Source organism: Athene noctua, chromosome 7 (assembly GCF_965140245.1).
Source record: "Athene noctua chromosome 7, bAthNoc1.hap1.1, whole genome shotgun sequence".
NCBI classification, from domain to species: Eukaryota; Metazoa; Chordata; class Aves; order Strigiformes; family Strigidae; genus Athene; species Athene noctua.
In genome coordinates, this window is record NC_134043.1 from 15,081,613 (window position 1) to 15,225,791 (window position 144,179).

Below are 144,179 nucleotides of genomic sequence, written 5' to 3' on the forward strand. Positions count from 1 at the left end.
TAAGTCCAAACATCCCCCACTTCCTCCTTCTTCCCTGTGTTTATATTCTGAGCATGATGTCATATGGTATGGAATATCCTTGTGGTCAGTTGAGGTCAGCTGTCCGTCCCAGCTGTGCCCCCTCCCAACTTTTTGTGTACCCCTGGCCTACTTGCTGATGGGGTGGTGTGAGAAGCAGAGAAGGCCTTGACTCTGTGTAAGCGCTGCTCAGCAATAATGAAAACACCCCTGTGTTATCAGCACTCTTTTCAGCAGAAATCCAAAACATAGCCCCATACTAGCTACTATGAGGAAAATTAACCCTATCCCAGCCAAAACCAGCATACTATTCAAAAGCAGTAACTGGAACATCAGGATGAATTAAAAAAGAATACACATCCTCTTTTGGGGAAAATCTTTGGTCTGAGGTTGGTCATCTCATTTTGTAACTTTCTGGGCTGAATTCTATCCAGCTTTCCCTGAATGAAATAGTCCAGGATGCTCTGTTACTGATACTAAGTTGATAGTTCTCTCAAATTCATTTCACCATGTATTTACACTAGGACAGAATGTTTTATTTTGCTCACACTCTAGCTCCGTTACTGTACTTTGGAAAAACAGATGGAAAATCGGCAAAGGAGGAAGACAAATTCTTTTTTTGCATAATGAATTTATGACAGATACATCTACATCTGTCCTCTTTTCCTCTGATCTGTGTGAAAATTAAGCATTTGAAATGACCTTATTCAAATAATTGAAATAGGTTCTCTAGGAGTAGTGGTGTTGAGCATCACTGCAGAACTCGAAAATGTGCATGAGCAGTTTTCCAGCCTGCTTGCTGAGAGTTAGGGTAAGGAGAAAATAAAATCAGACAGGATCTCAGATTGTATAGTCAGTAGTACTGACTGTGGATCTTGAGCTGTTTCTGTCTGGATATGTATAAAACCCTGTGTCCTGAAAGATCAAACTCTGATTTACAGTGATCTTGCCAGTATTTCCTTCTCAAAAGCTTTCAAAGCATAATGAGCTTGAGCAAAATTCACACTACCTGATACATGCTTTTCCTTCTTTGGTTCTAGCAGCTCTTTCCAAAATTGAGAAGTTGGTCCATTTTGTATGAGGCTAAACTGAAGACTTAATTCAAGTTACAGAAGTCAAAGTGTCTCCATTGACTTCAGAAGGAAGTTTAAATCTAGGGCTAAAGAGATCTGTCAGCAGGTATCAATACCTGTGCCTGCTTATAAAATTGTTCTTCTTCCTTGCTCTGCACACCAAAGAAGTCAGTCTCTTAGCACATGGTCTTGTTTCAGTTACAATGGTCTATAAAGGTCCAATTCCTTCCTCCTTGAAAGAACAAGACAGCACTTTCCTCAGTGGCATAGGGTCAAAAAGTTAACAACAGGCATTACTTGTAACAGCATAACAGTTACTTAAGTGATGTGGAGACTATTCCCAAGCCTATCAGTTTATATGATATTATATAAATATAAATAATTTACCTTAAGGAATCATTATTCAGTGTAGTCATGTTCTTTGCAAACTAAGCTGAGGAGGGAATCTTTGATCTTGGTCTTAAAAGTAGTCATAGGTTATACATCCAGATGAAACTGTGGAATAGAGTTAGAACATAAAAGCAGGACTGCCACTCCTTTAAGTCACTATGACTCTCCTCTCCGTGATTTCAGACAAAATACGAGTTCTGTTCAGAGACAATACAGTGTGGGGCAACCTGCACTCTCTGTCTAATTCCTCACAGAGCCTTCACTTTCATCTTTCTTGTTTTGCTTTTGTCAATATTCTTGTGCCCTTGAAAGCTAATGGGGTGACTTCTGGACTTGAACGGGTTTTGGATCAGAAATTTTGGAGGCAGAGGTTGTGTACTGTTGGAGAGAGGACTTCTAGCTGTGTGCACATAAGCAATTAGAGCTTGGAAAAACCAATGTGACGATGGGCCTTTTTATATTTATTGTGTTCAGAAGTATTTCACTGCCTTAGTCTAGAGCAATTCCTTCTGTCCAAGTGACTCTTTAAAGGTTTCAAGAGAGGACTGTTTTCTTCTTTCAATGTAAACAAGATGTTATTCTGCTTCAAACTAAAGGCCTCTTTGTGCTCAAGAAAGTTGTGCTAGATTTTTCCATAAACTGGTTATAAAACTGATTCCTTATTTAGCTCTGTGTTGCTTTACGACAGGGATGCCTTACTGCTGATGTTTTGCATAACAGTGATAATTGTTACCAACAGAATAGGGATATCTTATTCATACTGATCATTACTTTTTGGTAACATTTTGTTGCTGTCTTTCTGCCATTTCCTTAACTAAATAACAGATTCAGACTGCTTTTGAGTCACATCTGTCATGAAAAGAAATAAAGAACTTGGCCAATCACAATCTTCAGCACAGTTCAAATTAAAATGTATCTGAATTCCTCTTTCCCCAATATGGCAAAAATGCAAGTTGTAGGAAACACTGTCTTCATTCAGTGTTCAGAAATTCTTCAGATCCAAGACTTTGGGCATCTGGAGACCCTGATACGCACACAGCATGTGCACAAAACCACCCCGCTATTCCTGTATCATCTGCTAACACAATGATCATATCTCAAATCCTCTGGACACACAGCCCGTTCTCAAACCACATGTGTACTACATGCAGAGAATGATAAATGCTGCTTCTTGCTGCAAACCACATGCAAGTATTTGGGAAATTCAGGACAGAAAGGTAGCACTTTTCTAGGCAGTGGGAAACCTTATAACAGAATGGCAGAGAAATTTTGAAACAATCCCTGAGAGAACAGAGAGGTCACCAATATAGCAGAACAATATTACACTTTAAAACTGTTTAGCACCTCTGGGCAAGTGAGCTGTATGAGCAGTTCAGAGTGTTACATTAGGTAAAGATCGAGAAGACTTATGTCTCATGACATATTAAGGACTCGGAAAAAAAATTATGTCTATTCATATCTAGTATTCCACCTGCCATGCACTTTTATTTCTGTTTCATAATGAGGCAAAGAAGTCATCCTTGAAGGTTTTCATTGTTAATACATGACAATCGAAATCAAATGTATCTTGTGCCATACCTGTCTGGAACCTGTACAAGTCCACAAAGGGTTATAAAATGTTTTGGAAAATGAGAGACAGATGACTGATTGGCTAGTGACTATTTTGACAGTTCCTATTAGACTATATAAACACACATTGTGATTTTCCCTGTCAGATTGGTACTGCCCTGTGGAACGGGGAAGTGAATGATCAAGAAAACAATAGCATTGAATTTGAAAAAAATCTGAATATTAGGTGCACCTTCAGGGAACTGTAGCAAGAATGTAACAGCTTAAAACATGCTCTCAGGAATTTTTCCTCACATACACAGAACTTGGCCTTTTCACACAGGCAGATGATTTTTCCCCTTCTGATCTGAGAAGATCTGAAAACAAAAAAACTCCAGTGACATGAGAGTGCTTCAGACATAGATGAGTCTTTAAAACCTTTATCAACAGCATTTGAAACAAAGCTTATGACAGAGGGGAAACAGCTGGGGATAGCAACTGCTGAAAGTAAACAACTGAGATGGGACAGATGATTTGTGCTGCCTTATAAATGTATTTGATGATTATCATCAGATAAATGGAGTGTTGGCATAATTAAGCATCCCAGACTTCCAGTTTTGCAAGAACATATTCTGTTACAGAAATAACTGATTTCTTTCACGAGGGAATCATTACCAGACAAACATTAAGGCTTTCTTCCTAGACCTGCCCTTTCTTCAGGTAGTGCAACAGTTTGGTGTTTCCTATAGGAAGGGCAGAACCACAGCGAAGATGAGCTGGGTGGGTGCTTCACCCCAGCATACAACATGCAGTTCCTCTCTGAACATATTTCACCAGGCTGTAAAAACAAATGGAAAACATTCAGGGATTGGAATGATCTTTTGCAACCTTTTTCATTCCACACCACCACCATTTCCACTCCATATAAAAATCATCATAGCTTGTAATCATTATTAATAATAGCAGTAGTACTACTAATGAAGGATATCCATAATCATAAAACTTACTAAATGAATATGATTCTGTAAACTTAATAGTTTATCATTGTATATACTTTGATTTTGGAAAGCAGTTTTCACTTTATCACCCTATTTTATTCACTGTATGTCAAATAATAGAGGCAGGAACCACCGAAGACACCACTTTGAATACTGTTTTATGTAAGTTTTTCCTGGTTTTGAGAGGAAGCCCTTTGAGGCACTCGTGTGCACTCACTCGTTGCTCGTGCGCACAGTACTGAGTCTTTGGTTCTGTCTCTCTGCATAGAATTTTACTGCACAAATTAGACATATCCTATAGATCAGAATAATTGTTCTCAAATAGTCCTGCCTCTCAGTTGCCTAGAAAGAGAGCCCAAGGTGATGAGATCAGACATAACTATATACCTGCAATGTCTAAGTTTTCATGAGGTAAATGCCACCCTTATTGCTTATTTGGTTAAATTAAAGGGTAAAATAAGCACTATATGCAAATGAAAACTGATGATTCACTGACTAATTTTGCTTCATATAAACTTGGTAGCCTTAATTGACTTAACCTTTAGAATGTCTGTCATAAAGAATGGAAGACTGCATACCCATTAGTAACAAAGATTAGGGTGCTTTAAAGATACCTGTAGAGTGAAAGCCAGTAAGGTATTGAAAAATTTGGTCAAAGAAGACTCTAGTGATACAGCTACTAGACCTTTAGTTTATTTACTTTAAGATATGTGGGTATTTGCTGGGGCAAAGGAGAAACTGGGGAAAGTGTTCCAAGTTAAAAAAAAAAGCCCAAATACATGATTGTGGCAATTATATGTGTTAAATCTAATTTACATTCCAGCATAATTGTGGCGTATATATAGAGAGAAAGGATTCACTGTGTGTTTAAAGAACAACTATGTCACGAGCAATGAGAAAATATTGACAGGCAAAAATGTCAGTGCTTTTTTTAAAGCAGAATTACAGTCTTACAGGATGATGGAAATTTAGCAGATGCACTATGTTAGTGACTAGAACATTTGATACTGTGAAATGAGCTCCTACTTGAAAGACTAATTCCAAGTTGGCTTCGATGGGAACACTTGTGCAGACTGATACTCTGTTAAAAGTCCAAATAGTGGGAAAAAGAAAATAAATGAATACAGCAATATATCAAACTTCAAAGTGCTGTGAAATAGTGAAGTTGTTAATGTGATGACTTGTCTGATCTGGGAAGAAACTTAATTTTGAAGTAGCCCAAGTATGCAAGTACAAGACCAAGAGTGCCACATATGTAGCAGTAGTAAATACGTTTGTGTGTTTTACATGAAGCTGCACATTGTCTTCTTACATAAAAGAAACCACAGTGAAGCATTATGCAGAAAACCACTTGCACAGAGGGAGTGTGAATCTGAAAAGTTGTTCCTAAGCCTTCTCTTTTTCTTCGATATAGGTAGACAGCTATCCTTGTTTAAGATGGAGAAACTGAGGAAAAAAAAAAAATATCTGTAAAATAACACATTCCTAAAGCTACATCCAGCCATAAACCAGAAGAGAACTCCAGTTTCTCCTCTTAACCAGGTTGAGGCTTTCTTCCCATCTTGTCAGCATTATCAATGTTTACTTCTATACAGGAGTAGAAAATTTAAAATTTTTTCTCTACAGCATTCAGTCTTCTTCAATGGCTGGCAAAGTTTTATAACCACCTTTCTTTTTCACAGAAGTAAATTGCTTCAGCTGTGCAAGTTATTGGCATTTATAAGAACAATCATGTTCAGTAGGCTCTAACTGAGGATTTCAGGGCAACCAAACAATGAACTGAACCTGACTTTTATTCATTTTTTTAGTGTCTATGTCAAATGAAGGATGGGGAAATTGAGTAATTTGAGCAAAGCTACACAGTCAATATGGGAGCAGGGACTCTAATTCATTAATCTTGAGTATGAATTCACTGCTCTGTTCTCTAAGAAACATGCTCTCCTTCAATTTGATACTCAGAAAGCCTGATTTAACTGTACTTTTTGGCTTATTCTCCTCCACTTTACCTTTTGCTGTATTTCTTTTCTGCTTGTTTATTCTCTTATAACTCTGATGCATTGTGTGCCTCAAGAAATCCACAGAGAGGTGCACACTTGTCTCTGATGGTATATGACATTACAGCCTCCCAAACTTCAGGTTGTTATAGAAAACATATATTTCTGCAAATGTAAACAAAGAGTTTTATGACTATCATTTTGGTTTCTGACTTGTTCAGTGCTATCATATTTGTTGCCTGTGAGTATGTGCACTTCTGTGACTATGAGTTATTTTCTCCAGATGGATGCAGATAGATAAACTTCTTTAAAGTAACTTCTGTAACTGTTGACAGGTGTATGCTGCTGCAAACCACCCTTGCCTAGGAAAAGTCCTGACAGCTGAGATCCTAAGTGAGAAATGCTTTGCATCCATGGATTTCCACTAGTGGGTGTTTAATCATCCTTCTCTTTCTCTGGGGTTTATGTTCTATGGTGATAAAAGCAGCAAAGCATAGAAACAAAGATATTTCAGCTTTCAGTCAGACTAAAGAGCTTCCCAGTTCCTTCTTTGCGGAAGGGGCAAATCTGCACTTATTTGAAACAAGTCTCAGCTGCTGATTCTGTTTTCTTGGTTTTGTGTAAGTGAGCAATTCTAGTCAAGGCTGCAGTGCCTGATTCTGATTAATACTCTAGTATACTGCTATCTACTCTAAGGCTGAATGGTGTAAGAATGCATTAGTATAGATACTAAGTCCAGTGGAATTATGTCAGGATATTGGTGCATGTGAGAACAAACTTAGACCCTTAGGTCTTTTGAATTATAACTGAAAAGTGTCAAGATAGGATTCACTGGAGAACACATTGGAAAAGCTTCGGTGGATCGGAGCAGCAATTCAACTAGCTCCCTGTTACATTGCAAATACCTTCTAAGCCCACAAATGCCTGTGGCCATTCTGGGAAAAGTCTATGGTCAACCTAAATTATACATTTGGGTGTGAGGATATGGTGTTGGAGACTCCTGCAGTTTAGAGCATGCACAGGAATACTTTTATTTTTTCTGGTAGACCCTAGAACTGTCTTTAATACCCCTTAGAAAACTCCATGCCTTATTCCTTCGTGGTGTTTATAGAGTCTGAGAACTAGCTGCCATTTTACAGAAAGGTACCATAAAGACTGCGATAGGCAGAGATAGGCAAATCTGCCTTCTAATCAAAATCCAGTACAGCTGTTGTCGATTTATTCTAAGTGTACTTTTTTCCTGCATTTAGGAAAAAGAAACCCTCTGAATGTTCTTGTTCTCTGCAAAAGCCGCCAATGTGTTTATGAAGTTTGTTAGCTGCTAATGTACTTGGAGTTGTTTTATGGTGGGTATTGGGTGGGATGGGAAGAGAGGATGTTCTATAGAACATAGTCCTGTAATGTTCATAATGTTCATAACTTGGGAAAGTGCTCAAAGATTAAAGCTTGGATCTGTATTACACCAGTCTTTACTTGTTAGGCTATAGATCCCAGCACCTTACTCAGAAAACTGACATTCCACATGTGTCTCAGATAGCCAGTCTGCAGTAGGGCCTACAGTGTCATTCAAGCAGTGTTCAGCTGGCTGAGTAACACTACAATTTGTGCTCAGTTCACCCATCCCTAAGGAATGGCCTTGTTCATTCCGATTGCCACTGCATCAAATATAAAAAATCTATGTGTCTCTGGCTCTTATTGCTATTCTTATCTTATGATAGACGTAACTTGGATGCAGACGTTTTTTATGAGTAAAGACTTCTTACACCACCAGCTAATAGTTTGGATATTAATATTAATACTAATGCAGAAGGGATTTACTGGTGAGAAAAACAAATTGGAATTTAGATTGACAAAAAAAGGTATTTGATGAGAATAAAAGTGAAGTGTGCACTGTATTGAGTGGTAAGAACAATAGTGGAATAGGATGTCATGGAAATACTGATTGCAGCTGCACACAGTGCCAGTCAATGGGGACAAGCAGAGATATATGTAAAAGATATCTCCTGACAAAGACAAATGAGTCTGATTTATTTATTTAAAACTCTCTGGGATGGCCTTATGAGATACGTATCTCATTTTCCAGTGGACCCTGAGTAGGACTGTGGGAGGGGAGTTGGTGAACGTTTGTGTTTCTTAGGAATTCAGGTTATATCCTTTAGAAGGAAAATGTATTGCTACAGAAATTTCAGAAGCTATATGTGGGTTCTTCTGGAAGAGTTGTCAGTGTTAGCAAACTATCTGGTTCAACAGCACAGAGATCCCGTGGAACAAGAACACCAACTTTACCATAGACTGTTTTGCTGGAGAAGCTCAATTCTATCACACAGGGAACACAGTCAGGATGGTGGAGGTGAAGCACTGTCCCCATAAATAATTAGTTCTGCAGCATCTCTTCTCAGACTATCAATATCAGACTGTCCAATTAGATCGAGTTGCACAGAGATTTCAACACATGCCCTCAGGCAAGTAGATTAGCACCACACCATCATTTTGCTCAGGTAGCAGCCATGAGTGAAGTTTTTTTAGCTATGAGTGAACCAGTTTCTGTCATGTAGATCCCTTGAGGCTAAAATGATCCACAGAGATTTTAGTTGCTCTGGCCTCAGTTTTTCCAAAAAAAAAGTGACTCTTGAATTTCTGCATGGGAAGGAACAACAAGCTATTTTTGTCACCAGAGTGACATCCAGCACAGTACTATTTAGGCTAGCTGTTAAGAAATGGGGAAGATGTGGGTCATGTCCCTGTTCCCAAGACTGTTTCTGCATTTAACACAGAACTGGTTAAAACACAGCAGTAGGGAACCTGGGATGGAAGCTCTGTTATGTACAGAAGCCTGATCTGTTTTACACTTGCTCCAGGTAATGAATACTTCATTTCTGTATCACTTTCAGTGCTACTTTAGAACTGGATACTGCTGTGTTCAATTTGTAAAATACATACTTGAAGACTGGCAGGTATAGAAATTTCAGGAACCTGGGGCATTCCAGATTTAGACACAGGAAGGGAGTCATCTCAACTAGCTGTGCCCATCTGGAAGACAACCATTAACTAAGGTAATCATCTATTATTTTGTAGCCAAAGGAGAGAGAGTTCGGTACTCCAGAACTCAAGTTCATCCCTTTCTAAGATAGTCATGGGATGAATTGCTCTCTGGCAGTGTCTGTTTTTCTGTGTAAATGATAGCAAGAACCAAAATAATTAGCTCATAAAAGATACTTTTATATGGCTAGAGTTTGATGTGATAAAGGTCATCCCTAAATTCTGTTGAAATCTGCATCTGGGCACCTGAGTCCTTTGCAAAGGTGGTCCTGAGTTCATGTACTAAGACAAGGAACTATTTTGTCCCAATGCACATGGAATAGTTACATTGCTTAAGTCTGCTTTGAATTATTACAGACGTTTGCAGCCATTTTGTGTTCTGCTTGATAGAAAGTTCACAGAGCATTCTCAGTTATTCTGGTTTTAATCTTCTCTACTGCCCTTCAAACCTGGAAGTAAAAACTAGCATTGAAACCATGTGCTTTTGTCTAAGTGAAGAGCAGACTCAGCCCTTCCCTGAAACACAGAAGGTGAGTTCAGTTCCATCTGTACTTCAGCATGGCTTTTAAGGGTTGATTACTGCTTCTGTATGCAAGCATGGTAAAAATAATGGGAGGGAACAAGAAGAGAGAGAAATGTAGGCAATGTAGAGAATGAAGCTCTGAATCTCAGATGGAGTGTTCACTCTCCTGTGGATCACAGATGAAAGCTTCTCTTCAGTGGTCTGGATCCACTGTCTATCACACTCTTACCAGAAACACAACTAAAATTTCAGAAATGAAATGTCCATCTTCTATTGACTCCCCACGTTTTTTGTTTTCTCTCTGTGTTAAACAAGAATAAAGAAATCCCACCTTGGGTTATGTGTTTCACTAAGAATATAGTTTGATAATTACAGAGTATAACCAATTGCACAAGCTGATGATTGAGTGATGGGCATGACAGTTGAAAAGAGGATGCAGGTATACAAGCTATGATAATGAGGAACTAAGATAAAATACTAAGGGGCTGTAACAAATTGCATCCTTGTGTAGTAGATACAGAAAGGGATGTATAACACACACTGAGTTAAAAAATTGAAACATTTGAGTTACACTGCATACAAGCACGTAGTGGAAAGACTCCAGTGAAAAATAAAATGAGGAAAAAGAGACATGAATGAAAGAATAGGGTAGGAGTGGCAGTGGAGAAATGGTGAATACCAACCGACTGGTTCTGTCAGAGTCACTCAGGTATGTCTGTTCATCTGGGTTGCTTCAGCACACTTTCAAAAAACAGCTGAAGTATTGTGGATAGCTGCCCCACCAAAATGCATTCTTTCTTGTATAATAAAAGCTTTCTGAATTGTTTTGGACAATATTCCTCTCTGTAAATATGGCTCAGCAAATACTAGTCCAGTTTAAATCTGCATAATTGTCCTAGAAACGGGAAACAGAATGGTGTTCTCTCTAAGCCCTAATTACCACAATTATTTTATAAAAGATATACAAATTAATCAGCTGCTAATTCTGTTGAGATGTGGCAACCAGCAAATGGTGAAGCAGCATTTTTATTGTGATCTTGAAAGTAGGAAAACTTTTTGTAACTGCCAAAGCCAACAAATGTTTTATCAAATTAATGCAGAGAGCATGTCCACTGAGCAATAAGGTGTTATGCTTTCAAGTTTTGTGTCTAGTTTTACCAACTTTGTGGTTTTTTGGCTGTAACCACTCTGAGAAGCATCCCTAGATAATTTTCACTACAGTTTATCTTGACCTTTACTTAAAAACACATCTCTGTTACGTGACAGACAATTGTGGTCCTTGGGGTGGACACTGGGGGAATGTCTCTTGGTCTGCTTTTAGTAAGAGCATCTGAGAAGCCATTAATCAGACACAAAACTGAATGCTAGTCAAAGCAGAACTTTTCCCAAAGTTATTCACAGCTAACCATTGAAGATTAGCATATGTTTTTCTGGAATAGTATGTGGATACCTTATTATCAGTGAGGTTATGGATAATGTGCACATCATACACTGATAAGCTAATGTCAGTACCACACCTCCTGCCGATAGGCTCACTTGGCCTAATTTGTTTGCTCATCTTTGGCCTAAATTGTTTTGGATGAAAAACCTTACCAGTTTTTTTTTTTTTTTTTTTTTTTTTTAAAAAAAAGCGCTATTGTTAGCCATATCTTTGTGAAGAGCTAATGTAAATTACTCCATTCAAGTGAGGCCTTCCGGGTTGGTACTGTTCTCACTGTAGGAGGTGCTGAAGTTTCAGTAGGACACATCTGTCTGCAGATACACGCCTAAAGCACCCCATTGCTCCAGTACTTGTGTAGGACTGTGCAGATAAATACAATGAATTAGTCATCTTATTTCAGTATTGGGCTTCCTTTCACCTTCTCTGAAACCCCTCTGATATCACCGAGTCCTGCTTTTGTTTCTGGTCTTGTTTCCAAACAAGAGCTTTATGCCTTTATTCAGTGGTTCTGTTTCACATTTGAATCAGTGATGACCAACATTTTCCTTCACATTTCTTCTTACTTGATACAGATCCTTAGATCCTTCCAAGATATTGGTATACTTGACCAAAGACAGAATAGCTTCCCCCCCCCCACACTTTCCAGCTTTCCATTCTGTGCTTGAACTTGCCCTCATTATTCTGATTTATTTCTGTTTGCCTCTATTATTCTTTGCTGCCTCCTGTCTGAGTAAAGGAATGGACTTTGTTAACTGTGGAGATAGTCTTTTTGCAAGACAGATTTTAAAAGTATTTCTTTGATTGTTATAGAGACACCAAAATGATTCTAAAAAATGTATCCTCATTTCTCTGCACCAGCAGATGCTTAGGCTAGCATAGTATTTTCCTATAAGTTTGGCTATGGACTGATGCTCTGTTATCAATGATAACTTTATTGGCCCACTGAGCTTGAGATGTTTAGCACACTGTAAGATGGGATACAAAAATCTGTTAGTAGATAAAGACACTTTTGTACAGGAGAGATGGGATTGGCACTTTTAAAAAATATGGCACCCAGAAGAAAATAATTCTGTACTGAATTTGTGCTCTGAGTATGTGACACTTGGGAATAATTCAAGCCCCTCTCGGATTAAGTAGTAGTGAAAAATAGTTGGACTCAGAGTTCATATGGATCATTTCCCTTATAAACATGTCTTGCTGCTTCCTGTATTTCCATTTCTATACTGCTTGTTTTCCCTATGGATGTATTTTCTATATATTAGGTATTAGATGAAAGCATTGTAAGTGTTTTTGTCCAGTTGATCCATAGAGAAGCAGCAAAGCCTGAAACTAACATGTTATCTAAACAAATCATGAGCTAATGACTTTTCCAGTAGCTCAGGTACACTGAACACTTTTATACAGCATAATTTACACTGAAAAGATACAGTGGCACAGAGAATTACAGCATTGGGGATGTCGGTTAAATGACTGCATGAGTATTTAGAACTTGTATTTGCTGTTCCTTGCTGGCTGATTTGCATTCCAATGCTTTTTCATTTTGTGCTTATTTCAGTATGGCCTCCTCACTTGGAGGAAAAGTGTCTCTGAAAGGAGAAGGAGGAGAAGCAGAACTGACTGGCTCTTTGTGAACTTTGATCTAAAGTTATTTTTGATTAGGTTCTGTCAGTCTAAATTATTCTTTACATTGTGGGAGAGCCTAGCATATGCAGACTAATAATAACAGTAATTTAAATCTATGCAGACATCTTAAAGAGGTGGTGGTGTAGTGTAGCAGGAACCCCCTTATTTGCAGGACGAGGCTGTGAGACAGGACACACACCAATATGGTTAACAGTCAAGCTCCGATGTTTATTAGAAAACCAAGTCCTTATATATTCTTGTGACAGCAAATCCGTGTGATGCTCTGACGCATGCTCATTTCAAAAACTCGTTCCTCTCAGCACTTTCAAGCATTACTAAGCGTGCACAACTGGTAGATAAAGTTCTGCTTTGTGATTCTAAAGATTCCCTTCTTATCTGTTTCTTCCCTAATGAGCAAAAATACTTTCACTTTTAGCCGTCGTTAATCTAGATGCCGTTAGTCTTCTAACACAAGTGCGTCATTAATTTAGACATCGTTAATCTTCTAACTTGAATGCTGATGACACTTTTACATTGTCAGTGACGCAGACGGTTCGTGACCCGGCGTATGCACCCACAGTGTAGCTCTTGATTTGCATTTCCTATAACTGCCCCTGTTCCTTAACCTGAGTTGGGTATTCATCCCTTTTCCACAAGTCAGTGGGATCCCCTTGTGAAGAAGGAAGCACAAGTCATAGGTGAATTTTTAAATGCATTTTACTGGTCCCTTAAACATTTATCTTACGCCTTTCTATTAGTTATCCATCACACATTCATTTTTCTGAGTAGGAAAATTTTATTCTGATACTAAATGTACTTTCACACACTCTGTGTCCAATATGCCACACATGTTAATCTGCTTATTTCTTGCTTTGTGTGTCCATAGTTTATGATACTGCTGTTACTTTCTGTACAGATCTTTAGGTTGGAAGGGATACAAACACCTTGCTCCTTAGTTGCCTAGCTGTGTATTTCAGTTTATAGCTAGCTACAGTAGTCAGGTGGCATTTATAGGTTACTGGAAATACACAGGCCAGAAACAGGGAAGATCTTAAAGAAGTTATGTAATAATGGTTGTTTTGATGGGAGGCAGGAAAGGCACTGAACAACTCATGGTTAAATGCTATGATTTTACTAAGAACGTAAGGCTCTTGTACAAGAGGTCTGTCAGATTAATAGAAATGAGATCAAGGTTTTGAAGAGAGTCATTTGAGGAAACAGCTTTTGGAGGGATATTTCACATTTTTAGAACTTGAATTAAAAACAAAACAAAAATCAGAAGATAGGAAGGTTTTTATTTTTTCTGCTAGAGTGTTTGTGTTAGTAGGACTGTTCTAAAAATGTTTAGGAGTTAAAATGACTCTATTCTTGTGGAAAGAAGAAAAACATAAGTAAAAGGCTAACACATGTACTGTATTTCACACCTTCTAATGCTGAGAGACCGGAAGCATGATAGTATCTGCCAGTCTGTGCTATATACCAGCTCAAACAGTTTCAAAGCTATCAAAGCTCTCTTAAAAATACTTACTCGGCAAGAGTCAGATTTTGACTGTAGAGATTAGAAATGAAAGAAAGAAAAAAATATTAATAATTTGCAATGTGCCTGAATCAAAACCACCTTATTTTCCCTTCCTGTCGTTAACCACATTCCACAGTAGCAGATAGACTTACCAGACAATCTGAATTTCTTGACTACTTTGCTTGTGAAGTGGGACTGGGTGTGAATAGAAGGAAAAGGAATAGAAGTAGTGTAGATGATTTCTATTCAATCTTTTCACTGTGTATGGGCCTAGAAGATTCTCATGTTTTTCACTGCCAAACCTCTGGTCCTGTTCATGAGCACCAGAAAAGTGGGATCCTTGCTGGACCCGTTCCTGCAAGAATTTTGTCTTTTCTGTAATAAGCTTCTTTATTTTCTGGTCAAGAGTTGACCAAGAACAAGGGAAACGAAATTATTTGGAGCAGCAGCAAAAAGCTTTTCAGAAGTAATAACTATGCAACATATTCTTTAAGGTTATAGAAACACCTTTCAAGTTTCTAGATACTCAGTCATAAAACTCTCTCAATATTTTTAGTTTACTTGTCATGATTTCTTTTGCTATTTTTCTTGTGACCTCACAGCACTAGTATTTTATGTGGATGTAATCTGCAACACTTAGTTTTATTTAAACTTCCATGGTGTTTGACAGGCAGAGTTTACTATCCACAACTTTGATTTGATCCTTAAGTACAAGATAAGTCATTATTTGGTTTGAGGAAGTACCTGAAGACTGCTTATTTTCAGAGCACATGTTTCAGAGTTCAGACAATTTCATATTTTTCTTGGGCATGAAACCTGCACCACTGGGAGAACTCTGATCCCAGATAACTGAAGGAGTGTTCAACCCCATTATTGATTACCCTATCTCCAATTGGAACATCTTCATATGCCTCCTTAACTGGTGTCAGTGAAAATTATTAAGATAAGCTTCTGTGTTCTTACCAGTTATTTCCTACCTATTTTCTGAATGTCTTTTGGTTTTGATTTATGTCAGTGTTTACAAAGATCATTTCTCTCTTAGTAAAGTTGAGCATATTGTATGGATAACACTGTTTTGAAGGATTGACTCATGCTTCTTTAAACTGATTTTCACCTTGCTTTTGCTCTGTTGTTGGAAACATTTTTTGTGCTTTGCAAGCATATAAATAACATGGACATAGTTGGGCATTTACACCTAAGTATGTACTCAGATGAAGAGATATGCTTCATTTCTCAGTGCTTTGTGACACGAAGCAGCTTGAATTAACAAAGAACTGGCTAGTTTAAGGATCCTTCAGACTCCATGATAAAGAGATGAGGTAATTGAGAACTGGCAATCCTAACCAAAGGATGTCTGACCGAGTCCTACTCTACTAGTCTGGTTCTTCTGGAATAAAAAAAATTCTTCTAGCTACTTGAATAAAGAGGGAGTAAGCTGGTTAGTGAATACACAATATGAAGACACATGATTCAGGGAAATAGGAATAGTATTTTAAGATTATTGTTTAAGAAATGTTTAACTAATAACCCTGGTCATTGTGGTTTAGGCTAAAAAGTTCGGAGATTTATCTGTATCTTTACCTGAAGCCGGATATCACTAAGATATTTCATCTGCTGATAGTCAGTCACAATGTTCCTCAACTGTACAGTGTTTCTTCAGTGAATCAATGTGGATAATTTCTTGATGTTATAATTATATGTTCCTTGTTTAATTTTTCCCTGAATTGAAACAGACTATTGAGTTCTACATACAGTATACCAGGATGTTGTTACAGAAACATTATTCTAAAAAAATAAATGCTTTTGTATCAGATTCAAAAAATTACTAATTCATGTTTATACTTCAAACAACATTGTAATCATTCATGTTACATCTGATTTGGTTCCTGACTGGATGATATAATAAAAAACTTGTATTGCAGCCTGTGTAATTTCTAAATGCTTCATTTCATAACTTACATCAGAAAAATAATTGGAAATTTTAATTTGGGGGGAAGATTTCAGGTTTTCAACAGAAAAAACAAATGTTGCTTATAACCATTTGATAAAATAGAACTTACTCTTCACATGTGAAGAGAGAAATTTTCCTCTTATTTCTCTCAGACTTATTTGTATATTGGTGACTGAAAGACAGGCATTTTTACACCCTGTGCTTTTGTTTTCATGTTCATACATTTGGGAGTTGTAATAGTATTTTAGAATCCTAAAAAAAATGTTTGTAGAATACTTGCTGAAGACTCCTCAAGGCAAAAGCAACTACTTATGACAGACATATGTCTAATCTGCTTTTGCACACCTCTGATGATGGAGGTCTCTTAAGCTGTCTGAGGCAATTTATTCCAGTTTTGGCTATTCTTCCAGCTACAGCCTATTTCCTAGTATTAATCTGTCAGATATTACAACATATATGTGAAGTTGACAATACTTTGAAGTAATGTTGTAAATCTATCTATGCAGCTGGCACATTGTGGGCAATAGAGATGCACATTTACTATACCACAAATAATATGATCTAGCACAGGCTGTGAAGGGAGTTATTTTCTGTATTTTAGTCAGTCTGGTGATTCATGCTGCAATTAACCAAGAATGACTGATGACTTGAGCATACTTGTTATGAAAAATCAAGCCATGCTCCTCTCAGTCAAGCTGAATTGGTTGAGAATTTGGTTCCGACTTCACTTTTCAACAAGTCCTGAACTAAAACCTATTCATGTCATATCAACTTTTGAATACAATCACTATGTCCTGGGACTTTATCTTGGCTTGTATTAGCAGTCAAGTCTGTATTCTGCATTATGCATTCCAGTTACCATTTAACTTTTATTGAAGTGAGCATAGACATATAAGGCACAAATGACTGTATGGAGTTCAGAGACATGGATCTCATTTCCCTGACAAATATTATAACTATACAGATAGGAAACAGGTACAGAATAGTGGGAAGGAAGCTTAAATTTAATCCCCACAGATGTGATGCTTACCTGTTTTCCTTATTTTGAGTCCTGTTTTTCCTCATCTTGCAATGAACCTTGGAACACACTTCAATAGAAGAGCATTTGGGTTTTCATACAAAAAATATCAAGGTGGAGTGTATTGAAGGCTTTTCCTACCCTTTGTTTCAGAGATGCTCTGCAAGTTTTAGTACCTCAAAACAATCACATGAATGTAGAGTCTATCCTTTCAAACACTGGAAGTTGAGTTCCCTCTTGAGATGCCAATGCACTGAGTTGGCTTGACTGCACATTTTCCCCACAGTTCAAGATTGTTCAGGTGATGAAAACTTTTTGTAAAGGAAGCAATTTACATCAGGCTGAATATATGAGCCTGAAACAACTATAAAGGCCAAGAACCTAGTCTGGAAGGTGTGTAAAATGATGTAATATGTTGTAGAGTTCTGTTTCCTCCCTGCAATCGGAATACATTTTGATTACTTCATCAAATATTTGCATTTCAGTGCCTGAAAGGACAAGTATCTGGTTGCGTTTTTTTCCAGAACCTGGATTAGTCAAGCATGTTTCAAAGTCTTGGTTAGTGAAAATAGATAAATGAAATAAGAAATATGATCATAGCATAGACACACACCTTTTCAGGCTTTAAAATCTCTGAAATCTAAGCTTGTACTGTTACAGAAAAAAACTTTACTATATGTATGATGTGTTATTATGTCTGTTGGTAAAAACAGAAGGAAGGCATTCATTCTTTTCCTGTTCTCCAAGATCATCTGAAAGCAACAGATTTCACTGCAGAACAGAATACATTAAAAAGAATGAGTATGTATTTGATTATACAGATATTTAAAGTAATTACATAACGCATAAGTATTATTATCTTTGCTAGAGGCTCAGTGTGTTTATTCAGAATTTTTCTGCATCTCTTATGCAACATTATCTTCTCCAATTAGAAAAGAACATATTTACCTATCATGTTTTATGAGATTGTAAATTAAGCTATATTTGTAATAAGATGCAACCTTATTACAGCTAGACTGTGCCCATGTGTATCCCAGCCAAGCAGAGGAGCGTAAGAAACTTCTCTTACCCCTTTCTCAGCCCATGTACTTCTTGGATGCTGACAAACTGGAGTCTCATGCACTTCTTGTACTTTGCAGATAGTCGAGAAGGGGACAACACTGTAAGAAATTTAACTTTGCCTTTAGATTATGGTGTCTTTGCACTGAGAAAAAAGTCAAAATACAGACAGAATGTCTTGTCGCTTGTGTCTGATTTTTGTAGTGTGGGTAAATGACACATCAAAGAGGCATTGTAACTCTTAATAAAGATATGCAACTTCTCAGTATCACTAGGTTTAAAAAAAAAATCAACAGCTATTTGGGGAAGCAAATAGGGGAATTTTGTGATTTGCTCTGCAGCCTAAATGAAATTCTGGTCTAAAGCAATTTAATATTTTAAATAATTGTCTTAAATGTGAGTGATGTTCCAAGTGATTTATTTCCCCTGACTGTCAGAACTGTCAGCAACAGCTTCAATATATATGGAATATTAACTCCGTTTCATGTCACACCTGCTGCAGATGATAATACCGAAGAAGAGCAGGGTCTTCTTGCATGGTCAGAGGTGGTTGCTGCACCTTCAGTAATCCAGGATGAAAAAAGATTGGGAACTTTTGCATACCAGAACTTCCCTGTTATTATGAAATTTCATAACTGAAGCAGATAAACTCCGAGCCGACTGAGAGCTTGTATTTCATTTTAAATCCATATGGCTGAAGAAAAACACAAGACCATTGAATAGACTCAATACTATCAAATTAAATTTCTTTCTTCTGAGTGCATGCGAGGCCTTGGTTGTTTTCAGGAAGAGAATTAAGAACACTCCTTTTGTGGCAGCAAAAGCAATGGTAGTTTGGAGAACAGTCAAGGCTTGATCATGTACAATTTATTTATTAAGTTCTCTGTAATGACAGAAAAAGAACATTTCTGAATTTGCATTAGAACTGGGTAACAACAGAGTGATCCATGGAGACACAGCTTCATTTCTTCCACCTTGTATTGTAATAATGACATTCACAATATTCAATAGCACAGTCACATACTGCTTCTCAAGTAGCATTAGTAAAAACTAACACCACGTCTAGAGATTTGGTTGGTTGGTTTTATTCAGTTACAAGAATGCGTAAGAACAGCCATACCTAGTCAGATCAAAGGTCTGTCAGTGGTCGACAATAGATGGTCATGGGAATTTATAAACAGAGAAAGTGTATGCAATGTGTATGACATACTCTATCCTGCAATCAGACTACATTATGGGCAGGACTGTGTGTATTTTGATGTTTATGTGTGTCTTCCAAACCGTTAATGCTTAATACGAGACAAAATATTACTGCTATGCAGTTTTTTCAGACTTGAATGGGACTTCTTTATTATGGTGCTACCTTAGCCCTAGATTCCTATATGTATAGGAGACCTTCCTATTTTCCATAAATGGAGAAGTGTTTTCCTAGCTTCAGTACAAACCCTCAACTTAACTGATGCCAGAGGCAATTCCAGTCATTCTAAGGCAGAAGATTGGAATATGATGCTGACAGTACAAAAGTGAGAGCACCAAAGAGGGGAAAGAAAGAAATTGAGAAGCCTAAGTAGCACTGGGCTGTTTGTAAGAGTTTTGATAATACACAGGGAATAATCATATCAAGTAATAAGATTTCCATGCAGGTTCATTTCCACAAAAACTAGAATGGTGAGTGCTCTAAATAAAACTATGAAATTATTCTACTAGGTCTCCAGCACTTTGGGTAAATGTACTTTAAATGGAGATCTCTTTAAAAAATATTATGTTTGTAATTAAAGTAAGGGATTTTTTTCAAATTATGTAGTCATCCTTTTCAGTAAAGTGTCATTTGCAAAATTTATGAACAACTTGCCTGCTAATTGCTAACATGTTTCTGATTTTTACTGCTAAAAGACAAATTAGCCTCTACCAGGCCAAAGCTGAGTGAATATTTGGATTAATTTGGTGCTCTGTCTTTTCTGAAATAATGATATTTAGCAATTCCACCAGCTGGCCAGCAAGATTGGAATGAATATTCATTTTGCTATACATTGCAAATAGCAGTATCATCAGGAGGACTATCTGAGAATAACACAATTCATAGAACCATAGAATAGTTTGGGTTGGAAGGGACCTTAAAGATCATCTAGTTCCACTAGACCACTTCCACTAGACCAGGTTGCTCAAAGCCCCATCTAACCTGGCCTTGAACACTTCCAGGGAGTGAGTATCCACAACTTCTCTGGGCAACCTGTTCCAGTGTCTCACTACCTTCACATTAAAGAATTTCTTCCTTACATCTAATCTAAATCTACCCTCTTTCAGTTTAAAGCCATTACCCCTTGTCCTATCCCTACATGTCTTTGTAAAAAGCCCCTGTCCAGGTTTCCTGTAGGCCCCCTTTAGTTATGGGAAGGCCCCTCTAATGTCTCCCTGGGCTTTTCTCTTCTCCAGGCTAAACAACCCCAGTTCTCTCAGCCTGTCTCATAAGGGAGGTGCTCCACTCCCATGATCATCTGCACGGCCTCCTCTGGACCTGCTTGAGCAGGTCTATGTCCTTCTAATGCTGGTACCCCAGAGCTGGACAGAATACTCTAGGTTAATGGTATTTTAGTTTTCAAAATTCACAAAATAATTAGAGCAGCAATTTAAAAAATATTTGCTAAAATGTGTTTTCATGAGAAATGAGACAAAATATAAAATGTTTACTGTCTTATATAGTAACTGTGATTAAAATTATCTAGAGATCTGCATAGTTAATAAGATAGATCTATTTAAATGAATGGGTAATTTTTTATTGCTTTAAGTAGACACTAGGTTTGACCCAAGAAACCAATGGTTTTTATATGATATCAGGAAGGCAAAATATATTACTTACACATGCACATCTGACCTCATACAGGCAACAAATCTATCAAACAAGCAAGACCACACACATACATACATATACACACACATGTGCGTGTATTGCATTTTGCTGAGCTTCTGATTGCCTACAGTGACAATAAGCCCAACCAATACCAGTTGTGATGGTTGTTTGGCCAAAAGTTCACAGCTGAGAAATCTCCACTGCCAACGGCAGGCAGCTGATCATCAGTGCTGACAGCTGCAACCTCAGCTGTGACAGCAGGGAAAGGAGTGATTTCTGGGCGAACAAGTGCCAAGGTCCTTAGGGATTTAGGCTGTAGCTCAACAGAATGTTTGAGTATGTTCTTTAAGGAATTTAAAAACTCTTCAGTTTTTTAACATCATTAAACATATGCTTAAATATTTGGATGGAGGAAGGCCTTCAAGAAGATCTGATTCATGTAGGAGAAGATGGTACTCTGCTGCTCAGGAACTGGGTTATGTTCACTTAACTAGTGTGACTTCATTAGAGTGAAATCACTGTTGGCATAAAGTCTGGATATGGCTCAGGGCATAGCCTGTACCTAGGACAGTTGGAATAAGACCATCCTGTGGGGGCAGAAAGGAAGGAGAATAGCTGTAAAAAATCTGCCTTTGTCATCAGTTTGCTCTCATGGTCAGATGATTGACCCTAGCCCACTTCATTTAGTATTATGGATAAAGCCACTGGAGTTTTTCAATCGTCTGGAGAGAGTTGTTTGGTTGGGTTGTTTTGGTCCTAGATTAATCAAATCCTTTTTACCTCTTGTCAAGTTTTGTAGTTGTCGCAGTAATGGTTATAAGGTGATAGACTAGACATTGACTACTTCAGTGAAGTCAGGCTATGTTTGTGTTGCTATGTAAGAGTAGGCTGTTGAGATAATGCTAACTGCTTTAATTCAGTTGGCTTTAATCTAGTTCTCTTCAGAGAGAAGGTACAGAAGTAACAGAGGAGCCCAAAATGGTATCGGAGCGTAAGTTTACAGTTAAGCAGCCAAGAGATTAAGGCTTGAACCTGGTCAAGTGTTTGCTGACACTGACTGTGGTGGTTCAGCAGCATGTGAAGCTACATGATGTGTTTGTTAAGGTATTGGATCACACCAATGCCTGACCTGTTCGTGTTCTGTAAATAAATCTCACAGCTGGATTCTATGCAGAGCCTTTTTTCCAGTCCATGTATAATTAACCAGTGTCACTTTGTTTCATCTTAACTAAGGGAAAACTAAATTTACAGGTGAAACTTTTACTTCTGGGTTCAGGCTGTTTTTTGCATTTCCCTGAGTGTGGACTGGCAGGCATCTCAGAAAATGCAGTTCTGTGCACTCATAAATTGTGGTAGTTTTGCACCTTTTCTTTCTTGCTACAGTCCATGTATGGAATGATCATGTTAAGCCTTAATAGGGAATATAAACAGGAAATTAGTTTTTTTAAAAATCTGAAAAATAATACTGAAGCTTCCTCTGTCAATCTTAAAGGAAACAAACCAACACAAATTTATTGCATTTCTAAAAGATTAAAAAATAAGGATTTTTTTTCTTTTTTTCTGCCTTTAGAGATAGAAATAGGCAGAGTGAAGTTGAAGCTTGAGCATTTGGAGTCAAAAGGACCCATGTGAAGTTGAGCTTCCAGCACTGATTGTTTTGACAGTCCCTGGAACAAGGAAAGAATAATGACATAAGGAAAGAAAAGGAAAAAAATAATCAGAATAGAAGTAAACCCACAACAATTAACTGGCCATATGGGATTAGTCCTAGTTTTGTTCTCATTGTTAGTTTGAATTTGTCTCATTTTTTCAAGTTTCTGTTTCCTCCTGGAGGAGAATAATTGCTCATGTATCTTATATATAAATATATATAAAGGTCTACTTTTGGTGTGCTGGAAATCAGGAAGAAGTTACGGAAGATAGCTTGGAGGTTCTCCTGAGTGATGTAGAGGACTGATAGGTACAATTTTTCTGTAAGTAAGTGAGATTATGAACTCTGTAGAGATGCTATTGTCCTTTGAGCTTTACCTTATTTTTTGGTCTGGAAGAGAGAAAATTGTTTGCCACAAAATAGAATTGAAGTGTACACTGCCATGATGAGTGCTTAGCTAGTCACATAGTCTTTTTTCTGTCTGAAGAGGCATTCAAAACATGTGAGAAACATGGTGCAGAATAGATAATATACATGTGATATGTACACATACACCCTTAAAGCTCCATCACTGTCTTACAGAAGTCACTTATTTCTACTGCCTTACAATGACTGGTTCATAATATAGTTATCTTTCTGTGTTTTTATAGTTGCTTTTATTTACTTGTTAAATTTGTCAGTAGTTATCACTGTCAATAAAATTGGGTTGACAGGAAGTAGCTTTGTAGCCAGAAATCGGCATCAGTAGCCATTTTTCAAGATACAGAAAAGAATAAAGGGTGCTTATTCACAGAACATGCACTATTTAATTTGTTTGGTCAATACTACTACTTTTAATTTTCATTTTTAATCAATATTTTGACTGAAAAATTATATTGACATGGAGTTAAGTGAGCTAGTAATTGGTAGACCTGGATTCCTCTCTGGTTTAAGCAAATGATGTGATTACTGTTAAATCAGTTCAGCCATGTCTCATGTATGCAGATATATGCCATCATAAACAGAATATACCTGGTTTTATATTAATTTGAAACTTGCTGATTTTTATTTATTTTTATAAGAAGCCTAGATAAAAGTTATGATTTAAACTTCTCTGGGTGATTCCACTTGTTTTTAAACTTGTTAGGTTTTGTTCATCCAGATTTCTTATACCTGCATTGTTGGAAATAGCTCAGAGGCCTCTGTCTCATTTTGCTGGGGACCAGAAAGATGCTAAACAAAATCATTGTCCATAACCTCCAGAGTATAGATACAGACTAAGCATGTATTTATTAGATTCCTCTGATAAAGAGTCTGCCTGAAGTGCAGAGGAAGATTAAACAGGGAAAGAAGCTATGCATCTATGCACTCAGATTTCAGCGGAAGATTCCTATTAATAACAGCATTAACTTTTAAAGTGTTTTATCATGATATATATATATATATATCATATATAGTCCTGTTATAATGAGCTACAAGCTTTCCCCATGATTCAGATTTTTCAAATATTGAAATCATTACCTTTACTGATTTTGACTGGAGACAAGGGGTTAAAGGGTTGTAACATACCTGAATTCAGAACTGCAATTGGATGTGGAATGAAATTTAAATTTATCTGACCCTACGAAGTCAGAAGATTTGCAGCGTAATCCAATTGATTTGGTTTACAAGAATTGGGGAATGACTTTATTTTCTTTTATTTTGTTTTAAACAGTGAGTCCTATAAAAGAGAATTGGGAGAAATTTTCTATTTCTCAAGTTATATTTTCATCGAAAATTTAGCAACGAATAAAAAATGAGAAAAGCCTTATGAAAAACATTAGGGTTTAATTTCTTCTGCCAAATGATCATTGCACAAAACCGTTTTGGATTTGGATATTGTAGGATGGATAAGCAGGTTAGCGAAAAGGGTGGGAGAAGAAGGAAAAAACCCAACCCTCTATTGCATGATAGAGAGCAGGGCTTGTGCTTTAGTGTGAAAAAACCATGCTGTTCAGAAACCCATTGTAGTTCTAAATACTGCTAAAATGACTTCTGTGGCTTTGTTCCAAGTACTTTAGTTTAGACTAAAAGTCACTGGTGCTTCTGGGAATGTGGTTTCATTTCAGTATAATGGGATTATTCTAAGGAAACATGGGGAACTACATGAGACATTGCTTATAATTTTTCATGTAAAATTATGAGATCTCTAATAACATACCCAAGTATTCAATTTGTCTGAAGAAGTTTTGTAGGTTTTTTCCCTTAGTAAGAAATATTTCTGAGCCCCTGTATGCATATTGCATACATGCATAATACTTAAAGAGCACAGGGAAGATGGGTCTCATTGTTCTCACTTACATACGTGCACTTCCGACTGATAGCCTTGGGCTCAAAGAATGTAGTCTGAATTGATCAAATCAAGGAGATAGCTTTGCTTTGCTTTATCATTTCTATTTTTCCACTGAGGAAATGAAAGAAGAGACAGCCAATGATAGGCTCATTGTCCTGTGAGAAGTAATGAAGAAAGCAGTAGAATTCAGAAAATACCTTGAAATTCAGAACTGCCCATCAAATCAGGTAGCCATACTCCAGCCAGCTACTTTAACTTATAAACAGAGAGCAGGTCTGTTTGGTCCCTTAAAGTTACAGCTTTGTAATTGTGTAATTCAACTGAATCTTTAGAGTTCTTTTAAAGAAGATGGAGGTAAGATTATATTCTTATAATGTGTTCATTGATTTATACACCAACATCCAAAAATAAAAAAAACCCAACAAAATCCATGTTCTAGCAAAGTCTGACAAGGGCAGTTATATAAATATAAATCCTCTGTTGAACAATTTAATGATATATGTGATTATTCTTTGATGTATCAGGCCCCTCTCTGTCAGAGATAGCGTGTCAGACTAGTTGGATTTCTATTTACATTTGTCTTGGCAATTACTGTACTTTCTTATGTATGCACATGTATTTCATTCTCATTTGTGTTACAAATACTATGTATATTTTAAGATAAGTGGGCAAAAATTACTTATTTTACAAAATGCATGTTCTGTATAGAGCTCAGCTTGAGAAATAGAACAATTACGTTTGTTCAGATGGCTTTCTTCTTCAGTTTCTAATGCACTAGCACAACACTGGGACACATTTGTGTTGCAGTCTTTATGATCGTCTTTGAATCCAAATAAAAAGCTGCTTCAATTAAGAGCAGATTTTATACACATACTAGAAAGCAGTATTAATCTGCATAGAACAATATTGCTCATATCCAGGGAAATGTGGTGAATTATGTGTTAGAAACGTTGATTTGAAAAATGTTAATCTGCAAAAATCCTGAAATTCTGGCTGCCCCCATGATCCAAGCAGAAAGAACAAAGCCATACAGGTTACCATAATGCAGACTTTTAAAAGAGTTGTTCTTTGCTGTTGTGTCAATCAGATGACTGTTAATGTGAGTCAGTAATACAAATAAGAACATCTGGTAAACCTAATTTATTGTTAACAGTAACTGAAATGAACTCATTTTGAATCGACTGATACACTTTTTTCCCATCAAAACACCCATTTGTGTGGGTACCATTCCCATGACATTTTAAACCAGGGACTACCTAGAGATGCTGCTTTCTCTCCTCAGGGAAAATAGAGACCTAACGAGAAACTCTGCCATAGAAAACATAAGGACCTCTAATGAACTGAATGAGGCACATTAGAAGACTTTATATTTATCTGTAGTATTTAATTTTTAATTTATTGCTTCAAAATCAGACTATTCTGTGAAAAAAGTGATTTTTCTTACTAAATCAAGTTACTACTTATGGCATTGTTTTCCTGCACAATGTAGGTTTTATAACAAAGCTCTGGAGGATGAAGGGTTGCAACTTTCATCAAAACAAGAAAATAGCAGAGACAGACACAAGTAACACTCTTGAAAGCTTGAAGAACGCAGGTGCTAATTATACTTTACTTAATGCATACGAAAGAGCCTAAAAATCCATTAACAGACTGAGAACTTCATTTTCACATACAATCTTCTCTGAAAGGAAACTATGAGCAAAGAGAGCTGCTAAGAGGTCTCCTGGGATCAAATCTTTGATGGTTTATTGATCTCATTCGATGCTTTTAGAATCATTAAAAGTCACCTTTCTTTTGTCATTCAGTCCTAGGGAGTAAATTGAACATTATGTTCATGTAGGTCATTGAGTACTTTTTACAGTAGCTTATTCAAGCAAATGGAACAACGTGCTTCTGCTAACTGACTGGCAAGATTAGGATATCAGAGGAGAAGAGAGATTGTTAAAGAGAAACAAAGCACCAATTTGCTTTGTAATAGGCTGCTCTTGAAGAGCAAAAGATTCAATTACTTAAGAAAGTGAAGTGTCTAAAGGGATTGTGGATTTCATATTTGTGTCTTTGTGAAAGTCCTTGTCTAAAATAAATCCTTATAATAAATACCACCATTTTTCCCACTGTTAAGGGATCGGAAAGCAAAAAAGAAAACAACCAAAACCCCATTCTTTCACATCTCTAGGCAAATAACTGTTAAAAACATGTTCAGTGTAAGGCATTAAACAAGGAGTTTGAGCAAATGAGAGCAAATACTGTCAGAAAAAATGTCTTTCTCCTCCGAAGAACTCCAGTATGTATAGTATTCAATAAAGCTTACGAGAGCTGCTCAGTTAAGATACCTTTAGTAAAACAGCATATCTAGATATGGGATGTTGGGGTTTTTTCAAATGTTTTCTCCCTCACATGAAGCAGGAAAATAAATATTTTGTTATTTGTTAATAAGCATCTTGTAACCCAAAAGGAAAGAGTGTATTCTAAAAGCCCACCAAAATTATTTCTCTGTTCTCTTTTTAGTACCTGGCAGCAAATTGGTGACAATCACTCTGGTTTCACATGTCTGAGCTCTACTGTTACACTGAAGCACAGCACCCACAGTAGGAATGTCATTTTGTTGCAACCCAATGCAGTTTGCTAAATAGTGATTCAGCTCGTTGCCACCAGTTGTATCTCTCTGTTCTACCACTCTGATTTAAGAGTCTTAAAGCAGAACGGCCGAACGACTATCTGAGAGTAAGCAGGGAGCATATACTGTCATCTGCATTAATGGCTGCAGACAGGATCGTCATCAGCAGTCTGATAAAAGCTATTTTCTCTTCTTGTCACCTTTTCCAGTGGAAAAGACTGGGTTACCAGTGCTTTTAGGCACCACATATAGGTTAGCAAGCTGTTTCATGGCACATTGAATCCACCCTGTCTAATGCACCAATTCGCAGGGGTCAGTTTCTCCTCCCAGCTTTTAAAAGATCAATTTAAATAATGTTTTGTCAGTTCATTTTGTAAGTTTTGGAGACCAGCAGGTCTGTTAAAACCTATTTGTCCTCACCTCTGTTTAGGCGTGTTTCTTATTTCTGTGGGGGTGATTGAATAGTATGTGTGATGGCTTGTTTTATTTTGCTTGAAAGTAGAGGAAAAGTCCCTTTTACTTGACAGTTCCTACTTTCTTTTTTTTTTTAAAAAAAAAAGGAAATTTTTTTTCTGGTCTATTTATTTATCTATTAAAAGATAAACATTTTCTAGAGGTTTAAGAATATATAGGTACAGATTTATCATGTTTATATTGAACTCATTTAAAATTTAAAAGTATTTTATAAGAAGATAATGTAGAAACATAAGTATATTTATGAAATCCTATACAGAAATGTGGGCTAGAAGGTACCTCTGGAGGTCTGTAGCCCAAAGTCCTTCTTGAAGTGGAATGATTGTGAGGATCAGTTCAGCTATGGCTTTGTGTGGCTGTCTTGAAAACCTCCAGTTATGCACTAGGCACAGCTTCTTTCTGTGACCAATGATGCACCACCCTCCTCATGAAGATGTCAAAGTGCTCTAGAAATGGTTTTGATGGTTTTCTTTATTCCTTTCTTGATTTGGAGGGGAAGTGGAATAATCCCCCCCCCCCCCAATAAATGTGATCATAAACATGTTTCAAATATACACTGCTTTGAACCAAATCTCTTAGCACCCTGTTTCCTGTTTCTGTGTTAGAGAAGAGTATTATTCAGACTTCCTTTCTTGCCCTGTCCAGAGGGCAATAATCTGTAGTTCTGTGCTTGTCTCTTCCAAATGCGGGAGTTTAGCATTGACTCAAAATCAGTTCACTCATCAGTAATTGAAGATCACATGTAAGTGCTCCGGAATACTTTGTCACGTTGAACTAAACTGCCCGAACTCAGCTCTTGGAATTTACATTATGATTCATTTGTTTTAAATGATCATTGATTTAAGTATGTCACTCTACAAACTTAAGTTATGGTGTTACATGAAACTGATATGCCAGAATCTTTCTAAATTGAACAAGTTCCAAGGACTTTTAAACTTCAGATTTCATTATTGGTAATTTCAGCAAGAACTAACAGGGCAGCAAAAACTTTCTTCTTGATGGCAGGACTTACTATCTTTATCTTCTTGTATTTTTTAATTAAAGATCAGTACTGGAAGTTTTAAGTAAACAATACAGCAAGAGATTAAAAAACACGTATTAGTAGTCTATCTTTAGCAAGAGATCTGGGCTCATAAAAAGAGAATTGCTCAAACAACAAAAAATAATGACATGCTACTAGTTGAAACAGGACTCATTTTACCTCTTAGTCAAAAATTCCATATATATGAAATGAAGTTTTAAAGGCTGTTCTTGTCCTCTGTCATTCTGAGGCCCACTGCCCTGCAGTTTTAACTAGAGGAGCTAGCAGATGACATACCACTTACTGCAAGTTTCATCATCTTATGGTACAGAGGTCCCTGTCAGTTGCTGGTGCCACTGGGAAATTGCTACTAGCTTGATGGAAATTATTTTTGTTTTACTTCCTTTTATGTCCCTGGCTCTGTTCTCCCTATTTCCTCCTTTTCCTTAAGGGGATCATGGTGGAGAAATAGTTGGTGTGATAAATCGATCAGCAGGGTACCATAGCAGCATTAAGCTATCCATCCATCAGGACTGTAGTGCATTTGAGCATTTGAGGTGCTGGTTGGCTGATATCTCAGAACCGTTTCCAAGTGATGGAGAGGCTTTCACCTCTGAATTCCAGCCTCTGCCACATTAGAAATCTTTCTAACTTTAAATTGTTTCAGTATATCTAGAAATAGTAAATAATAGGATAAAAGATTTGTTCTCTGGGGGACATTTCTATGAAGCACAACAAACTCCTTTTATATTGACTGTTAAAAAAGTGTCATCCATTTTTTATTGTAAAGAGGTCACTGAGGACTGAGAGTAACAGATGAAAAGATCTCTTTTAGTAATATGTCAATCCAGTTTCTTTGGCTGTCGAGTGTAGAATGGATTAAAATTCTTGAGTACTTCAGGAGTTGTTTTATCGCCTCACTGTTTTGTATACATTGTCTAATGACATGCTGCCAAGAGCAGGTACTATATATAGCTATAATAATTGTATGAGTATTGCAGGAGATGTGTCTAAAAATCTGCTAGGTGTACTGCAGACCTTTATGTGAACACTGGTTGTTGTTTGTGTTCTCTGAGAGCAGCAATAGCTGAGGAGGGGTTTATATGTATATCTTATACCTGTGCTCTCTTACTGATTTCACTGCCACTCCCTAAACACTTAGAGCTGGTTTTGAATGCTGATTTCTTGAGGCCTCTGTGCTGTATTGAACACTACTCTTTCAAAAGGGATGTCCTATTCCAGATATTAGACTCCCATTTGTGCTGCAGAATTTGCAGGTCTGTAACCATAAGGAAACTGTTTGGTATAATGGGCTTGGTAGTGTAAAACTGAAGAAAAGATGATAAAGATTTTTTTCCTTAGCAGAACGAGAAAGAGCTGAAATCAAACTGATACTCAAAAGACACTGTATAATAAAGATGAGACTTCTCAGTGACAGACCAGGAAATTAATGAAAAGTCTTCCCCCTAAATAAAAGAACAGTCTTGACAGTGCTGACCTACAAAGTGTCTCATCCTTCCAACAAATGAGGTGAATACAGGCCTATTTTGAGCTCATCAGAACAATTCTACCAGAAATGGTCCTACTGCATGTGGTGTCTGAAAAATTCAATAATTCAAAGCACACTAATAAGAGTAGGCAACTGATGATCCAAAGAAGTTGTGCCTGATGACCTTGCCCTGGATGATGAGGGCACACTTTCCAACAAGGGCAAGTGGGTTCAAAAAGCATCATTACTCTCCTCCCTAACCTTCCACTTGAGAATTATATAATTCAGTGATATAAGTACTACTGGGTGCTGTAGAAACCAGTTTAAGGATTTGTTAGATATTTAGGCAAGTGTTCTTTGCCTGTTTTAAGTCTTTAATGTAGCTTACTGTTACAACTTCATATCTCTTGCCTCCCTTCTAGGTAGGGCTGTGCATGTGGAAACAGAATAAGTTTTTTGTTAGTGGAAAATTTCATCTTGGAAACTCCTGTGGTAGAATTCTTTGGGGTTTTCTTGTTGGGACTTTTTTAATTGTTGGGGTTTTTTTGTTGCCATTGAGAAACCCATCTGCGATATATGGCTCACAGAGGAGGGGGCCAATTCAGTCTGGCCAAATTAAACCTTTCATAGGGTAAGGTGTCTTACATCTACTGAGGATATAGGTCTGATTGTGCCCACTTTCTTGGTAAAAATGCAAAAGAATATTTTGTAGTTGTAACACAGGCAAATGAAATTAAAACAATCAATTGAAGATTTTTTTGCCAGAGGACAATAAATATCTTGTATCACAAATGAGCCGGCTGGTACTATTATTTTAGAAAGAGATTAATCTGAAATGTATGTGAGGTTAAAGAGAAAGTACATGTACGTTTTAATGAAGTCTATTTTCCTTAAGGAAAAATCTTTCCTTAATGATCTAAGATGTAAGAGACTTAATCAAAATTAAATGTTTTCTTTTTTCTCCTACCCTAACATAATATTCACTGTTAAATGACATTGCATCTTTGTTTTAACACTGCAAAATATTCTGTAATGACATCAAAGGGCCTATCTGTGCTACAATTTGGTATCACAAATAAGCCTTCATTCATAAGTACAGGCTTAGGACTAATATTCATTCATCTGTAAAGGGGTTTATTTCAAGCAAAAAATGTATGCAGTAGAACAAACTGAAGTAAAGCTTAAGACTTACTGTACAGCTGAAGTTTAATTCATTAGCAGAAACTCACAGGCATGATATTATTGAATATGAAAGGGAAAATTAGAAAAAGCTAGAGGATAAATCAAAATCTGTTAATCAGATTGTGTGGCTGTGTTCTGGTTTATTGTGCATGAGGCATATGTGTAATCCTCTTGCAAATGAGGCCGTCCATTTCCAACTTCTTCAGTTTATTCCTAGTGTAAAATTCCTTGTCTAGTGAGGTTTACCTTGTGAGAGTAAAGGGAAAAGTAATCTAACGATAACTACAGTGCTGCACATGTAATTGAGATGACACTAAAAGACATTAAAAATAAAAAAATTCAAGGCACTGGATACTGGAGAAAGGCCAGTAACTTGCAAAAACTGGGTATAAGATATCTTACAGAATGCTGTTCTGAATGTCAAAAAAACCCCCAGGAAATTATATTGGCTTAATTTGCACCTACATCGTTAGCATCTGAGCTAAATTCAGTCTCCCAATAAAGTTCATTTGCATCACTGTGTTAGCACAAAAATGTTATAAAAGATGACTCTTTGCCAAGAGGAATCTGATAACTGTGGAGATTTCAGGAATTGGTGGGAATTCTGTATTGGGTACAGACCAGGAAAACTCAAAGCCATCTTTGTAGTCATGTAAATTCACTCTAGTGTCAGGAAATATCAGCCCTGAAATATCAAGCAGTCATGAAATTGCTCCTCATACCACTGGTGCTAACTGCAGCTTCACAGAACCAAATGCAGTTTTGTGTTCCTTCTGAGAGATGGTCAAGAAGCACAGAACGATGTGACTGAAAAGAAGGTTGTCCTATTCATAACTGTAACATAAGGTGAATTGTAAATGTCTGTGTGTTTTCTGAGGAGTAACAAGGGTGATTAAAGATTTTATGTACAGACTGGGTTCCATGTACAGATTAAATTAATATCTGTAATGAAAAATATATAAATTTATTGGATGAAGACCACAGTGAAATGTTAGCAAAATAAATTAACATTAAGCTACTCATTGTAAAACAAAAGGGACATCACTCCCCAAATAGAATTTAAAAAAAGAAAAAAAAAAACAACAAAAAACCAAACCAAACAAAAAAAAGAGTTTGATGAAATCTGAGTACAGATTGCTTCCAGTGTGCTCATTTTCATGAACAGTATTCCCAGGTGCTTTCTTAAACCTCATCATTGCTAGTGGTTCTTTCTGCATCCACTCTTCAGAGCTCTGAAATATTAGCTAGTACTTCAGATGGGCATTGACATTACCAGCTTTATCAAGCATGACATCTCCTTGGAGTTTCTAATATTCCTTACAGATGGTGTGTCTCAACATGAAGCACTTTGTCAAACATGACACTTGCTCACAAGGTTGCTGGGGTGGATTACAGACTCTCTGTCCTGTATGTGGGGTCTGCTACACTCATATTGCTCAAACCCTCCTAGCCAGTTTCCCATACTCACAAGAATTACTGTTTTTGGTCTTTCTAATCAGATAACTCTGCTTCATTTGCTGATCTGCCTTTCAGTGCCACCAGAAGTTTTCAGTGATGATTTTAAGAAATGAAACCTCCCACTTGCAATGAGTTTCTACTTCAAAAGACTGCTTCTGATCTAGTTTTTAAATCTAAATTGTAATTGAGCAGACTTGGTTCAATTTTTAGCTGTGGTGACAGCTATGGTCTTGCCATGCCTTTTCTCTGCTTTAAAGAGGAAAACCTGCCATTGGGAGGTTTTCAGAGTCCTTGTAGAGCAGTCATAAAGTTTGAACATTGGTTTCCTGTCTCAGAAAAAGAAACTTAATCATAGTCACTAGAGCTATTCTGTCTTCCTCAGCATATAACCTTAGCTCAGAAATACCCCTCTTGCAGCTCTCGAGTTATCTTTTACAGATTTAAGGGAAGTGTTAAAACCCCATATTTTCCTCACCAAAGGTCTGTTGTTTTTTTTCTATTTTCTCAACCTTAATGTAATCATGTCACTGTAATGCAGTGCAGGACAAATTTCTGTGGACCGTTTGTTGTCCAGGTAAGCTTACAAAATGGGAGGCTATCAGAAATTATTGTTTCATTGTTGTTTGATGTTTCTGTTGTTTACAGTTCAAAAGTTTATCTTTTGAGAGAGTTTGTATGTATAGGGCATACTAGTGCAATGGATCCCCATCTAAAATTCTTATGTTAGAAATGTGTGACAATATGTATCACTGGAGTGGGAAAACAAATAGCCTGAGTAACGGCTTCTGCTAATCACAGGACAAGTGATGAAATTCTTCTAGGATTAGACAATTTCCTGTACCTTAAATATGTTTAATGCCCATGTTTTGATCTTACAAGCTCCTACACTTGATTTTGCTATTGCTTAGGAGAGTGGGTGTCTATGCAGCACTTTAAAAGCAGTATGAAGTGCCTTGTAAAGATTTATGCTTCAGTGAAGTCAGACATACCAAGGTTAAAAACCTCATCCTTATCTCACTGTTCTGACATTGCGGCATCATTACTGAGCTCAGTTGGATGTTTGCTAGTTACAGATGTAACTAAGCTTAGAAAAATATTGTTTCAGAACTCATTTCTAGATTTTGAACTATAAATTTTTAGAGATGGTGTGAGATCATGTGAAACAGGACATCCAGGCATCCAGTCTTGGGTTAAAATTTTTGATAGCAGCCTTGAAAAGTTAGAATTTCTATAGAGGAGAATGTTGTGACCTTTCACAGTTCAGTTGTAGGTACATCTAGTGATCTTAAACCTGAAAAGTAAAGTCACATCCTGAGGATGAGTAAATACAATACATATTTGTAGGAGAAAACCTGCAACAATGATTCTTTGATTATTTCAAGAGTAGCCGCAATATATGTTTCTACCTATCATCTAATAGGTTCATATCCTTTCTCTGGATTGCTGATGGAAGAATAATGTGAAATTGTTAAACATTTTACTGAAGAAAACATCTCTTGCTGCTCACTTATGTATACACCCTATTATTTGCAAAGAGGGGGTCTAGGTTATCTTTGGGGTTTTTCTATTCTTGTTCTGAGCAGGTCCATGTCAGCTCTTGCTCATTTTTCTAGGACTACCAATCTAATTCTCTTTCTCAGCCTTTATTCACTCTTATAGACAAGTATCATGTTTTCTAGTCTTCTGGACCTCACTCCTTCTCTGTGAGTTCCAGAGAACTACTGCTGGCTCTGAGATAGCCTCCTGAACTTAATTAGGGGTATATCTACATTATTAAATTAAGTCCTCTGGGGACTGATTACTTGCCTCTTTGAGCCAACTGGAGTGTAGACATGCATCCCTAAAGACCAATTTGTGCTGTCAGATCAATTTTCTTCTCTTCCTCCTCCCATCTCCTAAAAAAGCAATTCCCATACACAAAACTATTCTGCCTGTCCGTAATACCTCACCATGCTAGAAAGATTTGCAGAAAGGGTTATCATGTCTGAGGCAAGCATGCAGATTCTTAAGAGTTTCCTGAGACAACGTGCTGCTTGCACTGAGCTGTACAAATCTGCCGCAACACTTCTGTTTCGGCTCATGTTCCATCTGGGCAGCCTTTGTCCTGACTTTAGGCCTTCCTGTTTTTCTGCAGTACGTCCAGGCAAGTGATGTTCCATAGGAAGCATTGTATCAGATAGGGTGGAGAACTTGGTCAAAGTACTTTGTGGACATTGATAAAACAGCTTCCAGGCATAATAAGTGTTCATTTATCTCTAAGACCTGAGAAAGTATCTCAGCCACTCATGACCAGAGTACCAGTGGTGAAGAGATGTTAAGGCAGGGGTACTGATGTCCACCAGAAGGACTGGAAAATTATATGTAATATGACTTAAATTAATACAAAGTGTTTGGATGTCAAGGGCTGTCATAGAGGTAGTCTCTGGGGACGACCATTCTGAGGGAAACAGTGGAGAAGAAGGAGACTGCAATACACCTGTCTATCTCTTATCACTTGTTTGGGTTTTCTGATTTTAATATAAACTGTTTATAACTTTAAACCTTTTAAAACTTGCAGTGGTGCTACTTGGGACTGACATGCATTCAGGAAAATAAGGCCACTTCAAAATGTTTAGTATGGATGATGATTGGGAAGAAGTCATCTTTGGCTGGCAGAACAGCTCTTCTGCGTCCTCTACCTACCTCTTGGTGGGACAAGAGGGGAAATGTCTGGTCCAAGTTATGTTTCATATTTATAAGGCTTGAAGAAAAGGACTGATGTCATGTCAAAGCTGTGATTAGCAGAATACAATGGACAGAGGCAGAGAAATATATGGGTGTTAGTATAGGTTGAAGTTTTGCAGAAATTTTGAAAGATGTATTAAGGGCATAAGGTACAAAATCCTATTGACTTTTAATGGAAAAAGTGGCCACTGTACTTTGCTAAGTCTACAGCTGTAGTCCATAAAGTACTCCTTATGGCAGTTATCAGCTTTAGAGGACGGTAAATTTTTTGTCTCTCCTACTCAAATGGTTATTTTCTTGGTGTTGTCATTTAACCCCAGACAGCCAAGTAAGCACCACACAGCTGCTCGCTCACTCCCCTCCAAGTGAGATGGGGGATAGAATCAGAAGGGTAGAAGTGAGAAAACTCGTGAATTGAGATAAAGACAGTAAAGCAAAAGGTGCACACACAAGCAAAGCAAAACAAGGAATTCATTCACTGCTTCCCATCAGCAGGCAGGCGCTCATCCATCTCTAGGAAGGCAGGGCTCCATCACATGTAACGGTTGCTTGGGAAGACAAATAGCATCACTCCAAACATCCACTGCTTCCTTTTTGCCCTAGGTTTATATGCTGATCATGATATCATATCATATGGGATAGCCTGGTGGTCAGCTGTCCTGGCTGTGTCTGCTCCCAACTTCTCCACCCCCAGCCTACTCGCTGGTGGGGGTGTGAGAAGCAGAAAAGGCCTTGACTCTGTGTATGCACTGCTCAGCAGTAATGAAAATATCTCTGTATTATCAACACTGTTGCCAGTACAAATCCAAACCATAACCCCATACTAGCTACTATGAAGTAAATTAACTCTACCCCAAAACCAGCACATGTGGTTATAAAACTAATTAGATGTGCATGAGCCTCTGTACTTCTTAAACAACATTAATGGTTGAGTAGCCATTTAAGATGAGAGCAACCCTACTACAAATGGAATGAAAGGTAAGGTTCACAGTGCACAACATAAAAATGGCTTAGGACGCCCAGACTGCCACCTGACAAGGAAAAGGCACTTGGCTAGTTCCGTATATTTTTGCCAAGAAAGACTGATAGAAAAAAAGAAATATCTGTATTATTGGTTACTTTTTCTATGCAATTTAGTGTTTTTCATCTGACATGCATTCACATCTACATCTTTGACTCTGTGTACTTCCAAGGCAAAATAATCAATGTGGAGTAGCAGCAAAACTTTTTTCCCAAGTATGGCTTACAGCTTTTAAGTATCTATTTAAAGCTTTTGTGAGTCCTTATACAATGAGGTTTGGAGATCTCCTGGACTTTATAGCTGTTCTTGGGCACAAAAGACCACTAAGAACTGCCTTTCCTAATGATTTTGTGTGCTTTTCAGATTTTTTTTAATTGAGCATACAAGCGTATATGACCCCTGTATGGCTGGTAGTCATTCAACGATCAGGTTGACAGAGTGCAGCTGGAGTTTTGGCTTCAGTCTCACCTACACCAGCCAGCACAGCTGGGCCAGTCATGAAGAAGAAAAGACGTATAAGTGTCTTGTTACGAGGACAAACCAGAAAAAATATGTCTGCCAAACAAAGGCTGATATTTCTGGGAAGTAGAGGTGACTGCCTGCATGATATATTTCTGCAGCTAGTTTTATCCCAAATTTTGGAATTGCTGTGTACTCACTAAACGGTATATGTACATACATTTTCTCTGGGGAGATTTTGAGAAGTGAGCCAGACTAGTGTTCCTCATTACAAGAAAGCTGAAGCAAAATTACCTTGCTGCTGAGTCTTCAAGGATAATAAACCCAAACACATAAATGTGACTTCATGGTCCTCCAACCCTGTCACTTTGTGTGCAGTTTATTACTTTACCCTTTAAAATACCAGCCACAGGCTAGCAACAAGCAAGCTTTTCTCTTATTTTGGTGACAGAGGTTTTCTTTGTCAAACTGTTGCTCTGACTAACCTTGAGAAGTATTGTTCTTTCTCCCACAACTGCTGGTTTGCTTGTGTATTCTTCTAAGGTTCTGTTATTACTTTATATTTAGAGAAAGTTATTTCCATGGAATGTGTGTAGTCCCTGATGCTTCTTATCTGTCATCTTCAAATATATTTTAAATCTTTTTCATTTCAGTCAGAAAAGACTCCCAATCTCTAAATGACCATCCCCCAGGCTATGATGGAAAAATTCAATCAGTCAGATATATCCATGAGCGGGCTATCCAGCAACACCTCATTTACACTGGGACTCTAAACAGATTGTGCTTCCAGCCATACCCATTCAAACATGACCTTATATGAAACCATATTCATCACAAATGTCCCCTTGAGGCTTCCCTGGTCACTGGTGTACAGTGGGGCTTTTATTTGCTTCGACTTCCTCTAGATGAATACATCCAAACATGTTATGGTTGGGACTATGCCCTGAAAAGTTGGGCATAGATCTGAGGTTTTTTGGGTTAATTTCTAGGAAGGGCTGAAGGTGTAGTTCAAGGAAAACACAACCTCTTAGGAGTTAGTTAAGCACATTTGAGTCCAGTTAGTCTTCCCTTAAAACAAGAGCAGACTTCTGGAAATTCTTTTTACATGGAACATGACAAGAAACTGAATTAAATAGGGTGACTGTGTCCCCCACAGGGCATAGCACAGTAGGGTTTTCTGAGGGGAGAAAAAATAGTTTTTCTCTGAGGTTTGTGCTTAGTTCCCTGCTGTGAAGTTTTATAAGCACTAATGTGCAATTAGAGGCATTTGCAAACTGATCTCCAGTTTCACTTGAAACACCACCTGGTCTCACTTTTTATAGTTAGGGTGTGTTTCTCCGTGTTTTATTAGAAGGTTAGTTGTTTGACTGGGAGAAAAAAAAGGGGAATTGTGAGAAAAAATATCAAGGAGATTTCAATAATTTTGAAATATTTTTTTTAATGTCTCTGAACATCCCAGTAAAATTTTCTTCATGTGAAACTACATGAATATCACTGTAGCTGATATAAAAATATAATTTTTTCTCATTATACTTTTCATCACTAGGAACAAAGAAAAAGAAGTGGTATAAAAAGTGGTTCTAACTACCAATGGGAAAAAATCAATCATCTGAAATGTGTTTGTGAGAATTTTTTTAAAGCTAAAATTGCATTTTCTATCAAAAAGTTGTGGTTTTAAAAATATCAGCAGCCCATCTTTGGCATATGTTTCATCAGTTGTTAGACTTCATACAGTTCAAGAATCTGTGCTGAAAATACGGACAATTAAATGCATTTTCTTCAAAGATACTGTCATCATATGAAAGCTGTTTGGAATATGGGTTATGATAATTACAATCTATTAATTACCTATTAACTTCATAAACATATTTAATACTTTGCCATTCATATTAAAATTATGCTGAAACTCCTGTGGCAAAATTCTGCTTATTGTTAATGATTTCTGTCCATGTCCAACCTGCAATAGTTGCTGTCACTGTTTTATCCTAAGAGAAATCAGTGGTTTGCAGTTTATAAGTACCCATTTCCTTGAAGAATTCCTCCTTTCCTTTAGCCACCTGATAAACCTGCAGTCAAGACTTGTATCTTAGCATCAGACTGCATGGCATATTCTTCAGTTCCCAATATAGTTTCAGAACATTTTGCTGTTCATGTGTGTACCTGAAGGTAATTCACTTTTTTCAGCAATACTTTATCTCTTTCATGTTATCAAGAGTGACCAAGTGTATTTTATCAGTAATGGAATCAGACAGAACTCAAAACACAAGAAGAGCTTTTCTGTTTTCATTCTGACACCTGTAGTTGAATTTTCCAAAGGAATTCAGGAGTTCAGAGCGCATGCCCTATCAAGAATCTGCATTCTGAATCTCCTTTTGACGTTGGATATTAACTATCAACTATTTGTGCTTTTAAAAATAATATTTTTTTTTAAATTCTCTACTTATTCCTTAAAAAATTCCTAGACAGTGGATAAAATCTAACTAAAGACACACACAACTAATAAACCAAAATTCTAAAACCTAGGATTTCTACTGAATGACAGTGGAATTTGACAGACTTCAGTAGAAACTGCAGTAATGAAATATTGATAGAAGTGCAGACCTGATTAAGTAACTGTAGTTGTATTCATATACATCAATTTTTTCCTGCCCTCTTTTATTCCTTGTTTGTGTTTAAGACCTTTGAAGACAGGATAACATTTGCTATCATCTTTTATGACATCTTGTCAGATTATTACAGAAAGAGATAGTAATCCTTAAAAGTGGCTGAGAAAAGAGGCAGTATTAATAAAAATGAATAAATCCTGTCAGTTGAAGAAAAACTCAAGTTGATTGCGTTTGATTAACTCTAATAATAAGTAATTATAAATAAACCTATTCTAACTTTCTTACATATCTATTCTTGCTTATTTCTTATGTGTTTGTACTTGCTGTTTTAGATACTGTGTTGGAAAAGCAAACAACCCCTCCACATCCTGATCTTTATTTTTTTGAGTATATATATTACATGCCTATATCTATGTATATATATTCAGGCATTTAGTTGACAGTTCCACAGTTTCAAGCGTGTTGGCTCAAACTCCACTGAGATCTGGTAGCTGTCTATGAGCTGAATTTATAGTGTGATGTATTCTTGTGAATTGATGCTGGATTATATTATTCTAGATCTTGATTTAGTCATGTGTTTTATGATGGTACCACGTGACTACTGACAAAAAGCCTGATACATGCTCCTCCTGGGAGGATAAGAGGAGATATTCATGAGAGGACAGAGAGACCTGGTCATTTCAATCTGCACTATGATGAGCCATGCAATTAAGTCATAGATTGTATTGCATTTTGTGCAATTCTAGAAGATAACAGAGAGACTGGGTGATTTGCTTTAACAAGAAGCAGTTAAACACAATTAAAATGAAAAGTTTGAGTTAAGCACTTTTGTAGATCTGTTTTCATTCTACATTGCTGGATGATGTGCTTATTTTTCTTAAGAAAGAAAAATGAGTAACTGAAAAATGTATGCTCAGCAGCAGTCAAACTGGTGGAAGAGGCTGTGCCTAAAATTTGTGCAGTATTACTAAACAAATGAAGTTCATCAGTGGGAAGGGGTTGGTTTTGATGTGGTTATGGCTTTAGAAGTAAACTGAAAACCTACTTGCTTGGAGGAAGTTTCTTCCTGCTTCTCTGTTATTGGGTGTCATGCACCATCCTCTAAAAATAGTATAGAAGACCGAATGTAGAACTGGATGGACAAGTTCTATGAAAACCATGAATGTATAGGATGTCAAACGTAGGAGAAGAAAAGAATGATTTATTTAGGAATAATTTCCTGTGACCTAATTCTTCAGTGGTATGTCCATAAAACACAAAATAACCATCAGCTTCCTTTGCTTTAAAATGTATATATACTCAGAGTTGTGTTGCAAAATATTAATTCAAAGTCCAGCGATAAAATATGCAATTCCTGTATTAATCTGCATTTTTGGTAAGGTATAATTCCTAAATAGGGGGTTATTTATTCCCTAGGAAATAAGTACTGTGGTAACTGAGATGAAACAATTTGGCTCCTTTCCAAGATGGTTAAGAATTGCTGGTTCCATTTTTTCCTATTAAAGTGAGAAGATTAGCTTCCTAATGATACTCCTTTGTGCTTTCATTACTTCTGAAAGATCTTTTGTGGAATAAATAGGTCTTCATAGAGGCCTGGTTTCTTTGTATGGTAAAAAATCAGTATAAATTTACAGATTTTCTTGATGTCTCAAAGTAGACAACAAACAATTAAATCTGTGAGAACTGCTTTGTTACTTTTGAGAAGCTTGGCCTACAAGTGCACTAGTGCAGCTGTTACTTCTAGTCAAACAGCTCAGGGAAGTAGGCCTGATTATGAAATTCTTTATTCGTAAAGCAATTGTATCATTTGAAAAAGGCAATCTAATTTATGAAGTTTATGCAAATGGGTATTCATTAGTCTGAAGTTGCAACTGTTGACCTTTGGTAATATGTTAAATGCTTTTATATTAAGAAACTTGAAATATTTAAAAGAAAAGTTATTTGAAACACAGGCATGGTTTAGTGATGTTTTGTACACAGCTTCAGTTCTGCTGGCCCTTTCAGGGTTTTTGCTCATGGAGTTTTCTTTATTTAGCAGTACGAATAGTCATGAACACATTCCTGAAATAATCAATTATGTCTTCTTTCTTTCCTTTTCTCAGTTCACTCATCCAAAGGTAGGCATTTGCATCGAGCTTGGAGATGCTGAGTTTTTATGTCACTGCTCTGAATTACCCCAACATGAGCATATGTCTGTTCTCATTGATTATGGACAGAGATGATATAAAAAATCTCATACTTTATATCAAATCTGAATTCCCAATCCATCTCTACTGCTGAGGGCCCATGACTTGGTCTCTGTCATGGTTTAACCCTGGTAGGCAGATCAGCCTTACACAGCCACTCCCTCACTCCCCCCACAAGGGGATTGGAAAGAGAATTGAAAGGGTAAAAGTGAGAAAATTTGTGAGTTGAGATAAAGACAGATTATTAGGTGAAGCAAAGCTGCGCATAAGCAAAACAAAACAGGGGTTTCATTCACTGCTTCCCATTGGCAGGCAGGTGCTCAGCCATCTCCAGGATGGGAAGACAAACGCCATCACTCCGAGTGTCTTCCCTCTTCCTTCTTCTTCCCCCATGTTTATATGCTGAGCATGACATCATATGGTATGGAATAGCCCTGTGGTCAGCTGGCATCAGCTGTCCCAGCTGTGTCCCTTCCCAACTTCTTGTGCACCCCCAGCCTCCTCACTGGCAGAGTGGTGTGAGAAGCAGAAAAGGCCTTGACTCTGTGTAAGTGCTGCTCAGCAATAACGAAAACATCCCTGTATTATCAGCAGTTTTCATCACAAATCCAAAACATAGCCCCATACAAGCTACAATGAAGAAAATTAACTCTATCCCAGCCAAAACAAGAACTGTATCTTAGTTTAAATATCAAGAGCAGAAAGGAAAAGTGGGAATCCTGGTTTTGTATTTAACTACTGCAACTTTAAGCTGTCTCTTTCATACCTGATATATTTTATAGCACCTCAGACAAGTCCTATCTGCAGTCAATGTGAGGTATACCTTTGCCTGTAAATGGCAAAGATTCTCTTTGCTGGGGAAGAGTAGTACTTCAGTGGCCCTAAGTACCATAATCTTGAGTGTGTTTTGGTATTTGTGCCATAATGTCTCCTTGATGAATTTGCTGGCCAAGTTGGAGTTGACAGAAGGAATTTTTACTTTTTATCTTGATTTAAATGCAAGGGTGCAGACCCTTAGTTTCTATAAAATGGCATTTTCATCCAAGCTGAAATTGATTTACCCTAAATATGGATTTGGTCCATCATTTATTTTGATTTCTTGTTTTCTGCTAACAACACAGAAAACTGGTTTTCTTTCTTCTCACCTCTTAAGGAATATGACAGTCTGCATTGCAGTCCTCAAAACAAATGTGCTCCCTTTAGTTTAAGGGAAAACTCAACCTTTAAAATTTTTTTTTTTCCTTAAAATTAAATGTCCTGTAATATGATCTCTTTAGCTGTTCAGAAAGCTTTTCCTGCAGCTAATGTTGTTTTCAATTTTTATCCTAAACTTGTAGTTCAGATGTAAAACAAAAATGAAACAAATTTTTTGCCTGTGATCTTTATTTACACAATTTAGATGTGACAAATTTTTCTTTTCCACCCTCAAATCAATAAGCTTGCATGGTGGTGTTGGCACACTGGGGAAAAAAAAACAAAAACAAAACCGTAAAATTTTGAAGTTCTTAGACAAATCTTTCTTTAAGCAAATATTAAGCTCACTGGGACTTAATTTAAATGAATTACATTTAGTTAATTAATAGAGTATATATTTAAAATAACCTTTTTGTTTCATCTCTTCATTTTGGCTCAAATTGCAAAATTTTAGATTACTTTTTTTATACAGCACCTGCCAGAATATGAAGATAAAAATATCCATACCAAAAAATTTACGTAACCCCGTAACCTGTTTTTATTAGCAGTTATTATTTAGAGAAGAACATAGCAATGTAGTGACCATCTAATACTCCTATTACTGGATCTTGTAGTAACTGAAGTGCAAAAAATGAGAAAGGAAAATTCCTTCTTCCCTTTTTTGAGATCAGTATCTGTAGGCTCAGTGTTTTGTTTGGGATATTTTTGTGCTATGTAGGACCAAGGTCTTAATTTAATGGATTAACAGATTGGGAGACAATGGAGAAAGCACAGCATATACCCTAAGTGCTTTCAATAATTTAAACAATATTTGGTGGGAATTAGATCATTTCATTCCCACATACAAATTCTGTATAGATCAATCCTAGTCTATGAGTTAGACTCCCTGCTGAGCCACTTCATAGCTCTTGATTAGTTATGGATGTTACAGTAATTGGGTCTGTTAATACCTACCTTTCCTCAGAGGTGTTAGCTAAACTTGTTCATTAGAATAATGACCGCAGAAGAAAGAGAGAGAGAATGTAAAAATATGCATAGTATTTCAAGACCTTGGAACTATAATTCCTTCTAACACTGTGTTCAGAAACTCTTCAAGAATACTACAGCAGCTGCTACTTAACAATTAACTTGCACTATTAATTGGGTTCAGAAAATAATCTCTTCATGGAAAATGAAAGGACGGAATCAAATATTTTTGTGCAACACTACAGATTTTTATTACCCATATTCACTCAAGCAACAACTATACTTGGAAAACATTAATGTTCAGATGCCAATTGACAAAAGCACAGGGACTCATTAAATCAGAAATATTGTGACAAACTGTAGAATCTTGTGTTTTTGCTCTAGGGAGCTAATCCAGCAAAGCACTTAAGAAACTGCTTAATTTTAATCATAAAAGGACTCCCCAGAGAAGGTATAAAGCAGATGCTAAAGTGTTTTCCTGGCTGGAGCACACAGTTGGTCAAAATTTGTTCTTGTGTGTATTTTTTCTGTTTTGCTTTGGTTTATAGGAAGATGTTAAGATTAAATCAAGTCCTTTAGAAGATCATTATGCATGCTAAGTATTCATAGCATAGTATGAAACATTACCATGTGTAATATAACTATGAGTATTTCAGTATTACCTAGAGATCTAATAAAAAAATTACTGTGCTATGTAAGGTGCTCACATAAAGAAAACCATCACTAGTCTCTGAACACTTTAAAATATATGGCCTTATTCTGTAGTTCTGGGAAGTTGCTAAATCCATTTGACAGAATTGCATGGACCTTTTTCTGCCTGGAGACCTCTGGCTTCAGGGAAACTTTGTGTGATGCAGAAAGCTGTCTGAAGACTGTGCAATACAGGAATATGTCCATGAATAAGGTGAGAGGCATCAGTTTGTGTGACAGACATCCCAAACCTCAAAGTTACAGACTAGCCTCAAGGATTCAATAGCTATGCCATATGAGATGCAGATTGAAACATAAGAAGCATTTCTATTCATACACATGTTCAGAGCTTCTGTCTCCCTCTATAATACTACTGTATTTGTTGGCCTATGCTATCTCCAGGTGGATAAAAGATCAGTTAGTGAAAATGAGAAAAGTTTTATTCTATTTGGAGTTTATAATTACGCCTTTTGTATGAAAAATAGCTGCTTTTACAAGCCTATGCTCACTATGACATAAATGTCTCTCCTTAGTCGTGTATCTTGTACTAGCATCTGTAGACAATTCTCCCTGTAAATGTGTAAAAAAAATGGAAACTTTACACTGAAAGGGAATCAGATTTAACCTGGGGCCTCTCCTACCCTCTTTTGGTTATCCTTTTTCTCCTTGGTTGCAGAGATAAGGAGCTGAGAACTCCCTTTCACAAAGTTAGTTTTCCTCGTGTTCAAAGGCTTCTGTAACATTTCTGCTTTGTCTCAACAATGTTTTCATCACCAGATCAAAGTAAGGTCTCAGAAATATCTTCTTTTCCTTCACATTTTTATTCAAATGAGAGGATGACACAGAGGCAATATTTGGCATGTCACCATACTTGAAGGAAGAAAAGTAATAATCTGTCTGGCTCTGTGTTGAATATTCTTACTGTGTTGTTTTCAGTAAATATTGATCTATCTTTTATTGATCAATAAGAAACACTGAAGCTGTTCTAGCAGCTGCAGAAAAATTTAAGGTTCTTAAAGCAAGTTCACTAATTTGCACATTACTGCTGTGCTGCTGTGTCAGAAAGCCTCTTGGCCAACATTCAGGGAACTGAATTTGGAGAACTAAAATATGCAGTTATCACACCAGAACTAGAGAATCACCATCTACGTAGTGCAGTGCAAAGCCAGGCAGTGATCCCAGCTTGTCCGGACGTAGTTTGCAGATATTTACATGGAATTACTATGCACTAGTACATCTTTGAAGTGGTATAACTGTTCAGTGAAGTATTTGCATGATGAGAGTTTATGATACTTATGGTTCCTGAGATGACTAGTTGGAGTCATTGCTGTTTCTTATATTCTCGAGGTTCTGTACCTGAGGTTTGTAACTCTTCATACCATCAGTAAATTGCAATAGAGACGCTGCAGGACTCTGTAGCTAGACGATTACCCAGCAGAAGTTGTGCGATAACTCCAGCCACAAGTCTGAGTCTGTTGAGGATGATTCAGGCTGTCATCAAACCTCACTGTACTTTAGCTGTTTTCTGCTTTCCAGAGCTCTTGTGAAGCGTTAGTACAGCCTTCAAATGACTATAATTTGCAGTTGTGGTTGGTAAAAGAATGTGGATATTTCTGTGACACATTAAAGTTAATACAGCTTTTTAACTTGTTCATTTTCTCCCTTAAGTACAGGAAGATAAGTACTTCATATGCCAGGATAATAGAATAGTTTGGGTTGGAAGGGACCCTTAAAGGTCATCTAGTCCAACTCCCCTGCAACGAGCAGGGACATCTTCAACTAGATCAGGTTTCTCAGAACCCCATTCCACCTGACGTTGAATATTTCCAGGGATGGGACATCTACCACCTCTCTGGGTAACCTGTTCCAGTCTTTCATGACCCTCATTGTAAAAAATTTCTTCCTTATGTCTAGTCTGAAGCTACCATCTTTTAGTTTAAAACCATTACCCCTTGTCCTTTGCAACAGATCCTAATAAAAGTCCGTTCCCATCTTTCTTACAAGCCCTTCTTAAGTATTGAAAGGCTGCAATAAGGTCTTCCTGGAGCCTTCTCTTATCCAGGCTGAACAGCTCCAACTCTCTCAGCCTTTCCTCATAAGAAAGCTGTTCCATCTCTCTGATCATTTTTGTCGTCCTCTGGACTGAGGACTACAGAGCTGGATGCAGTACATCTGGGCCTGGCCTTCTAGCTGTGCTGCCTATCAGCCCAAGGAAAGTTAACTCTATCCTGGACAAAACCAAGACGACCACCCACTGTAGGACAAGATCAGGTTTCTGACCATCTAAGGAACCTGAAGAAGTATGAGTTCATGGGACCCGCTGAGATGCATCCAGAGGTCCTGAGGGAACTGGCACATGAAGTGACTATTAGAGAAGTCATGTCAGTGTGGTGAAGTTCCTGCTGACTGGAAAAGGGGAAACATAACACACATTATTAAAAAGGGAAAAAAAGAAGACCTGGGGAACTACAGAGCAGTAGGTCTCACGTCTGTGCCTGGCAAGATCATGGAGCAGATCCTCCTGGAAACCATGCTAGGGCATATGGAAAATAAGGAGGTGATTGGTGACAGCTGACATGGCTTCATAAGGGCAAATCATGCCTGACAGATTTGGTGGCCTTCTACAATGGGGTTAGAGCGCTGATGGATAAGGGAAGAACAACTAACGGCATCCACCTGGACTTGTGCAAAGCATTTGACGCTGTCCCACATGACATCCTTGTCTCTAAACTAGAGAGACATGGATTTGATGGATGGACCACTCAGTGGATAAGGAACTGACTGGATGGTCACATCCAGAGTCTCACTCAAAGAGTTGTGGTCAACAGCTTGGTGTCCAAGTGGAGAGCAGTGACGAGTGGCGTTCCTCACGGTTCAGGGTTGGGACTGGTGCTGTTTAACATCTTTGTTGGTGACATGGACAGTGGGACTGAGGGCACCCTCAGCAAGTTTGCTGGCAGCACCAAGCACCAAGCTGTGTCATGCAGTTGGCATGCTGGATGGAAGGGATGCCATTCAGAGAGACCTTGAGAGATGAGAATTGGGCTTGTGCAAACCTCATAAAGTTCAACAAGGCCAAGTGCAAGGTCCTGCACTTGGGTCAAGGCAGTCCCAAGCAGAGGTAGAGGCTGGGTGATGAGTGGATTGAGAGCAGCCCTGCAGAGAAGGACTTGGGGGTATTAGTGGGTGGAAATCTGACTGTGAGCCGGCGATGTGCGCTCACAGCCCAGAAAGGCAACCGTGTCCTGGGCTGCATCAGGGAAAGTGTGGCCAGCAGGTTCGGGGAGGTGATTGTCCCCCTCTACTCTGCCCTCGTGAGACCCCACCTGCAGCGCTGTTTCCAGCTCTGGGGCCCGCAGCATCACAACGACATGGACCTCTTTGAGTGATTCCAGAGGAGGCCATGAAAATGCCAAAAGGGCTGGAGTCACCTCGCCTGTGAGGACAGGCTGAGAGAGCTACAGGAAAGATAGGGAGGGACTCTTTATCAAGGAGTGTAGTGATAGGATGAGGCATAGTGTTTTTAAACTGAGAGAGAGTAGGTTTAGATTAGATGTAAGGAAGAAATTCTTTACTGTGAGGGTGGTGAGACACTAGAACAGGTTTTCCAGAAGAGTTGTAGATGCTGCATCCCTGGCAGTGTTCCAGGCCAGGTTGGACAGGGTTTTGATCAGCCTGGTCTAGTGGAAGGTGTCCTTGCCCATGGCAGGGGGGTTGGAATTGGATGAGCTTTAAGGTATCTTCCAACCCAAACCGTTCTATGATTCTATGACTTTTCATTTGTAATGGAGAGTGGCTTGGCAACTACATCAGCCAGTTCCCTCGGGACTCTGGGATGTAGGTTTTAGTCTAGAATGTCAGCATGTCTAGGGAAACAAAACAGTCACCCTCCTATTGTTTACATGTCAGGGTAGTGGGAAGCTTACAACTATTGCTTTCATTTCTCCAAGCAGGAAGTGTAATGGGTGAGAAGTTTTGAGTCTCCTTTTGGGGTCAGTGTGGAGAGTCATGCTTTCCAGCAACTCGGCTGTTAAAATCTGGGGGGTTATCTCTTTCACTTGTTTTGCACCTGACTTTTTTTTTTCCACACACCTCCTACAAACAGAAGTACCGTCACAAGGACCTCTCTTCTTAAGGTGTGTATTCATCCTGTTCCTTGCACAATTCTGAGAATTCAGATTTGTATCTGACAGGATAAAACCTATATATTTTTAATAATTTCATCATGACTTTTGTACAATGTACTTTCTTTCTCTCTTTTTCCTTCCAGTGAGGTTGAGTATTTAACTTATCACAGTATGGCTAAGGATACTTTGAAAAAAATCAGCTGCATCACAGTGATATGGAGTTCTTTGGGGGACTTCTCCAGTATGTCTCAAGCTGTTTTTTCTGTTAGAGAATCCAGATTGTAGAAAAGATTCAGCCAAGTACTTAGGCAAAAGTAGTTTGTATGTAAAACTGCCAGACAGTGGAAGCCGAAGTATTTTATCACTCGCTTCAAAATGAAAGAGCTGTTGAAAATGACCCTGCTGGTATTAGCAGAAAGTTTGTCTTTGGATTTCAAAGCCATGCCCAAGGAAAAAGACCTTAGGAGTATCAGAGGTGTTCTGGAATTGTTAACAGCACTAAACAGCCAGGACTTGGTTACTGTTGTATGGAATATGTAGATGTTGTTCTGCAGTATGAACAGAAAACATTAATCCACTTGATGGTAAGGATAATTTCACAATTTTTAAGCATCAAATTTTGAATGATTTCAGGTCAATACTGACAATACCCATTTTTGATTCTGCACATTTTTCAGTCATTACCAAAGTTGGTATAAGATTGCAGAATTCTTGGATGTGTTCACAAACACATGTGCATGCATGCACTCTCTTGTCCGGGAAGCTGAAATACTCAGTTCACTTCACTGGTTTACATATTCACTGTAGTCTGTGTAGTATAGTCTAGAGTGAAGAAATAGGATCACTAGACCTATTGATCATACAGTGAAACACATGCTTACATGTCTGTAATACCCTGGGTTCCTTTTTCACCCAGACAGTGTGATGAAGAATAGCCTACAAATAAGATGGCAACTTTTTAACCTCCTGGGTATTGTTATGTCCAGAGAGCTATTAGCTCCTGTGCAATTGCTTCAAATAGGAAAAGAGTATCAAGTAGAACACTTTATTAAGACTAGTAGCCTCCTTTTAGTACTTCTGCAAAAACATTTTCCATAAGGAACTGTACCTGCACAAGCCACATTGCTAAAGGAGGTCAGAAGAGACCCTGCTGTTAAAATCCTGAGGTGCTTTCCCAGTTTATATTAGGCCTTTCTGAGCTTAATTTAAGATTAAACTGTGGTATTTTCTTAAGCTCTTGAAAGTGTTTCTTAGATGTCTTTTAGAAGAGTATGATTTATTTTTTTTTTTTTTACTTATAGTACATTCTGCTAATACAATTAAATCCCTCTTCAGGGTTCTATGCTTCTCCAGAATTTCCAAAACAGCTTCAGTATCATGAACTATAACTATTAGACATAAGAACTGATACTGCATGTTGAACTTCAGCACCACTTAGAAAGACTCTTAAATTAGCAGCACTAGATGGAAAGAGAGGAGACATTTTTGGCAGGATCTAGTAGATGGTTTCTTTTCAGTTTTTAAGAAAAGAAATGCAGAGGAGATGTTTATCTTGGTAAACATCCTGTAAGCGAAAAAATAATGTGCTGAGATGTTTCCATTCAAGTTAAAGTGCGAGGTTTTAGATTCATAAGTTAACCTAGTTTCCATATTCAGCTGTTGGAACTGCAAGCAAACTAATTGGAAGAATTGATCATTCGGTTTATCTTAGTGTTCCTCATGGAATAGAGGCATGATTGTCTCTTTTGTACAAGATAAAATTATGGGTTCCATGGACTCCTGCTCGATTATATGTGTACTTTATTTATCAAACATACAACATATTTTTATGATAACCATGTACTTGTGATGTGTAAATAGAAAGACAGGTTCTGTTGTGTAGTCACAGATCAGAGATTAAGTTGTGGAGTGTTTGCATGCCATGGACTTTGGATAAGCCACCTCACTAATTTCCCCTATCGCAAAGATAAACATTGTGATTATGTCCATTAATATTCCATAAACAAAAAGCAACATTTTAAGGAGTATCTACCTTGCCTAAATACTAAGTCCCCTGCAACTGTAGTTGGATGTTGGATTTTTTGTCTTTTTATGTCACTAACTATATATGTGTCCCTCTTATTTTGTCTCTCTAAAAAAAAATTAACAGTTATGTAACTGAGGAATGTCATAGTTATTCCCCCTGGAACTGCCACTCATTCTGATTCTTGACCTGGTCTTCAAACTACAGACAAAGCTTGTTTTGAGTATTTGTTATGTAATAAAAATATGTTTAGTTTGGTTTCTTGAGACGCATAGGTCACATATGGCTATTTTGTTTCCCCCTACCTGTCTGGGTTAGTATTAGGTTAATTATAGGATCAGGCAGTTAAAGAAAATTTTTTGAATCCTGAAATAAGTCAACACCATAGAAGCAAACAGAAAGTATGTCAGTGTTGGAGGCTTTGGAAAGTATTTCACCCATGGACATTTCTTAAAGGAACATTTTAGTCAAAGGTTGTTAGACTTAAAGTAAGGGTTACAGGATTAAACTGTGTGTTAGGAAAGAGGCCAGTGTAATGCACTTGTTCTTTCTGGCTTTGGAAATGACTTTACACTAAACAACTTATTTTCTTACTACTCATATCAGATAGTATATAAAGTACATATACTATTTTGCCAGGTGGGAAGTAAAAACAATACTCTCATAGTGAACCTCATGACCTCACTGGTCCTTTGTAGGCCCTGATATAGGAAGGGTATGTTCCCTGCTTCTGCTGCAAGGATAGGAGAGACAACAGAAGTTGATCTTCTGGGTTTGGAATTGTACTGTGAAGATTGTATGTTGGCTGAGGTAACCCAGTCAGTGATTAATGATAACCCATGTTTGAAAACCACGTATAAGTAGAACCATCAAACAGTCTTAGCAAGAAGTAATGAAACTAGACTCAAGGAATCATACTGTAAGTGAATTTATGTCTCTGAACATGCTCTCCAGTTGCCATACCATTAGCATTGCTGACATTTTAGTACAGGAAATCTGTGAGAATGACTGACTAAAAAAATCACAAAATCTTTAAATATCTTGCAGCTTACATTTTATACTGGAAGAAAAGAGAAACACCGTAAGGACCTCCCCTTAAAATTTTATTATTTGCCCACAAGCATGGACTCTCCAGAGTGTACAGTCTATTTGGTGACTGAGAACAGCTAGAGAAGTGCAAAATTTTGAAAGAGATGGAGTGGTTTAGCTCCAGAAGGAACCCATGCAAGAGTTTTGTAATGATATCTATTTTAAAGTAAATTATTTTTAAAATGGCATGTATTCAGTTTAAAAAACTAGCAGTCCTGAACCATTCATAGTCTAAAGCTAATGGAGTTCCAAAGTTAAAAGGAAAAGGCCATCATCAAGCTTATGTATTTTAATAACCTGAGGGTAGCTAATTAGAACCCATTCAGAAGTCTTAACTTGCTTTAAAAAAATGAATGCCAGCTGTTTTCAGAGGAGAGCAAGGGCCATGCTGCCAACAAACAGTGAGGGCTGAGAGCTGAGGGCTATCCTTGAGCTGGCAGGGCAAGGACCTTCACTGGCCAGGGCCTGGTCCCACCATCCCCAGTGAAGGAACAGGGTACACTGGGGAAGGGAGAGAGGGGGTCTTGAGCCTAGGACATCAAGCTTCTATGTGGGGCTAGGTGAAGGCAAGTCTGGGAAGTAAGCTCACAGGTCAGGTCAGGATCAGACCCAATGAGGGTGACCAGGGTCAGACAAAACCCAGGATGGCTGGGCAGATCCATAGTGACAGGGCTGGGCTGAGGTCAGTAATCCAAAAGAATAAGTTTTTGTTGGACAGTATAAATATAGAATTATTAGGTGTTGTGGAAAGCATTCTCCCCATTTCCTGTCACCATTCAGAGAAGACCCATTTCCTTTTTCTATCAATGAATGAAATTTAACTCAAGGGAGTAGGCTGGAGATTTGAAAGCCCTGTGATAAAACTTTGTTGTCTATGCTTGCTATAGTGGATACAGGGATGGAGACAAAGCTGTGCAGTAACAAATGCTACTTTATCCAATGGAAAAGTGTGTTTGCTATGCAAGGGTCTTCCAGACTTGTCTTACTTTCTCATCCATCACTTTGACCATTTAACTTATTAATATGCCCAGAGTATATAATCTGTGTGTCAAAGAAGGGATATAGATTAGGTATATGTTTTAGTCCATGAGCTGTAACATGAGTTCTTACTAATGGCAATTTGCAGTTGATGGATTATGAGTATCACTGCTAGAATGGATTTAAACTGGCTGCAACTGTTGAAGAGCCACTGGAATTTTCCTTCCTGCAAATACTGGTATTTTGCTAAGAAATGCCCTCCTTACTATCTGGTCACGCACAGGACAGACTGGGACTTGGCAGTCATTCTCCTAGGTAGTCACTGATGCGGAGAAAGCATTAGTAGGTGTGAGGAGAAAGAGCCTCATGACAGGCTCTTATGTTCATATTTTCGTTTCCCTTCTTTTGAAAATGAAACTTCAACCTAATGAGTATACTGGTGATTTGGTAAAAAAATATCATCCATTGAGTCTAATATCTTCCAGGCAGTCTAGTCTTTGCAGAATTTCAGTTCTCTTTGTGCTACAGAAAATAGGTGTTTTTAGACAAGAGAGACTGGTGTCATACTAGGATGCAGCTTACTTTTAGAGACAACAAACTGTTGTGTCAACTGTATAAAAGGCTGTGACAAGTCTTTGGGTTCAGCTTTATAAGCAGGGAAATGTTAAAATTTACAGTTTATGGGGCTGTACTGGAAATTCAAACTTCCTACCTTTTCTTTAGTAGAGCCAAATTAGCACATTTTAGTTCTGTGCAAGGCTCAGCTTTCTTCCCTCCTTCTGTCATCTCAGGCCACTGAAATAATTTGCATTCTGAGGCTACAGTAAACTTTCCATAACTGCCATAATTACCCATGACTGCTGCCTTCCCAATTCTGCGAATTCATTGTTGAGCATTTGCAATACCAAACACCCAGACTTACTCATATTTTCTTCATAACTTTCACCAAGCCAAAATACCAGACCCTAATTCAGCTGAATTTGTTTGTATGCTCTATTAAACCTATGCTTGCATGTGCTTTTAGTATAATAAATTAAATGACCTTCAGCTCCTGTAGTCACAAGAATGTAGCGCTGTGGCCACCGGAGGACATTGGAAATGAAGAATTTAAGGGTTAGGTAGCCTGGAAAGAAAGATTTCCACTGTGACTCTGTAATCCAGGGTTAGGCTTCCAGCTTTGAGTGGAAGGACAAGTTAAGCTGTGATCTATTAACATGTAATTGTGTTCCTACACAATTTGGGCAAAACATTCATTTCCACCCTTGTTTTTGATGCATTCCAACAGTGTTAACTTGTTCTGTGATACAAAACATCAATCCCCAAAATAGAAGCTTTATTCCTGAATGTTCTCTCAATACGGTATCCAGTTGTGGTACTTGCACCCATAAAAAGGGTCACTGAAAAGAAATCAAGGAAGGAGAGGGAAATTAGTCTGGAAAATATATTCAAGTTGGCAGAGAATCAGTTGAGAAGCAATTTTGATTACCTGGTGTAGGTATTCAAATTATAGGAAGACATCTGATAGCTGAGGGTGAAGAAGAAATTTCAGTCTTAATCACAGGAATAACCAGACCCAGTCATGGAAAGTTGAAGCTATGCAAAGTCAACCTTGAAACAAGAAGCAGTTTTCTGTAAATAAGCTTTTAAGTAAGTGTAAACTCAAATTTTATGGGACAAGGTTTCAGATTTGAAATCATTCATGCCTTTAAAACACAAAGAGATTTTTTATGTATTGTTCATGTCAGGTAATGAAGGAAATGGTCTGTCACCTATTTGAACACATTCTTGTGGTGAGGAAAAGAATTAGTCTTGTATGGACATGGTAACCCTTTCTGGCATTTGAAACTGTGAATGCATTTCATATCACCATGTGCCATGGCAATGGTTGGTGGGGTCAGGGGTGAGTCAGAGAAGCCCAGAATTGCCTGCTTTCCTCTCAGCACAATTATCAGTATTATGAGCATTTTAAGATGGCTTTGTCTAGCTTTTCAGCTTTCTTCTCTAGAGAAGGAAAGAAAGTTTTTCCCTCCCACAATTTTCACAATAAGAAAGGCATTTTGCTGTTAGTGGTGATTTTTTATTTCCATGTTCTCTGAAGCAAGGAGCATGTGTCAGATGGGAATAGTTCCCTGCTACTTAAAACACTAATCTGTTCTGTGTGGATGGCACACAAATTTTAATTATATTAAATAATCACAACTCTTACAAATTAAAGCTACTGAAGTATTGGGGCATCTGGGTAAAATGACCTCTGGAATCCCTCAATTGCTTAGTGCTACTTTCTAAGTGACTCTGATGAAATAGACTTTTCTGGTCTTGGTGTGTGAAAAAATGAGTCTTTTCGTGTTTCAATCTAAAGGTGCACTTTGATTAATTTGCATTTTAAAGGCTTACTTGTTGATTATACCATGCTTTTGAAGCAGAATGGAAAATGGAGTTTGTAACACCGAGCAACTGATTGGCAATATGATATCATTCTGCCTTTTGCACATCACTTAAAGGGTTCAGAGCTTCAAAATCACTTTAAGATGTGAAGTTTTAAAAATTGATTTTGTCATGTTTTAAACTGAAGAGAAGAAAACCACTGCTTTTTAACAAGCATCTTCATTGTGCTCAGAGAGGGGTTTATCTGTATTCTCTCTCATGACTTGCACACAACAGTTATGCAGAAGGATGAGGTGAGCAGGGGGAAGACAAGACAAAAATCTTATAGCAATTAAAGTGGGGCAGGATGAAAGCTGTATTAGATTTTTAGCAATTATGGCTGCAGAGATAATAAAGGAATTCATGCTCTCTTTGAAACATAGTCAAAGAGACTGGAACGCCAAAACAGCTGGGAAAAGTGATGGAAAAGGAGTAGTTCATATGAGAAAGTTAGCTATGTCTCGATTTGGGTTTTTTTTCTGTATAAATATGGCAAAATTATTGGTTACAGTGTGTCAACATTGGAATAACAAAATCTGTTTTTAAAGAAGATTTAAGTAAGAGAAAAAAATTATTTTCTTTTTATAAATAAATACTTATACCGTATCAGAAGTTATACTTCAAAGTAAATAGTAAATTCTGGGATTATTAATTTCTCTAAAATAACCTATTTAGCCAAATTTTTCATACTGTTTTATTGTGCTTCTCCTGAGATGTGTTATCACCTTTGTTTGGATTTCAGTAGTTCTCTGAGACTCAAACTAAAATGAAGTCTTCCTTGCCTTAAATTCTGCACAATTACAGTAAGAGACACTCCAGATCCAAAGAAATTATATATAAAAAGCTGTAGATCTCAAAAAAAAAAAAAAGTGGACTTTTTTTCCAAAATAAAAATATATTTTTTTAAAAAAATTGTTTAGTAGATGAATTAGAAAAGATGCCTTGTTCCTTTTTGTACTAGAGATCATCCCCGTCTATCATCCTTCTCTTCCCTTCACCTAAAGCCTCAAATCAATGTAAAGGTCATTTAACCATCTTACCTCAATTGAAGACCCCCAGTCATATTTCCTGCAGATCAAGTCCTCCTAAAATGTCATAGATGCTAAAGAATCCTCTGAAAGACTTGAATATTCCATATTTTAACTGGCTTGCGTGTCCATTTTCACAGAATCTGTAATAATATGAATAGTTTATGCTTGTCCTGCATTTTGTCTGAAGACCTAAGAGAAAAAGTGTAGACATTCCAGTCAGATACACACAAACTTAATCCCCAGGTCTCCATCTAGATCTTTATATCTCATTTAGCTTACACTTCTCCACTCAAGTTCACTGTGAATTACTCAGATGAACAGTAACTCATCAATCCAAGGAGAGGTAGAGGAGTGTAGGAATGTACAGAAGGCATATTTGTACAGAATGTATCAATGTACAGGAAGCAGAGAAACACACAAGCATTGGCATTTCTGTGATGAGATGGATTTTGGTTTTTACTCAGTCCTCTTCTTTGAGACTGGCTTATTAGCAGACTCCCATCTCCATCAGAAGTCATATCTGACAGTCTTCTCTACAATCTGAAAGACACAGGAAGGTATGTGAAAAGGAAAACAGCCTTCATGAAGCCTTGAAACTCCTTCTGACAGCTTCCTGCTGAATTGCAACAGCTTGGATTATCTGGCCCCCTGAGGCCATGTCCAAAGAAGATTACAAGTCTAACTTGTAATATTTGACAAAAGTATTGCTTTTCATACCGTAAGTGTCTCAGCAGATTTCTGGGTCTGATGTATAGGATGAAGCAGCTATAGACCAGCAGGGGTGTACGCTTTATTCCTGACAGTTGCAATCCTCTAGGTTGGTATGTCTCTTTGATACAACTCATTATCCATCTAGTTATAGAGTCTGGAAGGTTTGCGTATAAAAGAACTGTGTAATACCCCAAGGATTAATCTTTCAGGGTATAATGAAAATATGTGGCACAGTAGGAGAGTGGTACTGTGAAGCTGGGATCTCTTTGTTATGTGGTAAGGACTCAGTGTGGCAGGAAGTAGAAGAGATGAACTATGGCCACAGATATCCCATGATCATTAAAAATCCTCTGCTTTTCACCACGGGTAGGAAAATTAACCATAATATTCTGGCCAAATTCCAGTTTCAATAACTGTAATGAATTCTATTCTAATTCCTTTTGCAGTATCAGATGATTAATTAGTCATTTTCACTCCTGTAGTAATGATGGAGAGACAGGTAATATTTTTATAACAGCAAAATTGTCCTGTGTTACCCTTCTGTGCTTCAGCCCTTATCTCATAAGATGGGATTTAGAGAGTCACTGCTAGGAAAGAGTGACCTCCTGTGACCTCTAATATGGATAGGGTCTAATGATTACATGTGGAAAATTCTTCATTGCAAGGATAATGCTTCAGACAAAACACATTTTCATAAGGAATTTAAGTCTTAAGTGAAGATAATGCAATGAAATCCAGGATATTTATACAATAAAAGGATCCAAAACAGTTAATGGATGATAAAGTATTGGTGTGGTTCCCTCTGATATAAATCAGGATAGCTCTGTTGGACAGGACGTTGAGTTTTCACTGTGTGAGAAGTAGGAATTGACTGTATATCCTTCATGCAGAGGAGTAATATAGGGTCGTGTCTAGTTATATCAATAGAGATGCTCTGGGGTCCCTTGGTTGAATTGGTATAACTTGATCCAGCCTATTATGTAATGTCTTATTGACAAAATTTTCTGTCTTTATATAGTTAGATGCGTGTTTTAGGTTCCCAGTGCTGCATGCAATGAGGAATCATGTAGATCTGAAAAAATATGGCATGTTGCTTATGCTCTGTAGGATACATCAATTCTTCCCTCTCCTTTTGATGAGTTTTGCTGGGATTATCCTTTTGAGATACCATTCTCTGGAGATGAGCTTCTGTTCATGTCATCTAGTCCAGTTTTGAAATTCACACGCTTGCTTCTTTTAGGGGATATGAATTGGGCAGTGTAAAAAGTGGCAGATGAAAAGATCCATAGTTCCTTTTTTCTCCTCTTCTGAATATAATACAGCAATCCTATCCAAATGGAGAAGATCTATGCAGTAGAGGCCTAGTATTTGCTACTTCTTAAAAATGTGTTCATATAATATCTTAATACTCTTTAAAGTTAATCTTAAAATATGATGTATCTACTCTCCCATGCCCCTACTTACAGAACGAGGCCCATATCAGAGCTGAGAGTATTGTCCCCAGTTCCCAAACCCCTACTGTCTATCTCTTACTAACTAAATAATATATTGTACCTCTTGAAAATCTCAAGCTTTTCTCAGTGTGACCTATTTTTATTCCCACCCTTCCTTTTCACAACAACATGTAATGAAAAATTCACTTCTTAATTAAAACAGAGGCAAAAAAAGAAAAAAAAAAAAGCACTGTGGTAGTGGATGATTAGCTTTTCCCTTTTCATTTAATGGATAATCCTGAATGTACTGAATTGAATCAATAGCAATTCAGTCACTTTACATTTTCTAGATATTTTGATTTATACCAGAAGACAATCCTGAATAATGTATAATGTATGTATTTTAACAGCGTAAACAGAGAGGTTATTGCAGATCCTACAGTACAGCTTCCACAGAATTGTTTCAAGAACCTAAAGTTCTGCATTATGTGATATTTTTTGGATCTATTTTATGTATGGGAGACTAACAGTAAGTTGATAGGAGAGGGACTATTGTATTCTATACAGCATAATGTAAACATACAGTGAACAGCTGAAGTGAAATCAAGCATTCCACCCACTTACTTCTTGCTCTGACTCTACTGCAATATTAGCCATAATGATCATCAGTATGTAATGCTGCAGACATGATTGGCTAAACTGATTGGAAGCACAGTTTTCCACAAATAAGTGTGCAAAACATTCAACATCACCAAGGATATTATTTGTTGGCTTGAATTCTCTCGTGCTTTTCATTAATTTCTCTTTTACCTCTGTACTCTTCATGTGCTCCCCAAGTAATGAATCCAGTGTTATGATTTCTTACATTCATGTAAGTCATCTGATTTTCCACAGAATTTCTTCTTCGTACCTGGGAAATACATTCCTGTACCTGGTCTTTTGGGTGTCTTTTTAAACAAAACTGGTTTTGGTTGCAGTCAGGAACAGAATGCTGAGTAAAGTAAGCTATCCCGTGAGTCCTGTTTCCTATCTGGTATTGCCTATAGCTTTGCATATTTTTGCAAGACCATTCAAGTTGCAGGCTTTCCTTGCACCTCTGGGAAAGGAAGCATTTGTATGCTTTAGGTAGAAGTCTGATGGGATACACAGGGAGGAGTTTTTACTCATGTCAGCAGAAGTACCTAGGACTACTTCTGAGGGCTTGAATTTTCAGTGGCATTCAGTGGCATTTGCTGATTTAATGACTTCATACTTCATCAGTGATTTAATCAGCAAATATTCAGGTTGAAAATTCAAGTTTAGTTCCTCTAGTCAGTAAGTGGAAAGAGCTGCATGCTTCCTCTCTGTTTATAGAACACATGAATTTTCTTCTGTTTTATAAATTGATAAGGGGTTTTTGCCTCTTGCCAAGATGGGAAAAGCATGTATATCCTTGAGGTAGGGAACAGCAACCATCAGGTCTCATGGGTATAACATTTTCTTCTCCTTCCAGAATTCATCTGTCTCTTTTTGTCTCTTTTGGCAGCATGGCACAATCTAATTTCAGCTCCCTCTACAAAACAATTTGCTGTTCCATTTTCCAGCAGATATGTAACTCCATTCACATACAGCATGTGAGAGATTTCTAAGTGATACTGTCATTGTCTCTGTTATTATTAGAACAATTTGGGGGATGTCAGAAAACTGTCAAATCTTATGGAGTCAGACTGTTCCCAATAAATAAGGACCAGAACCTGCTTATGAATGATTAAATACAGTTCATCAGCAACACTAGCCAGGGAAAAGAAATAGTGTCAGATCTCCTTGCCGTCTCAGCCATTCATGACCACATGAAAAAGGTATTTATTTCCAGCAATTAGGAGGATGACACTTCTGCCAATACCTTACCAAACTGTACCAAGGTTTGTGAAAAATATGTAGGCAGTTGTAGACAAGCCAACCAAGTACAACTGGGTACGTATAAAGTCATGCTGGCACCCAAGGTATGTCCAGTTACTTGACTTCCTTGAGGCTCTCCTCCTTACTAGTCACAAACTTCTATGAAATTTTTCTAGGTGACAGCAGCTGCTGTCATTGACCCTTCTGCATTTGCTTCCAGTTTGTACTTCTAACTTTTAAGAAGTGCTAGGAATGAGGGATTCCCAGGTTAATGTGTCCTCTTCTAACGTCCATCTCTACAAAATTAAAAAAGATATGTGTAGATGTGTGTGTATGTATGGAGTCACAGAGTGTGAGCATATTTATTGGGAGAACAGATTTTCATGTGTTAGCATTTGCATGCATTCATTGAAAAGAATCACCTTTAACATAATGCTTCCTCTATTATGTTTTCTCGGTATTTGCTGGGAAAGAAAAAAACCCAAAACTATCCCCAAAACCATGAGCAGTTTCATGTGCTGAAAGGCAGTGAATTTGTCATAAATAATGAGATATAGCTAGTCTTCCCTCCAAAATCAAGGTGCATGATAGGAAGGGAAAAAAAAAGACCTGAAGAACTACAGACCAGTCTGTCTCACCTCAGTGCATGGCAAGATCATGGAGCAGATCCTCCTGGAAACCATGCTAGGGCACATGGAAAATAAGGAGGTGATTGGTGACAGCTGACATGGCTTCACTAAGGGCAAATCATGCCTGACAGATTTGGCGGTAACAATGGGGTTAGAGCGCTGATGGATAAGGGAAGAACAACTAACGGCATCCACCTGGACTTGTGCAAAGCATTTGACGCTGTCCCACATGACATCCTTGTCTCTAAACTAGAGAGACATGGATTTGATGGATGGACCACTCAGTGGATAAGGAACTGACTGGATGGTCACATCCAGAGTCTCACTCAAAGAGTTGTGGTCAACGGCTTGGTGTCCAAGTGGAGAGCAGTGATGAGTGGCGTTCCTCACAGGTCAGGGTTGGGACTGGTGCTGTTTAACATCTTTGTTGGTGACATGGACAGTGGGACTGAGGGCACCCTCAGCAAGTTTGCTGGCAGCACCAAGCACCAAGCTGTGTCATGCAGTTGGCATGCTGGATGGAAGGGATGCCATTCAGAGAGACCTTGAGAGATGAGAATTGGGCTTGTGCAAACCTCATAAAGTTCAACAAGGCCAAGTGCAAGGTCCTGCACTTGGGTCAAGGCAGTCCCAAGCAGAGGTAGAGGCTGGGTGATGAGTGGATTGAGAGCAGCCCTGCAGAGAAGGACTTGGGGGTATTAGTGGGTGGAAATCTGACTGTGAGCCGGCGATGTGCGCTCACAGCCCAGAAAGGCAACCGTGTCCTGGGCTGCATCAGGGAAAGTGTGGCCAGCAGGTTCGGGGAGGTGATTGTCCCCCTCTACTCTGCCCTCGTGAGACCCCACCTGCAGCGCTGTTTCCAGCTCTGGGGCCCGCAGCATCACAACGACATGGACCTCTTTGAGTGATTCCAGAGGAGGCCATGAAAATGCCAAAAGGGCTGGAGTCACCTCGCCTGTGAGGACAGGCTGAGAGGGTTGGGGTTGTTTAGTTCAGTTCAGAGAAGGCTCCAGGGAGACCTTATAGCATCCTTCCAGTACTTAAAGGGGCTACAGTTAAGATAGGGAGGGACTCTTTATCAGGGAGTGTAGTGATAGGATGAGGCATAGTGGTTTTAAACTGAGAGAGGGTAGATTTAGATTAGATGTAAGGAAGAAATTCTTTACTGTGAGGGTGGTGAGACTCTGGTTTCCCAGAGATGTTATGGCTGCTCCCTCCCTGGAAGTGTTCAAGGCCAGGTTGGATGGGGTTTGAACAATCTGATCTAGTGGAAGATGTCCCTGCCTATCGCAGGGGGGTTGGAATTGGATGATCTTTAAGGTCCCTTCCAACCCAAACCATTCTATGATTCTATGATTATTACTAGAAATGCAGCTGAAGCATACTGCTTGCACTGTGACTTTCTTGTTCTAAGGAGAGGTTTTGTAATTGGCTACTTAGTTGAGGTTCCTTATTCCACCTTACACACACAACTCAGCTGAATCATTTTAGGAGGCCAATCTTACTCTCCAAGTGTTGGACAAAAAGAGAAGTTTGTGCAAAGTGTACAACAGAGTTGCCACTCTCAGCTGTTCTCTGAACTGAATCTGTGACTGAGTCACTCCTAATTTGAGTGTCTTATATTCAATAGGCTCTGTAGCTGATTTATTGAAAATGTGAGACAGTTTGTAAACATGTGTATCTCTAGTTTCTTGTAAGCATATTAGATATGAAGGTTTCAGTTACTCCTGGCATAATCTCATGTCATCAAAAGCAAAAATTGTCCCAAATCTACTCTTTATGGAAAAGAAGACAATGCTTTTGTTCAGTGTAAATTGCTCTAGACCTATAAATTTTGTGAGTAACCTGATGACAGGCTGGAACCCGAAATTATACTTACATCAAGGCGTTAGTCATTTAAGTCCTTCTCTCTCAAATTTAAGACCACATTCTCATTATGAGTTGAATAATTAATGATAATGATAATAAAAATTAAAAAAAGGAGTGTTGTGTATGTATATAAATCAAGGATATTGAACGATACATGACTACTTTTATCCACTGGCCCATAATGAATGTGCCTAATCTTTACGAAATTCTTAGGAAGAAGAAAAAAAAAACAAACAGGGAAGAGTTGTGTTTGTTTGGAAGCAAATATAAAAATAAAGAACAACAAGAAGATATGAAAAAAATAACTCAGGTTGCAAAAGTTACTCATAACCAGGTACAAACTGAAATTATAGTGAATAGTGTAACATAGGTGACATTGCAGGAAATGTGTCAGAGTCAGTGTACTTATCTTTATATTTATACATACTTGATTATATGTCTATAACATCCTTTTAATACACCAAGGATTGTTGACTTCATCTTTTAACCAACAGACTCCCAAGCGTAGGCAGCAGTCATTATTGTAACTACTGTCAGACCATTTTCCTTTTTCTTTATTAAGGAAATCCTAAACCAATAATGTCATGGTCAGATGGCAGTTGCCTGATCTTCAGAGAGCCTTTTGTATTTCTGTGCTTTCTCATTGGCTTCCTCTCTGAATATTATTGTTGAATCTGTAACAATTGTTTTCATTAACAAATACAAGGTCATTTTTTATTGCGGTCAGAGGGAAGCTCCTTGTTTTCTGTACATCTTAATATCCTTACTACATCAGATGAATATTAGATTATTTTTATTACATTAAGCATTAAGATTCTGGTTGACAACTATCATTCTGGATGGGGGACCAAGTGTGATCAACAGTATTGGTAGTTCATTCTTACCTCTTTCTTTCTGTGCCCCAGGAGCAACCTACCAGGACATTTATTCTCTGTTAACAGTAGTCAGAAAAATATGTCCAGTATGCTAACATGGCTCATTATTTTTACTTACTGGCATCATGAAAACCTTTTCCACTTGTGTGGATCATGTTTTTCACCAGATAATATAACAAGAACAGAATAGCATCAATTATACTTGAAAAAACATTGACTTACAGCTGGAGGAAAAATATTTGGAGTTTGAACTAGATGATCTTTAAGGTCCCTTCCAAACCAAACCATTATATGATTCCATGATTCATACGATTCTTCTGTAGTCTTTATTCATACAACAAAACAGTACTATACTTGGCCATTTTTTTAGATAGGGTGGTGCTGTATATTTGCCCGACTGCTACAGAAAAGTAAAAATTGACTAGCTACCACTTCCAAAAACACCACCACCACTTTCAAGACACAATTAGTTACTTTGAAATTTCAGACATCTACATTTATTATCCTGGAGTTTTAATGTCAGTGTTTGCAGGAATCAATCACTAGCCCTGCTTTAAATTTTTCAATCATAGAGACTAATTTTACATTAAAATGTATGAAAGCCATGGAATCATCTTCTTGTACTCATTCTAGTTTCAAATATGGAGTGTGTATTGTTATTAATAATCAAACATCCCTGTTGACTTGGGCAGGGGGGGTCTAAGTTTTCAATTCCAGTTTGGAAATGGAGCAGAAATGTTGGTTTGCAAAATGTCAGATAGGATTTAAATTATCTCTGTGCTTTTCTCAAAGTTTGCAATGTCTGTGGACCAGTCAAATTGGAAATACTGCTGTGAATATCTTAACACTTCACTTAGCATTAACTGATATGCATTTGAGTTAAAGGACTTGGATCTGAGAATGTGAAAATGATGCTTCAGAGAAAGTGTAGAAGAGTCTGCATACAAATATGTAACTGTTTTTCTATTGATAATAATGAGTTTTTATATTTGATAAAACTTCAGAAAATAAGAAAACAACCCAGAGTTACCAACCAGTTTCTAGGAAAAAATATACATCAATTCTAGGCTCTGACTACAGTGTACTGTCAAAATTGGGAGCCATCAGAAGAACAGCATGATCTTCCATCTGCCTATCTCTTCCACAGAGAGTGATCTTTCAGGCTTACTGCTAAATGGAAGCGTGCAAACTCTGTAGCATGTACCTTCTCATACCCTTGTGATTTCAGGTTGTCCACACAGTGTCTGACTTCGTCTCTGTTGTGTCATGTTTCGTGGGACATAGCTATAGATAACCTTTAAGCACAGGTCTGCTTTATTCTTGTAGAAGGGGAAAACTGGTGAATAAGAGATGCCTACCTTAAACAGTAAGGAAGGTTGTGTGGAAGTAGGGAAAAGAAATTTGAGTATGTGAAGGATGTTGATACAACAGTGAATGTGGTTTTGAAGAGAGAACATGGTAAGAAGATGGGTGCCACACAATGAAAGAAAGTGATGAAAGAAGAAAGTGAATTGTTTGAAATATAGATCTGCAGTTTGACTTGATGAGATGCATATTCAAGCCTTCAGAAAAATATTAAGCATCAAGCATTTTCCTTTCTTTAAATATTGATGTGCCTTGCTTCAATTTACTAATCAGATTTATGAAACATGCCAGTCCCTGGTCTAATGTAATAAGCAGTGATTTCCCGAAAAAATAATCTTTAATCAAAGCCAAGGGGACAAGGCTTCCATGTTTGTGTAAGTAATGTTCTTCCATGTTCAAGGTTATCCAAGGAGGGAAGCAGGATTGGTGTCAGGTCAGCCTCGAACAAAGAAAGGAAGTTTGAGAAAATTACCCTGTTGTCTCACCTGGAGCTCAGGAGGATGGGTCTCAGAAAGACTCTGGGCCCTGCAAGATCTCTTGGAAGAGGATTATGAAATTCAGAGACCACTTCTGGATTAAATCTGAAAGTTTCTGAATTAAAAATGATTTCAGGATATCAGCAGTATCCTGGGGAACTATCACTTCATATACACACTGTTATTGTACTATGACTGATGCATTACATTGTTAGATTGATGTAACAGTATAATCTAAGGCAATCCCTTAAAGGCATAACTTTAATGATAATTACACTGGAGGCCTAGGCGATTCCATTTCTTGGAATGGAATCTCTGGATTCCTCTGAATTTCTGTGCATTGGGAAGACACTTAAGTTTCTGGTGCTGTCTGATGCAGCTGGTGCTCTAATATCTATGAAGAAGAATTCTTTTTTTTTTTTTTTTTAAACTTTTGGGCTGTCAGTTAATATGAGTCCTTCTTCACACCTTCTAGGGTTTAGTAAATTGCAGTTCTGGGCTCATGATGCTAATGAGTCACTCTTACACATTTGAAATTCCTTTTTAAAAGTAAAAAAGCCCCCCCAAATTATTAATACTAGCTAGATATGCAGGGCTCAAAATAAATTATGAAATCAAAACATGAATAAAAAATTGTACCTATATATTTTTTTCCTTTTCTCAATGTGCACATGGAAAATTTGCTCCAAGTCACAATGATCCTGTGATGACTAGATATTATAGATTGTGTTCGTGGTTTCTGGCTTTAGCAGGGACTTTATCACTTGAGGGAATGGGGCATAAGTTTGTATTCTTTTAACTTAAGTCTGTCTTGGCTTTGCTTATGAGTATAGCACTCAGTGAAATTTATCCTGTTCAGCTTGTGACTTAAAAGCTAATTTTTACATCTCTAAAAACTTATCCTACAAATGGGCCATTAAACAGGCCTTAGTGGGCTTTTTAGCCTTTCTTTGACTAAGCTGGTGACCTATTGGTGAAAGATGCTCTTTCTCATTACTGAAAAGACTGAGGTAGCCAGTCTTAACCTATCCTGTTCTGGAGGGCTGAAAGTTAGCAGGCAGCTGTAAGGAGTCCTTTCTGATTCTGTGATTTGGAATGACTGGTAGTTAAGTCACAAAAGGACCTCAGAAAATCACCTGTTCCAGCCCTCTGTCTCTGTGTGGGATAAATATTCATCATGTGAACCAGGGAACAGTAGTATGAGCAAGATAATCCTGAATATTATTGGTTTTAAAACTACAATTTGCTTTGTAGCTGGACGGGGCCTTTATTTCCTCTTTGGTTTTTGGTTTTGGTTTTTGGTTTTATTTTTTCTTTTTTTTGCTCTAAGGTGCAATAAGAAGGAGCTTTACCAGAGCTAGAGTTTCTTAACTGCTTTGTCATGATTGTCACAGAGCCATATCTACTGGGCTAACTCAGAATAGTTGTGCAGTGGAGAGGACAAATTATAGCTCAACATTTTTTGGTAGACTAGAGAAATCTATTGCACAGGTAAACAGAAGTAAGAAACTTTGAGGGCCAGAGATCCACACAGCTTTTGCTGCAAGAATTGCTTATATTTCTCTTCTATCTAATAAAAACTTTGAAAAGAAATAGGCAGCGTGGTTTGATGTACCGTATGACAACCTAAACAAATTATCCTTGACAAGATTAGATTTTCATAATATAGTAATTTATGACTAGCTGTGGCATAGAAAATATAGTAATACTATTGATCAATTCTAATTCAAGACTAGACTTCTGGATTTTAAAACAACTGTGCCAGCTATCAATGACAGTAGTGTAACTTTCTAACATGAACAAAAATTGTTTAAAAAGGTGTTGTTTTCCACCAGTTGTCAACTGCCTTCTAGTGCAAATGTACAGCTATCTCAGAACATACACTCAAGCCTTCTGTTTCAAACCTGGCAGTCAGTTTCTTTTGCCCTTGAAAATCTTTCTGGCATATATATTTGTTGATATTGAGGCTTGTCTGCATGTCACAGGAAATTTGTTTTTGAGCTGGAGTAGTTAATTTCTGGTTAGTTTTGAAAATGAATTGAGACAAAGAAAATTTAAGAAAACTTACTGAACTGTAGAAGGATTCTAGCAACAGTTAATGTTGTTTAGTGAGTAGCAATTTAATCAGAATGTAATATTGCACTCTAAAAATGTCTTTATGGGGGTTTAATTTGTGTGAATACCTTTCTGCAGACAATCTCTTAAACATATATATGACTCATAGCATCCATGATATCTGAGCACTGTACAATTCCTCTGTGATATGGTGAAGTGCTATCATTATAATTTTCAGACATGGTAACAAGGCACAGAGGATCCTATTTGCAAAGATATTGGTGCATTCAGTGAGTACAATAGGGTGTTGTTGTAACTCTTTCCAAAACAATATTTTCTGTCTAACTATTTGAAGTGTTTGTACTACCCCCACTCACTCCCGACTCACATGCTTTTCCAGGAAGCTTCACTTTCAGTATGATTATATGTAAATCTGACACAGATTTCTCTACACTGTCCCTGTCAAATGCAAATCTGAAACCGCTCTTAAGACCAAGACTGCCTGCTCTTCAAAGTGTAAAAGGGTAGAGTTTGCGTTCTGAGACTATCTCAGCCCATGCTCTGGAGGTAACTGAAAGCCCAGAGACTTCTAGTGACATAATATGGATAAAGGGTTTGTTCAAGCGCCCTAAATGAACCAAAATGGAGATAACTCTATATACTATGGTTTTGTCCACCACCAAATAGCCTGACATCAGCTCTTTTCAGTCCTAATGTGGACATGTTGAGTTAGCTATGGTCTATGTTAACCTTACCCATGGCATCTTAAGCACAATTTTGGATATAAAGATCTAGTTATTGACTGCTTCATGACTACATCCAGTCTTCACCTCATTGTACTCAAGTCAGGGATTTTAACCTGCTGTAGGTTTTCCTGTCATCAACCTAGGACTCTGTCTACTGAAGTAGCTTTCCTCTTGGCAGCCAGACTTAATCTACTAGATAAATGAAGATATTTTTGGGTATTGAGGCAATAATAAAAGCTAAAAAGAAAGCAATGTAAACAGATACTCTCCAAATGCTTTTGTCCATTTAATAACCCCCTTCTTAAAGCTGCTCATAGTTCAGTGCAAGGAACAGGCCTATAATCACCAGCCTAAAAATATGAATATAGAAGTGTTTTTACTTTTCCTGAAAACTATGGATGTGACAATTATGACAGATGTTGGGCTTACTCTTTACTCTCTTCACATGAAACTGATGATCGTGGTCATCATTTTCTTTTGGACAAAAAAAAAAAAAAAAGGCAGCTATTGGGCTTCAGAAGCAAACAACAAATCCCTTATGTAAAGGATTCACTACTAAAGAGGTACATAAACTTTATGGCATTGGTATTTAGAATTTATTTGATTTCTATTTGCTGCATCTTTTCAAAGAGTTTTTTCCACATCAGAGAAGATCAAGCTTTGCTTTGTTTTGAGGGTTTGACTGTTCCACCTTCCTATCTCAAAGGCAAAAAGTTGAACTGCCTGTTAGGAGCCCAGTTGACAACACAGGCCATCAGATAGAACTATAAATGCTAAAAGATAATTAACAGGAGATGGTTTAGCAAAATTCATTTCAGACAAGTCTAAGCAGTGACATTTAAAACTGGTAGACATTAAGATAAAATCAACTGCATGTATTAGCTATAGAATTAGTCATTAACATTTAAATGTAGCCAGGAGGCAGCAATGAGATGTCCTGCTAGCAAGAGCCGCAGGACTTATGTAATCCTTAAGAGTGAAAGCTGTTAATTGACAGGGAAGTAAGGCAAACTAAGAGGACTGGGAGGTGAAAATCATCCCCAGCTGATGTTCACATTCAGATCTACGAGATTGTCCTTTGCAGTAATGTAAGATCTGGTTTAGCTGTGGGGCTAAACTTTTCTATAGATGGTTGCATACTGCCGTTTGGGTTGTTGGTGTCACCCAAATGGGGTGCAGGTGGGGAACCCTTCCTTTAGGAATTAGACAGGGAAATAAAAAGAAATACATATGTGCCTTCATATTCTGTGCTTTCCACTCCTTATTTTTTTCTTATCCAGGCATCCTGTGGGCATATCCTCCTCATTTACTTCCCCATGCTACAGCTGTTATAAAAAGTTCATGCCAGCTACCACACTCCTATTCTACAAGCATCTTAATAGTTGCAAAAGGACTGCAGAACATTTTATGACATGAAGCATTCAGTTTTATACAAATTAGTTAATTTAAGAAAAAAATTGAGGCACTAGATCCTCTTGACTTGATATTAAAGTTGTGTTTCTAGGCTGACAATTTACATCCCTTTGGTGTATCAAGGTTAGTGTACGTTACGAAGCTGCATTAAGATCTTCAAAGGAGAAACACTGTAATATCAAATAGCACCTGTGGTAGAGACCAGGCCATGTGCCTAACACAGTAAGGGGTCTGCTTTTGGCAAACTTACCCAAAGCAGGAGACACACATTAATTCTATTTTCTGTCAAGAGATGTTTGTCCAGATTAGAAGCTAGTGTCTGGGGCTTATTCTGACTTTAGTTAATTCAGAATTTAATTAGTTTGTTAAGTTTTTAGACAGAAGGATAATACAGCCATGAAATTAGACTGACGTTTAATTTTCTGATGATAAATTTATCACAGAATCTGAAGCCAAAAATTACTTTATATGGCTTGCTAAAGCTGATGTGTACAGTGGTTGAATCACACTAAGAGAATAGAGCAATTGAAATAGAATAGGTGAAATGTAAATGAGGTGCTTCATTTAAAACACCTTGTTAATATTTACCTTGCAGATATATAGAGAAAAATGACACACATCTGAAATAGCATTTAATTTTAATGTGATAGATCTTAACACATCCATATCTCTTGTTTTTTTCTTATCATACCTTCCATACCTATTAATTCTGAGGTTTACCAGATTAAGCCAGTAAGAACATTCATTTGATAACTGGTTATCAGAATTAATATGGAAAGGGGTAAGATGGGTTGCAGATGTGATTTTATGAATGATAGAATGAATATAATTGTAGAAAGGTAAACAGTGTTAACTAGGCCTCTGAGCAAAATCTGTCTTTGCTGGGAATGAAAGAGTGTCGCCATTTGCTAATACTAAAACTTCTTAGTTTGGTCTTGAAAAGCATAAGTGATCATTCTTCAAATCTCAACTTCCTAGCATTAGGAGGTAGAGTTGTTTGGTTTTTTGTTTTTTGTTTTTTAATTGAGGTCCCAATATATTTCTATCTCTCTAAACTACCACACTCATATATATATATATATATATCTGTAGTGGATTTTAATTATTTTCCCTCACAACATAGAAGACTGCTTACTGGCTAAAGGTCCTAGGATATGCAGCAAAAATTGATTTGATTAGATCTTTCTTCAATGATTTTACTTGTAACTGGATTGGGGTAGCTGAATATGTCTTCCTGTTTCCCTCCCTACTCACTCCCAAATCCAGTGCATAACAGAAGCAAAAACCTGAAACATCTGCTGTGGTTATTATTTTTTTTCTTCTTGTGACAAGAATTTTTATATATTCCTTTTATATTCCTGAGTTGGAGCTAATAGAGCCCATTTGTTCTGCCTGCCAAGTGAGTCAGCAATATAACTCTGCATTTCTAAGGTCATAAAGTAAAAAACCTCACTGTGAGTCCTTTAAATATTTAGTGAAGCACTTGCTAATACAGATGATTTTTTACTTCTTTAAAATATTTTTGATGCAATCAACATAAATTTATGGCATTTTTTTAAGCTATGTTTATAGAATACTCTTTTTCACAATGTTTGTCTAATTCAGAAGCTTAGCATTATTGCTTGCATTTTCAAACCAGTAAGGAATGTACAAAGAGATCAAGTGACTGGACTGAGTTGAGAAGGGAAATGTATGGGATGGCTGTAAGTAGACTTCAAGTCTCCTTACTGCTGTATGGGAAGGGAAACATATGGAACAGCTGTGAGTAGACCTCAAGTCTCCTTGCTTTCTGTATTTTTCCCTGAAGACTGTTGTGTGTATGAAATAAGTTGGAAAAATAAGGCTGTTTTTCTGCTAGTCTGATTTCTTGAGGTATGTGTAGTAAACCCTGAGTCTGTTAGAATTACAGCAGATCATATAAGGAGACTGTAATTAAATGGATATACACAGAAAGCTAGACTAATTATGGTATATTCTCTGGAAATGGCTGAGCAGAGTAAAAGAATGCAAGATGTAGATAAGCTTGGTTGTTTGTTTTGTTTTTTTTTTTTTTTAATAAAAAGGAGGCAGGTTTATTAGTTTAGAGAGGAGCATAAAATAAACACTATGCAAAAGTAATTCTTTATGAGCCACGTTTTCAGTATGCCTATAGCCATCTTCCAAGATGGTTTATAAAAAAGCTAAGGTCTAATTCAGTCTGCCATAAGGATCTCTTAACCTTAAGTGGGCTCGCACTGCAGAAATGACACCAAAAATACACTAGAAAATGGATACTTATGCATTTCAGCTGATATAGGTGGCCAGGTCTCAAATGATGCAAACCATCACACTTCTGATGACATTAGAGGAGTTAGACCCATTTACAGTACCTGTTTTTTTGGCACATGGTGTACACTCTGTGGATTATACAGGCAATGTCCCTTCTAATAATATATACTGGACATATAAAGATCTAGATCTTAGATAATAAATCAGCTCTTGGACCAGTAGAAAATGGATCATTGTGTGTTTGTCAGTCTAGACTCTAGTTTTAATCATCTGCTTTACAATACATCATCTCTGTTATCCTGACAAGGCCCACTTGTCATCTTTTTTGACATTGTTCAGAAGTTGGTCTGATAGTTTAGAGACAATAACAGCAGCAAGCTCCTCAGAGTGGCAGAAGAGGTCACATATGGATTGCACTGGCCTTCAGATACAAATGACTACAGTGGATAAATGACATCTTGATAAAATGATGGGATTTCAGTGTGTCATTCCTGAGAGTAAAGTACATATTTAGAAAAATGTAAATTAAAGGTATTTCTCTTCTAAATATGCCAAACAATTTAGAAAATTCTCTTCTTTATTAGAACTGGCGTTTGCCCTCATTTAAGACTCATCTGTCAATGTTGGTAACCTCACGCATCCTTATGGGGTAGTTAATTGAGTCATCCAGAAATAGAGCTACACATCCTGGGATTCTCAAAAATGCCACTCATCACCAAAATATTTGGTGGCTATACCTGACAAAAATAGTATCTCTGTACTAACGTTTTAGAGGCATTATAATGTTGGATAAGAGGATTGTTTGTGACCATAATTTAAAAAGTTTTATGGTTTATGCTGGTGCTCTGCAGTACCATCAAAATAATAGTTCTGTTGCTTTAGGTAGAGAGGAAGTAATTACCTAAGTAGTTGAAACAATTTCCTTCTTTCTGTTGCCTCTTACCAGCCAGCTGGCCTTACCATACAAAACAGAAAACAAACAAAAACCCTATACTTGTAGTACTGTACTTTCTTACTTAGTCTGTTTCTGCAGATAAATGAATGAAGAATAAAGTCTCATTCCTGAGCTACATCACGTTGCAGATACTTTCAGGCCTGAACTATGTCAGTCAACCACACTTTAGCTTGGCTATATTAGAAGCAGATAATAAAAACTGATGCACGCACTATTTTCTAAATTAGCACAATATCAGAACTCCTAATCTGCAAAAGATTTCTTGGTTCTTAAAATTTTAATTTTGTTGTGTCAGCACTAAAACAAATGGCGAGTAAATAAAAAATAAATCTGATTTTTCACTAGAAAAATTGAGAATACTGGAAAAAAATTGCACTGTTCTTTTCAAAGTATCTTGTTATGAAAATTACAAAATTAATACTATTACTCATTATATTCCTGGCTCTACAACTTTAAATGTTTTGTTCAGAAATTCCCTAGAATTTTTCTATAAACATGTTAAAACACTGCAGAAAAAGCTATTATCTTATTAACATGTTCCAACAGAAAAACTGCTCCATTAGAAAATGTCCAAGTACTTCTGTTTTGTTTCACTTTTCTGCTTTCTGAATTTAGTAGTTCAAATATCATAGATATTAGACAGTCAAACAAAATAATTATACAGGCTGTAATCTATCTATATGAAAAGTTCTTAGATTCTCTTTCTCATTATTTTGTTGAAGAAGTAGGTTATTATTACATATGCTTTGAAGTTAAGCTTGTAGGCAGGATCAAACATTCCACAGCCATGGAATAGGATAAAAATACTATTTCTAAACTAATGTGATGTGGGCCCTTAAGAATGTTTTCTTTTTATGTTGCATGAGTAGTCTCATATACTATCCTATTAATAATTCAGACCAAGCCTACCTTATTTAGTACTACAAGACTTCCTTAATGACATGTTCATAAAGTACACAAATGTACTGCACGAAGGACTTATATAAAAACTCTTATTTCTCAAAGAGGTTCAAAAATATACTAAAGACTGATCAAGTTTCAGGAGATCCAGATATTTAAAATACAACCATCAACATTCTATCCAATGAAAACTAACTTTCATCTCTACTTGAATGAATTGGCTTACTAATATACATAGTTTATATATATATATATATATATATACACACACATGTCACCACAAGGTTGTAGTGTCCTTGTGTAGTTCCTTATATTTTCTCATTATTAAGTACCTGTTTCTCATTGTGCTTTGTAAGTTGGGCAATGAATAGTATTACAGCTCCAGAAGGGAGTTTAAGTGTTCTTTGCTGAGCAAGTTTAAACTCCTTAGCACAGGTATGTAGCACACTGTTGTAGAAAACAGCTTCAACAGCATTGTCTTGACTCAGTGATGGAAAATCAAAATGCTTAAAAGTCTTAAAGATCCCTTGCAAGAATATTGTTATGATGGAATTGGCACTTGGTGTATACTGCAGAAGGCTAAATATGAGCATCAATTTTGAAAATGATCCTCAGAAACAAAAGACATTATAATTATAGATTATTACTTTTTTATTGCATAACTAGTGAAAATGTATTTTTCATTGCACTTGAGGACAGTAAGATATTTAGTCAGTCCAGTCCAGAGACTTTTTTATTTATTAAGTAATTATTAACCTGATGGAACTCAGTGCATGCTTAATTTTTTTAAAATGTGTAGCTACCAGATTTAATCTTAGTAGAAATTATTTTCTTAAATGACACTTGAAATTATGTTTGGTCCTAACTTTTATTTTCTTTCTTTTTTTCTCATAATATTTCTTAGCTGTGAATGCTTACTGAAAACAGGCTTCTGACATAGTTGTTATATTGAAGTCAGAATAACAAAATATGAAACCTGATTGAGACTTTTTAAATTGAATTTAAAAATATATATATGCAGTTCTTAAAAAATTACATGACATGACTTTGAAGTCAGGAATTTAAGAATAAATGGGGAATTTAAGCTAAAATAATTTATGTCCAGATTGGGATTTTCAGGAATGGAAGGTGTTTAGGTGCCAAATGACACAGAATTTCTAGACAAGCTTTAATAGTCATAGTCAAAAGGGGGGGTGGGGAAGAGGAAAAAGAGGAAACTCAGCCAAAAGTTCTATCAGTTTGTAGTTAAAGTATGCTTCAGGACTAAAGTTGAAACTTCTGATTAATTCACAGAAACTGTAAAGGCTCCTGACATTCAGATCTTCTGTATTTTCCTAATTTGTCTGCATGCTGCCATCATACTCTAAAATGTGATATTGCATTCTAGTGCTCAGGCAGAGAGGCTCAGTGCTTCCATGTCTGGCACTGTGAGAGCAAATGGCTTCCAGTGAGGCACAGGGGAGGCAGGGGAAGAATGCCAAGGCAAGAAAAAAATTAAAAAGAAATACATTTTCTAGCTAGTCTTGTTCACTCTGTGTGCATTTGTGGTTTAGTGTTCTTTCATATTATTCAACCAGTTCCAAAACCCCATTTTATAAAAAATCTTTAGGCCAGATCTGCTACCCTGCACTGCTATTTAGGCAGGCAGCTCAGACCAAGACCTGGATTTCCCAAAGCCCTGTGCTAGTCATCACCTAGGCCATTTTAGTGTCCTACCACAGTGTCTAAATACCTGTTTGGCAGAATATTCCTGAAGCTGAATGCTCTAACTGCTTTGTTCGTATGTTGTGCATAACACAATAGGAATATATGCCTGGTTCAGGTTATCCTAACACTGTAGTACCCATAACTGTTTTGCAAACTTTCTATTTTAAAGAGTATAGATCCTTAAACCTAAGACAGTCACGATATTGACACACCTAAATACCTTTGAAGATCAGGCTGATAGCCCAAGTGACTTAAATTCTTATTCCCTAAAATACTTTTGAGAATGTAATTTAAGCTTTGTCATCCCAAGTGGAAAATTTCACAACAGCTTATTAAAACTGGGGTCTAGTGTTATGGTTTAGGCCAAAGGCTAAGTTTATAAAGGCATCAAGAGAATTTTGGAAATTCTGTTCTTTTGGAATTATGAAAAAGTTTCAAGCTTCAACATCAAGCAAAGACTTTGGAAAATAGCACTAACCTGTTAACAAATTTATAAGGGACTGACCACCTATGTCTCTCTGCTTCTAACATACCTCTAGAATGGATTCTCTTATAACCTAAGCAGAAGAAGCTGTGGTATTATTATTTGAACACTGTGACATAATGAGCAGTTCACTGGATAAAGTTTACTTCTTACAACTCATCCAATAATGCATGTTTTGGGAGAAGAGAACACTACCAAAGCACAGAAATCACTTTAGTTCTAGTATGTTTCAGCTCAGAAGAATTCTGCCTATTCTTGGTACACTGTTTTCAAGAGAAGTTAGGCTTCAATGCTGTTATATTTCCAGCTTTAACTAATTTTTCATTGTTCAGATAGTTAAACCTTCAGAGCTTCAGCAGAGCTGCAACTAACAGGTATCTTGGGATGCTGTGAATCCAAATGTTGACATTTTGTAGCAAAGCTTGTTAGAGCATTTGCCAGGAAACGAAATTCTGTACCATTTTAAACTAGCTGACTGCTCTTAAACACCTTTGGCAGTTATATTATTCCTTGCAAACATTTTCAGAGTTGGATGGGGATCATACTGCAGTGGCCAGACAATCTGTCCACCAAACACCGTTGTTTTGAAGATGCTGGAGAACTGTTTTCACTCTCCATTTACTAACAGTCAAGTACATGGGTGACTGAGTAGATTTTTTGGTGCCAATAAAAGTGACTGAAAGTCACAAAGCTAGAACTGAGTAAAATAATCTGGATGACAGTATGGCAGCATTTTACACTTCCTTGGCATTTTTCATTTCAGAATTTTAAAATAGTCGGTAGGCTAACCAGGGGCAATTTCCAAGAGTATACTGTTAGTATTTTGAACAGGTAGGAATACATTCTTATTCATATTATACGAGCATCCACATCTAATATGGTCCCTGTCACAGCTGGAGCTCTGCAAACTGTGAAAGAAGTCACAGTCCAAATGTGCTAACAATTAATCTATCTGATAAACACATACTTTTAGGATAAGAACACATTTTAAGTAATATCTATAAATTCAAACTAATCAGAAAATAATTTGCACCTTAGGGGAATGCCTGGTATCTTGATACATGTTTTCATGCAAAGTAATTTTTTTTTTTAAGATAGAAAATGGTTAATTATTCAAGTTTTGAGAAAAAAGAATACTGAAACATGTGATGGCTCCCATTGTTTTGGGAGCTCCCTCAGCTAAAATTAAATGTTTCAATATTAAAGTGGTGGTTTGGAAAAAAAAAAAAAAAGTGTGCCTTTTCTTTCCCCCAGAAGTGATCAAGCATTTTATTTGAATTAACATATTATAATGAAAGATTTCTATTAATGAACTGTTTCATTTTGAAATGGAATTTTGATGTTTTTAAAGTTGTTTTGAAAAATCCTAAATTCAGCATGAACATGTTTAAGACTTTTCACCATAAACATCAGTGGTTATTAGGAAACTTTGAGAGATATTCCAGTGCAGTATTTGGAAGAAATGAAGAATTGTCCTTGAAAAGAGACAGGACTTGGGAACAGTAAAATGCAATATAGAAAAGTAGTAGTGGAAACACAGACCTTCTTCCACACTCAGAGTTTATTTTTTACTTCAATGACTTCAGAAGATATCTGTTTGTAAATGTTAACCTTTCATTTATTCAATACATCTTTCACTTAATTCCACATAAATGAGTTCACTCATGTTTATTCTTTTTGCTTAACTTAGATGTGAGGGACCTCTGGAGGTCATCTAGGCCAGTCTGCTAACGCAGGGCCAAATTAGAAGTTAGATCAGCTTGCTCAAGCATCAGTTTGCTCTTCTGGTTACTGTTATGGAAGGACCAAAGATATTAAGTAATGATTCAGATCCAAAGTGAACCTGGGTAGATACATTCCACTGCAGGATATAAATCTGGTTTTGTCATGGGTCTTAATTTCTCTCCATTCAGATAGACCTGTTGGAAACTATAGATAGCACATGATGGTCAGACATATGGAAGCACAATAGGTGAAAAAAAAACAGTACTGAACAGTTATAGATAGCAATCATAGCCCAATAATAGCCTTTAATTTTAGAGATTAAAAATGCAACTATTTTCTACAGGGTTTTTTTCAAGTAACGGTTGTCTTTTCATGACTTTTGCAATTTCAAGCCAAGCCTTAAAAACCTGACATGTTCATGTTTCTCCAGTTAGTTATTTCTGTGGTGAGTGCCCTTTTAGAAGTTTCATCCATTCTGAAAGAGATTATCCTTATTGTCAAATTCATAATGTTCATTGATCCTTTCTCCAGACATGACTTCTGTAGCATTCTGTTTTTCATAAGTAAACCTTCTTAGCAGTGAACCTGGTAACTCAAAAATGAAGGTTTCTGAGAACTGCTTTTTTGATCTTTAATTACAAATCTTTTGGGTGGTTTGAGTAAATATTAAAGAAGAAAGCAGGAGAGAACTACAGAATGCATTTAAAATAAAATTGTAGAGAGAGACAAAGGAACAGAGAAATCAGACTGACTGAACTGAAAATATCTTTCATCTTTCTGGTTTTGTTTGGTTTTGTTTGGTTTGGTTTTTTTTTTTCAAAATAATAGACACTGTATCCAATCTGGAGTGTTTGGGTGATAAAAGAAATGTGGAAGGAGCATACTTTGAAATGACAAGCCCGTCATCCCTGGATGGTAATCACACATGGTCAGATGGAACAGACAAATTTACATGTTAAGGTTAAAGAATCCATTACATTCTTATTTTGGATTTATAATGGAATTCCATTGAGGTTCTGAGTGTTAAAACACTAATTTCTTAATGTCTTGTAGTACAAATTGCCTTTCAGGCGATATAGAGCACATTTACATGCTTATTACTCATAAAACCTTTTCTCTTTGCCCATAGTTTCTAATCAAAGTTGAGGTTGTGTTGTTCATTGGTCTGAAATCACATAAAGTCTGGAGTGGATTATGTTGTTCATTGGGCTGGAGTCACCTGAACTGTAAAGTGGATTATGTAGTTCACTGGACTGGAAGCACTGTTTGGGTTGCTGAACCCTGTTACTCTCTGAGCTCTAGACAGATCCCCAGAATTTCTGTCAGAGGAACCCACTCTTCTTTGTTCAGTAAATTCAACCTTTAGGCATTTCTAAGCAGTTAAGTGGTATTTAATCTAGACAAATGTAGTATGTCAGTAAATATTCTCTGATGAAAATGGGAAGTGTATTAGAACCTTCTAATAATTTTAATTTAGGTGAAAAATCAGATCAGTTATTCAGAGGCTGGAGTTCTCAAATTAAGTCTTCTTTTCATCTGACTGTGCATCTTATTAGATTAAACACATCTCTATGACATTTAAACATCCAAAGAATGTGGTGATTATTTTCATTCCAGTAGAACCTAAAGGACCTATTGTGCCAGTCTTTGCACAAAAGGAGACTGAGTTGTAATCCCTCCCTACCCCCAAGAAAATACAAGCAGAATCTGATGACTGAGAAGACGTGTCAGAGAAAGAATTGGCTAAGGACTATAATTCCTTGCAGTAATTATGAGACTTCCAGGTTAAACTCTGTCAGAAGTCACACTGTAATTATAATTCAGCTAGGGTTTTTTATGCAATACTGTGAATAATTTGGCCCATCAGTTCAGTTTTAAACTAGAGTAGACAAATTGAGGTGGAGTAGTAAAGTGAGGTGAGAATAAGAAGAAAAAAGCTTTCAACTTTCAGCAACAGAATGTGACAAGAAAGGATAACAGAGAGAATGCTGGGAAGCTGATCTTAAAGGAGTGATCATTGATAGATATAAAAAGGATGAGAGTAATTCTGCAAAAGTGGCTGGGATAGTGCCAGAAATTGTTTTTATGAAATACAAGGGTTTATGTCTAATGGATGTATGACTTCATTTTTACTGAAACACAGTTGGGAAGACACCACTCGGTTACCATGAAAAGCTTTAGAATTCATTAAACACAGTCTGTTTATTTATTGACTTATACTTTAAAAAACCGCCACAATATTCCAAAGAAACTTCTAGAGACAGTGTCTAACAACCCATGTGACAGATTCATCCATCCCTTCATAACACAAGAACATAATTTGAACAAAAACCCCACCTTGCACTGATACCCGTCTCTCAGTATATCCAAACATCCACAAAAGTGGAGGAATCTATGAGTCAATTTAGTTCTGCTTTTACAGGGTCTGCTATGACTAAAGCTGAACAACATATGTAAATTCTAATGCTTATGTAACAGACAAATAGATAGTTGGATTTGTTTAAGCCAATGAAACCTGATAAAATTTACCCTGAAGTACTTAAGGAATTAGAAGCAATCTCTGAAATGTTACAGAGAATTCATGAAGGATGGCTGGAGGCCCAGAGTTAGGCAAAGACCTAAGAAGGAGAAAAGGGAGTAACAATATTACAGAGAAAGAGATAATACTTCATAAAATCACAAAAACCTTTGAACGAGAAGTATAGTATCACAGGACTGCACAGCACATTCTGGGAAGTATTAGTATGCAGCTTCCTGCAGTTCAAAGGAGGCAAAGCAAGTGCAGCCATGCATTGTTTGGGAATCAACTGTTGAGTCTCATTGTGACCTGAAGATGTGGAGCAAGTTTGTAGCTTGACACTAGGAGTCCATTCTAAGCAACAGGATGTTGTAACCCTGCTTGTTTGTGACATCTTTGTGAATATTCAGTTGGCTGCAAAACCAGTACTATGTTAGTCATATACATAGAAAGAGCTGTTGTCTACCACAACACAAGAAATAATTCATGTGTTTAATAGGCATCTATTTTAGAAATTTTGAGACATTCAGTTGGAGTTGATTGATAGAACCTAGTACCTAGAAGACACCAATACCTTTCCATTGTGTCAACGGGAATGTTGACAGGATAACTGATAGTGCTTATTTTAGGCATTTGCATTGCTCCCATAGATCTTGCTTATATACCTTACAGAGATGAAAAACCTGTTCAAAAACTGTATATCACCCTTGGCTAAACACAATAAAATGTATTGTATGTACAATAGAACTGAGAAGGGAAATGTGGAAACCATATGTATGTGCAGGCTACAGTAGCCTGAAGGTTTGCTGAAGAGATGTGGTACAACCTTACAAAGAGGAAACAAAGAGGAGCCTTCCAGGGGCTATTGCTAGACTGGCTCTGCTTGAACACAGTGGTTTTTTCTGTCACCTGTCAATGAACTCTGGGACAAAGTCCCTGCAAGGGAACCTGAGTGTAAGCTGCAACTTCCTTGTTTTTCTCCTCCCACCCCAGGTTTCCTTGCCTAAAACATCAGCCACTCAATGCTGAAGCCAAAAGACAACCAGCATGGAGATTGAACAGAGCACCAAGGACTTTGAGTTTTGTTACTTTACCTCAGGTTTAGATTTTAAATCTTAAGGTACATTATATCCTCTCAGTTATGATGTCACAAGCCAGAGGTACCACCAAAACGATCAGAGACTCAACTTGATCATGGTCTTCAGCAACTTTATGTGGTGTTTTAAGTTCATATCTAAAGGCCTCTTCCAGCAATGTCTAGATGCTTCTTCAGTATTACCCTAATGCAAAGTCTCCTAATTTATTTTATAGGAAATTAAACAATATATGTAAGTTTTGCCAAGGAGAAAGCCGACCAGCTGGAATACAGCAATTTGCATGAACTATTTCCCATTGTTGAAGCAGCCTGTTAATACAGCCTACAATGATTCAAGTGACAGATGATAGCTTTTCATTCTGTTCAGTTTCTTAGGGAACAAGAAAAATACAAAACCAGCTTCAGTATCTGCAGTGTAAAAGCTTTTTCCAATTATACATATAGAATATCAGGAGTTTTTCCTCCTACCACTGCAGAAATAAATACTGCAGAATACAAAAAAATGAATTATTAACCTTTCCCTTTAAACTGACTTGAAAAAAAAAGGCAAATCAAGGCCGTAAGAGTTTGGAGCATGTACAAGTCTTGCCTCTTCTTGTGTTGCTAGTAGTCATCCTCACAGTCCACTGTTAAGCTAGTATTATGGTTGCATTGCTGTTCTTTGGGGCCTTTTCCTTTCCAGTAGCTTATTTCTGTCTTCAGAGCTGAATTTTTCTTTTCCTCATTTACATAAACGTGAGTACTGCTGAGAAAAACTTGTCAAGAAATAGAAGTTTCATTTCACAGAAAATGTTGAAGATTCTGGAGAAAAGGATGTAATTTTAGAAGTGATAAATGGACAATTTCCAGTTTTTGAAGAGCAAAAATCCTAATAAATGAGTGAGTTTGGGAAGAGGAAAATAGTTTTCCCCAGATAGCAGAAAAATGCCTGGTGAAAGGAAGGTAATCCTTACAAGAGCATAATTTCAAACTAGAGTTTTCCAGGACACACTGCCAAGTGCAGTGTCTTTTCTCTCTCTGCCTTCTTGGTGCTCATCCTTTTCTTGCCCAGCTGTTTACATGTTAAACCACAAGTGTGGTTTAACAAACGCATTTAGGTACACGGAGTTGCTGCAGTGTCTGTGAAGAGATTTGTAATGGACCAATTTCCAGTGAAGGGACTCCTTTTTAACCTACTAACTAATAGTAGTGTGTGGACAGGAAAAAATGTTGTAAATAGAAAATTCAATTTGGAAGCTTTATGCAGCAAATAATAAAATGTCATTAGTTTCTACAAACTATAGGTATTTTTTAACTTAATAAAATAAAAAATAGTAAATCCATTTTGATGAAGATGATTTAATCACCACATTGGAAGGTAATGGTTGCTTTGGGAGTCCTGTTGGTACAATTACGTTAAATTTAATAAAAAGAAGGACAGTACCAACCAGTATTATATTTGCATACACAGTGTTTCAGAAGGTTTAATTTCTGAAAGAGAGTTTAGAGGAATTAGGGGGAAGAAAGTGTATGAAAACAGGAGGGACAATAGAAATCCTGATGGTCAAAAAGCTATGATTTTGCAGTACAGGAAGAAGACAGCTGACTACAAGTCCATCACTATTCAACATTGAAGGCAGAAATTATAAATAAAACACAATAGAGAGCAAATAAAAAGAGAGGAGAATGTATTAATATAATTTTTAACTTAAAAACCAGAGAATTGATAACGGGAGTTAAAAAGTGTCACAGAAACATTAGTGTCTAGCAGAGTTGAGAAGAAGCAGGAAAAATGTATTGGGGATAAAACAAATTTGTTGTGGAGCTTTTAAATTCGTTAGCAATGCAGAAGAATGCAGGTGTGTTAAACAGTAACTCGTATATAACCTATGTGTATGTACAAACCAGCATGATATAATATAATTTTCCAGGCTATTTTTAAGTAAGTATGATGTTAACAACAGCAGTTGTTAAGCATTCTCAATTTAAAAGCAATACTCCTTAATAACTTGAAATCTAGAGTTTTAAAAGACCATGTTCAGATCTGAAATTTGTTTTGTGTTACAGGATGTATGAAAAATGAATGTTATAGGCCAATATTATGGCACTTCTAAAAGTGACAGGTACATAGACCCAACTAAGCACTGGAAAATGAACTCACAGAATCACACAGAATCACAGAATCATTTAGATTGGAAAAGACCTTGTAGATCATCCAGTCCAACCATTAACCTAACATTGACTGTTCTCAACTACACCATATCCCTAAGCGCTATGTCAGCCTGACTCTTAAACTTCTCCAGGGATGGGGACTCACTCCACCACCTCCCTGGGCAGCCCATTCCAACACCTAACAACCCGTTCTGTAAAGAAATGCTTCCTAATATCCAGTCTAAACCTTCCCTGGCGCAACTTGAGGCCATTCCCTCTTGTCCTATCGCTTGTTCCTTGGTTCAAGAGACTCATCCCCAGCTCTCTGCAGCCTCCTTTCAGGGAGCTGTAGAGGGCGATGAGGTCTCCCCTCAGCCTCCTCTTCTCCAGACTAAACCCCCGCAGTTCTCTCAGCCGCTCCCCGTACGACCTGTGCTCCAGAGCCTGCATCTGCTTCGTTGCCCTTCTCTGGACACGCTCGAGTCATTCAATGTCCTTTTTGTAGTGAGGGGCCCAAAACTGAACACAGGAATCGAGGTGCAGCCTCACCAGTGCCGAGTACAGGGGTCAGATCCCTTCCCTGTCCCTGCTGGCCACGCTATTGCTGACACAAGCCGGGATGCCATTGGCCTTCTTGGCCACCTGGGCACACTGCTGGCTCCTGTTCAGCCGGCTGTCAATCAACACCCCCAGGTCCCTCTCTGACTGGCAGCTCTCCAGCCACTCCTCCCCAAGCCTGTAGCGCTGCTGGGGGTTGTTGTGCTCAAGGGAAGCCCCCGGCATTTGACCTTATTGAAGCTCCTCCAGTTGGCCTCAGCCCATGGCTCCAGCCTGTCCAGGTCTCTCTGCAGAGACTCCCTACCCTTGAGCAGATCAACACTCCCACCCAAGTCGGTGCCATCTGCAATCAGTTAAGCACCTCAGCCTTTCCCTCATCACTCATTGCCATGTTTTTTCCTTCATCTAGCAGTGGATGGAGGCTCTCCCTGATCTTTCTTTTGCTGTTGAAGTACTTATAGAAACACTTCTATAAGTATATCTATATAACACTTCTGAAGCCAGATTAATTTCTAGCTGGGCTTTATCCCTCCTGATTTCCACCCTGTGTAACCTCACAGTGTCTTTGTAATCATTGTGAGTGGCTACCCCTTCTTCCAAAGGTCATAAACTCTCCTTTTCTCCTGGAGTTGCAGCCAAAGCTCCTTGTTCAGCCAAAGTGGTCTTCTCTGCTGCCAGCTTCTCTTACAGCACTCATAGCATTCTTACAGCCTGCTCCTGTGCCATTAAGACTTCCTTCTTAAAGAGTGTCCAGCCTTCCTGGACCCCTGTACCTTTCAGGACCATCTCCCAAGGGATTCTGTCAAGCAGTTGCCTAAACAAGTCAAACTCAGCCCTTTGGAAGTCCAGGATGGCAGTTCTGCTGCCCCCTCTCCTGGCCTCTCTAAGAATAGAGAACTCTATTATTTCATGATCTCTGTACCCTATTTAGCCTCCAACTGCCACATCATCCACCAGTCCTTCTCTGTTCACAAAGAGAGGTCCAGCACCTTCTCTGTTTGGTTCACTCAGCAGCAGTGTCAGGAAGTTATCTTTCACACATTCCAGGAATCTCCAGGACTGGTCCCTCTCTGCTGTGTTGTATTTCCAGCAGATGTCTGGGAAGTTAAAATCTCCCACAAGAACAAGGGCAAACGATCATGAGATTTCTCTTAAGTGCCTGTAGAATATTTCATCCACCTCTCTGTCCTGGTTGGGTGGCCTATAATAGACTTCCACTATGACATCTGCCCTGTTGGCCTTCCCCCTGTTTCTAATGCAAAGACACTCCACCCTGTCTTCACTACACCTGTGCTCAAAGCAATCATAACAGTCCCTAACAGGCCTCTCCACTGCCTCTCCTTCCTTGTCTATCCCTTCTAAAGAGCTTGTAGCCATCAACTGGTGCACTTCAGTCATGGGAGACATCCCACCATGTTTCTGTGATAGGCACTACATCATAATTTTCCTGTTGCATCATGGCTTCAAGCTCCTTGTGTTTGTTACCCATGTTGTGTGCATCGGTATAGATGCCCTTCAGATGGTCTGATGTCCCCAGCACCTTTTTGCTACTCAACACTGATTGTAGTCAAAATAGTAGATCAGTTACTAGAGTTCATCGATGGGATTTTGTGGAAAGCATGTCGTGTCATAACAACTTTAAAAACCTCTTGTATGCCTTGAAGGTATATAAACTCATATATCCTCAAGAAAATCTTAAATCCTCACCTTGGATATACCAGAAAGTGAACAAAATGTGTGTCAGAATAAGATCTTTCTATCACGTGAATGTGCTAATGAACCCTTTAGGAAGACTCTCTGACTTAATTTCTCAGGAACTTCATTAATACAAAACTTTCTATTGCAAATTTACTGAAACCTAGTCAGTAGATTCACTCATGGAAATATCTTGTCTATGGCCATCATTCTCAAAATAAATCAATAACAGCTAAATTCCAAATGCAGGCAAGAAAGAATGAAGACTTCCTTTCTCATTTGTATCCTAAAATATGATACTGCATAGCAACACACAGCAGGAAACTCAGTAAAAATTATATAAAGCACATTAATGCAAATTGTCAGAGCATACCTCATTGCAGAAGTTGCCATGTAAATGGAAACAAGTTCCTCTAATTAAATCTAAAACCGTTACAGCTGTGGAACTATGATTTTTTTATCTATACTAGCAGTAGCTGTGAAATTTAATCTATATTGAAGTATTAGATTTTTCTTCCCCTCTTACATAAAGACATACATGAAATTAGAACATGCCTTTTAACTTCCACATGAGAACTGCCTCTAAGACATCAGTGTGCTCTTCTCAGCAGAAATGCTTATTAAGTTTATGCTCATTAAATAGTCTATTTCATTCTCCCCTTTCTTTTATTTGCAAATGGTTTGATTTTTACTGAGTGAGGAGAGAATCAAAAAAGGGGTTTTTTTGTTGTATCTGATGCTCCTATAACAAAAAACAACAGGGTCTGAGTGGTGGTGTGCTGACCATCTGTGTCTGTCGTTCCACTCTGGTTGGAGCTGATTTATACCTAGGGTAACTAGTCACAGTTCCTTGTGTCATGTATAACATCAGAAGATCCTTGAAAATTTGCTGCATCTCTGGACTTGTGTTTGATACCTCATGAGATAAATTTTTATCAGTTCAGATATAAGTATTCAGGAATTTTAGTGGATAGGTATATCTTAAAAAAAAAAAAAAAAAAAAAAGGTCCAAGAAAGACTAAGCAGAAAGAATAATTTTCATAACCTAAAAATTCTTCTTGTGGTTCATTTCTCACATTAGCTGCTTTGGATTTACACCACTAAACCATATAGGGGCAGAGAGTCCTATGAGCTGGTTCCCTGGGCAGTTCAGACTCTTAGACACTGTCACCTTGGCTCAGGCCTTCTGTGTCAAAAACATAAGGAAAATCTCAGTGCACAGTAGGATAACTAGCCAGCACTCCTCCACAGTTCTAGCCTAGTTAACATATCATTGAATTTTCCCTTTAGCAGGCTCATAAGGCATTTTTATTCACTATCTTGGGTTTTGCAGTTATACTGCTGTTTAGTAGTCTGGCATTTTTTTTTGTTTGTTGGTTTGGTTTTTTATTTGATTGGTTTTGTTTTTGTTTTTGGTTTATTTAATTTCTGCCCTCTGAAAAATCACTTTTCTAGCAGTAAAAACTGTGAAAAAGAAAGTATTCACAAAGACACTCAGAACTCACATTGAGACCTGCTAATCCAAAATCATAAATTTCATATTTATGGTGATGAGGAAGAATATGTTACCAGTCAATACAGTTATGAGCCTCTCCGCTTCAGTATTTTGAGTATTTAAATTTGGTCTACAGTGTGTTCTGACAGATCATGCTATACAGATTCAGATCTGGCTGATAGAAACCCGTGAGATGCTGGTCTGTCCTGAACATTTTTCAAGCAATCCTTTGTTGCATGTTCTCTGAGTATCAGCCTTTTAGTTGAGGCATTTAAACCTGGTCTTTTGTGGATATTAAATATTTTGTAGCATTCTTGCAGGAATAGGAATGCCAACACACAGAAGTATTGGACAGTTATTCAAAGAAGAAAATCAACACTTTTGTGCATCATTGTAAATGCTGAGATTTTCATCTGGAACATCACTAACAGAAATGGAGTCAGACTGTAACACTGGAGCTATCACAGTCTCTGAGACCTGCTTTGAGAAGTGGGGATTTCTGGGGTGGTTTGGAATCCTTCGGTATGGACAGCAATGCAAAGCTCTCAGTGTTTTTCTCTGTTGACAGACCACTGTGTGTGATGGCTGCTGCTGCTGCCATGTATTAGCTGGATGTTTATAAACAAGTCAAAGCAAAAGAAAATATTGTGGCAGTGGGAGAAGCCCACAGGGAAGATAAGGTATGAGGGCATTAAGGTACAGGTCTGTGATGAAAAATGTCTTTATTCAGTTCTTAGCGAGGGCACAGGTGGCATAACCTCATTCTGCACCCATTCCCAGCTGCAAATCAAGTCTTTTTTTTCCATAAGACCGTAAAGAAGAGCTGGGGCTGGACTTTTATTATGCTTATGTGCAGTACTTAGAACTCTTAATAACCCAATCAGAAGTGAAGTGTCCAAGTACTATGAATAATAATCAAACCATAACAGCAGGAGATACCTAATGAACAGAATTAATGTATCTCTTGTTCCAATTTGCTAAGATTAGTAAACTAGTTATATTCCTAGTGATAAATACCTGGCACTGATATCTTCACTGTTGGAGGATCTTTTGATTATTTATTTTCAATGCTAGTTTTTTTTTTTTTTCCATTTGAGTTTCTAGACATTAATAGCTATGCCCAAAATCAGGTTCTTGTGTGCCATTCCTGACTCATCTGTCATGAAATTAGCCTGGCAGCTTCACAAGTATTTTCATTTCCTGGTCATCAGTATCAGACTTTCTCGAAAGAGTACTACAAACAAGTGTTTCTTTCACAGTAAATCAGGGCAATGTTAGTCTCTATTAGAGGCTTTTATTCAGACTGTGTATTCCTATAGGCAGATATGAACTGATGTGATTTGTTTTAATGGTAAAGGACCGTATGATTTTTAAAAAAAAATACAGCAACGCTGTGTTTAAAACCTACAGAACATAAACTGTTCTTTTTTCATAGTTCACATGCAAGGCACTGTTTTCCACTACATTGTTGGAAAAACGGAATGCAAAGATCAAAAATTTAATAGTACACCAGACAGTAAGATATACTGCTAATATCCCACTTTTCTCTGTCAGTTTTTTTTGTGTGTGACCTGAGTTAATTCACTTAGCTTTTCCAGAGTTTTCCTATTCATAAATGCAAAATAATAAAAATGTTCTTTTTAGTGTTTCTTCTGGGTTTCAGATACTTCAATGAGAATGTTTCCTAGCACACTACAATTTTTCAGCTAAAATAATGACACTGAATAAGAGTATTCCAGTTAAGGAACAGTATTAGAGAGATGACATAAATTATGAACTTTGCAAATTTAAATCTTTTTTCTACTTTCAGCTGTGCACCTTGACACAGCACTTCTTTTAGAATAATGCTGTCATGGCCTCAGAAACATTTCACATGTCAGATCTCACTAGCTTTAAAAACCATGAATTTGAGTGGAGTGTGATGATAGGGCCACTAAGATGCGCTAAGGGCCTTAGTATATACAGGAAGGAGCATATGGATGTTAATTTGGAGAAGAAGTTAAGAGTGGGGGGAATTTGCTTGCAGTTTTTCATTACATAAGGGGAGTAACAGAGAAGACAGAGCCAGACCCTTAGAGGTGTAAAATGAGAGTACAGGAGACAATGGAAGGAAAATCCTGATTAGTTAGCAAGAAAAAAAAAAATCACCCTGAGGGCCATCAAGCATGGAACAAAGGCCTAGAGAAGTGTGGAATTTCCATCCTTGAAGGTTTCTGAAACTTGTCTGGCAAAGCCTATACATCCAATCTTCTTGGTTAACTCTACTCTGAACAGGGGGTTGGACCAGACAAGTCCCAGAGCTCCCTACCAGCTTACATTATTCTGTGACTGGAAACAGGGAAGTCTGGAGACAATTGATCTGTGTGTGCTTATTATAACATATTGCATATAACGTTACATAAAAAATGCAGTATGCATAAGAAAGTATACTAAGTAAATTGACAAATGCAAGATGAAACTCTGTTTTTCATGAAGGTACAGACATATTTCAGATTTTTTATATTTCTTTGTTATTAGTTTTTTCCTTACCCTTAAGGGTTTGTCTGCATATAGATGTATGCGCAGGCAGGCATTTGTACTGTGTGAGTGTTTTGCCCTGTCTTTCTCCATGCACATACCTCAGACTCATGAAGAAGGACAATTTATATTAGCAGATCTGATGAGACTGTCCCCCTTAAATGTTTGACCTACTGCTTCTGCAGTCAGGTAAACTGCTGAGGGAAAAATCCCTGCTCTCTGCAGATTACAATCCAGTGCTTTAAAGCCAGCCAGCATGATTTAGACCAACAGACTGGGAAGTTACATGATTCATGAACTGGTTCACATGCTCACTTGTCTTTGGGGTGAGGCTGGAGTAGGATTACGTTACCTTGAATTAATAAACTCCGTAGACTTGCAGAATCACTATGTGGACTGCTAGACTCATTTACTACATCATAATTTTTCTGTGGGGATCGAGGCTAATATTTCCCACTTTCAAAAGCAAAATTTAAAACTATGAGTATATATTTGTGTTTGCTCATATAGGATGCTGCATTATTAACTACACAGAGGAAAAAGAATTAGTTGTATTATCACTGCAGTTACTCTGAATTCACCTGTAAATAGCTATCCAATGGATCTTTACAAAACCACCTGCTCATCAGAATTTCATAGTGAGATACTACTTCCAAGAATTTATCTTGACATAGATTAAATTTCTCAATAAATTCTATCCTGAGATCTACTAGTAAGCATGATCTTCCTGATGGGAATTTTCTACCTGGGTTTTGTTTCAGGTTTCCAAGATAGGGAAGAGAAATAATAAAAATTATAACTAGTTTTACATACTTTAATCAGGAAAATACAGAGTCAGATTTATAAATTCTCCCAAACTATTTATATTTAGAAATAAGAACAAAAACCATTTCCAAACAGTTTTAGAAGTGTTTTGTGTATAACAATAAAGCGGAAGAAGCTTGTAATGGTTGTTTACAAAGGTAAAAGATTTAAAGGATAAAAGACTTCAATACAAATAGTTTAATGCATTTTCTTTTAGTTCCAGTGACTGGATCCTATAATTCAGTTAATCTCAGTTAATTCAGGACCTGATGTTTTGTTCATGGTTCCCCTGAAGATTGTATAGTTTCTGCAGGATTTGCATTTCCGCCTTGCCCCAGACTGAAGATTTGTGATCAAAAGAGGGGCTTAGAACACATGTATTTGATTCAGTAGGATATGGGGAATGTAAAAGAGCATTTCTTAGTTTTTTCATTGTATGGAAAACAATCCCTGCATTATGATTGAAGCTTCTTAGTCATAATCAAATAATTACTGTATTAGTTTTATAACTTTTGAATAAAGTTATATATGCCTAGATTAGGGATTTCAAAAAATGTATCTCCACTGCACCTTATAAAATAGAATTTCTTCCCAAATGGAGATTTGTATTATACTGCAGTCAAAATGAATTCTAATTCAAAGATTCATAAACTACCATTAGCCAGACCTGGTTAGTATTGCTAATACCTGAGAGCAAAATAGCCTTATTCCAGGAATTGGTATACCTACATTAACACAAGACAGTTCCAGAAGTAATGAATATTCCAAATTGAAAGCGGTCCTGTTTCTGGACCAGGTGCTGTGTATTTTGGGCCAGTGGCATCAATGACTACAGTAAAAAGAAAGGTATTAGCACAGTTAAATCTTTAAGAGTTCTCTGCCTCTTTTAGTAATTTTCTTGTTTGAGCCAGAATATTAGATCAGATCCACCATGTAAAATGGGTTTCACACCTCCCATTTAGTTGAACAAATTCTAGAAAACTAGCCAACAAAAGGACAAGCCTTGCTTCACTGGCAGAAATAGGACAGATAGTGGTTCTGACACAGTCTTCAGAAACTAGAGAAGATTACACAGATAGGGCTTATGGCATGCTGAATTGCATTCAGTTTTTAGGAATGGAGTACAGAATTTAATGTGGCTTCAAGGAATCATCTTGTTCTATACACACACACACACACACACACACACACATATAGTTTGACTGGGGTTATTTAGATTATTTTAAAACCTGTATGGGAGAATCTTAGTGATTACACTGGGGATGGGATGATTCCTGTACTGAAGACCATTCACTCACATCAGCAGAGATTTATTTCACAGTCCTGGATGCAGCAAAATATCAGTGCATGTTGATGAAATGCTTGCTGTAGCATTTGGGGGCTTAGTTGTTGGATATTCTTCTGATTAAAAAAAAAAAAAGATTAATGAAAGACGCTAGAGAACAAATTAATGTTTTTTACACTTGATTAACTGCTTAATATTCCTAATGTGCTCAAGGTACTGGAAACACTTGGAGGGTAAACAGAGAGACAACTCAGGACCTGAAAGTGAAAGTCACTGAGGCCAGATTTTAATTAAATTTAAATTAAAAAGAGAGAGGAAATTAAAGTATCTATCACGTTAAAAAAAATCAACGCTCGTTCCTAAAAAAAAGAAAATCTCTATTGAAAACTAACAATCTAGCTTTAAGGAACCTATAGAGAATTTATTGTTACAGCAAAGGAGTTTTCATGATCATCTGGGGCCAAAAATCACTTGGTTCTTGTACTGTTAAAAGAATTGGTAATCATATAAACACGTAGTTTAAAATTTAAAGTAACTAAAAAAGTTAAATTCTTATGAGATTCTGTAACTTTACCCAAGAAAACTGTCAATACAGTCAGGCCAGAAACTCAAGGTAAAAGTGCTTTTACCAAGTTTGAAATACAACCACTGTTAGTGACACCATATTGTATGTTGCTTGGGTAGAAGGACATTATAATTAATATTTGTGTGATCGGTGGATCCACCAGCTACATTTGTGGATGCTGAAAACTACTTTACAATGTGGCTGACAGAGGAAAGAAAAACAGATGCATAAAGACAATCAGATTTTTCCTTCGATCCTGCATAGAGAATCAATCCAAGTGTTATGTGGCGTTTCAGTTACAAATAAATCTTACTTTATATATCATATTTAACCTAGAGAGTTTTAATTCCTTTCAGCTGACTGAAGTACTTTAGACATTTACCCATGAACCCTAGGTTAAATTGTAATTGAGATAATTTTTTTAAAGGAAAAGTTGTGAATTGTAAAGAGTTTGAATAATAAACACAACAAAAAATGCCTCCCATCTGAATCCGTTTGTCTTATTTCCTTGGTAGGGTACTTCTAGCAAGTTTCCTGTATGTCCATGCTACCACTAATAAACCAAAAATAAAGAGATAATTAACATGGGCATTCTTAGTCTATTGAAATAGGTGAAAGAATAGTCCTACAATAGGACTGTATTCCCTACATAAGAGAGTGAAGAAATTTGAGGTAGTTTCCTGTGGGTATCACAAAACTTCCTGATCAGAGGACCAGCTCCACTGAAGATTTGTTAACTTATATCCATACACCTGGCTTTTCTATGCTGAGTCAATCTGATCCTTTTGCATCACTTTGCCATTGCTCAAAGGGAAGTAACAATACCTGTTGTAGATTTATATGGTGGATATTGGTGTGCATAAATTCATTAATTTGTATGAGATGCTTAGGTTATTAATGGAATATAGTATGATCAACTCAACCAACCAGATTTGAAAGCTCCCCTCAGTATCTTTATATGGTGATTGATTTAGTTTACTTGTACTGAAGAAGATCTATTAGAATTTTTCTTGTTCCATTGTTCACTTGGGTTCATATCCTTTTGAAATTTGTAATGGAATGGTTCATCTGCCCTATCAAAAATGATGTGCTTAAATTCCATTTAATGAGACACCAAAATAACCCAATGAGTTTTATATGTGTTAGAGGAAAGGTGGAAAGTGGACAGGAAGATCAGGAGAATGACAAGTAATCTGTATTGCACATTAAAAATTTCCATCTATTTTTATCCTTTTTTTTTTTTTTTTGATTGATACTGATTTTTGTTTTAAGATAAATCCAGTTCTGTCCTGAGCCAGTCAAATTCATTTTCATTCATAGCTGTCCAGGAATCACTCTCCATCTCTATGATAAGAGCCATCTTCGTTACAGACATTGCCTTCCTCCTGCTGGTACACACAAGACATTGTGGCAATATCACTTTCAGACACTTAAAAATGTAAAATAGTTGCTCTCTGGCCTGAGGTTTCTCACACTTGTTTTTTACCAGGAGGTTATGTCCTTTTTTGGAAAGCTTCATAAAATCCCAGTTGGGCGTTTTACTAAATATCCGAACATGAAACACAGAATCAAGTACTTCTACCAATTTAAAAGCAAACAAACAAAAAAGTTAAATGTATTTTATTTGTACTCAAATGTGTATATATATATATGCTCTTTCTTTTAAATTCTAAAGATATGCAAAAAATACTTTCAAAAATACCAGAATATCTTCACAAAAAACTTTTGACAATCTCTAGCACAGAATATAGAAAACACTGCTATTTCTGTTTCTACGTATATTATCAAAACTAGAGAAAAATCTGAATTCATGTGGGGATAGAAAGCAAAACTTTTTTTTTTTCCCCTAGAAGAAGATTTTCCTCTAGAATTAACCCCTCTCATTTTGGCCACAATACTCTTACCAGTAGCTCTGACCAGTTCTCATGATGCAAGTATCTGTAACCTCAGACCTGACACTTGCTTCCAATTTGCCATGTTCCTTGCCTCACTGCATTCATTGTTACCAGCTATCATTAGATTTGTAACAAAAGCTTGAGCAGTTATTTTTACTCAGGTTCCAGCTTCTGGAGTCAGGTGATTTCTATGAAAGTTGTAACTGTCACTTGGAGTTTCTAGCTCTCATTAATACTTTGCAAATACAACTTTCCATAACAATGAATATAAAAAAGGCTTTTATTTATCTACTGAAAATTTTAGAATAACCTTAGACTGCTAATGATTATGTCTTCTCCCTCAACTGCTAAATTTTTCATTTTCACAACAGGATCTTTGATCTCAGAGGTTTTGGTCATGATTGTATTATTTAGTAACAACAGTGTGGGTAGTCTTACATAAATTCTCTGAGATATTAATCATAAGGGTACTATTCATCCAGACTGAAGCCTGTACCTACAGGCCATTCTTAGGATTTAAAGTGACAGCTCATTTTTAGTTTTTAATCCCCTGCTGTGCTCAATTCTTTTGTTAACTTATTGCTGTTGGACCATTTGAACTATTCAGCAAAACAGAAGTGTACAATTGCAAAGGCCTCGTTTTGCAGTTTTCTGGAAACGAGGACCAGAATGTATCTTAAGAGAGAATGCTGGACAAAAAAGGACTTACCTAGAGCACTTGAGTGTCAGAATGAAACATCCAAACTTCAGTTGATACAAGACACAAATATTTCTTGCAAGAATAGTTGTTTTTTAGGGGAAAAAAAAGATTAGTTTTGTTAAAATTTTCAGGAGAAATATACTACTTTCCTGCCCTGATCTAATCAAAATTACTGTAAAAAACATACTCTGATATTTCTGCCTTTGGTAACTCAATACTTCTATGGTTAAAAAATAAAAAGCATTGATTTTCTCACAGCAGTGTAAGATCCTTTCCCTACAAGATACCCTGACATAGGTTTATATATATGTACTCGAGAACTCCTAGCCCACCGAATTCAGTGTCTATAGTGATGCGACTTGCAAGCAGTATTACTGTATAGACTGCTTAAAAGATATCTTTGCACTTAAGGTTAATTGAGGAAATAACCTGACATTTACAGGGGTAATGCTGGACGACATCTTAGTTGTGTTTGTCTTTCCCTTGTGTTTCTGGAACAGCCAGATATTTGCATGACTTTTTTATTTAAAAAAGGAAGAACACAAGAAGGAAATTGTCTTTGCACTTTATTCTGATAGCAACATTATCATTTAGGATGAAAACTAGCATTTGAATATGAGAGAAGTTACTCCATAGACTTCACACAAGTAACAAAAATATAGTTGGGTCTTCAAGGAAGGGACTCGAGCTAGATGAAACTGAAACCATTGTAACCTTCTTAGACCAACTGTTTTTCTTACATTTCAGCATTAAAATAAAGTAAGAACTTCACTTTGTAAACCAGACTAAGCCCGTTGGTGGCTACATGCTCACTGTAGTGCAGGCATGTAAGCACCAAAAATATCAACATCTAATAAAGATTTGTGAGGAAGGACATGTGAGCAGCTGGAAAAAGAGGACAGAGGGAGGGTAGATTAGAGATCGTATCAAAACCCTATGAGCCAGAATTTCAACCAGTGTAAATCAGACTCTCTTGGTGTGGGTGGAACCCTGCTATTTTTAAACCATCTGAGGTTTTTCCCCTTATCAGCAGTCTGAAATTCCAGTATCATTCAAGAGATCAAAAGAAGATATATTTCCGCTGACTTGTACAGGGCTTAAGCCCTACAGCTGCTACAGTTAATAATTTTCTCATGGCTAAGGAAGTATGGAAACACTCTGAGAACATACAAAAATGCGCCTAGCACTTTAAACAGAATAGTTATTGGTGATTATTTTCTTCTGAAAACTGTTGCATATTTGTTGATGGACGGTCAATTGTGTTGAATGTCACCCACTACTCAAAGAATAAACTGGTCAACTTGCTCTCTCTTACTGTTTGTCAATGTGCTAGTTTTGGCTGGTTGGAGTTCTTTCTTCATAGTAACTAGTATGGGGCTGTCTTATGGATTTGTTCTGAAAACAGTGCTGATAATACAGGGATATTTTCATTATTGCTGAGCAGCGTTTACACAGAGTCAAGGCCTTTTCTGCTTCTCACACCACCCCACGAGTCTGGGGGCGCACAGCTGGGACACCACAACTGACCAAAGGGCTATTCCATACCACATGACACCATGTTCATCATATAAAAGTGGGGGAAGAAGAAGGAAGCAGGAGGACCTTCGGAGTGGTGGCATTTGTCTTCCCAAGTAGCTGTTAGGCATGATGGAGCCCTGCTTTCCTGGAGATGCTAAGCACCTGCCTGCCGATGGGAAGTAGTGAATGAAACCCTTGTTTTGCTTTGGTTGTGTGCATGGGTTTTGCTTCACCTTTTAAACTGTCCTTATCTCAACCCACGAGTTTTCCTTTACTCTTCTGATTCTTTCCTCCATCCTGCCACAGGGAGGAGTGAGTGAGCAGATGTGTGGTGTTTAGTTGCCGTCTGGGATTAAACCACAACAGCCAGCACAATGGAAAATCACTGTGCTTGTGTTAAATGCAGTGGAAAAACAAGAGAGCTGGAACATGCAAATTCATCTAAGCTCTTGATATGGCCAAGACGTTGACAAGATGAAGCATAGCAAAATAGAGAGAACTCAAGGTCTAGAACCGTAGGGTGGCTTCTTTATTTCTGATCAGTCTTCCACTGTACTTCTCTCATTTTCCAGCATGCATAAACACTGCCAGCCTGATTCTCCACTCTATGGCTTTAGTTTTCCACCAACGTGATTTCAAATATAAACCTGCAGTAATGTAGTGAGTAATCAGGCCCAGAATCAGGAATGAACCCTTATGTGGCACAACACCATGTGAGTGTTTGTAACATTGCCTTTTCTCCTGCCCAATTTTGCCATAGTTTACAGATACTTTCATACTGTTCAGTCTTATTAAACTTTGGAGATTATATGCTTTGTGTAAAAACCTGTTGTAAGGCAAAGCACCCTGCTGAAAAGTAAATGAGTTTTTGAAATCTTACATCTGTGCAACTCTGCCAAAAACTCAGTTGGATGGTATCCTACAGGTGTCTTATTGCTCTTTTCGCTAAGTTGAATAACTTTCTGGTTATCTTAACAAAGTCATGACTGCATTTCCCTGTCAAGGATCCTCATTAGTGGCATTTTTTTGGTTCTTCTAAATCCGATTTTTAGTACACCTAGACATCTATGATTAGGTGCTTTCAGTGGAGCAGTTGTATTACAGAAAAAGATGAAGATATGGCATAGATTTAATATCTCTTTGCCAATGGCACCCTTAGCTAATAAGAATACAGAGTTCTCGTAACAGGAAGTCAGCTGTCATCCATATTTAGAGGAAAAAACCCCAAACCCTTGCAATCTTTGTAATCCTTGATAAAGGGAAGGCTGTAGAGAAAATATTGGTTAGCTGAGTATCCTTTTCTCAAAATACGTTTTCTTCTTCCCTTAGGCAAAGGTACAGTCTAATTACTACAAGCAGTGGGTGAGAAACATAGCTAGACATTTTTCAATTATGCAGTTTTCGTATGATTTCTGCAGTTCTCATTTCATAACGGTGGCTTCTTTTGCAGCTTGTTGTGTGGTCACAGAAACAGCTCAGGACAGTTACTCCTTTCCAACACACAGTAAACTCAAGGAAAAGAATGGAAGAAAAGGTGATCACAAAAAATGCGAATTCTGCAGGCAAATGCTAAACCATTTGGTTTGTATCCCTGAGAACCTTCTGTACTAAAAAGGAGACTTACCAGTTCTGTCAATGTTACTTCAAATGTATGTATTAGGGCAAGTAAAATGTCCCTACTCCTCACTCTTTTATACACTTAGTGTGCAGAAGAATGACATATAGTGGTACTTCAGAATCAACTTATCAGCATCATTAAACATAACTGAACAAAAACTGCTATCATCAGTGAATACTCTTCAGCATAAGAAGGGCAGCAATATGTATTTCTTTACCATCTCCAGACACTTTTCAAACCAAGCAAAAAAACCATTTTATTTGATAAAAGAATAATCCAAGCACTACTGAGGGTCAACTAAATGGTTCTCACTGACTGTATTGGGCTTGGATTCAACCCCTAATGTACTGTGTCAGGCATTTTAAGGGAACATTTATGTTGGGCAATTATAACAAACCTTACATATTCTCAACTCTACCTTCCCTGTTGAAAGTCATAGCAGATCAAAACTTTAAGACTTCAAAGCATCCCTCTCCTGGCTTGCTTTTGCAGCTCCCTATTTTTACTGACTTACCATTACTGAAAATTTATTTCCAGCCTCCATTCACCTGACCTGGGCTGCTGCCGAGGGAGTGACTGACAAGCTTGGAACAGCAGATCACAAAAACAAGAAGACAGCAAATCAGCAAGAAACATTCTGGAGGCCAGCACTATTGAGGAACATGCTGGTGAAGTGAAGCATAGAAAAGAAGTCAGGTGTGCAGTGGATGTTAATGTGGTACACAGCTCCTATTTTAAGCACAGTATCTACAGAGGAGAATGGGAATATTGAGGGATCTGGTTATGAATACACTTAAGCAAGTTTGCCTGAAGTTCCTCCTGATAAATTTGGGCAAGTGCTAAATACAAGCCCAGAGACAAATTTAAGTTCTTTTAACTCTTCTAAATATTTGCTTCTTTTGACTCATTATGCAGGATTCAATAAAGTAGCTACTCAGCAGCTTGAATGAATCTATACCTTCATCTATCCCAAACCCACCCCTATAAGACAGCTAAAATAAGTGGATATGAAGGTTGTGACCCTCTGCGAGATCCAACATTCCTTTTTGTTGTTAAGATTATGATCTGCTTTTCTTAGGATTTGCTCACATGCATATCCTAAAATCCTTAAAAGCTAATCTCTTTGTGCCCACAGACTCTTTCTAACTTCTTCAAAAGTTTTGTTTTCAAAGCTCACAAGCCGTATCTTCTAATGGTTATAAGCTAATGTATGGAAGGCCACAGCATTGTTAAAACAAAAATGTCTATTAAAGTAAACCATACTATATTTTAAAGGCTACTGAATGTAATACAAATTATCAATATCTGTATTTCTGATGGAAATACAGAAACATGTACATACATATTAAAGAAATAGGTACATTTAAAAACATACTTAAGATAAACTTTAAGCTAATTTAGTAATGTCTTTGTTTAAATAATATGAAGCTGTAGGTCAAAATACATTTTATATTATATTTAATTTCTCATAGTCAGCTATTACTAGGACCTGAACAAATTTTTAAAAAGAGCAACTATGTTTTATGAAAAAATGTTCATGCTGTCTCAAAATATTGGACAACAATATGATAGAAATCAACAAGTGTGCTTGTTTTTCCAAGAGATTGTGATAACGCTGTTAAAACTTGATCAAAACTCTTTATCTTGTTTTTTTTTTAAGTATCCATTTATGTGTGGGTCATAAACAGTATTGTTGTTTCTTTTCGATGTGTTCTGCCTAACATAGTGAGAGCCTGAGGCAGTATTTCAATGCCATTACCACACGTTTCTGTAGAAATTAGCAATGCTTGTTTCATTGCATTATATACCTGCTATTGTAACATCTTAACTAGATAGACTGTTAATAAGGATCAGTTGTATTTTCTGTAGAACTTGTACTGAATTTTTATAGATAAAGGGAAAAGCAACTGGCTTGTTAGGAAAGTTATAGGGAACACATATCAAAGAAATGTGTTCAGCCACATAAAAATATATCCCTGCACAAAAAGGTTGTTTGCAAAACAAGATAATGTGGAGAAAACTCCCCATTTATATTTTTTTGAGGGTTTTTCTTTCTGAATACTTCATTACAAACTTTACTGTCTCAGAAACTCAAGATTTTATGTTTCCAGCTCAGTACTGATAATTTGTTAAAATGGCATTGGAAAAAAAAAAAAAGTAAAACAAGAAACCATAATGTTGCCATCAGTGTTTAAAATTTCAACAGAAAATTGTCAAAATGAACATTATTTTCTAGTAGTTGTACTCAAAACTTTATGTGCCAAAGACAGTAGCTTCTGTATAGAGGAAAATATTAACTGATGATTATATCCTGTCTTGGCTGTCTTCGGACTTACTCATAGAGTAGTCAGGGTATGGTTTTGGGAGACCTGTTTCTGACTGAAACCTTCAGATCCTGAATTATTTATACAACATAGCAATGATTCAATTTAGCTCCTTGCAGCAAGGAACTGAAGATGCTTGTCCAGACTCATGGTACAACCCTTCATAGAGGTCTTTCACTCGGTTGTCTGATCAGCCTCACTTTTGGGCCCCAGATCATCAGTGTCAAGTTAGATTCCTATTCATATTTCAGTGGTCACATTCTTGGTGGGACAGTTTTCCTCATGCTACTCTTTAGATCTCATTTCTTCTCTCAGCTTGTTTTATTTAGTTGTTTTTCTAGCCAAGAAGAAAATTTTGTGATTCTGACCCCATAACAGTCAGGTACACTGGCCTTGGCTGACATCTGTAGGAAGGTAAAAGAAACATTTTAGTGGTGATCATTCCCTACTGAAAGCTAGCTTCATGCTAGCAAAAATCCTTTGGATCATCCAGGATATTTATACTGCATACATAGGTAGAATGGTTATGGAGAGTGTTCATCTTCTTGAGGATCAAAGCTGTATATAAGCATATGTATAAGTAAAGTAAGAACAAAATTGTAGATATGTTGCATTATCATGTCTGTTGTGTAAGGAATGAGGCAACACTGTATGGTAGCTACTTGCGTTACTATGAGGTAAAACAATACAATATATTCTTTTAGTAATCGACAAGTTATTACAAGCTTGTCTTCATCTTTACTGACTTTAGAAAACAAACAGTATTTCCATGTGTGTTGCTTCTATACTTCTGTCATAGTTGTTCTATCCAAAACATGTTATCTAACTGAAGAAATTCCAAGGATATCTTCTCTTTCTGTCACAGGGATGGCCGGTGGTCAGTTAAGAAAAACATGATTTTACAGAAAAGGAAATGTTACTATGTGTAGTCATGTTTGGTCTGAGTTGTAGTTTTAAACTGATTATTTGGCTTAAATTTCTATACCTGTTGTTCACTATATATTGAAAGAAAAAGTAAATGTTTAATATGATTTGCAATGCTATGGAGGTGGCTTTTTAATTACTTATGAATCACATTATTACACATGTAAAAAATGTGTTACACAAGTAGGGACTAAATCTGAGAAAATTAATTTGGAGCCTGTTTTGCTGTTAATTCTGATTTCTGCCTGCATCAGAGTTAAGTATATAACTCACTTTTGTTTAATTTTGAATATTTGACACCTCACTATGTATTCTACTAACTTTCCAAAGTGCTGTGTTTGAATTGAACATCCTCAGAGCATGCAATGTTCTTTGAATTCTTTCAGTGCAGACTGGTAAGTCTTTTACTTCCTCTGTGAACTCATAGGCTCAATGCCTCTAATGCAGCTGTACACAAGATACAGGTTTTTCCCATGTTTGGTAGCAGCAGTTCCTTGGACAGAGGGCCAAAATTCTTTTTTGGAGCTCCTCTATTGGTTTTTTGGATTTCTGGGGTATTCAAGCTACCTGCAGGTTTTAGATGCGGGTTCTGTACTCTACTTTTTGCTTCTCTGCTTATCAGCTATTACTTCTGTTTCCCATATGACATTTCTGGTTAGTGATTAATGAGGTCTTGGATTTGGAATGTAAAACTGGAAGTTTTATATCAGCAGGTAAAATAACAAGCATTCAACAAGAAAGCTTGGTGAGAGAGGCTTTGTCAGGCTGCTCACTACCTACAGTTATTGTGAATTTGAATCTTACAAATGGGCCTGTCCCATCCGCAGGCCTCGGTCTCTCTCAAGGACACTCTTCCTTACTGTGAGACTTGGTTCACTACAAAATAGATACAAGATCAGTGCCTAGGAATATCTGGCCAAGATCTTGTCTTTCAATATTGCAGTCTTCCTCTTCACAACATAATGAAGTGCCACACAATTTGTAGTGCAGTGCCATGTGTTCACTTAAGTCTCTCATCTGGTAAAGAGATGATCTCTATCAGCAAAAAAGAGAAGGGAAAGGAAGGGACTAAGATTTTGTATGAAGGAATATCAGATTGTCTTATCAGACCTGTAAACTATGCTGTAAAAGAAGTTCCTTTTTCCCTGTTGTAAAGAGAAAAGCCTGTAGTTTAATCCTGAAAAAAGAACAATAGGCAAACCCTTAATAAAACTGATTTCTTGTATAAACAGTGCTTTAAAATCATCACTTCATTGAGAAATGTTTCACAGAAGATATTTCTAACCAATATTTCAATTTTGAAGGTGAATATCTTGTTGCTGTTTGAATATGTAACTTGTATAATCATTTGCAAAAAATGTTCATGTATAAAACCTTGTCTACCTACTGGAAAGTTTCTATATGAAAATTTAGTGGATATTTTGTTATCAGCTATTATCTGGTACCACGAATACCAAGATGTTGAAGGTAAAAATGTAACAAGTTTATAGAAAACCCTTAATTGTTTTCTGAAATAACAAACTATCTGAAGTTTAAAGATATAACGATTAGCTGGAAATTTGCTAATTATCTGGCAATGCTTAGTCAACGTCTTACCAAAATGATAAGGACAGCCTTTACTTCACCACTGGTTGATAAGAAAAAAAGACAATTGTTTCTTTGAAGTTTGATGTGTTTGTTTTTGTGTGTGGTTTGTTTTTTTCACAGTTTAAAGACTTTAAGAGATATTTCATTTTTAAAGGATTATTTATAGAGCAAAGGACTTTAATAAAATTGAAGCATGAGACATTTTGAAACATAATTTCACATCCTATTTTTAACCTTGATTGATCTGAAAGGATATCACAGGAAATGGCACCAAAAAGTACTAGAACTCCAGCTTCAAAAATAACACAAGAATTTTCTCTTAATAGAGTCCAAACCAATGACAAATATGCTGTGTTGACAGCTGCATATTCAAGACCTGATAATGCAAATGATACCATTTCAAAGGGCTGAGCCAAGCAGAAGATCACAGCACTGATAACTAAAGCCAACAACCTCCATAGAGACCTGCTTAAGGGCATAGAGAAACTCTGTGACCAATGCTCCCTCTAAAAGCAGGATCTTTAGGTGGCTCCAAATGGCAGAGGATGAAAACATCTGTGTACTTTGTATCACCAGCCTCTGGCACTGTTTTGGGTTGGTCCTGGCTGGCAGCTGAGAATCCAAACAGCCACTCTCACACCTCCTCATGTATAAAGAAGAGACTGGATTTTATGGACTGTTGTTATCTGTCACCCTCAATGAAGCCAACAATTTGGCTGAAGCTTTGGTGGAGCTGAATGTTGAAGTCATTCAAGCTTTGTGCAGAGCACTGTTGAGTTTACAAGCTCCTCCCTTCAATAAAGGAATGTAAAGAAATATCCAGCTGTTACCTGTCTTTGCTGAGATTCTGAGATTCACCCTACTTTGGTCTGAAACCAAGTCTTTCCAATTTAATAACTTAGCCCTAAGATTTTTGTGGTTGGCTTTGTATTTTAAACAATCACTTTCTATTCTGAGTTAATGTTCAGTCAGATGTTCAAGACTGGTATTGCATACAAAATTAACTTCACCCACCTCTGCAAATAATCACCTCTGGGTCAGTAGAATTCACTAGTGTAACAGGGAGAGAAAATAATTCTACATCCTTTTGACACTACATGAGGAATTTTAATATCTAAACCTTTGGGGGTGAGGCAGATGTCTCTATGCGTGGGCATGACTCTCTGCAACAATTTTAGGTCATCTATCTATAAGTAATTATCTAAAATTGTATATAACAACACATTAGAACCTATTATATCTAAATATTAGAAAGTCGGTAAGATATTTCCTCTTTACCTCTTCCTCAAACATTTATATTTCATCCCAACTATGCTTCTTAGCATTGAAAAAATGACATTGGGTCACTGACAATACTGAGTTACTGATTCACTGATCCACAGGGACACTGATCACATTCTGAAGCAGGAGCTTCTCTTCCTGCAACATCCTGTTTTTTGTTGGAAGGTCCCTCATTTATGTAGTAATCAAAAGCAACTGTTATTTTCTGGTCAGAACAGAGGAGGTCCTTCAGAGGTGATCCATCTGTTGCTTACTTTATTTTACTGTTGTTTTCTGTTATATACTATAACCATTCCTACCTACATAATAAACTCAGCATAATAAAATCACACGTCTGTGGATGATTCAAGATCACAGTGGTATTTAGGGTGAAATTTTTCTTTCTTCTTCGTCTCATCACAACACAATAACCTAAAAGAAACAGAGTCTGTTGCCTGCATCTGCAAAGTTCTATTTGCTGCAGTATATAAGCATACAGGTGTTAACATGTGACAGGTTTGAACAACATTTGATTTAAAATTGGTACTATGAAAACTAATAAAATGGAGCAATATTGGTCTAATAGGTTTGTTCTTTTATGGATTGAGTCAAATGGTGCACAGAACATTTTTATTCTCTCTAGCTAAATGTATCTAGTTATGTAATGGCCAGACTATTGCAATGGGAATACTAATGATAGTAAACAGACAGGGCACTCTATTCCAAATCAAATGGGCTCAGAGATTACTCATTTTCTTTTAGAATAACAAATGGACTTGTCAAGAATAAACAGAAGGAAACTATAAAAATGAAACACCTGCTATTTCTTTTTCACAGATGTGGCTGCATATGGGCAGAGATACTTAAATATAAAATACTTGAATTATTATCCGGAAAATTAATCACTGTGTGGTCTCAAAACATCAAACAGAACTAATAAGAAAAATAAGAAACCTCTGAAATCTATACCCACTAGCATAATTCCAATACTAGTACCCATGTTACTGTTTTCCTAAGGATTTCCTAAGGATTTTTATAAAATATTTTCTTTAAGCTTCAAATTGTCATATGAGTTCACAAGTCATAAACATTGATTGCTCAGATTGAGTACACTTAACAACAGCATCAGATATCTGTTTAATTGTAAAAAATACATTCTCTCTGAAAGAACTTAGAAGATGGCTTCACTCAGCTTTTGACATTAAGATATTAAAATTTTGGCTTCTCTTTTGAAAGTAGAACCAGCCAGGCCTGGATAAACAGTGATGATAGTAATTCTTCAGTTCACTACAGGAATATATGGGTTCTATTTAGCTCATAATGAACCAGTAACTATTTCATCTATATCTCAGCTGTCTGTAGATAGAATTATGCTTAATTCAATAGTCCAAAATTTAGGGGCTCTGTATTTAGCTCTCTTTTCTGTCATCATATGGTATGTGGCTTCTGACACATACACATTCACAGGTGAAAATCTAGTTCTGCAAAATTAGTAGAATTTTGTCTATAGCTTAGATGAGATTTCATCGTCCGTCTCATTTGCCACTCATAAAACACAGGTGTAAATACTTCCACTTCCTATCACACATTTGTTTTTATTTTTTCATAGGTGAATATATAGTAACAGTGACTCCTGTTTCTGCTAAGGTAAGTCAGTAAAATAATCCCAGTAAGATCCTTCTTAGTTGCTAGAAAAACATGATACTTCTTCATAAAACTTTTAACATTTTGCATAAAAGGCTTTTAGAATTGTTGTTATTACTAATCCTGATGGATCGCAGAAAGTTACTATGATAAAATATGATTCCATGTAGTTTATATTCATTAGTAAATATTCAGCTATAAGCTATATTTCACACATAATTTGGAAGTTATAAATTATATACCATATCAAAGTTGTAATTTGCCCATTCTCTGCACTTAAGGGATATGGCTAGTTCCAAATGTACTACAACACTCAGAGAAGAGTGAATGAGATAGATAATATTTGAAGGGTAAAGGAGCCAGAGAACCAAAGAACAATAAGAAGGGGGGAAACTGTGAAAGTTGTCTAAATTTTGAAGAGAGAAACTCTCACCGGGCAGGAATAAACCAATCACAGTTTAATGGAGAGTGGAACAGGTCATTCTGGATGTGTTTGGGAATTTTTTTCAGGCATTTTTCAGGACACATTCCTAGCCCTATACCCCTACTCTCTATAATTCATGCAAAATGGAGCTAAGGGAGTGTGAAAATCTCAATGTATTTTCTTCCCTCGGCTGCTATGCTATTCCATGTCAACCCCCATGAAATGAAAGTGGCAGTAGATGCTGCAGCAAGACGCTGTGAGACTGCAGTGCACTATGTAGTGAAAGAGTGCTGTCCAGTTTTAGGCATGTGTATGGGTTGACTGACTCAATTCCTATGGTGCTTGCCATGCATGGAGTCTGTTGTTGGAGATAAGATGTTATTTGCTGGGTGTACTTTCTGCTGATTTCTTTTTTGACACAGAAAATTGCCCTGGTGCTTTCAGAGCTGTCTGACAGAAATTACACTTTTCTCTCTATGTATCTTGTTTCTCATCCATTTGATTATATAAAGGGTCTCATTTGTGCTTGAAAACAAGGTCTCTCTGCAAAAGTGTTTGTGATGACTAAGATGAAGAGTGAGAATAGGTGGAAAAACATGGAAGGCATGTGTATGGAAGGCTTATACTTTGAGTGTGCTGACTTGCTTGAGAGCATGACCCTATAAAATGCTGACAGCTGATGTCCTGAAACTGAGTTCTACATGTCCCTAGTGCTTCTCACTGTGCAAATTGGCTTCTAAGATATCTGCTTTAGAGCAGATGATGAACTGTAACTAAACATGGTTATAGACATAGATATCTATTTTTATTCAGACAAATCAGGGTTCCAGAGACTTGAGGAAGCTTTGGGATTCTTGAATGATTCTTGCACTGGCTGCTCATTTCTCCTGGTGTTGGTCCAGAGTATAGTTAACTCAGTCGGAAATATTATTTACTCCTCCAAATTACCCTGCAAAGACTTAGCCATATGCAGGCCCGTAATAATTCAGTAGTAAATAATTTACAGCATGATTCAGAGCTCTTCTATGTCTGTGGAATTTGCCTCGTTAACTTCAATGGAATTTGCTGACAGTACATGTAGAGATTGACAGACTAAGAGCATAGCAGTAGTAAAGGTTTAGCTAAACCCTAGGCTTAACTGGGTGTGTTGATCTAATTTTACCTAGATACTTTACCTATGATATTTTACCTACAGTTTATGATGGCTGTGAGCTAACTGGTAGTAGAAAAGCAAAATTATGCTAGCTTGCTTAGCAGAAGTGTTTGGTAGTCTGCTGGAACGCTTCTGCCTTTGAATAAATTGATAAGCAAATAGAAGGTTCAGCTGTAAATAAAGAATACTGCCATCTCAATATTAGAACAACTCCTAACTGCAAGTCTGAAACGGCTTTGGTCAATGAATATAGAATAAAATACTCAAAGTCATGGGCAAGATATGTAACCAAATATGGTTTAGGGAGTATTTGGAATAATTAATATGTGTGAAATGATCAGAACCCTGAGGGCACTAATAGACCTTAATGGCTCTGACCAGCCTCACCTGGGGCATCCAGCCACAGACATGAGCTCAAGAGCTATAAACTTGACCCTAGTTAAGCTTGGCCTGGGACTGTCAGTCTGGACTCTATGACTGGTTATGGGTCTTGCTGATCATGATTTCCCCACGTGTGGGCTGATGTCAGGGCCCTTCCTTGCCATCGTAAAACTGTGTCTGACCGTGGTTGCCCTCACTGGGTTTCATCCAGACCCCCAACCCATAAGCTAACTTCCTTATCTTGGCCTGACTCTCTGGAGGTTTCTGATGTCCTGGGCTCAGGGCTGCTAGCTCTGAGGTTCTGAGGTTCTGTTTAGTTCCTGACAGAAGGAAACAAAAATAGAAAAAACGTAAGAGGTGTGGTTTTGAAGCTGCTTTTCTAAAATATGGATGTCATTAACTAAAAGGCTAAATGGGGAAGTTATGAATCGGATTATGAAACGGTTTTACTATGTATCTTTAGAGAGATTACTATTTTGCTGTTAAAATAATACCAATCCAGGTGTACTAATATTCTCTTGGAACCTGTAATTTTACAACTGTTTCAGGCCTGAAACCCAATGTGACAACACTACTCTGTATCAAAATAATATGTATTTTATTTGCTTTATTTAATATGATTAACCAACAGGTAGTTGTTCAACAGTCTTGTTCAGGTTTTTGCATGTATCTTGATGTTGTCAATGTGGTCAAAAGCTGTTGAGTGGCTATGGGAAGTATATTAAACTTCCAATATAATGAGCTTAGTTCTCACAAAGAAAATTCTGATAGCGTGTTTGGCCTTGCTAATTAAAAATATTAGGCTGATGTTCTTATGAGAGATCCTCTTGAAGAGGAAGGAGGTGCTTCATATTATATCATATTGGTAATCTTATTCATTAATAGCAGTAGAAAATCCCATGTTCCTCCTACAGTCAGCTTGTAGTTAATGATTGGTATTTTTTATTCATATTTAGCAATTATTAATAATCAGATTGTAATTATTTTGCATGCCTGAGTTTAAAGATTTGAGTGCTGCTGAGATGATACTACTTGAAACTTTCATATTATATCCTTAAGATGTAGAAGTCGGAGGCAAGACCAGCATGGAAAATTAAGAACGTAAAAGATCGTTCAACACGGGGAGGAATGAATTCTATTCAAATTGTATATGAGGTACAGATTCCTTCAAACTCCTGGGAATACCAACAGCACAACAGCGTGAACAGACTGTGCTGGTACTTAATGAGTTTGAATGGATGCAGAACTGGACACATTTCTACATTGCAATTTTACATCAGCCAGACTGGAATAATGCTTTGTTTAATTCCTGATCTACATTTGGGAAGCTCATAAATAAGAATTTTGGAGGATCTGAGACTAAAATATTAACACTAATTGTGCATAAAATTATCACTGCTTTTGGTTTTTGCTCAGGCACAGCTAGCTCAGTGGAGTTTGAAAGCAGAAAAGTCAAGTTAGCACTCAGCTGAGAAACTGCAGGAGGCTAATAGGGGTAAGGAGAGGCAACAGGCATAGTCTGGGAGCTGAGTCCAAAACAGTAAAAATCAACCAAAATATGACTTTTGTTCTTTAATTGGTGCTATTTGGGTGTCAAAATATTAAACCATCACATTTTAGAACCTGGACATCTCTAAAGATCAGTGTACAGTTCTGGTGCCAGGGGAGACTGCTTTCCCCCTGCTATTTTTAGATGCTGTAAGTACAAGGGATCAATATTTCATGGTGTCTAAAGCTGAGGGTATAGCATAAGCTAAAGGACAACAAAATAGCATACTTTGCCATCTCCTTCCTGAAGGATACATGTTATATGGGTGAGGCTAAAAAAGTCTAAAAGCTAAAAACATGTTTGGGCCTCCTTGCTCATTGTTGCAATCCTCTAGGAGTTCCCTGGTAACCATTACTTTGTTGGTTACTCTGGATATATGTTGCTCTTACACATGGGGTGTTCTCCATCTCAGATTCCCGCAGCTGGTGTACAGGCTTTACACATTCACGTGTTTTGTAGTTCCTGTGAGCCCAGTAACTGAAAAGAGTGTCAGCAGTATGTCCCCTTGGTATGGGGCTCCTCACATGAAATGACATCACTGTTACTGGATGTAAAGCAGACTTTTTCTGTTCACCCATACAGAAGTTAGAGGTGAGATTTATTAGGGCTGAATAATAATTCTCTTGGCTTCTCTCTTGGGTTGTAGAACATAATCTTCATTCTTGTCTGGGCATAAGTTCTCTGAATCCTTTTACATAAATCCAAGATTTGATACAGTATGAACAGGCAGATTCATGTGAGTTAGTACAGGTAATAACAGCAGTACAGACACTGTCAAGGAGTAGGCTAATAACTTCAAGATGGAGCTAAGGACCCTAATAGATTTGTCCAGTGCAGTCTAAACTCTAAACCACAACATCTTCAGTTAAACAGTGACTCTGATGCAATTCCAGCTACATTTGACTGCAAAAACTACTTTAAGTGTATTACAGACACGTGCTGAGTTGTCCAGACAGAAAACTATTCTCATGCTTTAAATAAATGGGAATATCATTATGTGATATAAATGGTTCTTTGTAAACAACTTTTAGCATGGAGAACTTCCTTTCCTTCTGTCCATTTTTTTTTTTTTTTCTGTTCCTGAACTCAAATGCTTTCAGCAATTTAATTCTCCATGTCGATCTCCTCCTAGACTTAATCAACAGGGCTAGCAATTAATTTAGTAAAAATACATGGCACAAAATTGGGTTTAGAAGCCCTGGAACCTGGAATATTTAATTCAAAATGCATTCTCTAGAGCCAAAGTACACTCCTGTGAAAAGAACCTGCATGAGGCATCATAATTAAGTCTTGCAAAAGAGTGGATTTCTCTCTTAAAGAAACCAAAGTATAGTAAATATTAATGTAAGGTCAGAAGCAGGGAAGAAATAATAAACTAAGATGTCGCCTCCACTGTTCTTTTTTCTGTCTGTATGTAGCTCTTGCCAAATCAGTAGGAGTTAAGTATTTAATTCTTAACTTCTCTATAGACCTTCATTCAGCATGCCTCAGGTTCAGAAGTTTGGAGTAGCAATTTAAGCAGGCACTGCTCAGATTGGAAGAGTCTTTAAATGGGGCTCCTGGAATAACTTTGCATTGTATTCTTTTTTTTTTTTTTTTTTTTTAAATTAGTGATAGGTTCACTCTCTCAGGCTAGAAGGACCCAGCTTTGCTTCTTTCTATGTCTGTTGCATGAAGATGGAAGATTGCTTTACAAAAATTTCTATAATTTTTGTAAGGAGTGAGGGATAGGGATATTAGCATAAAGGAGGTTCTTTGGACCTGTAACACTGAGATATAACTATTGCTCTGAAAGCTCTTTATCTTTTTATAAAAGAGTTTCCATACCAAATGGAAAATCTTTTTTATAATTTCCTATTATTTTTAGAAGGTTCATAACAGTTGGTCATGTTTGGAGAGCATATCAGATCCAGAATCTCTTTGACAGGTAATTTGAAACCTGACAGACCAAACAAATGTCTTATTAGTCTTCTGATGAAACCAGGGATGTAAATTCAATATGGGTGAAACATGATCACTTTGATTTGTGGAGTGCCTTGGAATGTAAGATACTGTATGCCAGAACAATTTAAAAGGACATTTTTCTTCCCTATTTGGTTATGGAAGAGCATGTAGCTTAGAGGTAAGGTAGGAGTCAAGGCAGCAAGCATTTTTCTTTCCTAGTCTCTGCAGCAAGAAACAAATTAAAGTCAGGAGAAGGGAAAATGTTCTAATAGAAAATTGAACAGCAAATTGAATATGTTTAAAAAAGCAGGACCACTAGTTCCATTAGTAACACTAAAGCAACATTCGTGTTTAATCATTATGATTATATTCGTTTGACTCTCTTCTGCAGTTGTAAGCACAAAATAGCTCCAAAAAACTCACTAGAAGAAATATTAAATGATACAATGCATTAAAAGTAAAAAAATCCAGCTTCTGCTATTGTCCGCAGATTGTCTGCTTTTAAGACAAGGAAACAGATTGGCAGCATCAGTTCTATGTCTATCCATGCAAGAGGCTGATCTTCAATGGAAGGTTTGTTTGCCTCCTGTCATGACATCCAAGTGCAGCACTGAAAACTGCTATTGCATCTTGTAACAGATGGTGGTACTAGTGGAGGGGAGACAAATGCTTTAACTCCATATTTAGGGCTGGTGATGTTTGCTTAGAGCAGAAGACATGGCAGTTTGCTTCATGCCTTTGCCATTTCAAGTAAGTTATTTCAACTTTCAAGTTCTATTCATATAAGGTAGATCAGAAGGCTCTTTCATTGTGAGAATAATAAAGATTTTTAACAGAATGTATCTGAGCTGCTGCTCAGCTTTAGTACTTGACATATAGCAACTAGAACAAGTAAGACCAAGACAAGATAAAAATCCCCAAATGAAAGCCTCTAAATATTATACCCAGATGAAGTTTCTATTGGAGTCACAATGATAACCTTTAGGGAGGACAAGACAACACTCAAACCTAATGAGTTTCCTTGCTTGCATCTTAGAAGTGCTCCTTCATGCTTTTTATTCGGTGGAGGACATTAATTCTCCTTGTTTATGTTTGCAAAGGTCATCTGCCCTTGACAGAGTATTTCAGCTTTATACCGGTACAAGAACAATGTCAAGCCCAGTGAACCAGTGTTTGCTCAATTAGAGCCAAGGAAATCTCCATGCAGTCACAAATCAAATACTCGAGTCCTACCATGCTCTGCTAATGGTTATATAGTGTTACTCACATACAGGTAAATCCTTGAGATGCCAGGCAGGTGTTATTCATGATACTATGTATGTACATATATATGCATGTCTCTGCATATATGTGTATTGATGTACATGTATGCATGTATCTATGTGAACATACATTTCTTTATATGATACCTTTTTATTACAAAACATTTTTTCATGTGTTCCGAAATACAAGAACCATTTTGAAGAAAACAGTTATGTAAGGGCAGACCTAGGCACCCATATTTTCCCAGATTTCCTTTTTGGTATCTGATTGCATATTTAACTACGTATACCAATATCTCCAATTTCACATGCAAATTGCTCTGTATGATTGGTTATCTGGTCTGCAGGTGTAGTCACTAGCCTTAAGTAAACTGGTAAAGCAATTCAGTTTTTCAATTAATTGGCTATCGCACAGTCACAGCAATCACACGTGTACCATGTGCTGATGGTATATACCAAGTTGGACCACAAATCTGTGCATGCAAGTTTTCAATTAGATGTCTCTGAAGATATTACTAATCTTCTCATTTCTCTTTCCCAAAAAAGACCTTTTGTAAAAACTGGGCACACAGCTCCTTGGTGTTCTGTTTGTTCATTCAAATAAAAAAGATGCCATTTTCTTTGACTTGCAATTTAGAAAGCTTTAATAACTACTTTTCTGGTAACACATCATAAAGTAGGTCCTGGGAGTAGTTTTCAGAGTGAGTAGTTTGTCACAACCCAATGGAATGGTTAAACTCTGTTTTTAATGTATAGAAGCCTCAGAAAATCCAGCGACTATTGTGACTGGCTGGACTAGCCTCATCTTTAGCTTTGGGGCTTCTTAAACCTTTGCTGGCTAGCAGCTGGTTATTGCAGCATTTTTTTCCTTAAAAAAATTAATAAAAATATATACGACCCTCCTCCCCCCAAAAAACACATCACAAAATGTCAGGTCCCAGAAGAGAATCTAATAAAACTATACAGCGGCCTGTTACAATCAGAATGATAGCCATTAGTTCAGCTCTGAGTATCAGGAGACATTTAGCCAAGCGTACTTGCTGGCTGTTGAATCTGGTTTGACATAGCCTATTTTTCTACAGATTGACAGTTAAAAACTAGGTTCTGTACAGTCTGTAAACTGTGATTTTGTACCCAGCAGTGATTTGAAAATCTAATACTAATGCAGATTTATAATAATGAGCTCTTTGAGTGAATATCCCCTTTAGCTGCCCTATTTTCAAGACCTCTCTTATAATATTAAAAGTTGCCTTTTTTTTTTTTTTTATTTAACACTAATTTTTTTTCCTTTTGCCTTTTTGCCAGTACTGTTTTCCACAGAAAAACTCCTAATTATCCTGGCTACTCATTCCCTTCGACTTATAATGGCTTCTTTATCCATCATTATAGTGTGATCACACTAATGATAGTTTCTCATACCTCTGTGGTGTAATTAATGTAATATTGCAGGCTGAAAAACATAATTTTCAAAAAGCCTCTTAACTTTTATATGTTCATTTGCAGCTATCGAGTAATGTGCATACACTCTGGAACACAGGAGCTGCCATAAGAGACTACAGTAGTGGTCCATCTACTGTGATATCCCATCTCAGACCACAGCCAATCGCATATATTCCAAAAGAAGATATAATTTCCCCATTGGCCATAGTAGTAAAAATAACTGAATAGCACTGTCTTACCCATAGGGGAAGCTTGTTGCGATTGCATTTAACTGTTGTAGCATATCATCCACATCATTCACTTCCAGTACAAAGCCCTGCTAAATGCACTGATGTTTGGGGCATTTTACAGATCAAGGGAGGTAAAGGGGGAAGATTAATATATCTCATTAAAACAACTGTATGCCTCTGCAGTCATTCTGAATGTAACAACCGGAGCAGTGTCTGAGCTTGCACTTTTCTGTCTTTGCTTTGAATTATTCTGATTTTACATGGAGTTATCCCTACTCTCTGGCCTGCCCAAGTACTCCCTCTCCTAATAGAAGTCTGGGCTGTCCATATTGCATGATGTTCTGCGCATCCCTTGCTAAATTCCCCAGCTATCCTGTGATCTGCATTATGTATCATTTTCCAGTCTGCCCTTTGTGTGATTCAGGATGTATAATGACAAAATTTACCTTGCTCTGACTGACCAGGTATTTGTGGTTGGATTTAAAGGCCAATCTGTTAATTGGAATGGGGGTGGCAAGCAGAGCAGACCTAGTCAGTGAAGTATGGCTCTGTCTTCAATCTTGCATCTCCACGCAATATAGAAGCGTCATCTACAGGTGTAGGAAATTCCCACTTTAGAGATGCTTCACAGTATAGAGCCCTCTATGGCATAAACTTCAATTTATTTTCAAAAACTTTTTGCTGATAGTTCACTGAATAATATTCATCTAGGATATATACACCTTGCCGGCATTTCTTCCAGGCTGTCAAGATTAAAATATGGACCACCTGCACTGGCTGTCAGCTCAGAGAGTAAAGGACAAAATGTATTTCAGACTTCCAAGCCTTGATATTGTTACTGTCTAATGCTAAGGCAGACTTTCACAATCCCTTCCCACTGCAAATCTTCCAAAATGCCTATAAAATTTTCCCTCAAGTTCCCAGCTGAATTACCAGAACTCTTAATTTCTCTGTTGATATTAATGCGGCTCTAATTTTGTGGCAGCTGGTGGGAGATTTAAGCCATTACAGTATCATCTTAAACCTAAAGTGTGTCTGTGGAGTGACATTTGCCAAATAAGTGCCATATAACCAGCACACAAAGAATTTTATTAAAACCATTCCTAGGCTCACACCATCTGTTTGGAAGGAAGACAAAATTCATCGAGCAAAGTGACCTAATCAAACAAACTGATGCGCAGAATGTTATAGTTAAAACAAAGCAAATCAAATACAGAATGACAAATCTGGGTTGTATTCTGTTTGTCTGTTGTGGTGGGTACTCCACCTTCCATTTTGGAATGGTGGGATATGGACTCGAAGGTGGAGGGAGGTTATTTGCATCACAATGCTCAGCCTAGAGGAGGTTTGCATTTGTTATTCATTTGGGGCTGATTTAGCACAGCTCTGTTCTAAATTCGCCCAGTGGGTCAGTTCTCAGGAGGCAGGCACTCTAAGCCTGTCTTTGCTACTGTTTTATTCGGCAACTTTAGACTAGTTGCTTTTTCCAACATATGTGTCGTTATGTCTGTTTAGTCCGGGCTGTACAACAAGCATACAGTAAAAGGATTCCCAGTCAGAATTAAGATCTTGGTCTATACTGTAGTATTTGAGGATATAGTCTTCATGACCTAGTCAAAAATTCGGAAGCGTTTCCTACTGGCAGAGGCTTCCTGGTCTATTGCTGTAGGAGCACCTGGGGAAATACACACCTCTCCTTGTGAAATGTTAACAGCCTGTGGCCCTGCAAACATCAGTCTCTTCTTACTGGTTTCCTAAGTGAACTTCAGAGTTTTGGCTCTTTCCTAGAAGTAGCTGCAGTAGCTTTCAGTTGGAAATTGCTGTGCGTGGAGAGAAATCCCAGACAACTAAAAGGCTACTGAGGTCTATCTTTGCTTTGTCAGATTCCTTTGCAGCGTTATTTTTCTCAAAAATTGCAGCCTTCCTCTGAGTCTGGAGTAGCTTGGTCTCCATCTAGCAGCCTGACTTGTGTTAAATTCCCATAACCCAGAGAAATATATGTAGAAACTTGCTTTATGGCATTGTTTCTAGGTTAAAAGTAGCAAGATGGGGGGGAAAAAAGCGCTCTTTTGGCTGGTCTTACAGCCAAAATATCTTTTGGAGTCTTTCACTGAGATGTTGAGGAAATCCTTGTTTTGTTTTCTCATCCAAACATCACGTGTATGATGGCCAAGAAAACTCATCAAAATAAGCTTTCAGTTATAGCAATCAGAAAACTGCTCAGACGCCAACTTCACATGGAAATGTTTTAGATGCAACATACTATACTGTGCCCTGCGTCTAAAAACCCAGAGTCTGTATTGTACATCAGAGACCCCTATAATATTTAGAAGAGTTAGCTCACCATCTGCACATGGGACAGGGAAGTATAATCCCCCCTTTATAAATAGAGTAGTCTTAGGGAAGGTAACAAATTGGCCTGAAATCACACAGGAGGTGTCTTGACAGAATGCATATTTGAAAAGCTCAATTTGTCTACAGCTTGCATTGGTCCTGGGAATTTGATCAATTCTTCTTTCATCACATTTAATTTCCATAGAAACAAAGGTAGAATTCTGAAAATTAGATATCAGCAAAACAAATCAGGCATTTGAACTTTTAATTTGGTGATTTCAAGTTGGAAAATTCCTTTTTACCTAATACTTGTGACCTTCCTCAGTGAAGATTCTAGTCTTGGAAATCAAGTGCGAGATGAGAGCTATCTTTTAAAATGAGACCCAATAATAGACTCCTTCTTCCTTCTCCATCCCCCAAATCCTTGCCTAAGAACCGAGCCAGAGGATGAAACCTCCCAACTGAGTGCCTGGAGACAGTTGTCTCCTGTAACTAGAGCTGACTTTGTATGGCTCATCTTCATTTCTAAGAAATGGTGGCTTGACAGGTGGAAGGACTTAGTGACTTCTTCAAACAAGGACAAAACCAACAGCAGCAATGATCAGGAAGGAGAGAGAGGAGGGAAATAATTCCAAAATGCTACTGCTTATGCTACTGTAAATGCGAAGCATGATATATGCGGTAATTTGTGCTTTGTTTTCCCAGCTATTTCATTACACATTTACTGTTTTCAGACATGCACAGGGGCCAAGTACTATGGAATGTTTTAAAATGAAAAGTGATGCACTCTCCTTTCCCAGCTCACTCAACTGAAAAGACCAAATTCCTTGACTGTGTAAGGGCAAAATGATAGATATGATGGAATGCACACAATTCAAGATGTGAACAGTGAAGCAAAACACCTGCTCAGAAATACATCTCTGGGATGAACTTCTGCAGAAATTAGCTCTGTTTCAGGGGTCGGGAGTTATTCACATGCATTTACTGCAGTTGAAGTTGGCAAAGAAACATTTTCTATTTCTTTAACATGTGAATTGCAGAAATGGATTTTCTAAATGAAAGATTTCCACCACTAAATCCTTTTAAGTGTGTCCTAGTTCCCAGAAGACAGCTTGGAAATTGCTCCCAGGCAACAGACACTTATTTCAATGTGTAATATTCAGTGAACCTTTCAAAATATCCTTAATAATAAAACCCCTGTGTGTGGACATCAGACTAATATAGGTGATTTATTGATTGCATTTACTCTGAAATATGAACTGGACTGGTTAACTCAGTGCCCCTACAGAACCTGAGAAATGCAAACTATAGAGGGGTGATTAGAGAAGATGAACAGAAACACCTGCCTCAGCAAATTAGCAGGTGTTTGAATCCTGTTCTGTAAGCAAGTAGCAGAAGTAATGATTTAAATCCCTGACCAACTTGCACTTCTGCACAAGAGGAGAATAGCCACAGTTTTGGTGGTGAAAAAGAAATTACCTAGTCAAGAGTGGATGTTTTATAATACAACTTTGCAATAGATCTGCAGCATACGTTTGTGACCATTACTTACCTTTCTAGTACTAACTCATACAAGTCATCCTTTTAATTTTAATAGGATTATTGGAGGCAAATCTCAGCCTGTGGGGTGTCTTTGCATCCTCTTTATCCCAAAATAGAGAACGAAATTAAAATGGTACATTGGCTCTGAGGTGGATCTTGAAAAAGAGGTGAGGCATAAGCACGTTAAATTCATTCATACAGCAGTGAAAGGGAGTCTACATTTGTCTGAAGACTGTCAAATTGTTTTTCTGGAAAATTCTAAACATTAGAATTCTTAATTTACAGTGGATAGGCTATCTTGAGTTTAGAGAATAGAATGCAATTAGTTCCTATGACTTTAAGGTTTAATCATAAAGTGGGTTTTTATCTTGCTGTTGATTAGAGACCATAGAAGGGAAAACAGTTGTACTTTCTGAAAAGGTGTCACCTTAAAATGAACATCAGTGGACCTGAGAAGTAGTTTTGAGTCACTAAAGGAAATGGCAAAACGATTACAAACCAGTTTGAATTCAGGGAGATGAGCAAAAACAAGTGGCAGAGACAAAATTGTGTTGATGAAAAATTTCCTGTGGTTTATGTGCCCATCTATGATTGTAACCAAACAAAACAGGAAAAAAAAAGACTGCAATGTGCAGTTCTCCTCTCTATGCTAGCATGAAATAAACAGATTTTCAAAACAGTCCTCTAGGAAAATGACAGATGCCAATGGAAAACAGATGTTTGCATGTAACCATTTTGTAAGATGTTTTGTGGAAGTTGATCTTGATTCTGTGCGGAACTTGTTTTAGGACAGTTTCAGCACACTGGAATGTTTTCCTATTCAGAATACTGGTTGATTGACCACCTCAAGCATGTCTCTAATCTGTGCATACCCAAGTTCTAAACTTGACTTTCATGCTGAGCTGTCGGACACCTGATGAACCTTTCTGGACTGCTGTTCCCTCACCTACGCAATTTCAAAAGGCTATTTGTTTGCGCTATCTCAGTGCTGCAATTCAATGATTTGAGCTTGAAATGTACAAATACAGCTACAATACCAACATATCACCATTACCTTGATACATAAATGAACATTACAAGTAGCTTCCAAATAAACAGCAAAACTACATTTATTATAACACCCTCTGCAGTGTAAAACAGATAAATTATAACTTCACCTTCTCTGTATTTCTTTTCTATGGAGGGTTTTTTTGGCAAATACTGCTGTAGTCATGCAAGTTACTATCCCGTCTACACCCAACCCCATTATATTTGATGGTGCAGTGACAACTGAGAGCAAATGTATTGACAGACCCATCCTGAACATAATTACTCCAAAAAAGCCATCCCGAATCAATTAATAGTGTAACTCAACTTTAATTTTGAGGCACTTCAACATTCAGAAAAGCAATCAATCTTGTGGCATGGAGCCAAATGTTGTACAGCCTACCAGATGAGTAGTCATTGGCATGCAGAAGTCACTTATTTATATCACATTAACATCAAGAGAATGGATTTCAATGGGAACAGTGGCCTCAATAAAAAGGCCAAGTTTAAACCTTGTGCACTTACATCAAGACAGTTCCTATCACCAACAGTGTCCAAGAGGGAAAGTTATAGCCAGATGCCTTTATTTTTCAAACGTAATTATTCAGGTATCTATTCACAAACATGTCTACTGGGAGTGAAGGCTTCAGTAAAAGCAGTAAGGATTCCCATCATCTTTTCTCATTGCCCTGTGACAGGTGGAAGACAGAGGCTCTCTTAATATCCAGACCATGAAGAACCTCGTTACCATGAAGTGTCCTCTGTAAAAATGAAGAACAGGAGATGGGAACCTTTCTTTTTTTCCCCCTTTAAAGAGACCTTTCTCACACTCCCTTAGAACAGCCATAACATATGATGATATAATGTGACAAAGATGACCATGCTGACATATCGTGCAACACGGTCGAGTTGATAAGGAGCTGTAAATAATGTCCAGGTAAATAATGTTCATCCCCAAGGCTGACAGGATATTTTCCATAATCTTATTTTTCCCAGTGCATTTCAAACCTTTTTGCTTAAAAATTTGTTTGTCAAATGAACTTAATGTTAGCAGCTTCTTAAAATAGCTTGTGGGACTTGGTGTTGAGGAACTAGCAATAATGTGACAGGCTAGATCAAACCGAAGAAGTATTTTGGTTGTTTTTTTTCAAGTCTGAATGATGTTTTTTCACATATCTCCTTGTTATTCATTTTTAACCTGACCCTCAGGTCAAGACTTCTATAATTTAATTTCATTTTGAATATTTCAGCTTTAATATGTATCTAGAAAGCCTTCATAAGAGTTTCATTATGTAACTGCTCTTGGTTGTAAATGCTCATTTCCATCACTGAAGTCCTGAAAGCTCATAAGGTAGTGGCATGTCACAGCTGTTTTTTCCAGCACAGGGTAATAATACGTCTTTCTGAAAACAAGGAATCTTTGAGTACCAGCTAATACATATTGCTAGATATTGCTATATATTACTGTCATTAAAATGCATAGTATGAGTTTTAGGTAGCAATAAATATATTAAAAGAAAATAATTAATGATTATTAGTCATGATTACAAGCAGCCTAGCAAATAGTTGTCCTCTATAATTGCTTGTTTCAGAAACTGTCTTCTGACCACACTTCATTTTTCATTTTGATGGGTGTAGCCCCCCCGAATATAAAGTATGATTCAGCCCAATCTTTGGAAAATTATCTGAGGATCACAGCATCACACTTCATTGAACAGTTTTTCCTTTGTATAAGGGATTATGAATATCTTCCCAAAATAAGGACTGCAAAGCTTCCTTGGTATTACCCTTTTTTATAATCAATACTGTATAACAATGCTTATATACATACTTATATATTAAGCTCTGCAGAATATTTAAATTCATGGTGGAGTGACTGTCAAGTAAATAATATTTGTCTTCTCCTTTTATAATCCTGTCCTGTAAAGAGATAGCATGAGAATAGCTTTCCTTGCCCCATTTACCAGATGAGTATGATAGCTGGAGTCCAGTCATTTTTGGTGCTAGACTTAAATGAGATTCTTAGGGTTACTCACATGTATTAACACATCTGCTGTGTCTGAAGAGGGAGATTTATTCTCTAATTAAAGTCAAAATGAGTTTTTTTCATTGACTTCTGCAGTGGCAGGATAAAATACTGTGATTATGTGTATGTGATAAAGTAGAAGACAGTCTTACTCATAAATGTTTCCAAACCCCTGTGTGGTCAATAGGGTGATACAATAAGCAGGTAAAATATTTTTTAAATAGGCAGTAATTTTCCCTGGGGTTATTTTCCCCTTCATCCACCATGGACACCAAGCTGCGGTGCCTAATCTCTACAAGAGCAAGAATAATTTTTATTAAAACTAGCTAAAATATGGCAAATCATGCAGAAAAATGTTCTCTGCATTTTATTGTAGGTTTCAAGCTAGCTTAGGTTTCCCAAGGTTTTGAAACAATTTTTCATTTCACAAAATAGCCTATGAAATTTTATTATCAAGCAGTATATTTTTAACCTTTTTCCACCTTAAAAAAAAACCAACACCCCACCCAAAACAAAGAAAAAAAGTCTTAGATTTGTTATTTGTTTTGTTTTGTACAAATACTTTCAGTGTATGGCTAAATGGAAAAGCAGAGCTGACTAGGGATCAGCTTTTCTTCAAGATTCTCAACCTATAAATGAAACAAAACCTCAACAAAAAGACACTTTCCAAAAATTGTTTTTTCACCCTCACACCCCTATTTTACTATTGTAGTCCTAAATTAGCTCCTAATCAAACTAGTTCAGAAGGTTTTCCTTCACGCAGGTGTGAGAGACTGAAATGTCAGATGACTGTCTCAAAGTTTGACTGTGTCTGTGCAAACCTCAAGGACAAGCCGCAGCCTTTGGATTAGTCTAAGGAATGTCACCCAAGGAAGCAGGAATGTATCAAAGGATGCATCCCCCACTCCCTTGTAGTTGCATTGTCAAACTCCTTAGATAAATTTCAAGGGGGGAGGCACGATCTGCACAGAAACCAAATGTTTATCAGCGGCTCCATCGTGGAGCCATTTGTGACTCTGTTGTGTTCGCCAGGCACCGTGCATGCATTGCTAATGAACTGATAAGAGGTGAGCATTTCTGCCCCAGAACTGGATGGTTGCTCAAGAAGCATGAAGTCAGCAAAAACCTGTGGGACCAGAGTATAAACTAAAGGTGGGCAGATATACTAATCAGCTGATTCAATTAACTTAAAAGGGAACAGAAAGATTTGGTGTGCGTGCACCCACCATCGAAGAACTGAAGACGGAGGACCAGTGGGACGCCCCCGGATCCATGGTGGTGACTACTCTTGTGACTCTATTCCGCATGCTTGCTTGATTTCTGTCTTTTCCTTCCATTCTGTCCTATCACTACTCCTCTACACTTTTAATAATAAAAACTCTTTTGGATGTATGGTGTTTGACCTCATTTGTGTCTTAATCTTGCTCTTGGGATCATATCAAAACCTCCCCTGACATTGGATCAGGGAACCAGCTGTAGGAATGAGAAATACATTTCAGTAGTGAGATCTGCTCTCTTCATGATTAACTTTTGCCATATCTGCTGAAATCTGCTTGGCCAAAGATTAAAGCCATGAAAAAATATTTGTGGTACTGGAACAAGCTAACATGTAACAAGGAATTCATATAATAAAGCTTAACTCGGCAAGAAGAATTTTCACACAAAGCATTAAAACTAGGAAAATTATACTTAAAAGAAAATCAAGTTCCTATATTAGTAGTATCTGCCAGAATTTAACACATGCTTAAATGTCTCTGTTGCTTTTTTCCCCATGTAGTGATGATCAAGAACTAAAAAAGTGCTTCAAAAATATTTGCAATATTATTAGGAGGCACAGTAATGCACAACATATCACTCTTTGGTATACAGTTGACGGGGAGACAAGAGTTTTTCCAAGATGTCAAACTAAGCTGGGAGAGGGGATGGGCAATACACAACTTCAGCTCCTAAAATAAAGGGGAAAAAAAAACCAAACACCTACTGAGACTTAAACAGTATAAATAAGAGGCTGAGAAAATATTAGGTGTGTTTTTTCCTTCACTTGAGCTTTTTCCCTCTCCAATCATTTTCTAACATTTGCCCTTTGCCTGCTGCTTAGTTTTTCTGAAACAGAAACTGAAAATCAAATTGACGGTATATCTCTATAGAAGGGCCTCCCTATCTTGCTGCAACATTGATCCAGTCTATTAAGAAGATGTAAATTAGTGTTTCTTTCCTTTTATTTCTGATAGTATAAATCCCATGTAAAAATCTGCCATCATACCACCAACTGATTTTAGCCCCACTTACACCTGTTTTATTTTCTCACACATGAGCTTTTACCAACTGGGCTTCTTAATTGTTCTTTCTATCTCATTCTTTAACCTTTTGTTTGCCTGTTTCTATTACACTTTCTATTTGGAAGAGATTAGTACATGTGCTACTTCATGTGTACTACTCCCACAGTTCTATACAGCCTTGTTTGATGGCAATGACCACAGAGTCTTTTGTGATCCTGCTTTGCATCCTGTCTTCCTTTAGCCAACTGTTTTGTAGTTAGCAATATAGGAATAGCTGTATCCAGCTAATGAATTGTTGACTGTCCCTATTCTGTGGTAACAAGTAGCTTGATTAGAGAATGAAAATATATGCCTGCACAGTTGGATTTCTAGTGCATTATGTGAGGGTTAATCCTAGGCAAAGACCTGAATTCTATTTGGTCAGCACCAGCTCGCTTCTTTACCCTGCTAAGTTCTGCCAGCATTTTAACAAACCAGTCACATAGCTTTTACAGGCTCTGACTAGTACCATCAAATTTAACAGAACCTAAACAAAGAAACTTCTGTCCCAACACATGAGCACTCACAGGAGAATACTGGGAATACTGAATGATAATTTAGGTTTTGCAGTAAACATAAATAATGGTCCAGGGATCCAAGGCTCTCTTTAGCTGGGAAGGTTTGTGGGTCAGATTATTAAAAAAAAAAACAACCAGAAAAGAGAAAGAAAAAGACCTAAATAGCTAGACATAGAACATTCTGAAGGCATAGAAAAACTAGCACAGGTAGGAATTGAGTAAAAGTTGTTCGCTGGGAAAGATAGTTCAGTAGGAGGAAGTGAGCTCTGAGGTTCGGGAATGGCAGTAGTTGCTCTGTGAAGTCCTATGGAGTCTTAAGAAGAACGTGCTGATAACCTCAAACATTTCCCATCCTGTTGTTGCATGCCTTAGTGGTTGACTGTTTCTGGCTCAAAGATCCTTACTCCTTCTTCACTGCCTTTCAAAAAATGTGGTCCCTTTCCTCCTGCTTTCACTTGCTCTTTCTTCTCCATGACACCTCATCACTAAATGGTGAGGATCATTCAAGAAACACTGCCAACTGCAACGCTTTGTAATCAGTTAATGTCTTCAAAAGGTCAGGTAATTCAGATTTCAATATCTCATATGGTGCTTACTACAAGGCACTTTAAACAAAGTCATGACTTTTTCATTCTGAAACTTGAGTTAATTTTCTATTAATTTGCTTTTATTGCACTTTTTTTAGGAATCAACATGAGAATTTTAAAATTATAAGCAGAGGCAAACAAATAAATAAAAGGGAATGATAGTATTGTCAGCTGGTTTAGTGTTGTGCATTAGAAGGCAACGGGAGTTTCATTTCAGAGCAAATTTAAAACGAAGAGAAAAATGAAGGAACAATCTCACAATTATGGGCTATGATTTTTCCTCAGCAGGTTTTTTTTTTTTTTTAATTAAGGCAAGTTTTAATGGCTCTTCTTTTACAATCTTACAGTATGCACGAGCACAGCAACTTCTTTTAACATTCAGTTTTCTAAAGACAGCAGGCTAACATCTGCACCAAAGCAAAGGATGCCTTACTTTGTACCCGATTCCCTCACCCTCAAAGTATTACAGGCTCAGTTCAATTCAGTGCCAACTCTCAGCATGGGGCTTCTAGTAGCTTATTTTTTCTGTGACTAAGTTCTCCATCCAGGGTACATAAACCTTACTCCTTCTAGGATTTCTGGTATCCATAAAGCTCTAGTAACAGAAAATGAGGCAATGCTTCATTCTAATTTCTCAGTACTATACCTAGGATCCTTTAATTTCCTCTTCTGAGAAGAGAAATAAGCTGCAGGACTTTTCTTTGCTTTTTCTTTGCAACAAAACCTGCCAGAAGCCCATAGATAAATGGAATTTAAATAGCCTTCATCACTCGTGGGGCTTGAATTTTTAATGTATTACATGTGTCCTCTAGAGTCCATACACTTTCAAAAAGATCTGCTCTTCCTGACTTGCAAGAACAAAAGCTCAAAAAAACCCCCTCAAACCCAACCAAAACATAAACAAGGTCTAACAAAACAGAAATATTCCCCTCCCAATTTTTTCCCAAGATGCTAACATGAAAGTCTTCTCTTTTAAGATGGAACTTATGTAAGTGCCATGAAGGAAATTAGAAGAAAATTAAAGCAATTGAATATGCAGCATCTTTTCCGACTTCCATACAGTGGGATAGTTCAAGCCTATCTCTGGCAAAAATTAAATTAGGAGCCCAATCTTTCAGCAGAATGTAGAGGCAGGAGATCCTGATCTGTGCCTGTAACCAGGTAGATGTTTGCCATAAAAGAGAAGGGAAGCCAAATTGTGCTGAAAATGGAGTCAGACCTTTGCTTGCACAGATCTCTCCTTCTGTAGACTGGGAGTCTAAGCTGCCAGTAGTTGCAGTAGGAAACTATTTTATACAAATAGGAGGATCTATTTGATAGAGAAGAAATTCACTGAAGTTTGGTTAACATGGGTAGAGAAGAACAAAGATATAATAGCACAAAAACTGCCTTGAGATTAATGTTGGTACCCACAGGTGAATAATCGAGAGAGTAGGAGGGAAGAGCTGGTAAAAAAAGCAAGCCATATGGGTTGATACTTTGTAATACATTTATAGACATGTCAGTCTCATTAGTCACATGTTCTTTTGAACATGCCAGATGAGAAACGTAATTGAACATTTTGCTTTCAGTTATTCTTGAGTAAGTCCAAAATCTTCTCAGTTATCCAGTGGAGTTACTGCAGATTTACTCCCAGACAGATGGCAGCAGAATTTGCTTCATTTGTTCATGAAGAGATATACAAGCACCTGTCACCCCTCACTTTCTCTTGCAACCTCAGCAACGGAGGAAAGTGCTGGCGCTGGATAATGGAGAAAGGTTCAGAGTAAACCTCTTTCATTACTAACTACCGGGAAAGCATTCTTCAATTATTCACTAAGTCTAAAGGGATAGAACAATTGTGGAAGGCTATTTTTGTCCTACTGGAGAAAGGCAGTTTTCTCTGGGAAAGCAAAAACCAAAATAAAACCAGAGTAATAATCGCATTTCACCCAAGTATGTCCTGTAAAAGGCACTGTGAAATTAGGCAGAGGAGTGAACACTGTGTAACCTCAGGCCTGGCCTCCCTTTTAGCGGCAGGCTTTCCCGACAGAGGTAGACAGGAAAGCAGTGCAGTTTTCAAATCTGGGAACAGGGGTGATTCATTTTTCTGGGGTTCTGGAAAGGTGTAGGTCATAGAATCACAGAATGGTTGAGGTGCAAAGGGACTTCTGTAGGTCATTGTGTCAATCACCCCCACTGTGTTGTCTAAAGCTGCTTGCCCAGGATCGTGTCCAGGCATATTTTTAATATCAACAAGGATGGAGTTTCCACAACCTCTCTGGGAAACCTGTATCAGTGCTCAGTAACACTGTAAAAGAGTGTTTCCTTGTGTGATATGTGATTCAGGAATAGCGTTGATTGCCAAGGAGAGCAAAAATTCCTGGATGGGGATTCACTTCTTTGCTTTGGGACAGTTTATGGGACCTGGAGCATGTCACTTGCACTCTCCATCTTAGCTCTAATTGGGGATAATCTTTCTTTTCACCTACCCTTTTTTCACTCTTAGTGAGTTACTGAGCTCAGGATGACAGGTGTCAGGGTGTGGGTGCATAAGCACAGTGGACCTGAGACCTCTGGTTACAGGAGCTGAAGTCAGAACAAGAATTAATAGACCTTCCCTTTTCCTACAGCATGTAGATGTCTCCTCTCATATCCTGAACACTGTCTAATCATCGAGACTCACACCTAAACAGGTTCAATATCCTCTGTGTTTCTCTCAGAAATATTTAAATTATGAACCTGAAAAGGGTATTGTGTGATGAGGTACATGTGACTCACAGAGTCTAAAAGACCTTTCCAGGTTGGAACTTGGGTGATGAAAACACTCCAGAAATGCTGGAGTGTGTGCTAGCTAATGCAGAAGATTTATTAGGAGTTAGACAAAAGCTGATATCAGCTGTGAAGCTGGGTAAGAATAGGGAATGTAGACCTGACCCTGCCAAGAACAAAGATAATTTTCTTTGGTGAGGATGGTCTAAAATAAAGTAGCCAGCACAGGGTGGGGTGGGGGGGGGGGAAAGATAGGAGGAGAGACAAAGGAAATAAGAAATTGTGGCTGCCTGGTTTAGGAGTTAGTTGTTTGACTCTCACAATGATCTGGACATTTACGAATATTTTTAATAGATGAACTCTGGAAAGTCTATTCCCCTTTTCTATATACCAGTCTTCTGTCTAGGTCTTCTCCTCATCTAGCAGTCATAACACTCATATATGACTATGTATAGTGTAAATTATTTTTAATTTACACCCAGCTATGACTAAGTATAATGTAAATTATTTTTTCAAGGTGGCATGAAGGGAATTAAAAACAACCTGTGTCATTTGTTTTAAAATTTAATTTTAATTAAGTTATCCTTATCTTGAATTCCCATACAATCCAATTACCTGTGCAAATTATAATGCGTTCTCTAAATGTAAGCTTTCTCCTCCTCACTATTAATAAAAACAGTTATTATTTTCATAAAACTTAGCACATAATTAGCAAAAAAGTATCATAGCCCTGCTGACTCATCAGCTTTGCATTGGTTTTATTATGGCATTAAAAAATAGAGTTTTAAGCATTTACCAACTATCTACAAATAGTGCTTGTCAGTGATAGCTGATTGTGGGAGCAAACATACTGTTACTTTCAAAAACACTTGTAATGAATGTTTTCCTCATTAGCAACAGGAACTGATAAAACGGTGCTTTTGATCTTCAACAGTTCACAGGATTCTCTTCTTAGCCTTGTTTCGTAGGGAAATGAAGCTCACACTTTCGCTGTCTATTTAATCAGCTGGAAGGAAAAGAGAGCGCCTATTTGTATCCTATATGAGAGGGAAACTGCACTGTGATCTCAAGTTGTTTTAGATGCTAGGACATTTGCATGTGATGTGGACTGTCTGTTCCTGAGCCATGCCTTTGGTTGGATCCTGGACCTTTGAAGGCTGAGTCCCTTCTACAGGGAAGGAGGGCCATTTGCGAGCTCTGTTGTCTGTGTGGCACTTAGTTAACTTGGGGGATATTTTAGAATGCTCAAGAGCTTCCTTCCAAAAGTGGACAGCTGTGTGTAACCGAGCTTTGGAAAAGGTCAGGACATGCATGTGGGAGACCAGGACTGCAGGAGACCAAGAGCAAATCAATTCTGCCATTCTTATAGAGCTTTTTATGCCAAAGATAGTCAACGAGACACAAATCCTAGGTCAAATCAATCTTTGGTGGCTCCATCATTCACATACTACTTGTTTCCTTCCTGTCCTGATTTAGCAAAATGGACAAATGGTCATAACAGCTATACTATTCACTATTCCCTTTGAGCCTGCAGGCATACCTGTACCCATTTAATAAATGAGAGAGAGTATGCATGTCTTCTGCTGAGGGGTAGAACATCCAAAACTAATGGAGACAAAGTGAACACACAGACAGTAACCAGAAGGTAACAAATGTGCATATTTCATGGCCATGTTTCCACTCAGGGAGTGTTTGTATACCCATGGTGTCACACTGATGGGTTTGGCTCCCAGATTCCACCAAAGAGCTAAGATTAGAGTTTCTTTGAAGTCTGAATGTGAAGATTGAAGTTTCTTGTGTAACACTCCAAAAACTTGTTGCAGTGTTACAGTTCAAGGACTTGCTGAACCTCCATTTCATTTCATGACCATTTCAGACCCCTAAGTTTACTGTATTTGGTATTAGGCCTTGTACCTTTTCTGTATTTTAGGGCTGAGTATCACCTGAGGCTATTTTGTATCTGCAAACTTAACAACTTTCCCTTTGAGAATTTAGAATCTGTTGTATCAAGGGTATGACTAAGCTTCTAAAAACATTTTGTCTGTTTACTCTTGCAGAAGAAACAGAACTTTTGAAAAAAACACATCAATGGGATTTTAAAAGTCTATAGGCAGCTCTACTTTACATCTTGCTATACACAGAATATACCATGACAGATACTAAAACTTTCAGACCCTCTGACTGGGTCACAACCTGACTCTTTCAAACAACACTATGAGGTAATGGAACTTTTTTCAGCTTTTTCCAACAAGCATTCCTTTCATCTCAGTTGAAAGCCTTTTCCTATCATTTTCTCTTAATAATCTCAAGTAAAAGACTGCATAACTCTTGCTACTTTTTTTTCCCTTCCCATTTGTTTTTCTAGATGACTCCCCAGTGTATCTATACTATAAGCACTCCAGGAATAACTTCAGCATAAATAGCTCATAGCCCTGTAGAGCCTATCCAAACCCATTGCATTCAGATACCATTAGCACCTGTATAAAGAACAAGGTCTCCAGAGAAAGAGAAAGGCAACTAAGCCTCATGTCTTCCTGACGTCAGAAGCATACAGCAAAATCAGTGTCTTGATTCATCCTGTCCAACCCAACCCTTTTCCAAGGCCTTGTCACCCCAAGCTTCCTCTATAGTCATTTGGAGAGAGGGAGATGGTCTCACCTGCTCCCTGCACCTGAAGGATCCCTTATTAGTTGTCTCAGCATTTTAATACAGGCCACAGAGTTCTTTCCACAATGACCCAACATTCCTCCTCTTACTTCAGCATCTTTACCACAAGGCTTTATATTGATTCGCTGTCACGGGTTTTCTTTTTTCAGCATCTCAGCCTCATTGTTAGTTCTCAGGCTCTCTCAGTATGGCTTTAGAGGCTCCAGGTTGTTTATTGACGTGTATGTTGAGGGTTTCTTCCCTCCTGCCTAGTATCTGATCAAAGCAATCAATAAATGAGTGCTGTTATTATATTTCCAAACTCTTTGAGGATCTGTTACAGAGAAGGCATTGCCTGCTTAATTGATGAAAGCAAAGCTATAAAGAGCCTCTTTGGTGGCACATATAGACACCTGAGAAGTGGAAAAAGGAAGAGACACATCCCCCCTTCCTCATGACCTTGAAGTATGACTGGAAAAGATTCTATTCTGTCACTCCCTTGCAACCTTTTGTTTTAGAGACCTCTGACTTATCTACATTCACAGCTGAACTACTATACTTCAAGTTGGCAGGGTAAGCAAAGTACAATATCCTCTGCATTGTTTTTTCTTCTTCTTGGCCAGAAAAATTTTGAGATTACTTGTCTAGTTATATGTTCTGTGAAAAGAGGTGAAATTCTTGCAAAAATTACACAATTAAATAGCCACATACAGCTAAATTATTGCTTAGTATTGTAGGAATTAGGAGTTCAAAAGTACCTAATTTGCATTATTTATAATTGCAACAGCCAGTTTATAATATTTTTTCTTGTGTCATACTTCTTAGGCTTTCAGAAGACCTTGATCACTCTGAAAATAATCCCACCAAAGCTTTTTCTTTATAAATCTATGGATTTTAGATCAACTCTGAAGTGTAATTAACTTGGGAAAAAGCCTACCCACCTGATTGACAGTGCTTAGCTAGTACAGCAGAAACTTATTATATATGTCTTGTGATTCCTTTATTGTATCTGTGGCATTCCTCAGGGCCTCAGAGCTGGACTCAATTAACAGCCATTCAGCTTTGATCTCCCATCTTATCTTGGCAAGTGCTTTGCCAAGCACACTATTAAGATATTTTGTAGGTACAGACATGGCAAAAATCCATCCTGACCTAACTTTACTGACCCCGATACTTTTACCTCTTGTGCAAAATTGCCTCAGAGTAGAATGAGCAGGTTGGGGGGATTTCATTACAGTATCTTTCTGATGCATATTGCCCAGACCTACCTTCTCAATATTATCTTAAAGTTTGAATTTACCGTGACGGTGGTCTCTCAGGAATGCTAAACTTTAAGGCTGTGACAGTTGAAATCTATAGGGCTGCTCATGGGCATAAGTGTTTCTGTGGGATCATGGCCTCTGGGGGGGGCGTGTTGGCAGGGGTACTTGATGGAGATTAATAGCAAGGAGCCCTAGAGGCCAAATTAATTTTCCTCATGCAGTATAGGAGGCAACATTGTAGCTTATATTTTTCTGTATGAAATTCTATTGAATAAAACAATTTGTCCTGCCAAAGCTCCAAATGGCTGTCAGAAAAGTAGCGTTACATTTATTTTTAGCCTGTTTTCCTAAGGAAATATGGCTTCTTTGATCATGCTGTATGCATGAGTGTGTGTGATACAATATGTGTATAACTGCTTAAATGTCTGATTTTGTCCCTCTCCCACCATAGTGTTGAGCTGACTGGGCAATTTCAACCACATTTTTGACAGAAAGACAGAGGTCTCAGGGAAATTATTTTCTACAGTGTGAAAATAGAAAGGCAGGTAAAAACAAGAGACCCATTTAATTTCCTCCCATGAGAGAAAGGCTGTAGCATGAGTTCATTGCTTATTAGACATCTGAGAGTGCACATTGTTCAAACTGATGGCATAAATCCATATGAAGGGAAGTTTCTTTCTTTCTGTTGGTCACAAATCAACTGGTTTTATTCACAGCTGTAGTTCTTTCCCTCTTCCAAGAACCATACGATCTTCTGGACTCTTCTTACATTGCTTTAACAGGTCACACTTCTTTAATAACAATTTGCATCCAAGAGTTGGAAGGTCCCTGCATAGGGCATTGAAATGAGAATTATCAAATTTGTCTTGGTCATGAACCTCCTGACAGATCAAAACCAATGGAATTCTCTCAATGTCTCTGTTTCCCCTTCATGCTTTACTGTGTTTAGAATATTGTCTCTTTAGAAAGAGGGAAACTCTTTACCCTGTAGACAAAGTAATCTGGCTCTGTCTGATTTAGGTTCTCCATATGCTCCCAAAATGAAAATTACAATGATCTGAGGATATTTTCCTATGTGTCCAAGGGATCCTTTTTTCTTTTTTTTTTTTTAATTTGGGAGAGTAGTTTGTAATTCACACCTTTTGCCATTCCTGTTTGCTATACAACTGGAAAGGTTTACCTCTGAAATATATGAGAATTTGAGATGGGAGTAGATCTTCCTTTTGCACTGAAGCAGTTTGCTCCCCAGCTCAGTGTAACTGATAGTGCAAAATGGTACAGTTAAAATTAAAACATGCCTCCAGCGAGTTCCAGTAGGATATAAACTTATCAAAATATGTACTCTGAAAAGCACCAGAGCACATAGCTTAAAGACCTTTGTTAGATTTTCAGTGATATTTAAGTATTTTGAGGTCTGTGTGCTGTTCCTCACTACATTTTCTTGGTGGAATATCCCCAAGAGTGGTCTTTACAGGGCTAAACTTATCAGCCTCTGCACACAGTAGTGAGCCTTCCCAGCAGCAGAGTGGATACCTTGTGCCTTCTAATGTAGCCAGTTAAAGTAGAATTTATGGAAAGAAACAGACTGAACCTCTTAAATCTGAAATGCTACACATGAACTGAGAATATAAAATAGAAGCAGCGACCCCCGAATGATTCTGTGTTCTAACATACATTATTTTTCTTCAGAGACTGAATGGGAGAAGGTAAAAATAGAGATGCTTCAAATGAGAAAATGAGATGTCACTCTTGATATGAAACCAAATATAAAATGGAATTTCTGTCTCACAAGAGATTGATATTTTGACACTTGGTCCTGAGTCAGGGAAAAAAAAAAAAAAAAAAAGAAAAAAAGAAAAAGCAAATTTTTTCATAGGGATAAAAAGTTATATGAAAAAGTGGAGTTTGGAAATGTCACAATGGTTTTCTTCATTTCATGCTGATAATAATATTCTCACTATACTGTGCTGCTCTAGTCTATACAAGTGGTAGTTTTACATCACTCACTCATACTTTCCTAAAAGCTTTCTTCTTGCTTATCTCAAGTTCTTCTATGAGGAACTTCAATCTTTCATTTGGTTAAAATACCACAGGACCTGGTGTGCCCAGCTGTGACTGATCAATGACACAGATGCTAATATTCTCCTGATTTCTTGATCCCCAGGGGAACAAATAATTCTTCCAAAATATTTTTTCCTGGGGAAAATGTTCAGTCATGTATTAGGGAAGACATGCAATAAACAGAATTTTCTTAACCAATCTTATTTGGCTTGTGCAAATATTCAAAATAAGGCCACACTGCTGTTTTGTCCTCTTCCAAACAGTGGAAACATGATTCCTTTCTCATGGATCATGGAAGCATTTATGCCCTCCAGCTGGGCTGTAATACCTTTCTCTTGACATATTTGTTAATGAAGAAGATTCATGACCGGTGGCGTGACCTAGAGTGTGCTGAAAAACACAGCCCTGCACATGAACTCGCAGGTTGTTTTTCTTAATTTTGATTTGCAGCCATCTGCAAACATTTTCTGTAAACACCTACATCACTGAGATTCCTTAGTAAAAAACAACTGGGCAAATAAATAAAGCAAATAAAGTATGTAAAACTCTGAATTTACCTCAGATAGTCAGAGACGCTTAGGCAAAACAAAACTTCTGTTTGAGTTCTCCTAGATCACGCACAGTTGCTTATATTGGCAACTGGCTTTTCAGAATTCGAACTGATTCATGTCCTGTACAAATGGCCTGTATCAAGTGCCAGTCATTATTGTTTATGCACTAGTGTCTTCTCTGAAACAATGTTTTTTTTCTCCTCCACAAGCTCCAAAGAACTCTGACACTGGCAAGATGATAGTTTCATTCAGCACTTGGAAGACAGTAATTTTTCCCCTGTCCTACACTTGTGGGTGAAAATGTTGTTTCCATTTAGTATAGTGATGCAAGCTGATGAGAATGGGTGCTCTTAAAAACAAAATAGAAAAATAAAAATGCTTCTGTATAAAGTCAGTAATATAGAAAATTTTGTACTTTCAGAAGTAAAAAGTTTCCCTGAACTGCTTCTCATGACCATGGTGTAAGCTGCGTAACTGGTGACCTTAAATAAAACTTGCTTTGCAGTACACTTCGGTCAAATGTGTAGAAATAAGAATTTCCATGCCTTGGGTAAAAAGCAGCATATATTACTGCTTTATACAACACCTCATATTTTGTGCATGATATTAAGGAAGGAGCTCTATATAGACCCTATGGAGACATAAGCTTTTTATAGGATCAAGTTCTTAACCAATATTCTGTGATAGTTTGTTATTAGCAGGTGCACAGAAACACAATGACATGATAATCTGGGCACTTCAAATTATTGAAGGTAAATTTGAGCATCTGGCCTTGATCTTTATCACCCAGCAATTAACTTAATTAGAAGTAGACCTGTCATGATCTTCGTTACTGATTGTATTTTAAAGCATTTTAGCAGCAACTATTGGTTCCTGTGGACATACTCAGAAAATTACAGTGTAAGAATCAGAAGTTATTTGCACGCTGCAATATTGTAGGCCAAGAGCTTGATCTAAGTTTTGGTTTATGTATTTCTCCAAAACCATCCTGTAAAACGGGCTTGTGAACAAGGGCAAAATCCTTGGGGACTCTGAGTATCCCCCACACACTTGTAGTGCAATTGGATGATTGTAAGTGCAAAATGAGCACCAAGTTTTAAGAAAAACCTGATCTGGATACAAAGATAAAAAGTTAGTTCAGATGTTACTAGCTAGACAGGTTCCTCGGTGAGGTTTGAGTCATTATATGGTTTTTATGTCTTACCCTTGTTTATGAAATGTTTGTTGTTAACTTATTTATTAGGGCTTATTTTTAATTCAACATAGAGCACCTTTAGCTTCCATGGAAATATATACCACATCTCTGATTGTCAGTTTTGTAATTCTATCTTTCCTCTTACCTTGTGTTTTCACAGGTATGTCTGTGCTGCTTCTTTTATTCCTTTGGGGAAAGAACCATTTCAGATTTTCTTTCCAATTAGTATATTGGTTTTATTTAATTCATCTAGTCATGGGTCATTTCTCTATGTTACATTATCTGATTGAGTTTATTATTCAATTTCCAGGCTTTTCTCTCTCTCAAAAAAAACCCAACCCCAACCTCTTATAATGGTTGAAATTCTGAGGAAAAAACAAAAGAAAACCCTACTACCTATTCCATGGGGAAATTAAAAATATATAGTTTGATTGAGGACATTAAATCATTTGAACTTTTTATTTTCTGTAGAGATGGGCAAAATTTTGGTTTTACTAGTGTTAAAATCTCTGCAAACAAAGTTTTAAAGTGTCATGTTCTTCACTGCATTGCCATCTTTCTCCCAAGAAGGGGGAATATATTTTTCCTAGATTTTTTGCTAAATGTTAAAGAAGGCATTATAAATAATTAAACTCTTTTCAGATTTTTTTAAGGGCAGCCTTCAATGAAGCTGCAGTGTTTTCACGGAGGTTTGTGTGCTATTTACCATCTTTCTGAGCCAAAAGTCATGACTGAAAGGAGGTCAGTGTTTCCTAGAATATGTCTGGGTTCATGCGGTCCAGGGAAAGACTGAAAGCTGCCAAGCTATGAAGTACTGATGCTTCCTTAAACACCCCTAGGTAGGTAACTTTCCACCTTCAGTGCACATGTTGAGCTGAACAGGACACCTTTGTGTGGCAGATACATGACTGGTGCAGGTGCATGTCCTATTTCTGGTGGTAGTTAAATTCTTCTTGCCACATAAGCAAAATCATTATTATTTCCTACTTGTAGGATGAAGAAGATAAACTATACATATATAATTAAAACTGTGTGAATTTACAAGTCTTGGTCCATAAGTCATATCTATGCTGAAGATAAGTCCTACGTCTTCTATCTTAATTTAGCAAGTTTTAGCGGGAGATGAGTAGGTATTACAAAGGAATACATTGCCAGCTATATTTGTGTCCCCTTATAGGAAGTAACATTTATTTTCTTTTGGCTTTTGTCTTCAAAACATTTCTGTCTTTGGCACCTGAGTTAATTCCTTACGTGTGATATTTGTTGTTCTTTATAAAAGACTGCTTTATAAATCAGGAAGAGGGCTTCTAATCTGCGAACAACTGTTGATTTATCTCTATTTTCAAACCTTTCTATAGAAACTAAATCAGAAATTAAAATATTTGTGAAAGGTGGATTTGTTACTCTGATCATCCCTACATTAGCATGATTAATCCCATTGATAATAGCTTAAAGAGGAGATTTTGATAGAACAAAGACTTAGAGTTAAGTTAATGATTCCTGATCTGTTAAAATTCAGTTCTAATTTACATTTAGTAATTACATTAATATTTAAAAAATAAAAACAACAACCCAGATAGGAGCACCTGTGATATGTAGCAGCTGTATTGCCGGAAAAATAATTCCATTGGTGCCTTGAAAGATGGTCCTGAAGTTACCATAGTTTTGCATCCTGTAATCCGACTGGTGTTCCTGCTTGTTCAAAGGTGCACTGAGGTAGTGGGACTTTGCAATGTGTCCACGCTAAACTGAGCACTGCCCGGCGATAGACTTTCACCTCTAACTGGATGGTTAAATCCAATTCTTCTTTTGAGAAATCTTTAGCAAGATGCCACCAGCTGGTCAGAGGACTCATTGCAGTCTAGAGGACATGTAGATTGAAATCCCTGTTCTGTGCAACTCAGAACAATGATAATATGGAGTTATTCTCCACCTAAACTGAGTGTCCCTGTCCCTACCTGTAAAAAATCATACAACTCCTGGGTATATTTTGAACATTTGTATAATGAGGAAACTTTCCTTACGGACAGGGTCAAGAGATTAGTCACCTCTATAACAATGACTGTGAGGGACTGTTTCAAAATAAAAAGTGTATTATGTTTTAGCCTAGAGTTTGTTTCTCACTAAAAAAAAGACAAGCCAAACATCTTTTTAATCAATTCTCAGTCTGAGGTTTTGAAATTCCTGCTCATTTGATGAAGAAACTTCAAGGGCATATGGAACAAATAAATCCCAAGTTCTGCTAATTCTCTATCTTCCTATTTGACAACAGTTATTATCATTCACATTTAATTTTAGCCAGCTCACCTGCTCTACCTGACAATGCTCTGGTATTGTGTGCTTTCCGTGGAGAATAAGGATACACTTGTGTAGCCATTCTATTCTAGATAGCTAGAGCTCAAGGTAGCTCTGCCATTTTTGCAAGGAAGCTTTAGAGGTTACCAGTTCAGCCCTGGATGTCAGTGACAAAATACTTGGCATTTCACTGATGCCATTCATTCAGACAAAGCCATTCTTTCTACTAGCTTTAATTAATTAATACTCCTTGCAATTAGTCATTGTTAATCTTCTCTGCTAATGAATTAGCAATCATTATGAGATGTAAAAGCTTGCTGAATTATTGGAAAGTTTACATGATTTTATGTGGGAAAAGGAGATATTTTGGTGTAAAACATTCTTGTCTTTTCTGGTAAGTACAATGGGCATTTCTTAAAGTGGCAACATGAGCATGTAGAGCAGGGAGACTCCCACAGGATCCCTGCATTATCTGCCTTCAGATCCCTGCTTAAAACTCTCTTTTATGAGTGGGTAGCAGTAGTTTGGCTATTGGTCTGTTGCTTTCTAGCCAGTGCACTTGAGACTAGCTATGTATGTGTCTGTTTTGGTCTCTTTTACTTAGATTGTAAGCCCTTTGGCATAGGGAAAGGCTTGTGTTGTTTTTTTTTTTTTTTTTTTATTTTATTTTATTTTTTTATAGTCAGTAGCACCGCAGGCTTTGATCCAAGCCTGAGAACAAAGAAATTTTATGGCTTTTTCTAAGCTACAGGACCTCGGAGTGCTTCCCAATGCTCCTGGGACTGAATGAATACTTTACATCCAAGCTCTGTCCTTTGCCAACATTTGAGGAATGCATCATCCCTATGACAGGGAAAACCAATTAGTCTGCAATGGCATGTTGTGGTCTAGATGATCAGAGGATTAAGACACTGAATATGTTGGAGAGTGTATCTACTTAAAATACCTCACACAAAGGTCATCATTAAGTTATAATGATACCATTGGAATTAAATATTATTAAAGATTCAGTGAAACATAACTTTTCAAGAAAACAATCATTATAGAATGATTAAAAATAAAGAAAGCCAGTATTCATTTTTGATTAATTATATTATCTGATTTTATAAGAATTGCTTATATGAGAAACATAATAATTTGAGTCTTATAGTGGAGAGCCATGTTCTTAGTAATATATCTCTGTATTGCACGATACCATGGTGAATAAACAGGATTTTCAAGAGACATAGCAAGAAAATAACTAATACATTTAAAAACTGCAGACATTGACTACATCTGAAAGTGCAAGTCATTGCTTTCAGCTGCATGGATTTCATCCAAAGCCCACTGGAGTGAATGGAAAGACTGCCATTGACTTTACCGAGTTCTGGGTCAGGCAATGTGACTTGAAATCCTAGACAACTGATTGCAATTAAAAATGTGTGTCTTCTCTACTCCGCAGATTCTTCAACAGGGAAAAAATGAAATCAATCAACCAGAGGAAAAAAAGGATATTTGTTTTGAACTTGTTCTCTTAAATTCCTCCTGAGTATTTCCTGAAGTGATCACTTGCTTTTTTGTGTGTGTCAGGCCTGATACTTTCATATACATAAGTCAGGAGAAAGTTAAGCAGTTTACAGAACACACAGAAGGACAAGCACATCATTTCCATGATCTATGCCCTTCTTGTGCTATAGTTTAAAAACAAACACAGTGAGAGCATCTTGTAATTGAAAGAGGATGCATCTAACATGTGCCTCTTGTCTTACTGTGCTGGATCACCTTATGCAGGCTATGAAATTGTTGTCTGAACCCCAGACTATCATTCTTGCTACCTCCTAGCATCTGAACTCGCCAACCCAAAAAGAGATCAGGGGAATATCTCCCCACCTGCTCCTCTTTCTCTGTATGTCAGAGCCCCATACATTCTCTGCCCTGACTGGGGAGCCTGTTGTCCTGCAGGAAGTGGAGACACCTTTCCAAATCTCCGGAGCGTTCTGGCAATTTATTATCTCGGTGGAGGGTCTGATATAATGCCTGTGGGGAATTGTACTGAGCTTTGAGCTTCAATGAATGGTAAAGCTACTTTTATAAGGTCTCAGACCTTCCAGCTGGAAATGCTGGAGTAGAACACTGCTCTATCCCTTCAGCTTGTCTAAGGAATGAAGGAGGTGGGAGAGTTTCCCTGCTCAGCCAGCTGCCTGCTACCCCAGCACCCAGTTGCAAAGCTCTGGCTGAACTGGAATGTTTCTAGACAAGTGCAGAAGCAGGATTTAACCTCCTGAAGGCTGAGGTGCTCAGGCCAATGAATGGGGTTTCAGGGTGGGAAGGTGGGACATAGGTTTTAGGATGATATTAGAAAACAATAGGGGGAAGAGGGAGGAGAAAGGTTTACAATCCATCTCACTGCTTCCTGCCTGTGTATCCAGAAAAACTAGTATTTTCAGCTGCCACAAGATTCATGTGGATTTGTCTCAGCTTTTGAGAAGGAACAACTGGGTAGTTCTACTTTACAGTGTGAGTTAGGGAAGGGCAATTGTCCTGTCTGTCTCTCTTTTTGCTATTTCGCTTGCACAGACACTTTTGCATTCCATTCTCTGTTTTCATTCCTTATCAGATTTCCTATTTACACACTAGCTGTGCACTTCTTTCACATTTCAGGCAGTGCTGACAGTAAGACAGTGGCTGGTAAGGGGAAGAACATTAAAAGCATGCCTTACAACAGCCGTACAGAAAATGTGTGGCATTTGAATTACAGTGGCTACAACATGGTCTCCATGGACTAGGGACTGTATTTGTCCTTTCTTTCCTCCTGTAACAGCTCTTGCTGCATTCCTTGATGTGCTGAGCAAATCACAATTTTAGGAATTGCTTTCCTATTGCTCCAGAATTGTTCCCTGGGATTTGTACCTTGATGTGAACTCTAACAGAATTCAGAAGAGAGGAGGAAAGGAGTTAACCTTGAACCTCTCCTAAATGTCTTGCTCGTTCTCTAAGTGTACAATTTTCTGCTTCTCTTCCCAGAGGTTCTTCGTTTGCAATTACATAATTGATAGCTTAACCCTCTGTCCCCTCAGACCATTTTAAAATCCAATATAAATAACACCTCAGAAACAACCTCCTGTGGCCTTTCACTCTTGGCAGCAGAAACTGGGTGTGGGCTGCTTTTGCTTCACTTACTATGTGAAAATGGTTCTTTTGTTTTATAAACTGTTCTTAAAATCTTTGGCCATCCATTTAAGTGTGTAGCTTTCGATTCCCTAGACCTGGGGTTCCTTTCAGCATTTCATGTTCTCTTTAAGATTTCATTTTCCATGAGAGACATACTGAGTAATCCTACAGGGGGAAAATGACATGGACAATTTTCAGGGGTTTGCTTGCTTGTAGCTTTGTTGGTTGCTTGATTAGCTTTTAAATGTATTATGTTTGAGGGGGGATGAGGATGAGCTATTGTGACCAAAGACAGTTAAAAATAACACATAGGGGTTCAGTTGCTCTGGCTTATATATGGAATTTTTTTAATATCTTACAACACTTGAGACTGTACTAGAACACTACTAAAATATGAACAGCACTATACAGACACTACAAGCAACAAACACTTTTATTAAAACAAAAGCAATGCTATACATGAATAGGCTTAGTCATAATCTATTTAAGGTCTTGCAGATCTATTAGACAGGTCCTTCTCTCTGGAAGTTATTGTGAAAAGAAATGTAGGCATTTCTATAGGATCTCCAAGACACTGTACAGCAAGATAGATGAATTAAGAGATACTTCACCATAGGAGGCTGAGGCACTGCAAAACACCTCAGAAGAGAACCTGATCTTCTATAGAGCAAACTGTTTAACACAGGGAGACAGCTGCAGAAGCCCGAGTGCCTTTGAAGAATGACTTAAGAAAGGAGAATATCCATCTCGTTTACTCTTTTTCACTTCCTTCAGTTTGCTGGAGTTTGCCCCTTTCCTCCCTGACCCACAATGCTCTGCAAAGCTTATTTGTGGCATTCCTTTGGCTTCAACAAAAAACTATTTTCACTCCTTGGAAGGTTTCACACTTTGAGTCATTCCCTCCCCTGCTCCACTGCTGCTGTCTTCTCCCCCTCTGTGCAGGGTTGTACATGAGTAGGTGAAACCGTTGATGAATTGTAGCAAAAGGTCAAAACGTAGGTATCAGTAGTTTACAATCTCTTGAGCAGCATTTGATTGAACACTCCAGATAGCCTTGTCCTGGATGTCATCAGAGAATTTGTAAAAGCTTTCTTACAGGCCTCTTCACACCACAGTCATGGCTTGTATACTTGGATTGTTGGTAACATCTTGAAATTAGTAGCAAATAAATTAATTAGGGTCCCATGGAGGCGGGGAAAAGCACTGATTTATGTATTCTCAATGAAGCCCTTTCAATATCACAAAACAAGCTGTCTGAGATGTTATTAAATTAGATACACTGTGAAGCTCTGAGTCAGAGCCTCAACTTCAGCTTTGTAATGTGCCATGCTCTGTTAGCTTGGAAAAATGCTTTAGATTTCTTTTTGTGTGTTTTGTATATTCAAATCTGTCTTCACTTTCAAAGTCAGATTTTCCCCTTCTTGTTCCCTGTTTCCATGAATCATTTGGATACTTGTGAATGTGTTGAACAGGCTCCACAACTGCAGGAGTTATATCTGTCGCTTAACCTTTCAAAGTCATTCTACAATCTTTGCTAACTGGAAACCAAAATATTTGCCATGAAATACTGTTTTCAAAACAGGCTGAAAATCAGTCTTATTTATCAGTGTGCAGACAGTAACATGTTTTTAGTCTGCATAAATGTGGAAAAGAAAGGGTAAAACTCCTAGAGCCTTCAGTGCCAAACTGCCATTTTGGGTAAGAGAGAACAGAGAAAAGATTTCTCTAACTTGATATATGCTGGATCTAGGCTAAATTTACTATTTGTTACACACTACACACATTTCATATAAGGAAATAAAAAGCATTACATACAGGTTTCTTTGATGTGCCATATTGCACAAGCATTCTTACCATCTTGTGTGTCCCAAGGGAAAAACAGAAATTCAGTGAAGAACCAGAAAAAGAAAACACCAAAAAGGGAAAGATAACAACTGGGACTATGTGTGTTTTCTGTACTATGTTTATTCTTAAGATTTCAGTGAGAACTATTCTTTGTCTTCTTACAATGTGTTCAGAGAGGAAATTTGGGAATTAAATATGCATTTCTGCTTGTAATGATTAACATGGGGTTTTTAGGGGAAAAAAAAATCTGTTTTTTTTTCATGAAATTCAAATTCTGAATTAGCTATAATGGGAGTCCAAATAATGAATCTTCTGTGAATGAGACTCAGTTTGTAGTCCTGTGATGCTGTGGGGTTTCTGACAAGGTGCAGTTTACAAATTCCTGTAAGTTCTGGACACTCTATACCTGACAGGTGGTCAAACTCCACTGTGAAAGCAGAGCTCACTTATCTTCTCTGCTGTCTGTTGTGAGGCACAGCGCATAGGCACTGGCACCAGGCAGTTTTGTATCTGGCAAGAGATGACAGATGCCCTGCTGACCACAGGCAATTGTTAAAATCTGTTTATCATCCATTTAGATGCAACACCATTGAGTAAAGATCAATTGATTGCCAAAGTCAGGAGGCAGATTCTTCTTTTTTTTTTTCTCCTCCTCACTTTTTTTGGTTTTTTTTGAGTTTTTTTTTTTGTTTGTTTGTTTTTTTTTTTTCTAGTCTGAGATTTAATTTTAAGGGTCTAGCTTGCCTCTATCCTATGGAGAAGATGTGAAAAGGGAGACATGAAGCTTCTGAAAGCTAGGAGACCAAAGAATCCTTAGGAGAAGTGAGGATATTTTCTAATTATTCTTTCCAAGCCGTTAATTTTTTTACCGGTTAAAATCTAGAGATAATGCTTTTTGAAGTTCTTAACAAAATCTTCAAGTGTTATGCATTTCTGAAACAATAAACTGTGAACTCATAATTCTTCATGGCCTTTTCCTCCCTTCCCTCTTTTTGATTCCCCACAGTGGAACTTTGTGAAGGATTGTCCTTAATGCACTGGGAAGTCTGAAGACCTCCTCACTTGCCTAAGTTTTTGATGGTCCATATCTAAGAAAAGGCAAGTGGCAAAGACCCTTGATCAAGAAAACATATTGGGAAAGACCTAGGGAAGTCAGGCAAATCCCAGATACTATAATGGTGAAGGTCTAGCATGGAGATTCTCTATACAGACTATGGTTGGGGAAACTGTTATTCTGAAGGCCTGTAAAATGGTATGGATAATATAATTTGGAGTCCTTATTTTTAATAACATGAGGGTATTAC